The 144,179-nt window shown below is 32.5% G+C and overlaps 4 protein-coding genes across 5 annotated transcripts; 2 read left to right on the forward strand and 2 right to left on the reverse strand.

Moving 5' to 3' along the window:
- The first annotated feature begins 10,397 nt into the window (after positions 1 to 10,397).
- On the forward strand, positions 10,398 to 72,509 carry LOC148282996 (1-acyl-sn-glycerol-3-phosphate acyltransferase alpha-like). The gene is made up of 7 exons (XM_088224180.1): positions 10,398 to 10,534; positions 48,622 to 48,716; positions 49,504 to 49,592; positions 59,631 to 59,764; positions 64,402 to 64,583; positions 66,032 to 66,197; positions 71,033 to 72,509. The coding sequence occupies exons 2-7, from the start codon at positions 48,627 to 48,629 to the stop codon at positions 71,209 to 71,211; spliced, it is 840 nt and encodes a 279-aa protein (XP_088080306.1). The 5' UTR covers positions 10,398 to 10,534; positions 48,622 to 48,626; the 3' UTR covers positions 71,212 to 72,509.
- An 8,792-nt stretch (positions 72,510 to 81,301) lies between these two features.
- Positions 81,302 to 89,537, reverse strand: UbcE2M (NEDD8-conjugating enzyme UbcE2M). The gene is made up of 4 exons (XM_088224159.1): positions 89,214 to 89,537; positions 85,313 to 85,446; positions 83,045 to 83,212; positions 81,302 to 81,687 (listed from the first exon to the last, which is right to left on the reverse strand). The coding sequence occupies exons 1-4, from the start codon at positions 89,320 to 89,322 to the stop codon at positions 81,547 to 81,549; spliced, it is 552 nt and encodes a 183-aa protein (XP_088080285.1). The 5' UTR covers positions 89,323 to 89,537; the 3' UTR covers positions 81,302 to 81,546.
- Positions 89,538 to 91,379: 1,842 nt separating this feature from the next.
- Positions 91,380 to 92,121, reverse strand: mbf1 (multiprotein bridging factor 1). Its single transcript, XM_088224158.1, has one exon. The coding sequence runs from the start codon at positions 91,948 to 91,950 to the stop codon at positions 91,513 to 91,515; it is 438 nt and encodes a 145-aa protein (XP_088080284.1). The 5' UTR covers positions 91,951 to 92,121; the 3' UTR covers positions 91,380 to 91,512.
- Positions 92,122 to 92,662: 541 nt separating this feature from the next.
- Positions 92,663 to 97,204, forward strand: LOC148282999 (general transcription factor 3C polypeptide 6). Of its 2 annotated transcripts, none has more exons than XM_088224160.1 (3): positions 92,663 to 93,201; positions 96,057 to 96,227; positions 96,952 to 97,204. In XM_088224160.1, exons 1-3 carry the CDS (start codon positions 93,030 to 93,032, stop codon positions 97,182 to 97,184), a joined length of 576 nt encoding a protein of 191 aa, XP_088080286.1. In that variant the 5' UTR covers positions 92,663 to 93,029; the 3' UTR covers positions 97,185 to 97,204. The 2 variants fall into 2 exon arrangements, with proteins under 2 accessions (XP_088080286.1, XP_088080287.1); XM_088224161.1 differs by lacking the exon at positions 92,663 to 93,201 and adding an exon at positions 93,281 to 94,109.
- The last annotated feature ends 46,975 nt before the right edge of the window (positions 97,205 to 144,179 follow it).

Consider the following 144,179-nt stretch of genomic DNA (forward strand, 5'->3'; position numbering starts at 1 on the left):
ATTAATCGATTCGTCACACAATTTGGAATTCCATGGGATAGATCTTCCCACTTTTCGTAGGTCTTATTTATTTATTAAAACACACATCAGTGGCGAACGGTGATTTTATTTACAGGTAAGTTATAAAAATAAACAAAAAAAAATATTTTCATAAAATATTTTCAAAAGTAATATGTGCTATAAATTGCTGTTTTTTCTGTGGGTGAGATACAACAACTCTTATCGATGAAATCGCACGTTTATGAAAAATAGCACAATGAATTCAGTAGGTATTAGGTATTCCCATTGCGATTGAAATGTCAACTGGCTGATTTATTCTAGAAATAAATAATGACAAAAACAGCCCCGTCGAACGCCACATGTCCTGCTATATGACTGCATGAAAGTAATGGTGATCATATGTCAACTGTATCATCTCTAATAAAAATAGCTCTTAAGAAATAATGTTTTAAGTACTGTTTTCCAAATCGGGAATCTGCAAATAATGTGTGTAATCTGCAAGCTTACTCTAAGAGAAAAAAAACCGCGACTGGTTTAACATGTTCAAAATATAGGATACTTATCTGTATGAAGAAATTAGCTGGGTTTCTTGGCTCGCTGCCGACGCTGGGCGCGTTTTATTAATATTTAGAGAAAAATACAAACGGCGGCAATGATTTATATGAAATATCAATTATTTGTTTGGTTTTCTGTAAATAAAGTTAATGTAAAACATTATTTCGTATAGTTTGATGTTTATTGAAATATATGATTTTGTAATATTTTTTAATTTTTGCTTTTATTTCATAATGTACACGCTTCCACTTTCCATTATGTCGTATCCCAACTCAACACAGGTCCCTTGGCCTCATAAAGTTAGGGATACGTTATTATTATTTTCTTGTAATATATATGTATTTGCAGGAATAAATAAATAAACAGTCAAATATAATGGTGAGCTGCTCATAATCGCTTATGTACAAATTTACACGATTCGTCCGTATTATATACATTTTTTAAAATTGTATTTTTTAAGGATATCAACAGTAATACATGTAAAAAAAATATGACAAATAAAATATACAGAGAATAAAACCAATGACAGATATCCACTGAAATACATTAAATACTCGTACAATACATGCTAGTGTGTTTGTGTTAGTGTAAGTGTGTGAGAGGGGGGGTGAGTGGGTGTTATAATGAAATGAGGGTGGACATGTCTGTAAATATTATTGCACACGTGTCAAAAATATATAAAATATTAAGAATTAGAGATAAAATAAGATTTTATTATAGAAACTAAGTATAAGAAAAAAAAGTTTATTTTAAAACGCGCATTTTAAATTTTAATTTGTGACAATCAAACGGATCAATTAGGGGAAATTTTAAATTTTATTCACGAACTAAACGTATAAGTGGAGAGTTCTAGGCATAGTTCGTACGAACTGCTGGCACATGAAATAGAGAGCTCGACGTGTGACGGGTGGTGCGGTAGCCGGGGACATTTAATGAAAACTCCGACATAAGAGCCGGACTATCAAGGCGTCCACTGAGTATGTCATGCAGGACCCTCATGTCTAATAGTAGACGGCGATCTGCTTAAGTAAGCAAGTGGTGCTTTTTGCAGGAAGACATATAATTGAGATCGGTATTCCGCATCTCCAATTAAGATGTCTAAAAAATGTCCATTGATTTTTTATATACAGTTTACATACATATGCAAAAGGGCGGGAGGCAAGCCTCAAGGCAATTTTTTCCTACCTATCCAAACCCTTGGCTTTGAGAAAATCAGTCATACATGAACATATTGTAGGTATATTATAATATTTTCATTATAAAAAAAAAACATTGATGAACGTATTCTTTTAAGAAAGAAAAATTGACTGTATAGTTTTGACTATTCAGATATTTATCTGCGCATTTCCGAAGGGGATTTTTCTGGAAAAAATATAATTGAGCATGTTGATACTATAAAGCAGTGGCGAATGGTGATTTTATTTACTGGTAAGCTATAAAAAAATCATATATTTGTACGTAGATAGGAGGTACATAATATAATGTAAGTAATATATACTATAAATTGATATTTTTCTGTGGTTCTGTGTGATACAACAACTCTCATCCATGAAATCAAATCAAACTATGTAACTTCGTGACATATTATATTATAAAGATATATTATCCATTACTTCAATATATAAAACGTCGTGAAATAGCGGATATAATTTATTTACTTAAAATTGCCTCTGGTTCAATTGACTGTCCTGAACTACTTTGCAAACTTTCTATCAATGTTCCTTCCAAAGTTTTAAGAAATAACCCTCTTCTTCACATACCTCTTGTTTCATCTAATTATAGGCAAAATTCATATTTATGGCGAACTTTTAATAATTTTAATGTACTAAATAAATCATTTAACATAGATTTATTTGAAAATAATCTTAATAACGTGCGGCGTTTGCTTTCAAAATAACTCGTAGTATTTTTTTTCTTTTCTTTTAAATTTACATTTAATTACTATTCATTTTATGTTCGAGAATCTTTTTTAACTTACTGTGATGCTACTTGTGTAAACCTGTAATTTTTGTTATTTGTTTTGTTATATAAATATGATATAATTATAGCTGTTGGTTATCCAAATAAATAAAATAAAATAAATAATAAAATAAAATATAATTCATTGAAAAATAACCAAAAAATACCACAATGAATTCAGTCGATATTAGATATTCAATTGAAATGTCAACTGGCCAAATTGTTTTAATAATTAATAGTGCTAAAAACGGCAGCGTGGAGCGCTATATGTCCTACAATATGACGCATGAAAGTAATTATAGTCTTATGTCAAAAGTACCATCTCAAAGAAAAATAGTCCTAAAGAAACAATGTTTGAAGTACTGTTTTCCAAATCAAGAATCTTAAATTAATTTGTGTAATCTGCAAGTTTGATCTAAGAGAAAAAACCCGCACTGGGGGTTAATACATTCAAAATATAGTATACTTATTTGTATGAAAAAATGGAATAATCAGGTAGTTTCGTGGCTCACCGCAGGCGCTGGCGCGCTTTATTTAAATTCATATTTATATTAGGATAAAAATACAAACGGTGAAAATTATTTAAAATAAATGTTAATTATTTCTTTGTTTTTCTGTAAATAAAGTTACAATAAAACATTGTTATAGTTAGTTAAATATAATGGTAAGCTGCGCATAATCGCTTCTTTACACGGTTCGCCCCTGCTATACAGTAATATTCTAGCATCTGCACGAGTAGATGTGATATTTATACCATTAGGGAAATGTCACATACTGCGATTACCAATAAAAATATATGAAATGGATTCAGAAAAATATTGTGGAGTAATGTTTTCATACATGACTTTAAAAAAATATGAAAAACGCGACATGTTCGTTTGGCCGTGATAATTGTGACGTCAAGATTCATGACGATGTTCTATAAAAATTAAAACGGTACAACCAAAGTTCAAAATTAACACGAATCGTGACGTATTAGGGGCGTGGCCAATGTAATGACCGTTTTTAATATGTAGGTGAAATAATTCAATCAGATGAATCTAACCCGCATAAATAAAGGTTTCAGCTCTTTAACTTCACAAACATCAACCGGTGAAAGAATTGAAGGAATATACATGTTCAAATATGGGCAGAATGGTGAATGTTACATTGTGTGTAAAGTGGCCACTTAAACCGTGTATGTATGTTTTCCAATTTATATTTTTGTTTAATTTCTTTATTGCTAATGCTACATTTTATAATGTGTATTTATGCTTCAATTTTTATTATTATCGGTATGTTTTCTAATTTATAATAATTATGTCTCATTTCTTTACTATTAATGGCTTATTTTCTAATTTATTTTAATGATTCAATTTTTATTATTATTACCTGCATGTTTTCTAATTTATATTTATATTGATATTTTCTAATGTTATTATTATTCTTTGAATTTACTAAGCATCGTTTAATGAAATAAAAAAAACACATGTAAAAAAGAAGGTCCTTCCTAAACACAGGAATTTCCTAGCTAGTCGGGACCTGAAACAAAGAAACTCTGTACATTTTAAAACTGTGAAATACATAAATAAATAAATCAGTAAAACCAGCCAATGACAGGTCGTAAGCCCTGTAGATGCCTAGACTTCTGTATTACCTTCTCTAAAATGCTCTTAATCTCTGTTGTAATATGTTAATATTAACAGCTCCCGGGGATTTGAATCCAGTCCTTGTATACAAAAATTTGGACAAACTAAAAATATCGTTCATACAATATATTTCAATATTCAATATAAAGTCTATATTGCCGATCGGTAGTGAAGTTTTTCGGCGATACGTCACGGCGACTACAATAATAAAGTACGGCATTTGTTTCTCTTAGCTGTCAATATCATATTTACAGAACTTCATGAGTGTGCGAACGTCAAAAGGCTCTTCTTAAATTGCCAGTAGAATAAAATAGATGGCAGCGTTTCTGAGTTGTAATCTTGCGCAATAAGTTATATAATGTTCCATTATTCTTGCAGCATGTAATATCAGCATTATGAGGCATTAAAATTCTAGTTGATATATTATGTAGTTGTGCGTTGCGTGTCGTTTCGACTATTCACGCGCGGGACCACACAAATTGCGAGGGACGAAACAAGTCATATGACATAAGTCTCAGGTTCGATTCCCGACATGGTTGATGTGAAATATTTATTTAAAGGGGTGTTTTTACACTAGAATATTTCATAGTCCCTGGACTGGTACCTGAAGCGTAAGACTGATTATCTTACCTTCATGTGACAAAAATGATCAAGATACGCTGCGATTGGTGTACCAATGCACTGCCCTATGCACCATTAGGTGCGGAAAGGGAATGATGATGATGAGAAATAAGGCTGCCATTTTAAAAAAAAACAGAATCTCAAAATTGTATTTGGTATAACAGTTTGAAAATGTATGAAGAGATGCCTGATTGTATGAAGAATGAAAAAAAATTGAATGAATTAAAAATGATAAGTTATGTGTACTGTAAAATGATGTAATTAGATATGTTAGTAAAATATGTGAAAATATTAGTTTACAAACTATGTATTGTAGTATTAGCTAACTAGTAAGTAATTATTAAGAAATTAATTAAAAAATAATTAAAAAAGCATAAACTTTTTGGTCAAACATTTAGAAGATAAATCCGCCTATTTGTGAAGTGGTATTAGCCTACTATAAAGCCTTTAAGTCCTGGGTTCGATTATTAGCAAGGTGGACGTGAAACATTGATTTTAAGAGTTGTTTATTATAATAATAATAATTATGGTTAATTAAAATTACAATTTCTTTATCTACTTCATACACACTTAGGCAATAGATTTCTCTGGATCATGTCTAGTCTGCCTAACTAGGTACAACCTGTTGTAAGCAGACATTTTTATGCAAAATAAACAATAACAATACTTATATTATTAATATTAAAAGCATTAACTTTGTGGTCCAACATTTTAATATTATGTTAATAAAATTTGTATAAAAACACTCACTGACTTATCTTTATATTTTTGCAAATCTACTATGGTGAAGGTGTGTAGTGGTATTTGCATGTCGGTGTAGTGTTGTTGTCCTGACGAAGAGACGGGTTACGTCTCGAAACCGGTAGACAGATAAGTCGGTGAGTGGTTTTATACAAATTTTATTAACATTATATTAATAACAATACTACATACTAGTTAATTTATTGTACAGTTGTACAATATTAATTTATCACATTTATTATTTAAGAATGTTTTTGAGTAAATTTTCCAATTTTAATTGACCTAAACCCAGTAACCATTTTTTCACAAATTTATTTTATTGAATCTGGGTCATGGGTTTTGCAATGTTTGGGTAACAAATTGAATATTTTGGGGCCCAGAAACCTGAAATTTCTTTGCCCGAATTCAGAGTTTGTGGTAGACCCCATGACCCATCCTCTAGTTTGGCTTCTGGTAGTGTGGGAGTGTTCCTTTTGGGATTTGGTAGAATAATTTTTTTTTGTTTAAAATAATAATGTCGATGTTCGATTGTTGTGAACTTATCAATTTGATTAATGTGCGAGTGCCTGGTCGAGTTACCCGATGTAATACTTCGTTCTACTGTGGTCCATCATCGACCAATTACAGCGCGAATTCGCCAGTAATGCGGATGCATGTACTCGCGAACCAATATGCTAACATCGATGTCTTTAGCGTGAGTCTTGTAAATTTTAAATATCAATGTATATGTTCCTTATCAAATAGAACTTAATATTCTGTTCATATTGTATTTTATAACATGATGTACCTAGCTGCTTTAAACCTTTAATTGTATTTCTTTAGCTTTTAAAAAAATAGAAATATATATATATATATTGCTTTAATTTTTTAAAAACCAACTTAACTTTTAAACACAGTTCTATATTTTATTACAGTATATTGTATTTTAAAAAAAAAATATGTTGTTAATACACTCATCTTTTTATTTTTATACCAACTATACTTCTTAACACTGTTCCTTTATTTTGTTCATTTATTTTACTTCTTTATACTGTGTTTTTTTTAAATCTATGTTGTTTATATACTCTTCTTTTTTTATACCAACTTTACTTCTTAACACTGTTCTATCTTTTGTTGCTTTATATTGTATGTTTTAAATTTAATGTTGTTTATATACTTATATTTTGTAAAACTTTCATGTATGTAAAAGCCTTTTGGGCGTGAAAAAATAATAAAATAAAAAATAAAAAATTTGCTTTCAAAAACATTATTATTCTAAAAATATATAATTGCCTTATATCTAAGATCTCAATTTTCTCAAATAATTTGACGCTGGGGTACCTAAAGGGCTTTTTAAAAATTATTTTAATTATTGATTTTTGAGCAGATTCGAGAGGTTTTAATATTGATTTATTAGTGCCTCCCCATTCTTTTTTGCCATAAGTTATAATTGAGTTACATAAAATAAAATATAGTTGTTTGAGCTTAATTAGGAATAAGATGTTACGTATCGACTTGAAGATATGGTAAAGTTTTCTAATTTTTTGTGTTATATATTCGATGTGTTCTGTCCATTTAAAATATTTATCAATAATTATTCCCAAATATTTTATATGGTGTACTGATTCAAGTATTTCAGAGCATATTTTTAATTGAAGGTTTTGTTTAGGCTGTCCCACTGTGGTTTTATTAAATGTTAAGTTTTATGAACAGTGCACTTCTGTACAATTAATTAATTTATATTATCTCCCTATTGCGTAACATGTTCTATCATTATATCTGTGATAAATTTTAACTGGATGTATGCGCTTTTTTTATATAACTAGCTGAACCCGGCCACGCTTCGTTGTGGCTTTGTCTGATATTAATTATTAGGCGAGTAAATAAAAATAGTCAAGCAACTATCGAAAAACACATCGCTTAATTTAATATCTTAATTTGCGTTGCTGGGACTATGCTGTAGAATATAAGGAAAGAAAATTGTAACTTTGGCCAAAATCGATAAAATGGCAGCACTGTGTAGAGCTGTCATTCAGTACTTGTTAACACTTTGAGCACCGGCCGAATACACATAGAATTTACCCTGTGCCCGGCCCATTTTTGTGAAATTTCATACTTTGTGAAGGGTTTCTTAAATGTGTCATAATTATGAAAATACTGGGTTAAATCAATTAAAACTTCTCATATTTTTACAAAATTTTGAATCACATAAAAAGGGCCTTACTCCTTTTTTTGTGCTTTGTATCCCGGAACCGTGATTATAATAACCACACGTTGTGTCCCGGTCCCGTGTTTACACGTAGTTTTCCAGCAGCGAAAAAGTACTAATAAAAGTCACTAGATGTCAATAAAATGCACTTTTTTGAACAGCTGGTAAATCACGTGAAAACACGGGACCGGGACACAACGAGTGGTTATTTATTTATTTTATTTATTCATATTTTTTGCTTACAAACTATAATTAATAATTAAAATAATGTGACCTCACTGGGGTTTCCCGTGCCGAGGACGCTTAACAATATATTTTTTTTAAATAACATTTGAGAATAAACAAAGAATACCAACTTAAAAAAAACGAAGATATTGAACAAATATTGAAAAGTTTTAAAAACAATGTATTTATGTACATCTATATTACTTATATTACAAAACACACAATGAAAATAACAAAAACCTAAGATAAGCTATACACTTGTGGAGCAGTTGATTCAATATTGGTATGGGCAAATGAGACAATCCATTTTACTTCTACCTAGCCCCACTATCCATTTTTTTATAGCCTTTTTAAACATTTTCTCGTTACTAATTGTTTTAATAGATAGTGGAAGTAGGCTATAGATTTTAATTGAATAATACTCAAAATCCTTTTGTCCGAAAGTGGTTTTAGTTTGTATTTGTTTAAGTTGTCTATGTGTTGAGGATCTAGTGAATATATTTTTTGTATTTGATGTATATAATCACGTGTTTACACGGCTCCGGGTACAAAGTGTTAACTACGACAAACTATGAGTCAATTTAAAACGCATAGAATGTTTTGTTTCCGTTGGAACTTCCGAATAAAAAGTATATAGAAAAACTTTTTGGCTAAAGTTCGATGTTCTGTAAAAAAAATTTGTCAATCCATCGATTACTTTCCGAGATTTGAGGCCACAAACATACGGAACCTAATTTTTTACATGTATAGATTATTATTAATATTTAAAGCATTAACTTTGTGGTTAAACATTTTACTAAATGTTATCAAATATTTGTAGATAACCACATACCGACTTTTCAATGTCTACCGGTTTCGAGACGTACCCGTCTCTTCGTCGGGACACCAATAATACCAACTAACTAAAATATCAAACCAAATAATAACCAAATAATATCAAACCTACTTTTCATACAAATAAAAATATAGGTTAATTATTGCTTAATAATAAAGATGAAAATAGTTTATTAAATAATTCAGGTGTTTACCAATTAAAATGCATTTCTTGTGCTTCAGTTTACGTTGGAAGAACATCAAGAAATGTTGATATTCGTGTTAAAGAACATATGACGTGTCTTCACAATAATAGTTTTTCTGAATTCGTAAATCACCTAATTAAATCATGACTTTAATAAAAATACAAGAGTTAAAATCTTACATACAAACAATAAAGGGTTAGAAGTAAATAATGTGGAAATATTTCACATTGGGAAAGCTTTAAAAAATAATGTTCTTTCGATCAATAATCAAACAAACTTCCAATATAGTCCTTTATACGATGTTCCACTGTAATAATCACCCTATAAAACCTCCATCCCCTCTACTTCTTTCATTAATTCTCAAACAAGAGAATATTTTCATCATTTAATCAGTGCATGTTTGTCCTAATTAGTGCATGTGCTTATTAAAATGCATGTCGTGTTGGTTTTATATTTTTTGTGCAACAACTATGGTAAAGGTGTATAGTGGGTTTCGCATGTTGGTTTAATTGTTGTCCTGACGAAGAGACGGGTACATCTCGAAACCGGTAGACATAAAAAAGTCGGTAAGTGGTTACATACAAATATTTAATAACATATATAGATTATTCATATAACTCCTTTCGTTATTCCTAAAAAAAATAAAATAAAATAATTTCTGGCCTAGAACCTGAAGAGTAAGACTAATTATCTTACCTTCATGTTAAAGATGATCCAAATACGCTTCTTTTGGTTTACCAATGTCCTATGAACCACTGGGTGCGGAGAGGAATGATGATGATGATGATGATGATTTCACACTTTGTAACACTCTCCATTCTGCCTATGTTTGAACATCCGTATTTCTACTTCATTTAAATGATTTTTATACTTCAAAATTGAAGCACTTTTCCACTTTTTGTTATATCAGTTACGAGTAGTTTAATCAACTTTATTTTGAGTATGTCCTGATTTTTGTAGACACACCTTTTCTAGAATCGTTTGAACATAGGTAATCGAAATATTTATTTATGAAAAAACAGATTTTTAAGCGCACCGTAAAGATAAACATAATTAAATGAAGTTTCGACTTAAAATGGAGTCGGCGCGGCGGTGAATTTCAATTCGTTGTGCAATATTTTTCTTCAAAACAAAAACATTGATTCTCTTGTTGAAAATACACGTGAAAAATAACCCGTGCGGATTGTGATAAAATAGATGCGTAATAAGATAACTATTATTGTTACTATTTCGTATTTTGACAGTAGTTGTCGGGGGCGTCCGCCATTTTCAAACAAATTCGTGAGTGATAGTTTGTTCAGGTTATGATGCAAATTTTGTTTAGTGTTATGTGTCTCATAGCGTTTTATCAAAGTCGAATTGCTTACATTCACAATAAAGGCTCAATCTTCTATAGCCATTATTCGATTTCGTTATCAATTTAGCTTCAGTTATATTTTAAGCGTCGCGCCGGGTAGTTGTGTCGCTGTTCTGCGTTTGTACAAATCGAACACAAGAAGTGAATATTAGATAGGACGTATTAGACCCATTAATAGATACACGCGCGGATAAGGAAAGTTTTCCCACAGTTTGTGGATAATCCACGCACAAAGAGACAGGTAAAAATACTTTGACATTTACGTTTGATCAATATTTTGACGATTTGCGCGGGGAAGATTATTTTTATACTGAAGACTCATGTTTTTGGTTTTCCTTTGAAAATAGAACGAAAAATCCAGGTAATAAGTACTTACCTCAAATGTTATTTCATTTGATTCACTGAAATTTAAATATGTGGGTAGGTACTTAAAGGGAAACTCTGAAAAAAATATTAAATTGTAAATTGTGTATTTTTAAAATACTAGGTAATTACCATAATATTATTTATTATACACGTATTACACATATATATATATATATATTATTGATTTACATGGTGGTTTACGAGAAAGGCGTTCTTATTTAAAATACCGACCCCGAAAATTAACCTTCATTATTTTACAAAAAATTAGTCGATACTGTATTCTTCTTCTATTTTTCTCTTTTTTTCTCTCGATTGAACGCGAACAGGTGTTAAAAATGCACTCGCATGTTTTTTTTTTTACTTTTGATTTTTTAAGCTCATCATTGTAATAAATAAAAATAATGAAAAATCTTTTTTAACCATAACAAACTATAGTTATAGATACAAAATAATATAACAAAGGTATACACGACTAAAATGCGGACTTATTGCCGCTAGCAACTTCTTACAATCTAGCCAATGAACTAACAAAAATGAGCTTTACTAATTTTTTTTTTTTTTTCACAAGATATTTATATAACATTTATTAAAACACAAATCCCAAATCCATGGAACCGAAGTCCTGTGTTGAGTCGGGACGAATATAAATATGTATAGAACTTCATACATATCACCATATATATTATACAGAACAAAAACATAATTAAAAAATACATGACATATCAACATGCAGTAAAAATGAAATTTAAAAAAGTTTAGAAAAATAAACGATACAAATTTAATATCAGTTATGGTGCTTAGATCTTACATTATTTACATTAAATATATTTTGTTTCATCTTCCTACTTTAGCAACATTTATATATTAAGAAAAAAATTGACACTTGCAAAATTTTTGATACAATTGATGTCCTTTTGTTTTTTAAAGTTTATTAAATATTTATTCGATCATGCACATACCTTGAATAAACAATTTTTTCGTAAATGGAATTAACTTTATTTCTACTGTTGTGAACGTGACTATTTTCCTGTTTACAAAAATATCCTAGTCTTGATTTTACAAAAAAGATTAAGTTCCATGATACATATGTCGCTACAAACTGTGTCCCTATCCCTAATAAATGTATGTAAAGTATTATTAATAAATAAATAAATAAAATAAAAAAAGTCTGTGAATGTTAATAAATTTAATTTTCCTTGTGTTAGAAATAATGAATTTAATCAAATGTGTCCCTCAAATAAGGGTTTATAATATGCAACATGCAAATTTTACAGGAGAGGTAAAAAACGATTTATAAAGTTTTAGTCCCTAAGCTTGATTAGAATAACAGTTGTCAGCAAAAGTGACGACATCACTTTGTAGTAACGTGTAAGGAGTGATTTATATTGACGCACAAAAAATCATTCATATCTGGTATGTTAATTTATTTTTTTAATACAATGCTTGACATATAAATCAACATAATTATATAAAATCTGCTTTAAAACTGAAAAAAAAAGAAAATAAACCTAATTATTAACTTTTAACCTTATAATTAGAAATCAAACACTGATTTGAGTCTACTGAACACTTTATTTTATTTTTACAAATATAAACATATAAAAATAAAAACTTCGTGACAATTGTTTCGCCTTATTAGGGAATTTTCAAACGAATGTGAAGATTATTTGGATTGAATGTCCTTATATAGTTATATAATTCAAGGTACTTACATAAGTAGAAAATAAAAATAATCTTATGAGTTCAGAGGATTATTTTTTGCTATAGTTATAGCATGTGCTTTAATCATAATTGAGGGAAAAACCAATGGTTAAGGGTGAGGCTAAGTGTTTGATAGGTAATGGGGAATTTAGGTATTTATATTTGAATTACGGGGAAAATATAACAAAGTAAGTAACTATATAAGGACATTCAATCCAAATAATCTTCACATTCGTTTGAAAATGCCCCAATAAGGCGAAACAATTGTCACGAAGTTTTTATTTTTATATGTTTATATTTGTAAAAATAAAATAAAGTGTTCAGTAGACTCAAATCAGTGTTTGATTTCTAATTATAAGTTTAAATATGGAGCTCTACAAAATAAACACCAAATCAATCAATAAACTAATTATTAACGTCGTTCTTACAAGGTTATGTCATTTTGCAAAAATGTTAGAAATGGGACCAATTGATCAATGTAAATCGATTTAATAAAAAAATAATTCATTTGTTGTGGTTCATAAAAAAAGTACTAATATCTTATTTTTTAGTAAATAATTGTCTTAAACATACTATAATAGGCTTGTTTTTGGGTTTTTATTTCAATTTTCGGAAACAGAGTTTTACGTTTCATGAAAAAACTGATAAAATCGATTTGGTCGATACATGATCAGTAATTTCCCATCACTAGTGACATTAGTTTGGCAGCTATAATTTTTATCAAGCTATATTTAAGGAACTACGATAATAATTTTATGTTTTATTCTCGTATGTAGCATATTTATAAAAACACTTTACTATTTCAAACATATTTACTATCAATAAGGAAAATACCCAGATTGTACAGTAAATTGTGTCTGTAATAAGCCTTAACATAGGCCGCCCCACTATTTATTTATTTAGAAGATTTTAATTGTGATTACAATGGCATTCTTACTTTGACATTCATAAATTTTGACTTAAGACTCTTCGAAAAATCACTCGTCAATTACAAACGCTTCATCGGTATTTACTGAGACGATATATTTAACTTTCCTAATACCTGTACCTTCCTCGGTATGACGAATTTTGATCTTCTGACAGTCGATACGTGTTTTATTACGTCATTTAAGACGTCACATTATAATGATCGAATTCAACCAATATATGGCGCGAAATATTACGTCGTGTTCAATGCTACATAAAAATTAAAGTATTTCCTTTTCATATTTTAAACAGGCTTCTTTGATAAAAAGTAGTTTCTTAAAAACGATTAAAAATTCAAATAAATCACTATTAAAGCGAAAATTCCTCACTTGAACATGATTTTCAATGACATTAAATTTGACGATTCCCTAAACGGTCATTTTAACGTTTCGTATGTCTGTATCTCCTTAGACCAGCAATTACATATGGTGCCGAATGCTGGGTAATGACCAAAAAATATGAAAATATGGTTTTAGTATTTGAAATAAAAATATTAAGAAAGATATTTGGTGCTGTCAACCAAAACGGAGTGTGGAGGAGACGGTTTAATCAGGAATTAGAGGCACTGTATGGCGAACCCAACATTGCACAATTCATCAAAATAAGAAGATTACAATGGTTGGGCCATGTGCACAGAATGAGTGATAACCGCACCCCAAAAATATTATTTATACCACTCCGGAAAGCAGACGAAGCAGAGGCAGGCCAAAATTAAGATGGCTGGATAATGTAGAAAGTGACATTAGAGCAATTGGCCTGACGAACTGGAGAAGAGCCGCGGGGTGCAGGGAAGAATGGAGACGAATTCTGGAGGAGGCCAGGGCCCACAACGGGCTGAAGCGCCTCTGGTGATGATGTCTGTATCTACCGAGGTATTACAAATCCGTCCTTTTCGACGGATTCATAAAAAGAATATAAATGATTTTGAACAAGTGGCATTCAATGTTCCGATCCGCCGGTTGCGAAATAATAATGTGCTGTTCCTCGCTCAACACAGCACAAACTATGGCTTACTTGCACCAATGTCCCGATTGTGTCGTATTGTAAACTCGAGACAAGATCTGGACTTTTTTGGTGTAAGTCTTTATAGATTTAAAAATTCATTAAGATAGACTGGATCTTGTCTTGAGGTAGTAATTTTTTATTTTTTTGTCCTAGCTTTAATTTTATTTAATTGTATTTTATTTTATTAGTGCCTGTATTAATTATAAAAAATTGTATTTACCATTGTTAGAATGGACTGCATAAGTCCGTCAAATAAATAAATAAATAATTAAATAAATAAACAAAAAATAAATAAATAAACAAATAAATAAATAAAATAATAAATAATAATAATAAATAAATAATAATAAATAAAAACGAACTACTTTGCATGACTTCCTAGTTCTTCCGAATAAACCAACAATAAGAGAGTTGTGATTGGTTTTAACTGTGATAAACTGACGAATTATCAGAAGGGGAAGAGAACTTGAGTCGTCACATGTGACGTAATTTAAAAAATACAAAACTTGAAAAAATCTTAGCGCCGATAATAAATTTAGGTAAGTTCAATAGTGTATTAATAAAAAAAAACAACAATGAACTTTGTTTAAATAATTCTCAATAAATAGTTTAAATTAGGGGAGGTGGAAAGGGCTGTACTTCTTGTTGCCCAGGGGCCCAAGAATCTTATCACCGGGCCTGGAGTTGCCTATTATTTTTATGAAATTAAGAGTTGTATAAACGCATAGACAGAATAATAAAATCCAATAACGTTTTAAAATTTTTGGACATTGGATGTTTTCAGAACGAGGTCTTCAGTTTACTTGTCAATTTTTTAGTTATTTTTAACGCGTAGTTGGATTTGATCAAACTAGTAGGACGCGTTTTGGTGTGATCGACAAATTTTATTTTTTATCGTGATTTAATAAACAAAAATCGCATTTAGAAATGGCGGGTGTTCAAAATGCATACAAGTTAGTATGTAAATGTATGCATAACACGTTCGAAATTGATAAACCGAACGTAGTTATGCAGAAAGCAGCGAGCTACAGAAAAGTCAAACTGAAATAATATCAATTTTGTGAAAAAAGTGAATAATCAAATCTACACAACAGATAGAATGCTTTTTTACATTGACTAATGATAAATAATGCATACTTTCGTTTTTTTTGGAATGCAAACAATAATTTTACTATGTATTTGACCAATTTCAAACATTTTTTTAGTCTGGCTGACCAAACGACCATTTGTGCACTTTGCAGAAAACAGCCCGCCCTAGTAAAACTCTGATGTTTGTTGCGTCATTATGTATTGAACGCGTTATTTAACATTTATGTTATGGTGCTTAATTGTAAAGAATCAATCAATTTAATATAATACCATTAAAAATAGTTCAATCATGTGTTGAAGGAATTTTTGTGATATTTTAAAGTCTGCCTGACTACACAACCTAAAATATAGCCAGTAGCTCAATCACAAATAACTATCGGCGTGCTTAAAAACACGCTAAGCATTTAAGCGATCACAATGAACATGCTTAAGATATCGCAGTCATAAGTCAACGCGTGTGTAATCTCTAAATCAACGCTCGTGTCGGTTTGTTTTTTGTTTTCCTCGTAAATAAATACAGCTCATTGGCGAAAAATCGGCATTGCATTTGAAAAATAGTAAGGAGTATCTTATACAAAAAAGTTAAGATTAAATTACAATTACTATGGCGACTGCTTTTCTTGACATTTGACTTGCCAACCGCCGGCTGAATGCAATAAATAGCAGGATAAATAATAAATAAAAATAGCATTTTTTTAATATTTCCCATATTTGCACTGGTGAAATTCAAATATGTGATTGCGCAGCAGGATTATACGTTGCGAAACATAAATATTTTGACATTTAATATTAGGTGTTCACGGATGTTCCATTGTGATCGCGAATACGATAAACAACCATGGTGAGAAGTTGTTATCACGTCGCTTATCAGCACGTCGATAGTAATTTGTGGTTGAGCTACAGATTTAATATTGAATGATACCTCATTCAAACTTTGAATGTACGCGTGACTGTTTTTTACTATAGGTATTTTTAAATGAATGAATTTATAAAATTAAAATACTAGTGTTTTATTATTTTTTAATGTATTTGAGAGAACTAGATTTCTAAAGGCATTAATCTTCCCATCATCATCTTTACAGTAATATTTTTCTAGTGCTGTGGGTGTTTTCTGCAAATTGAGAAATGTCGTTTTTGTAATCAATACAATTTTCAGAAGGTGATTATTACAGTTTTTCTGTATGAAAGCGGCCTGGCTGTTTTGGCTGACCGATTGACCTAACTGCACCCGATAACACCAATATATAATTTTTTCAAAATTGTGGACTGGTTGCTTTCTGCATAACTACGTTTGATTCTATTAACCTTTTTGTTCTCTAAACATAGATTTAATAGAGTTTTTGATTTTTTTCATTTTTAATAATCTTATCAATTGCTTGAAAACGATTACAGTAATATTGAAGTCTAGGCATCTACAGGGCTTATGACCTGTCATTGGCATTGAATTGAATCTCATCTGCATGAACAAAGGTTTCAGCTCATCAACTTCACAAACATCAACAGATAAAAGAAGTGAAGGAATATAGATATTCAAATAATGGTGAAATGTTACACAGTGTGTAAAGTGGCCACTTAAACCAGCCAATGACAGGTCATAAGTCCTGTGGATGCCTAGACTTATATATAACCTTCTCTAAAATATTCTTCATATCTGTTGTAATATGTTAATATTCACAATTCCCGGGGAGTTGAATCCAGTCTTTGTCTACAAAAATTTGGACAAGCTCAAAATACTGTTGACAAATCCACCTGGTCCATGAAGAAGTATAGAAATTGAAAAAATAAAAATTTGTCAGGCGTTGCCTAGTATGTAGGTGAAATAATTCAATTAGATGAATCTCACCCGCATAAATAAAGGTTTCAGCTCTTAAACTTATATTATTAAAAAAATACTAACGCTAACACCAAAATATTATATTTACAAAATTGTGAACTGGCTGTTTTCAGCATAACGACGTTCAATTAAACATAGTTATGCAGAAAAGAGCCAGTACACAATTTTAAAAAAAAAAGAAAAAAGAAGAAAAAAAAGATTTTGGTGTTATCAAGTTCAAGAAGGTCAACTCTATGTTCTGGTTAAAACAGCCAGGGTGCTTTTAAACAAAAAACTGTAATCACTTTCTGAAAACTCCATACTGTCAAAATGACACGAAAATGAATGTCACCTCATCATTCTGAGTTTTTTTGAGATTTAATTAAATATAAGAACTGGTTGTTTTATATTTACTAAAATACATATTTTAGGTTTTGCAGTTGGCCAGACTTTAAAAAATCACGTAAATTATATTAAAGCATAATAAAATTCTTTTCGAATTTATGATGAAAAATCAATTAAGTGATGCTTTACAATTAAGTACCCTAATATAAACATTAAATAATATTTAAATTTGTTGCAACAGAGAGGAAAAACATTTTAAGGAAGGGAATATGGGAGTCTAGGCATTTACAAGCATTTGGACTATTTTACAGGGCTTGTTTTCCCTCTCTGTTGAAATAAATTTAAACATGAAGGAGGGAGGAAATCCCTAGGGAGGAAATCCAGCCAGTTTGCAAGCATTTGGACATACTCAAACATTGTTGAATGAACTACCTGGTAAAAGAAGAAGTATATAAAATTGGAAAATTGTTTTCAGGCGTTGCCTAGTAGATGAATTGGTTCAGCCGGATGAATCTCACCCGCATGATAAAGGTTTCAGCTCTTTTACTTCACAAAAGTCTACAGATGGAACAGTTGAGAAAATGTGGATGTTCGAACATAGGCAGAATGGTGAATGTTACACAGTATGTAAAGTGGCCACTTAAACCAGCCGGTGACAGGTCATAAGCCCTGTAAATGCCTAGACTCCCATATTCCCTTCTCAAACATGTTTTCCCTCTCTGTTGCAACAAATTAATTAATAAATATGAAAAACCCCCTAGGGAGAAAATCCAGCCAGTCTGCAAGCATTTGGACATACTCAAAACATTGTTCAATAAAATAATATGATCAATACATAATGACATAACACACATGAGAGTTTTTCTAGGGCTGGCTGTTTTCTGCAAAATGCACATCTGAGGTTGTGTGGTGAGTCAGACTTTGAAAATCATTATCCTTATCAGATACGTAATCAAATTATTTTTTGTATTTAAAAAAAACGAATTCATGCATTATTTATAATTTGTCAAAGTAAAAAAATACAAACTTTCGTGTAGATTTGATTATTTACCTATTTCACCAAAGCGCTATGATTTTAGTTGCACTTTTATTTGGCTGGCTGCTTTCTGCATAACTGTGTTCAATTACCTGTCCGTAGAAGGCATGGCCTTGCTCTAGAAATATCAAATAATATATATTATGTTAATGAAGTGCGAAAGCAGTACCAAACAATGAATTTAATAAAGTCAAGGTTATATAAAAAGCGAATGTATTTATTTTTCATTACCAATTCTACGGGCTTTTGATAACACTCCATATTACGTTTATCAAATTAATCTAGAACAAAATTTACCTCAAGGGGATTTAAACGAAAATATCAAAATAATTATTCAAAGATGGCGCTTTTATAATTTTTATTGAAAAATGCCATTTATACGTTTATTTTCGATGGAAATTTTACAAAACTTGGTTTGCGGAAATTTTACACTTTATTTATTGTAACAAATACCATAACCTAAGATAAATAATGGGTAGCCTAGAGAGGAGCCCAAACGTAGAAAAAGCATTCTATGACTATTGGGTATTAAGTTAGCTACAGTTCGCAGCAAAAAACAATGGCCGTACTCAGGTCGAGAATTGCCAAATGGATATTAATTTGCATTGTAAATATTTTTTAATATGTTTATTTATTTATTTATTTTTACATAAACGGCATAAATTGCCTTTAACATACATTGAACATAAATATGAAGAAAAAAAATACATATATAAATACAGAACAAAAAAATATAAATTTGCATAACTATAACAATAGTAACAAGTAGGTAAATACTCATAAGCAACCAAAATATTAACGAAATAAATACATAAATATGAAAAAACAAAAAAAGGAAAAACATTTTTAAATATAAAGAAAAGTTTAAGAATAATATTATGAGAGAAAAAAAAATCAGACTCGTTTTATAACTATCAAGTCCAGAACCAAATATATCAGCCTTGTCCTCATCCTCATTGCCATATCTATGGAGCTTAGGGATAAGTGAGTGCATGTGATAGTTGGTCCTAGAACTTGCAGAACAAAAAGGACAGAACAAAATGTACTTGTGTATTTACTATTGCACGGTTATTCCAAATTATTTTTCTATAATTCGCCTATATTTATTTTATAAAACTGAAAATACATGTGTGTGTTTATTTTATTTATTTATTTATTAATTTAATTCACAATATTATGTTACATTTATTGAGACAAATCCCAACTCCATGAAACCAAAGTCCTGTGTTGAGTTTGTTTGTTTGTCCGTCACATCTCCGAAACGGCGAGTCGTAGCGGCCTGAAATTTGGAAACGTCATTTAAGATGCGATTTCAAGGTTAATGTTGTTATTTTCGAGTAAAATTTTAATCGACCACTCCTCGATAAAACTCAAACTTTATATGGATGCCTAGTGCGGCCCTGACATATTACCTATAATCAACTGTCATTATCAACAGTAAACATACTTTAAATCACAAATTTATCCCCTAAATTGAGAAAAAATAGTATCTGAAATAAATACGTTGATATAAGGAAAGTTTTTAAGCAACATAATACACGTGTCGGAACAATAAATGCCAAATATCAATGATAATCATGGGAAAATATTTGTAATCAATTACCTGACTCCTTTAACACCTTTGACGCTCCTACTGCTGCAACCAAACATACTGCAATTCACCATAGTCGATTTTTATTTATTATAACGTAAATATTCAAGTTATTTACAAACATAGCCAATCTCAGCTACAAAAGCATCCGATCGAACCGTTGTGTTTATGTTGTCAAATAAAACAAAATGGCCGCCAATTGGTTGCTAACCAACAAACCAACATCGCTTGCGTTCTATGAAACATAGTGATAGGGCGTCTCTCTAGGTTACGCATTATTACTCTGAGACCATAACAGTATAATTTAGGTCTTTTTTACAAAATGGTGTACAAAACAAAAAATAACTTATCTTATTTAAGTAACCTACCTTTGAATTTGGTGACGACGTCTTTTTTCTAAATAGGAGTCTGATTTTTACCTATTCTCTGGTATTGTGATCATGCTCATGTTGGCTTCGATCATTTTTCTTTCCTGAACTCTGTTTAGAATTAATAATAATATTTTACACAAATATAATAGAATTGTTAACTATTATTTGCTTCTGTCAGTACTTTTTATTCATCTAACATCGAATTTACACGTGTGTATCTTTTTAAAAATTATTTTGATAGTATTATTTTTTGAAAATCCTCAATTTTTTTATGCCTAAGGAAAAATAGCGCGTTCTCCGTTCCACGGGCATAAGTATTGATAATAAATAGAAGGCAATAAAATATGTATGTTTATTTATGAGGAAAACTTTGTTCAGCTTGGTATTTTTCTTTTAATATATTTATGTATCTTTGGTGTTACAAATGTATATATTCATTAGATTTTTTATATAAATTTCTCTTCATTACGCCTATTTTCTCTTTTTAATTTATGTTCACTAAACCTGTAACAATAAAATTCAGTTATTAACAAATTGCAATGCAGATGAAGAGCATTTTATTTTATGTTTTTTTTTTTAAATAAAAAGCTTTATTAGCGTAAATAAACAATACATTCAGTAAAAAAAATGTAACCCTTAAGGTTGAATTTGCCAAAAAAGATTCTGGCTCTTGTGTTTGGCAAGTTTACAAAATAACATAAAAAAGAAACAAAAAATGCAAAACAAAATAATTAAATAAATAAAAAATTAAATAATTTTAAAAATTGAGATCGGTTAAAAAAATCATCACTAAATCGTAAATTTTACTTTTTTGCTTTCTCTGAATAATCCTGCGTAAATATTTCAAGCTTCGTATATTCATACGTATTCTCTTCTCCTAAATGTCCTCCATCTCTGTCGTAATATGTTAATCTTAATAAATATATTTGTAATTCTATTTTGTGTAGCATTGATTGAAAACTACGTTTATTATTTTGTTGTTGTTATACTAAAAATAAAATAAACAAATTGCTGTAAGACGTCACTCCCTATTATGTACACAAAATTGTTTTTACTTTTACGCAATGGAAAACGTTTATGTAAATATATGTATTAAAATTAAATAATGAATTTTATTAAGTAGTTATATTGTACACTAACAAATTTATATTTATATATTTTTTTATTCTAATAAACTTTAAAAACTTTCCAGGGGGTAAAATAAAATCGTTGTCTATAAAAAATTGCACACTTAACAGTTGTAGAATATAAGTTTGAAAAATCTGTATCGATTTCCATAGTAACTTGTCACGGGTCATGTAAATAATATTCATTAATACATAATATCCGATAAGATGATTATTGTATAAAATAAATACAGGAGGTAATTAAACTCAATAAAAATACTGAGTTGACATTTCGAGTTTGATATATATTTTAAAAAAACAAATGATAAAACATGACATGCCAGATTTCTGTCGTAAGGTTATCGTTTACTTTATAAATTATATGCATTAAAATGTTTATTTGTAAATTGTTAATACTGCAAAATAATAATTGATTATGCACAATAATAAGTTATCTTCTTCTTTATCTTTCTGTATAACTTTGAACGTCATAATCGCCATAGCTCGACTACAATGAAGAGTTTTAACAATGTTGTCTTTAAGGTCTAATCAAATTTTCCGTCCGATAATGTCTACAGTTGTATGAAAATTGTACGTAAACAAATAATCAATTTTCAAACTATGTCGCTACCATAAAATTAAGAATAGTCCAGAAGGAGCGTAGAATCATATTTGAATACATCGGACTGTGTCCAATCATTCCCCCACTTAGACACACTTTCGCCGCGCGCATACATTAAGTCGCCGGGTAATGTTGCTTGATGGGAAAAAAATAATCATAAAAAATAATAATAAATCGGCCTCTGTGGTGTAGTGGTCAAGACGCTTAACTCACGAGAACACAACAATTAAAATGTAATTTTTCTCAAGCCTGGATGTTCTGTGATGTAATTCACCACTGTAATTGGGCCTCCTGGCCTGTTGTGGTGCAAAATACAAATAAAAATAAAACAAATAAAACACAAATATAATGTAAAAAAAAGCAATCTTGGTTGGTTTGCATGTTGGTTTAATTGGTGTCCTGGCAAAGAGACGGGTTCGTCTTTAAACCGGTAGACATAGAAAAGTCGGTAAGTGGTTATTTACAAATATTTAATAACATTTAGTCAAATGTTTGACCACAAAGTTAATGCTTTAAATATTAATAATAATAAATAAATTGTTTTCTGCGGTTACATCGTAAAAATAAGTTATTTCTTTAAAACAATTTTAAAATATTGCTACGTGTTAGGTGTTAACATAACTTGTGTCCTTATCGAAATAAAATAAATTAGTTTTAAAAGTAATGCAAAATGGTGACGTCATCCGAAAGAAAGTTTTCTGCTTTACAAGACGTCGTGTTTGTTTTCACATTTGGAATATTTTTTATTAGCCTTCAAAATGGAATGTCAAGTAGACGAAAGTGAGCATTTTCGACATCCATTCTGTTCGTGTTCAATCGAGGGAATAAACCGCCAAAGCTCGAGATATTTATGCAGTGTACGGTGAAGATTTTATGAATAAACTGACTGTTTTTTTTGTAAAATACAGCACTTTTGTCGATTGCAACGTAGGGTAGACTGCGTACGGTTGTGACAGTTTTAATTTAATCATTCATAATTTTTTTTGTATGCCAATTAGCTGAAAAGCTACGGTTTCCTAGGACAGCGGTGCCCGTATCTTAACGGCCGCAGTAAACGATGATGCGATGGACAGCCGTCGTAACGGTGACTAGAGAGAGGTTTCCTAGGAAAATAGTGTTGATAACGTCGTAACGGTGACTAGAGAGTGGTTTCGTAGGAAAATAGTGTTATCAAGACTATTTTCCTAAGAAACCACTCTCTAGTCACCGTTACGACGGGTGTCTACTGCATCACCGTTCACTACGGCCGTTAAGATACGGGCACCGCTGTCCTAGAAAAACCCTTGCTAAAAGAAGGTGTTTTATATGGTAAAGTGTACATTTGTCTACGTATAAATACTGAAATTTCGTTAACATATTACAACAGAGATGAAGAACATTCAAGAGAAGGTAATATGTAAGTCTAGGCATCTACAGGGCTTATGACCTGTCAATGGCTGGTTTAAGTGGCCACTTTACACACTGTGTAACGTTTACCATCCATATTTGAACATCTATACTCTCTCAGTTCTTTCATCTGTTGATGTTTGTGAAGTTAAAGAGCTGAAACCGTTATTTATGCGATTCATCTAATTGAGTTATTTCACCTACATACTAGGCAACGCCTGAAAATGTTATTTTTTCAATTTCTATACTTCTTCATGGACCAGGTGGATTTATCAACAATATTTTGAGTTTGTCAAAATACAGATAGAACAAAAGTTAGGTATACCGTCTCGATATATACAGATGAAGATAGCGTTCATAATCGAGGCACTGGTCCGCAAACTTGTGATACCAAGCATACCTTTTTTGTCTTCTTGTTCTTTTAATTTGGAAAAAACAGACTTATCACCAACAAATTAGTCAATCATATATCTTTTATTATTTTACAATAAATTATTCAATAATTCATCACATTTTCACCGTACACTACGCAAATATCGCAAACAGCTTTGGCTTATTTATTCCCTTGATTGATCGCGAACAGAACGAGGTGTCGAAAACGCTCACTTTCGTCTGCGTGACATTCAATATTGAAGGCTTGTAAAAAAAAAGAATATATTTCTACAGAGATGAAGAAAACTTTACAAAAGGTTATATATAAGTCTAGGCATCTACAGGGCTTATGACCTGACATTGGCTGGTTTAAGTGGAGTAAGATTCATCTAATTTAATTATTTCAATTAGATGAATCTCACCCGCAGGCAACGCCTGAAAATTTTATTTTCTTAATTTCTATACTTCTTCATGGACCAGGTGGATTTATCAACAATATTTTGAGTTTGTCCAAATTTCATTTATTATTTTATATATATATATATTTGTATTTAATTTTTATTTTATTATCATAAACGGCAAATCTGCCTTTTACAAACATTTATAATATTAATATATATTATATATATATATATATTTTTTTTTAAATCATGAATTTTAAAAACAAGATTTATAAAAAAAAAAAATAACCAAAAATTATTCAAGATTTATATTTAAAAAATTAACCTAAAAATTATACAGCATATTCAGTAGAAAGTTTAAATAATAAAACATTCTACAGTAAAACAACAAGAAAATCATAAGTACTGTTTCACACAGCTAGGCAAAGTGAACAAAAAACTGTATATATATATATATTATGAAATGCATGAATAAATAAATATAATTACCATTCACCATCTTTGAAAAAAATTAAAAAGTTTGATCTATAGGAACAATACCCTACACTAAATATATCAGATACGTGGGAATAACTATTGCCGAGTTCATGAAGTCTATTTAATACGGCATTACAAGTATACACTGTCCGTGAATTGTTGCTACAAAACGGTGGCACCGTCTAGTCATTCTTCCAGGCACCCTGAAGTTGATGAGAGATAATAGTTCAGGGCAATCCCATATTGAATTTACAATTTTGAATCAATTTAAAATGTCTATAATTTTTCTTCTAACGTTAAGTTTCAACAAATTTAATGTTTTTAGTAAAAAATCATAATTTAAAAATTCATGACTGATTCTAAGTTTAATTTTTACACACCGTAAGAATTTTTTTGGACTCTTTCAAGAGAATTTTTGTGATAGTTGTAGTAAGGAGTCCATATTGTAGAGTTATGCTCTAACTGGCTTCTCACTAATGAAGTATACATAAACTTCAAATATATATATTTAAATAATCTTAACAGCTCCCCAGGGAGTTTAATCTAGTCCACGTCGACAAAAATTTGGACAAACTCAAAATATTGCAAATAAAATAATATAAATAACGTAAAAGTAATCACAATATCTTGTAGATCAGAAAATTTTCAATTTTGTTTTACTTTTGGTGCGCATTTTTATATTTGAAAAAAAACGAATACAACTAATGTTTACACCTAATACATTAAAATTTATCCGAGAATATTTATATAACTTAAGATAAAAATAATATGTAAATAAACACTTGCAAAGATGTCATTTATGACCCAATATCAGCAGTTGTACATTTATCTATAATAATTTATTGATAGTACCTATTTGACGTTATTTTATATGACGTCACAGCCCTCATAGATGCAAGGTTATGTAAAATATTATGCTCAAGTTTGTGATTATATTCTTGATATGAATTGAATATTGGATAACCAATAATATTTTTAGTATGTCCATATTTTAGTGAATTTAAAATTATGTATATAGAACAAACGTTTTAACTACATAATCTAAAATATCATATTTTCCCTCTCTAAGCGCAAGAACTTCTTTTTTGAGAGACACAGCGTAAAATAAATACATACAACGCTTTATTTATAAACCTGGGCCCGATAATAATATCTAGGACTACTGGGACTATCTCTTCGTTCTAGTAACGAGAGAACCCTTTTTATACCCCGTCATAACTCTAATTTTCTTGCCTTCTCTTTCACAGTAGTAGCCTCTCGATTGAGGAATAATCAACCCACTAATGTTGGAGACGCCCCTTCTTTATTTACATTTAAGTCAAGATTGAAATGTCACTATCTAAATATTTAAATTATTTCTTTATTCCTCTTCTTTCCTTTCCATCCCCTCTCCTCTCTTCATGGTATAGTGTTATTTTTTTTTTGTATATTTTTATTTTGTTAATCTTTGTTTTTAATTTTTGTATAAAATTGTAAGATTCAATATGTCCATGTATTTATAATTTTCTCAAATTGAATGGTTTGGGTAGGTAGGAAGAAATTGCCTTAAGGCAATATGCCCGCCTTTATATGTATATATATATTGTATATGTATATAAAGTGTCAAATAATAATAAATAAGTAACAATAGGAGTTGACATTTATCTTCAATTTTATCTAAAACGTAAAATTAAGTTTTCTGTATGAAAAACAGAATACGCATACATTTTTTTTCTTTTAAACATGTTCAATCATAGGTTACCGATGAAAACACTTTAAATGTTCATGCAAATATACTCATTTTCGTACACAAATATCGGTTTTTCTTTATAGACAGTCGAAGATAACTCTGTTAACTTTCCATTGTAATCGAGGCCCTGGGCTGCTATTCCAAACGCTTTCGCGGCCGTAGAAAAGGCGTTTACAGCGTGTATTTATTAACAAAATACGCGCTTTAAAAGTGTTTTCTACGGCCGCGAGAGCGTTCGTAATAACAGCGCTGGTATACAATTGTAAAGGCTGGTATACATAATAGGTGTATTTAAATCAATAAAAGGAATATATATAAAATAAAAAAATGGATTTGGAAAAAAAACTGGCCCTAAAACACTGTTTAGGCTATCTATGATCGCGCCACATTATGGAATTAGGGAATATTACCAAAAGATGCGGTAAAATACCGTAATTTACGGTATTTTACGGTATTTTACGATAATTTTCGGTTAAAAACGAATATGAAGTAGTAATTTTTATTTTTCGAAGATGTAACAAATACGAGTACCTTTGTTTTAGGACACGTTACATGACAGTGAAAACCAGGTTTAGATCTACGAAGTGGTTGTCAAAATTTATTATAAGTATGGAATGTTAAAGGTTAGTTGTGTGTGCATTCAGTGTGCACTTTTTTCACCTTTTTTGATAAAACGGCTATTATGTTTTTAAACTTCACAGGATCGGTGGACATAGAGTCCTTAGTAAAACCTTAAGTTTGTGACCTTTAACGAGCACTGCTCGTGTCGCGATTTTGAAAAAAAACGTATTTTCACTCATAATTACGTCCCTATATAAAAACAAAATATAAAAGTCTGAGATAATAAAATTAACTGAAAAGTCGTCATGATTTTTTTCTTCTTCGGACCAATACTTTCCAAGATTACGTTTGAACATGAAATAGAGTTTATCAAAATAGCTGTATTAGCAATAACTTTTAAAAATTATTTGATAGTTGACCAACCTAAAGTTATTATATCAAGATAAATACCGTATTTTACCAAAATCTGAAATTCCCGTAAAATACCGCGGTAATTTTACCGCCTTGCATTTCTATGCCACACTCAAAGAAGCATGTTTTCCTTTCAAAGGGGACATCCTGTTTGCTAAAATTTATAATATCAAATACAAAGAATGGTCTTTCTAGTCAAAAATTCAGTGTTCAAATGGAAAATCAAATCTTTTCATTTAATTGGTGTGTAGACTCCTGGGAAGTGTCGAAGGGACAAAGTCGCGTGGACGTCAACCGACAAGATGGAGCGGTACAGTCACTGAGTTATCAGAATCATCACTAACGAATGCCTATAGAAGAGCACAAGATCGTTCCAGATGGAGGGAGACTGTCCACAGACGAGCCATGCCTGGAGTCAGGCGTAATCACCATCATCAGACATGAGGCACCGATTGAAGAAAAAAGACTATATAGATTCAAGGAGTATTTAGTAATATCATTGCTATATAGTTTATCGTATCACGATTGTGATATACATCATGATAGTGTTGTATAATATATCTTATCTACTATTCAGTAAACACGCGATATGATTTATCGCAACAAAGTAATTTCGATATATTTGTTTAACAGTATTACCAGAGACTTCTTTCTTTTTTGCGAATATCATCGTTGTTCAATAATATTATGATTAAAAACATTAACTTAATTAATGAGGTGAAAGCGATATAACTTTGGGCTAGCAAAAGGACACTGCAATACAGTATACCTAAAATATGTTCTATGTTATTATTTTAATTTTAATTTTATTTACATTAATTTACATTTTTACACTTTTGATATTTTAATTATTAAAAAAAAATACAGAGCAAATGATCTGTCATTATCTTAAACTGACACTGTTTGTTAATTGGCAAAACGCCATAAGACAGACGTGCAGTGGCCTATGCACCCCTGGGTGCAGATAGTGGCATGATGACGATATGGAAGTTAACCACCGATTAAATAAAATAAGAATTTCCATTGTAATGTTTCTTGTCTGCCATTAATAGGCCAATTGTGCATATCAACTGATTTACAAAGAGATCAGATGATCCCACAGTTGTCATTCGCAACACACGTTCAAAGTATATACGGTGGCAGAGAAGTTTAATGAATATGTATTTGAACGTAGTTTTTCTGTCACTATCTAGTGCGAAAAACACAACTGCATGTCGGACTGATTATTCCTAACTAAAATCGACCAAATCGAGGTTCCGTTGTCCCATTTCCGCAGAACAGATTTCGCTTTTTTTTGACAAAGTTTTTCAGAATGAATGTTTTTATCTCGGCGTCTTTTGCATTAAAAAAATATTTATTATTATCCCTATCCCAATAATCAAGTCGATTCGTTGCTCCGTTGAAACGTGAAGGAAATACAAAGAAACAGTAAAACACACTTTTGCATAATATTAGTATGGATTATATGCATGACGTATTTCCATATTACTTTCCCTTGTACAAGGTGGCGCAAAAGTTGTCACCCGATGTTCTTTGACTATATTTTTTTAATAAATGAAAAATTTTGATTCTGCTTTTAGATTGTGTTCATTTGATATCTTAACTTTTTTCCATTAATACTTTGATCACCGGCCAAATATATGCCTACTTTTGTGAAATTTCATGTTTTGTGAAGGGGTTCTTAAAAACGTCATAATTATGAAAATACTGGGTTAAATCAATTGAAACTTCTCAGATTTATTTGAAATAATTAAATAAGTAATTTTTGTATGATAGTTTTGCCAGCATTGGCCTTCATGGAGAGCCACATTGCGCATTGCAATGTTCGCACATGTACAGAGCCTCACTCCTTTTTTTGTGATTTGTATGCCCAGAGCCGTGTAAACACGTGATTATAATAACCATGCGTTGTGTCCCGGTCCCGTGTTTTACGTGGTTTACCAGCAGTGAAAAAGTACTAATAAAAGTCACTAGATGTCAATAAAATGCACTTTTTTAGACAGCTGGTAAACCACGTGAAAACACGGGACCGGACACAACGCATGGTTATATAATCACGTGTTTACACGGCTCCCGGATACAAAGTGTTAAGTCGAAAAAATTATATCGGCCAAGAGGCCGCCGCCAGAATTGATGACCATTTATGACATTTTCCTACGTTCTTTCTAGAACTTCCGGCGCTATGTTCTCACATTTTCGACGGATATTCTCTTTGAGAGCTTCAAGTCTGAGACTTGTTAACATAGACTCTTGACTTCAAGAATCCCATAACAAAAGTCAGGAACGGTTAAATCGGATGATCTTGCCGACAGTGCGAATCACTAAAACGAGAGATTAAGCGACCCGGAAATACAGCCCTCAGAATATTGATTCTGGCTCGTGAAGCGCTCGATGGCACTACCAAAAGTGACAAGGGCAAAATAATATACTGGCTATTCGATCAGGAGTTTGTATATTAATAAAATTGATTATTTGTAAATATAGATATATATAAAATAGAATTTATAACTATGTAATATTCTCAAGGATGTTTATGTGTGTATATGTATGTTCATATGTATGTATGTGTATATATGTGTATATATGTATGTATGGATATGTATGTGTGTATGTACGGGTATATATATGTATAGATGTGGATATGTTAATAAATAATATTTTTAATAAAATGCTTTGTGCCTATTAAATATGATATTTTATCTTATAATTGCGTTATCATTCACTTATTTTTTGCTTTTTTTTACATTTTTCCAAATGTTTTTTTGAAAGCATAAATTATACGTACTTTTTTTCGCTCCTTATATTTAATTTATATCTTTACCGACAAGCCATATTAATTGGCTTTGTGAGTCCTGTAAAAAAAAAAAAAAAATGTTTTAATAATAACTAAAATGTAATATTGTATGTAAATAATAAATAAATAAAATAAAATAAAAAAATTTAAAAAAAACTATGCGCCGTTGATCCACCCTGTTGGAACCACATGTTCTCCAATCCTAAAATTATCTGTAAAGACCGCCGACTGATGCCCAATTACGTGGCACGTCCTCTGGTCGATACTCCGGGATCCTCTGCGACATCTTCAGCCACAGGCGGGATATTCTCAGCAGAACGGCTGCTCCGGGGCCAGCCAGAGCTGGTAGCATTTCATGTTGTCCCATACACTTCTAGGCGAGCGGCTAAAGGCCCCCGCCGTGGTTCTTATCCAGTTGGTGTCGGACGACCGGGAAATCTGCGTTTAGACGCAGCGTGAACTTAGGTTCACGCTGCGCCAACACCACCGACGAATTATTCAGCAAAAAAATCAAAACTATTTTTCCGCTTTCTTAAAAGAGTATATTCACACATATCACAAAATCTTCGAGATTTTCCCTGGTTAAAAAGCCCAGAGAGAATAAACTACAAGCTTTGCTGGATAGTATTCAAATCCTTTCATGAAATGGCTCCAAAATACCTATCGGACCATGTATTAGGGAAAATACATGTCAAAGAAAATCTACTCTTAGGTCAGCATTCGATTCAGGAAGAGGAAAACTTTTTGAAATCTGGCGCTCCCCAAACACTAGATTTGGAGATCGTGCTTTAGCCGCTGCCGGCCCCTCTGCCTGGAACCAATTGCCTTCAAACTTACGAATCGTCGACAGTCTCAGTCAGTTTAGATTCTAACTAAAATCCCACTTCTTTAGACTATCATACCTTCAATTTAAAATCTGGAAACATAATATATCACTTTAGTTTAGTTAGAATATAAGTTTAGGTATACAACTGTAAAGCGCCCTTGAAGTGATTTTTTACAAAAATGGCGCTATGTAAATCAGCCAAATATTATTATTATTATAATATTATAGCGGTTCATGTCTTGTTGACTTGTATTTTTTATATTTTTACTTCACAAATGTCAAAGCAGAACTAACATTTGCCGCCATTTGCAAAAGTTATGGCATCTTCCAATAAGGTGATGACTTTTGCGCCACCTTTTACATGTAAATAAAATACAGGTTTATTGTACGTTTTGACCCACGGAATTCCCTTTTGAAATTCACGTGGTGACCTTTTGTGACCTACAAACGTTCATTGGCATTTTAAAGTAGACATTCATCGGAGATCATATTTATACTTCGAAATGTTATGAAAATTTAAAAAAGGGAAGTGGGAGATGGACCAACAATACATTAATTTATACCGCGCGCAGTGCCTTTACCTTACAAAATATACCTTATTGGTGGAAATGAACAGTTTAAGTATTTGGTAAATAAAAAAAAAAGATTACATAAATCGAAGCTATAATCGAAGCTAAAATTCAAAATGGCCACAAATCAAAATTTGTTTTTTTTTCAGTAGAGTTTTTTTTTTTATTTATGTGACACTTTATATACATATAGAATATATATATACATATAAGGGCGGGCATATTGCCTTAACGCAATTTCTCCCTACCTACCCAAACCGTTTAGTTTAAGAAAATTATAGATACATGGACATATTGAATCTCACAATTTTATACAAAAATTAAAAGCAAAGATTAACAAAAATAAATATATATAGAAAAAATTAACACTATACAATGAAGAGAGGAGAGGGGATGGGAAGGAAAGAAGAAGGATAAAGGAACAATTTAAATATTTAGATAGCGACATTTCAATCTTGACTTAAATGTAAATAAAGAAGGGGCGTCTCTAACATTAGTGGGTAGGTTATTCCACAATCGAGCGGCTACTACTGTGAAAGAGGAGGCGAGAAAATTAGAGCGATGACAGGGTATTAAAGGGGTTCTCTCGTTACTAGAACGAAGAGATAGTCCGTGTTGTGAAAGAGGAGAGCTATTAAAGCTTTGAACAGTAGTTTTTGCTCTTTTAAATAATATTATTGGCTGAGACAAGCATTATCGACAAAATCAAGAAAGGAGCTCTGCGCTGGTTTGGACATGTAGAACGAATGGACAGCGAGAGAACGGCTAAGAATATTTACAATGCGAATGTTGATGGATGCAGAAATAGAGGAAGACCGAGAAAGACATGGCATGACCAAATCCAACAAATACTTAAAGATGGACATGTCAAAAGTCGGAATAATCGGCGCGCGTGCATGAGAAGATGTATGAATGTAGAGGAAGCGAGATCTGTATGCAAAGATAGAGTGTTGTGGCGTTCTATCCTCTCTGCCTACCCTTACGGGGAAACGGCGTGATGGTTTGTTTGTTTGTTTGTTTGTTATTGATTGATTTGGTGTTTATTATGTAGAACTCCATATTTAAACTTATAATACAAGGAATCCAACACTTCTTTGAGTCTACTGAACACTTTATTTTATTTTTACAAATATAAATTTCTACAAACAAAAATTTCGTGAAAATTGTTTCGCCTTGTTAGGGCATTTTCAAACGAATGTGAAAGTTAGATGGATTGAATGTCCTTATATTGTTATATAATTCAAGGTACTTGAGTAACAAATAAAAATAATCTTATGAGCTATAGCATGTACATTAATCTTAATTGCGGGGAAAACACAACTCGGGTCGAGGCATTCATTTACACGATTTAATATATACTTATGGTGTAATATGGATATAAAAGACGAAAAAAAAAACAAAATAATATTATTAGTACATTTAAACTTATAATATACGAAATCAAACACTGATTTGTGTCTAATGAACACTTCATTTTATTTTTATAAATATAAAAACAAAAAAATCGTGACAATTTTTTCGCCTTGTTAGGGTATTTTCAAACGAATGCGAAGATTAGATGGATTGAATGTCCTTATATAGTTATATAATTCAAGGTACAGTAACAAATAAAAATAATCTCAGCATGTACATCAATCATAATTGCGGGAAAACCAATAGTTAAGGGCAAGGCTCAGTGTTTAATCGGTAATGGGGAATTCAGGTATTTATATTTGAATTTCGGAAAAATTTATAACGAAGTATTTATTGACATTCATGAATGTATTGTAAGATAATTAATGAAGCTTTACAGTTTTATATCTTAAGATAATACTGTGGAAAATATATCAATTTATTATTATAGGTTGGTGTTTTTTTATTATATTAATACGCGATTGAAATATTATGTGTTATGTATGGTATGTTATGTTATTATATATTATGAAGAAATTTATTTAAACATAAATGTATTTTTACATAATTTTTATATTTTAAGAATTTCTAAAAATTTTAATGCAATTATGAAATGATTCATCTTTTTGATGCGATTATCATGGTCATGCAAACAATTGTCACGAACTTTTTCTTTTTATATTTGTAAAAATAAAATAAAGTGTCAGTAGACTCAAATCAGTGTTTGATTTCATATATTACTAAAGGACAGACGTTGTCCTGCCCGAACGTTGGCAAAATACTTTTCATTGATAAGTGGGTACCTAGGTACCAGTGGCGAGCCGTGATTCATTTTATAGGTAATCTATTAAAAATGTTCATTAATTTGTACTACATATAAGTACTTACATAACATGTAAGTAATGTTATTATAAATTACTACTTTTTCTGTGGTTCTGTGAAAATCAACTCAAACAACAATTATTACTAACCACGCGATATACGTAGCTTTTATCAACACTATTTTATTAGAATACTAAACTTGTACAAAAGTTTATTAACACATACCACAATGACATTCAAAAGATATTTTCATTATGATCTGTCATTGACAGTACTGTCTACTGTCAAGACTTGAGCACTGGCCGATTTCTTTTAAAATGAATAATGCCTAAAACGGCCACTGCGAACGCCACCTGTCCTATGTGATACATAATATGTCAACGGTATCCCATCAAAGAAAAATAGTCCTTCGGAAATAATGTTCGAAATACTAGTTTCCAAATGGAGAATCTTCTAAAAATATTTGTAATCTGCAAGTTTGTTTTAGTACTAAAAAAGCCGACTTGGGTTAAAGACGAAAAATACCGTGTACTTTTTTGTATGGAAGAATAAGCTGAGGTAATCGGCTAGTTTTATCGTTCAGTGAGAATGGACTGGGCGCTGGCGCTGGGCACACTTCATATATATTTTTTTGGAGAAAGATATAAACGGTGATTTATAATAAATAACAATTAATTTATATATTTTCCCATAAACATGGTTACTATAAATTATTATAATTTAAAGTCAAATATAATGGTAAGTTGTGCATAATCGCTTACTTTGACGATTCGCTCCTGCTAGGTACTTGTTTATGGTTGAATTCCAAAACATAAAATGCAACTTTTTTTAAAAATATAGCATTATTTTTGCAAACGTCAAACTCCGGTCTTCTCACCAACGGATGGGTGTACTTATGTAGGAATACGATTCAAAAAAATGTATTAAATATAATATTATTTTAGTATTACCAAAAATCCAGTAAAAAGAAATAAATGGGTAGAAATTATAAGGAATTTAAGGAAAGAATCTGATTGAGATCCACAAAAAAACAAATGCTGTTTGTAGAAACTCAAAAACAAATTTTTTTAAACACAAAAAAAACACCTTTCTATTTTTTGCAAATGCATTCTCCTCGAATGCAACCCTGGTAGATCGATAAATTAAACATTTATGCTCCTAACTTCTTTTTTACATATTCGATTAAAGATTTTAATATCTACGAACACGCACAGATCTATATTTCTCTGAAAACCGCACGTAAATTGGTTAAGCCGTCTAGGAGGAGTACGGTGACATCACACGTACATAGGAATTATATATATAAAGATAAGTTTAAATAATATTACTATTTACATTTATATTTTCGATATCATTAGATGCGTTTTTTAAAGCTGTGTCTATCCAATTATTGAGCATTGTGCTAACTTATCACTCAGAAACATAAAAAAAATCACATGCCTGGTCACAAAAGAAAAGATGGCGGTTTTGCTCTGAAGTTAGCTACCAAAGCGAAAAATGCCAAAAAGGCTGCTGTGCGATTTGGGTCATTTATAGTGCAAAATTCATGAGCGTCTTTTTCTTATAGAAAAAATATGACCGATTTATATTTCAATTTTGCAATAAAATGACATGTCGGGGGTTTCGATTTTGGTCCCAAAAAATGCCTTGAGATGGTCACCCCACCAAAACAGTAGTCTATTTGAACTCAGAATTGTTGATGCATGTCTGCTATTTATAATTTATGTTTATATCCATACAGTGTTATTTATTATATTATATTAATTTATTATTTACTAGAACATAATGTAAAAATCATGTAAATTAATGCCTCGACACGGGTTATGCCCAGTGAGGTGTTCATGTAGAAAAGAAAAAAAATGTCAAATGAATTAATTCTTGACCTGAGTACATGGCCCATTTTTTTCTGTAATCTAGCTAACTTCGTGATTGATAATCCTAGAATAATTTTTGTCCGTATGGGCGCCTCTACAGCAGTAGCACATTATTACTCTGAGAATATTAAAAATGCGTAAGCATGTTTGCCTGTAACGTAGCAACGAAGCGACCGATCGACGTGATTTTTTGCATCGAGACTACCTCGGAAATTTTTTATTAGAAACATGAATTATTATTAAAACAGAATAACGATGCTACACCGCCATAGACTAACGGATCGCAGTATTCCTTGGCGATAGTTGGAGGATCGGCAGTCGATAACGGCTACTTTTTATCTAGTGAAAACTCTTATTGTTGAACAAAAAAACGAATGAATCAACTAATTTCTCACTAATACCACGCGAGTGAAGTCATTGTCAAAGCTAATAACTTAATATATGTATTACTATTTATAAAAGGGAAATATCACATACTACGAATACTGATAAAAATAAATTAAATGGATTTAGAATAGTTAATTGTATTTTCAAAATCAACATGGATATTGTGGAGAAATTTTTTCATGTATATATAAAAAAAAAAAAAATACGTTCGTAGAAAAACGCGACGTGTTTGGCCTTGGTTGTTGTGACGTCAAGATTCGCGATACTGTTCTACGCCAATTTCAATGGCCAGGAACAAATAAACATGAATCGTGACGTATTAGGGGCGTGGCCAATGGAATCACCGTTTTTGCGGGAATTCAAAATTAGAAATTTAAAATGATTTTTTTATGCTACTAATGATTAGCAAAAAATGTATTTTTACTGGACAGATAAATAGATGTTTAGACCTTTATTCTTTAAAAATGTTTTTATAAAAAGTCGTATTTCTCTATTCTGGATCCATTTTTTTTTTTGATACTCATGGATGACAAATTAGTGTGTCTGTACTTTATTTAGACCGTCTTCTTTTGTCAGAATGGTAAAAAGGATTTGTTATTTACAAGGCGAGTTTCTATGAACGCATAAACACATGTCAAAAATTTCCATTTCGAAATAATTCAAACTGCCAGCAAATTAGTCAGTTTACACAATAGGTTAAAAGCGAGGGCAAACTTGACTTGTTTATTTATCTCAATATGTATACTGTATACGCAGAAATGATCTGAGGCCTCTACAATGAGAATTCATTTGCCTATTTCAAACCACCTAAAAAAAAATCGTCTAAAACTAGCATCCGCATAATATGATAATTAGTTTTTCAGGGAGAAATAATTGTACAAACTTTTAAATTACTAAGTATTTGTGGATTGAAAGTTAAATAAACGGTTTAAATATTAAAATTTGTTGCAACAGAGAGGGAAAATATTTTTGAGAAGGGAATATGGGAGTCTAGACATTACATTGGATGTCCAAACATAGGCAAAATAGTGAATGTTACACAGTGACTAAAGTAATCCGTGGTTCGAACCCTACTCTACCCTAACTTGATTCCCATTTTCTAATAGTGAGCTATTTACAACTCGTTGAAAATGGCCCTCAAAATTAAATATTTGGGTAAATCATAAAAACGCAAATATTTCTTTTAAAAAAAAAAAATGACAGGTCATAAGCCTTGTAAATGCCTAGACTCCCATATTCCCTTCTCAAAAATGTTTTCCCTCTCTATTGCAACAAATTTAAATATTTTAATCGTTTATTTAACTTGTTAATACATTCTTGATATAGATTTGAAGAATATCAAGAACTTTTAACAATTGAAATAATGGTTCAGATGGGTAGGTCGGGGGGCACCGAAGCATAACTCTAAGAATAAGTTTTTGCGTCTTGATTAGGGGGTTCATGACAATTGTCGAGCAACCTCCCCAGCCAATTATGCCATAAGCAGCCACCGATTGGAAAAGCGCAAAGTAGATATTTTTAAGAGTACTAACGTTTAGAATGTTTCTGAGTGAGCTAAAGACATGACAAAGTTTTCTTAATCTAGATACCAGGGACTGAACCTGTGTCTCCCATCGCAAATTTCTGTCTATTACAATGCCTAGATATTTTATATTATCAACTGGTTTCAATAAATGACACGAATCCCTAGAGTTAATATGTTGTTTTAAACTGGCTTCAGGTGGTGACCCATCTCTTATACTAAATGTAAGATATTTTGTTTTATCCACATTCAGCGTTAGCAGATTGTCATCCAGCCAGTTTTTGACACTTCTCACACTACAATTTGCTTTTTGCAACACAGAGTTCCAGTCACTAGCTTCAAACAAAACAACTGTGTCATCAGCAAACGCTATAGTTTTTTCGCCATTACTCAAATCACACAAAGAGTTTATATATATGAGGAAGAGAACAGGTCCCAAGACACCTCCTTGTGGAACTCCATAAAGGATATTGGAATCCTCACTTCGTACAACTCCCTGTGGTGTTTGGAGTATTGTTGATTGTGACCTATGAGAAAGAAAATCCTCTAGCCACATAAGCGCCTTTTCTCTGATACCAGTGTGTCTGAGTTTTTTTACAAGTAATAAATGAGACACAGTATCAAAAGCCTTGACGAGATCTAGAAATATAGCGATAAGTCTTTTACAACTATCAAGACTTTAAGTAATTTTAAGAGTGACAGCAGCTATAGCGTCTTATAAAACATATGAAATGTACATGTTATATACCTACTCATATTACGTATATCGTTTCGCAATAATAGTACATAGTACACACATTTCTCGCATTGACCCGAGTAATGGCGACTATTATTTATCAGAGTATGTATCGCTTTTGACACGCATGTTATCTTCTCTTTGAATGATTTACAATGTCAACCCATTTATTAGTCAAATGAGCATTAGTAAACCAAATAACTCCTTGAAAATTACGCAAAACAAAAATACCGATTTGTTTTAAGCATTTACATAATATTTATTATTATTATTATTTTTTTAGTTTTTTTACAATAAGCATAAAAAGTAAAACAGAGTATTCAAAAAATAAAGCATAATTACATAGCAATGAAACACATATTAATAGTAAAAATTGTCAACAAAAAAATCCCACAAAGGCATAGCCTGTTCGTGGGTATACAAGAAAATGTTAATAAAATTTTGCTTCTATAATAAATAATGGACAGTAATAATATTTTTGTGTAACGTAAGAAAGAAAAAATAAAATATTATCCGTAATAGATTATGTTTTTTTTTAATAGTAATTAAAAAAGGAAATAAAAAATATTTAAAAAACTCAAAAATATTCCTTATTATTAAAGGGCAACAAAATATATCGTAGAAAAAAAGAGTTCATATCTTTAGTTTGAATCCAGGATAGTGCATGTTTTTTAAGAGAAGGAAAATTTTGAAAGTTTGAAATCAATGAAATATTATCAGTAAAAAAATAATTAAAAATTTTTGGGCCAGTAATATATATAATATTTACACAACAAACTTTGTAGCTGCGATTTTACTAGGGATAGGACAGTATTAAAATCGTGTCCGGGCGAACGAAGAATATAGTTCGGTGTGTTAATATAATTTGAACTCTACCTTCCCCTCCTTATCCTCATGACATGCATCTCCGTCCTAATCCCGTTACATTTACTGCAAGCATTTTTCTGTTTTTTTCCCTTTTTTTTATTTTTTGTCGTTAATAATTTAATTTTTTAAAGGAAGAAATATTAGCGTTCTTATAATTTAATGATTTTTTGTGGCCATTTTCAACGATTTGTAAATAAATCACTATTAGAAAATGGAAATCAAGTTGGGGTTCGAACCTCGAACCTCTGGTCCGTGAGTCCGCAACACTAGCCACAGGACCACAACCCGATTCAATTAATTAGATTAAATGCAGAAATTAGTTTGAAATTCAGAAATTATCGCCATAAGCTATTTTTTACTTGAATAAAACACCATAGTCTAATTTCGCCATAAAAATGTTTTTTTAACTTAAAATAAAAATCTGCCTCGTGGCGTAATGGTCAGTGCGTTTGCCTACCATGCAAAAGGTCTTGGGTTCGATTCCCGATATGGTTGATATGAAATATTTATTTAAAAAGGGTGTTTTTACACTGGAATATTTCATAGTCCCTGACCTGAATTGTAAGACTGATCATCTTCTTATTCTTTTTCTTTTCCACATCCGCTCCTAAGTGGAGCATGTGGACATCACCAGTTGCCTCCAGGAGACCCTATCGCCAGCCATTAATTTCGTCTCCTCTCACGTCAATCCAGCGCCCCTTAACTCCGCCGAATAATGTCGAAAGATCGTCATCGACGGCCTTCCAGGACGACGAGAGCCCGCAGGTTTAAAGAAGAGGCAACTTGGGTTTAGGTTCTCTTGAGACATGCGCATCACGTGTCCAAAGCAGGTCCACCGCCGCACCCTCAAGACGCTCGTTATAGGAGGCTGCAATGTTAGTTATAAAATCGGACCACCTTATACCTAATATTGTCCTCAAGAACTTACTTTCAAGACGCAGAAGTTTGGTGTTCTGAGCTTTGGTAAGGTGCCAAGATTCACACCCATAAATGAGTACTGGCATTATACAAGAGTTGAATAATCGGCATTTCGTTTTGACCGAGTGTAGACTAGAGTTCCAGACAACACGCATTATGTTTAAAATTGAGATCATCTTACCTTCATGTAACAATTTTTTTTATCAAGATACGCTGCAACTGATTTTCCAATGCAGTGCTCTATGCATCACTAGATGCGGAAAGGAAATGATGATGATGATAAAATGAAAATCTAAAGTCCACTTTGTTTAAATGCAAAAAACATCAGTAGTCACAGATACGCTATTTTCATATGTACTTTTATTACAAAAATTATCATTATTTTACATTGAAAGTTCTTTATAGATTAAAATTATCTTATTTGGTTCAAAAGTTATCATGTTTTGGAGATCGCATAATCACAAAACCTTGTTTCCTGAACATTTCGATAAATGTGGCTACCGTGGTTTATCCTTTTAGGTACAGATATATTTTAATTTATTTCAGCAGAGAGGGAAAACATTTTTGAGAAGGGAATATGGAATTCTGAGCATTTACTAGCTTACTACCTGTCATTGGCTGGTTTAAGTGACCACTTTACACACTGTGTAACATTCACCATTCTGCCCATGTTTGAACATCCACATTTCCTCAACTCTTCCATCTGTCGACTTTTGTGAAGTAAAAGAGCTGAAACCTTTTTCACGTGGGTGAGATTCATCCGGTTGAACCAAATCACCTACTAGGCAACGCTTGAAAACAATTTACCAATTTTTATACTTCTTCATATATATTTGTTTATTCCGGATAATTTTTATACCGTCATTTTTGTGGAAAATCACTTCAAGGGCGCTGAATATATTTATCAATATTTCACTTCAACCCTGTCAGGAATCAAACCCAGGACCTCAAGAATGGTAGCGAACGCGTCTATCACTATACAACGAGGCAGACTAATATCCACTCGATTTCCTTATTCTAGATTTTAACCTGAGAGCAGCAATCGAATCGAAAACACTCGTCCAGGGTTCTAGTTATTTTTCACACATAGAAATGTATACTTTATCTGCCATTAAATATTTTTATATTTATATAAATATCATGATTTCGAACCCTGATAAATAATAGAACAGGCCCTCGCAATACAAAACCATCTTATTTATTATTAATTTGCTTCGCGTGATAAAGGAGGCACTGGAAAAACTTTTCCAATTTCCCGCCAACCGTTAAACGTCAAATCTTTTCCGTACCTACATAATATCCAATATGTGTATCGTGTATCCATTGTGTTGCCATATACGAAAAACCATTTCGATACTTACTTATTCAAGTACCGCATGGAGCATAACACCGCACAGCCATTCAAGCATTGTCGTAAGTAAAAAATAACATTTTATATTAAGCTGGAATAAAAAAAAGTAGTTTGAAAATAACGAATCGCTGCTTTCTAATAAAAATAGTAATAATTTTAGTTCAGTTAAAAGGCTAAATGGTGCTGAATATTTTCACCTTATAAAACAATAATTATCAATAGAAGTAGCAAATACATAATATAAAGGTGTTATGTAAACCCTGTCACATCTGAAACCACGATGCATAACTACATTCAATTAATCAGATCTACACTTCAGGTTCTTGTCCACGAACAATGAAATATTTAGATTTAGCATTAATATTTTACGTCCCTTAGACCTCAATAATGGTAGGCGATCGCGCCAAACACCGCACAACAAGGCGGACTTGACTCCACTCGATTTTCTTATTCAGGATTTTTACCTGAGAGCAGCTATCGAGTAGAAAACTTCCATCCAAATGTGATGATCACGATTATTACAATAATTAATGAATATAGTAATATTCTTAAGAGACGGAATGAGCTTTACATTGGCTTAAAACTATCTTCAATACTTTTCAGGGTCGCGATTACAATGGGAAGTTAATAGAGTTACCTTCAACGGTTCATATTGTAAAATCATATTTTATGTACCAAAATATCTATGTTCGAAAAAAAAATGAGTATCTTCGTGAGTAAGATATTTGAGAAAAAAAAAGGCACTATATGCTTAAAAAGACAAGTATATGAATCGTGCATATTGCCGGTGACAACATACGAACTAGTAGGTCTGTAACACAAAAAAGTAGCCAGAAATAAAAATGCACGCAACGATCTATGGAAAGACAGATGCTCGGTGTATGTCTAAGAGACAGAGTAGGAAATGAAGAAATAAGGCGCCGAACCGGAGCCGTGGATATCATGGATCGTGCAGCGAAATTGAAATGGCAGTGGGCAGGACACTTGGCGAGACAAAATGATGGCAGGTGGACACCCAGAATAATAAAGTGGAGATCATGGGCAAACAAAAGAAGTGTTGGAAGGCCACAGAAAAGATGGGTCAACGACATTGCCTCTATTGCCGGTAAAACGTGGATGATGAAAGCGGGCGATAGGAAGGAATGGAGACGTTTGGAAGAGGCCTTTATCCAGCAAATATACATGTGTCGAAAAAAAAACATATAAAAATACGCAATCAGGACTCAGGGCCTGTATCACAATTGCCTATAAAATAAAATTGTTTTTTATTTTATTTTATTAACATAAACGGCAAATCTGCCTTATACAAAAATTTATAATACTAACATATTTGGCTCAATATTTTTTTTTAAAACATACATTTCCTTATACCCAAGATTTATAAAAAAAAAATAACCTAAAAATTATACAAGATTTATATTTTAAAAATTAACCTAAAAATTCTACAGCATATTCAGTAGAAAGTTGAAATAATTTAAGAATAAATGTAAAAAACAAAATTAAATAATAAAACATTCTACAGTAATACAACAAGAAAATCATAAGTACTGTTTCATACAGCTGGGCAAAGTGAACAAAAAACTGTGTGTAATATGAAATTCATGAATAAATAAATATAATTACCATTCACCACCTTTGAAAAAGTTCAAAAGGTTTGTTCTATATGAACAATACGGGAGGGTGGGGCATGATGGGGCCTTCAAGGTAATACGTCGATAAAACGCGTTTCTTTTTATAAATTCTTTAAAAAAAAATATTTTTATAAACTTTGATTTTTCATCTAACAAACGTGTTACAAAAAAACTAAAAATAAGATAAAAAACTAGTGAAATAAATCAATTAAAAACAGTCGTAATTGGTGTCGTAACAGACAATGATGGTGTCTTGTTTTTTTTCGTCTACTCCAGCGCATTTATAGTGTGCCCAGCTCTAGCACATTTGACACGCTATCCAGCCTTTATTCGACTCAACGTATAACCCTCTACAAAACAGGCACTCTGTATCATCTTAATCATTTATGGAAGAAAAGTTACGTCTTGATCGTTTCGATGGCTACTTCATTTTCATTAAAAACTGTATGTTTAGGACCCAAAAGAACCTTCACCTTATCTATCCTGTTATCATTTTGCCTGGCCAACATAACTTTTCGCTCCAAAGTAGTTTGAGGAATTTAATAAAATTTTGCAGCTAGTTTATATCCTTTTATCCCTTCTAAAATGTCTTCTATATCTCGATTTATGCATTACTTTGACCAACTCCCCCTCTTGGTCTTTTAAACGTAGTTTCGGACCATATTCAGCTTACACAAAGAAAATAAAAACTGTTACTACATTGTGTTCAAGCAATGAGGTAAGATAGGGTACCAATACCCTGTCTTGCCCCTTTTACTATGCTTGTTAACAACGCTTTTTGTTTACGAAATACAATTTCTCTGGAAATAATTGATGAACTTGCAGTAAATGACAACACTTTGAGCTTGTAAAGCGACCATCAGCCAGTTAAAATCACGATATGCTTCCTTTTATGTCACAAGCAGCAAAACTCGATAAAATAACATAAAATTTGCGAAAAACACGTTTAGTATCGTTGCGTATCGGAGCGTGCACACATGTTCGTTGCAATTGCATCATTGTTGGGGGGTCTAAAGAGAGCATCAAATGGCGTAATGTGCTTGGAGCTACTCGGCAGATTTCGGCTTTTATCGCAGGGTCCCATCTTGCCCCACTACCCCATCATGCCCCATCATGCCCCACTCTCCCCTACCCTACACTAAATATATCAGATACGTGGGAATAACTATTGCCGAGTTTTTTATTTAACTTTTTGTACATATTGTTATTTGTACATTGGCGGGCTTATTGCCAAATGGCAATTTCTTCCAACCAACCAATAAAATAAAAGTTTTATTTTTATAATTCAAGTTACAGAACATATTCAATATAAAAAACAAGATTAAAAAGCTAAAGATACATAAAAATAGAAATAAACGTATTTGTTTATAAATTACCTTATTTCAAAACTATTACTCAATTGGAAAAAGGAAAAAAAGAGAAAAGAGGAAAAAGGAAAGGAGGAGAGATTAAGGAAGAGAAAGGAGATGTTTCTTTAGACGTGATTTAAACAGAGATAATGTAGTAACATCTTTGATGGTGGATGGGAGATGAGTTTATGAAGTCTGTTTAATACGGCATTACAAGTAAACACTGTCCGTGAATTGTTGCTACAAAACGGTGGCACCTGTCTAGTCATTCTTCCAGGCACCCTGAAGTTGATGAGAGATCAGGGCAATCCCATATTGAATTTACAATTTTGAATAAATTTAAAAGTTCTATAATTTTTCTTCTATCGTCAAGTTTTGACAAATTTAATGATTTTAGTAAAAAATCATAATTTTAAAATTCATGACTGATTCTAAGTTTTAAAAATAAAGAATGAAAAACATGCTCAGATGTAAAAATAAAATAAAATAATATTTTTTTTTTTTTAAAAAGGAAAAACATAAATAAACACTAACATATTTTAAGGGATTCAAAGAAACGATGAGACGAATCTTATAAAAAAAATTAATTCAATTTAAAAACATTTTCAAAATTAATGACACATAGTAAGAGCAGCAATATATTGATTTTATATACATATACAATATAAATAATTAAAAGTAGTTTAAAAGTATAAAAACATGTAAATGTAGCAGAGAAAAAAGAAAGAATAACAGGTATAGGTAATATTTAAAATTTGAAAAAGCAATATAAGAAGAAGATTTTAAACCAAACGTAGTTGATAAAATTTCAGTAAAGCGATTTTCGCAGTAATACAAATTTCAGTAGATTTTTTTTATTAAAATTAACATGTATGTAATGTGAAGTGATGTAAGAGAAAAGGGGATCAACGGGAGTTTAATTTAAAAGCTTTCAATACACTATTTTTAAATAATTGTAATCCTGTATGATAGATATGGTTAAAAAAAGCTGTTAAAAGTGGAACACGATCTATGTAAAAACGAATTCTGACAATAGTTCGTATTGACGCTAGGTATTCGAAAGGTTGGATGATTTCGTAGGGCACGTGATGGACAGTTAATTTGAATTTTATTTAGGAGCTGGGACGAATCAGTAAGACTGTTAATAATTTTGTATAGGAAAGTGAGGTCTATTAATATTCTCCTTTTTTCAAGGTTAATAAGTTTGTGAAAACGTGGAGATAAGCCATAATTTGGAAATATAAGAGAGCATCGGAAATTCTAATGTTTTAAAAATTTGTGTTGTACTTTCTCCAGCCTGTCAGTATAAGTAATGTATTGTGGATTCCAAATGATAGACGAAAATGCAATATTTGGTAATATGGGCCGGGCTCTGTTTCGTGAGTTGAAAGTAACGCACTATTAATTGATTAATTATTTTTCATTTGAGTGACACACTAATTCGGTAAATATTTGGCCTTTTCCACTTCCTTTTTTAAAAGCTTAGTATAAAATGTATTTTGCGAGTTATGATTATTTGAGCGGACGTGCGATATATTATGTTTTTACACGATATAGACCCACGTTATATAAGAATTGCCCATACAAGATGAGTGTTATTTGGATTGTGACGATCGCGTGACTTCAATATTTACATAATTCTTACATTCCTTTTAAATTCCATTTCAATTAAATTATTATCACTTTCAATTGTGAAGAAGAAACTTGATGACTTTTCTTCGTACATTGAAAGTCCCACCTACTTACCCGAATCTGTTTTAAAGGTCTTGTAGTCTCTTTTCAGATCCGTACATTGCAAAAACAATTGATTTTTTAAGGCTATATTGAAAAGTTTTTTTTTTTTTTTTTAATTGTTGTTTGATTGGTTGATAGGTCTTGACTAGGATGCTAGATTTTGAATAGGTCGATGCTAGGTTTTCGTCTTGAATAGGGTGATGCTAGGAATAGAGCGAATTTCTGAACAATGGTTTTCTTTTTTTGGGCTTAATAGGTTGCTGAACTAGTCGACATAGGACACAAGACTTGATATATTTCTCTTATTTTTTAAAATTATGAACTCATATTTTTTGTAATCTTCAAATAGACATTTTTACACCGGATTTAGAAAGTAAAATTTGTATAACTATGCTGGATGCAATACGAAAAATATTTATCGTTGCTACGCGAAGAATGAATGTCCGCTAATTCGGCAACATATCTGTATAAGAGACAGCACGAAGATAAAACTCATAACAAGGAAGACAAGGACGCTCGTCTGTAGCGGGTGTTGTGTAAAACAGATCCAGTCTTCAGTCAGTTGATGAGAGTGATGGGGGAGCGCGTAATATAAGCGGCGTGTTTATGTTTTTTTAATTTATTTTGCTTTCACAGGGCTAAAAATAAAAAAATAGCAAGAATCACCCCAATATATAAAGGAGGTGATAAAACAGATCATAGCCATTACAGACCAATTCAGAACCATTCATAAGAGATTAATGGATCATGTTAAAAATCTTAATATACTAACTTTCAATCAACATGGCTTTCAGGAAAAAAAAGGAACCGGAACAGCCTTAGTAAATTTAATAAATTTAATTCAAACAAACATGGATACTGGGATTCCAATCACGGGAGTAATCTTAGATTTCAAAAAAGCTTTTGATACGGTTCATGTTGAGACCATGATAAAAAAATGAAATGACATTTTTTTATTTATTTAATAACATTTTTACAATTTCGCATTTTAACAAAAATTTCAAAACTAAAATCCCACCAAGCCACTTTTTGTAGCTTGTTGGTGAAGATTATATTTATACTAACTTAATAATATTATTTACATTTGTAAAAACAATGAATAACAGATAAAAAGTAACAGCCGGAAAGATCAGAATAAACATGTTTATACAAATAATAATATATAAATTTATTTTTTAAATACAAAAAAAATTATGAAAAATTAAAATATTTACACCTAAGCTACTATTCATTTATAAACTCTTGATCGAGTAGCCACTCTCTTATTTTGCTCTTGTTACAATGTGAGTTAAATTTAAGTTCTTTTGGTAATAAATTAAAAATTCTAGGTACTAAATATTTGAGAGTTCTATTTCCATATTTATTACATACTTTTGGTACTACTAAGCCATCATTAGACGTGAAGCGTGTATTATGGTCATGTTTGAGAGGAAACTTGAATGTATTACTATTAAATTGTTCCAAAATGATGCAAAGCCACAGGTAGTCCTCGAACAGGCAGAGTTTTGATTGTTTTGTACAGGAGATCATTATTACTTTTTTGTTCGTAAATCTCTGCAGGTACAATTCGCTTAGCTATAGAATACTGTAGAATACTGTAGACATAGTAGTAAAATTTAAAGAATGTAAACTATTAAAATCATACTTAGCAAATCGGAAGCAGTATACATATGTAAATGAAAAAAGAAGCCTTTTGCAAACAGTAAATTTTGGAGTACCACAAGGATCTATTTTAGGTCCAATATTATATATGTTATACATTAATGATTTGTCACTGTACAATTTCAAGGGAAAAATTTATTATGTATGCCGTCTTTTACTGGTGGTAACACGATGTTACATCACCGCGCGCAAAGGGATTATTTGCCACAGTATTTTAAGAGTCATCGCCATCTCAAGAAACGATACTATAGACCCAGCATCCCTAATCTCTTTTGGCAATTCATTAAACGTTTTAAGTCCTATGATACAGATTGTTTTGAGTTGCCCGGATTCTTGTTTTGGGGAGTCTGAAAGCCTCACCTGCCCTCGTAGGATAACGATGACTTTCGTCATTAGCTTTCCTTCTATGTGTCGTAAATGATCAAGATTCGCTGAAATTGGAGTAAAAATTCAGTGCTCTATTCACCATTGGATGCAAATCGAGAAAGGACGATTGGATAATTTTCAATCAAGATTTGTTTTTAATATTTTTTTTATTTGTTTCAGACAAAATGGCGCTTTATAGTATACTGTTTGCCTGTTTTATGATGTTTGTAATAATTCTTTACAACATAAGTTCGGCTGCTCGATATTACATGAAGGTAGGTAATTATATTTTTTATTAATTTTATAATTGTGTTAATATCTATATATATATATATACATTTATAATTCTGCAGTGCGTGTGATGTCCCTTAACTCCTAAACGGCTAAACCGACTTACGTGCGGCTTTTTGCATAATAATGAGCTTTGCGCTGCACATGTTTGTAGATTAACCTCAAAATAACTTAAGAGTATATTTTTTTTATTTATCGACTTACCAGGGTTGCATTAGACGAGAATGCGTATACTAAAAAATTGGGAAGATGGTTTTTTTTGCATGTAAAAAAAGTTTGTATTTGAATGTTTACAAACAGCATACTTTTTTGTGGATCTCTACCAGATATATCATTTCCTTATAATTTCTACCCATTTATTCCTTTTCACTAGATTTTTGGTAGTACTTAAATAATATCAACAGTTTATTATATGTTTTATGAAAATCGCAATCCTATGCACCCCTGTTGTTAGAAAAGCCGAGTTTGACATTTGCAAAAACAATTCAGTATTTAAAAAAAAAATGTTTTGGAATTCAACCATAAAAAGTACCTAGGCACCTACTTAATTTAAATATTTACCCCCCTCAGTACCAAAGTAAAAAAAATAATTTTTTCATACATTTTCAAGAAACTTTGCCGTAAAATTCGATGCTCTAATTTTTACCGCGCGTAAGAATATATTTTTCATCTCCAATTTCCAAAATGTGAAAACTTCTGCCATTTTCTTTTTCCTTCTTCTCAACTCTGTGTTTTTTTTAATAAATAACTTGTTTTTTCTTTTCTTTATAGTTTGTGTTCTTCATTGTGTCAAGTTTATTCAACGCGACCGTTGTTCTCCCGCTAATGTTTTTAAGGCCGAGAAGTTACACAAATGCACTGTAAGTGAAAATATTTATATTAGCAATAATATCACAATACTTACGTCCGGCTGGATTCGGCCGACGACATTGGACTATTCTATAAAAATCAAACAGACGTATTAACAAACAATGACAAAAACAAAGACCTAATTATTTTGACTAAATGGACAAACACAAACTTACACTTTATGAAAAAAATGCAATATTATCCATCTAGAAAAAAATGTCACAAAGTAGATGCTTACATAAATAATGAACGACTTACTGAAATTGAACATGTTAAATACTTAGGACTAACAATAGACAGACAATTGACATGGATAATTCATATCAACAATTTGATTCGCAAAGTGGCGACATTATCGAGTGTTTTTTTTTTAATCAAAAAAATTGTTCCAAAAACGGAAAAAAATCTAATGTATGAAGCCTATGTAAAAACTTAAATATGTTATATGCAACTACTATGGGGAACAGGATATCAAAATGACATAAACAGACTACAAAGACAACAAAATAAAATATTAAAGTTAGTATATGACCTTCCCTATCTAACTGCAACTAGAGAACTTTTTAAACAAACTAAGCAATTAAATATAACTGAACTTTTTCAACTAGAATCATTAAAATTTATTCATATATTAGCCACTAATGTAATTGAATACGAAGAACTAAAACTTGTACAAAATTGTAGTCAACATGGACATAATACGAGAATATCAGACAAATACCATATACAACTATTTAAAATAAGACAAGAACAATCAATACTAATGAACCAGAGACCAAAATTATACAATAAACTACCAGACAAAACTAAACAAAAGACAAACTTTTCAAAAATAATAGTGTTGAAAAAATGAGAAAACAATTGAACTGGATAGGAATAAAGAAAAGACTATTGTATAATGTATTTGTATTTATATATAAAGTGTTTAATAATCTCATGCCAAAGTATTTTATAAGTGAAATTATATTAAATAGAAATGTACATAAATATAGGACAAGAAATAGAAATAGGATAAGACTACCACTTAAGAAAAAAACAAAATCACAAAATAGCTTAATGTATAAAGGGTTAAAACTGTATGATGAGATGCCTGAAAGTATGAAGAATGAAAGAAAACTTACGGATTAAAAAAAAAAATGTAAAGTTTATTGTAATAATGTAGTTATGTAAGAAATATTTAATAAGTATTTGTTATAATTGTAAATATATTAGTTAATATACAATGTAATATTAACTAACTTAAGTAAATAAATAAATAAATAAAATAAAAGATGTAAAAAATATTATTTTGAACAACAGAGTATGAATGAAAAAAGTTTATACCATTTTTGTAAAATGAATGTAATAATCCGTAAGGGTTTATAAATAAATTTTTCAAATTAAAAAAAAAAATTCTGTCACTCCAATATGCGGCGACGTATGTCGCCTCGTCACCCGCCACAATTAGGTCCCCATGAAAGCAGCCTTCTCTCATGAGAAGGCATGTCAGTAGGTGTCTGTCATCATAGCTTGCGCAGCAGTCACACGAGATATCATCACCAGAGAGGTACCCCTACCTTTGGAGATTATTTTACATCGAGTTAGGGGCGACCTTTAGAGAGTAGGGTAGATGTTCACCTCCTTGGATATTTTTTTTATTTTTAATATGTGAGTAGCATTATGTTTTTACCTTGCTTGTAATGTACGAGAAACTTTTTAGTTGGTATAATATGAAAGGATCGGGTGGGACGTTTCGGTTGTGGCCTGTTTTAGGAGCTTCTCCGCATTTGCTCCAGTGACGAGGAAACCACAGACAACTCGTCAGGAGAAGGCGGATTGTTATTATTCGTCAACAGACCTTCCGATCCACTTGAAGAGTGTTCGGTATTTGGAATCCTGCTATCATTGATACCTTTTATTGCCTTTATTGTATCTATCATGTATAATGTTACCTCTCTTGACAAGTTACTACATGAACATTGTGTAAATCCTCATTTCGGCTTCTGCATCGCGCCTCCAGTTGCATTCTCTGTAAACTAAAAAGAGGCAATGCATCAACAGATGGGAGACATCTTGGACAGAAACATCATCGCATGAGCAAGTGTTGATCTCAGATATTTTTGATCTGTGCAAGTAACTCATGAATCCGCCATGTCCTGTCAAGATTTGTGCAAGTTCGTATCCTGCATGCTGCAGTTTCCTGAATTCAAAATCATGGTAAATTGATGGAAAAAACGTTTTTTTTACCTTTCCTGTGGGTTTTGTTAAATACCGATCATTACAGAGTTGTAAAATTCTGCTTCCTATTTTTCTCTTGGCAAACTTTATTGGAAAGTCAGCAAAATCGGGAACTGTCTTTTTGAGAATTGCTTCCCGAGCCTTTTCGTCAGGTCTTTTATTGCCAATTATTCCGCAGTGTCCTCGTGTCCAGCCAATGTATACATTTTATGATCGATTTTTTTATATCTGGATATCAGTTTGTATACTCATGACAATGTGGATACTCTCATGTAGATTCATCCATGATCTCGCTCCAAAATCCTGTTGCCACAATTTCTCTCTCCATAGTTGTGAGGATTCAATAGGGGAGGTGGCTTTGATAAAACTGTTTCTAGATCTTAGACGCGAGGCCTTTAGTAGTGGTTTAGGGGACCTGTTTAGGATCGTGGGTTTGTCTGTACCTCTCTGCTTCTGCGGCTATCCTTCTTTAAATGTGAGGTGGAGCGATTCCGATGATTGGGTATAGTTTATCAGTCGGTGTTGGCTTGAAGCATCCTGCTACTATTCGTGCCGTTTCGTTGACTGCTATGTCCACCTGTTTGGAGTTGGCAGATTTTTGCCACACCGGGAATTCTAATTCCGCTGCTGGTACACACAAGCCTCACGCCCAAGTTCTAAGTACTCACGACGTTGCACCCCATAGGGTCCCCGTGAGTTTACGTATTATATTGTTTCTTGTACATACCTTTTGCTGAGTTTGCATGCAGTGCTCCATATACGTTAGCGTTCCATCAAGGGTGACTCCATGGTATTTCGGTGTTTTGCAGTGTTCTATCTCCTCTACAGCATTTCATCCGAGGAATAGGGAGGTTGCCAGAGAGCTGAACGTAGAATAATTGTTAAATTTCTATAATGTCGTACGTCAATTCGCTTTGTAGCTGCAATACATTCGTTAAACTAGCTTCCGTGTGTATGTTAATACTATCAAATTATTTGAAACTTAAAATTCATAAATAGTGTCGAGAATTCCAACAGTCTGTGCGCTCTGTGGTTGCAGGATATGTTGTGATCCAGCTCTCATTTGTAAACGCCCAAATTCAATTTTTAAATAATGTAAATGGGGGCTGGATTTCATATCGTCTATGCGATTTGTAGCTCCAAGACGTGCTGTAATCTAGCTCCTTTCTGTTATATAATTATACTTTAATTGGAAACTAGGAACTAAAATCCCAACCGTCTATGCGCTATGTAGCTGCAAGACGTGTTGGGACATTTATTGCACAGCGCCCTTGAGTTGATTTTCACGAAAATAACGCCATATAAATTATCCACAATAATAATAATAAAAAAGCACTCGCCCTGCATTCTAGAGCCCGGCTCTTCGAAGACCTGGGCTCGGGCGAGAATTAATTTACGGGGACCCGTCACAATAGATCTCCGTAGGTTGCAGTGACGTCAGGAGCTTATTTAGTACTGACCCCCGTCTTCAATAATAAGAATTCTCATTAATTACGATAAAGTTTGATAAAATTCGATATTGAAAATTGTCAGCAATTTTGTTATTTATAATGTCTTATATCTGTCTCGTATCTATGTGTGTCAAAAGATTTAAGCTCTACATTATTCAATTATACAGATATTCTGTTATCTAATTTGCAAATATACCGTGATATCTTTCTGAGATTCGTTTATTATTACATTGTTCTTTGATCTTTTTGCTATCATCTATTAAAACTTAAAAATTTAATACAATTTGCCGTCGCCGGTAATTTAAAATGCTGCAGAGCGTAAATAGGGAAATATCACATACTACAAATACCGATAAAAATATATGAAATGGATTTAGAATAATAAATTTCAGGCTACTGTGGGAGGCGGTATTTGAAGTGGTTTTCTGGGGATATTGTTAGAGACATACAGACTAAGCATTTCTATAAAAAAAAGTGGAAAGCTTCTGGCTGTCGCTGTGATTACGAGATGTTTGGGTGTTACAGATCTGTCGTAAGACGTAGTATTCGATTGGCGTTCTGGGAGCTCATTTCCAACATGGAAAGCAACATTCTTCCAGATCCAAATACCTTTTGAGACTACATAAGGTCACAAAAGGCGGATGGCGGGAATGTTGACTCCATGACATGGGGTGAAAAATTGGTTCGGGGTGCAAACATAGCCGAGGAGTTTGCACGTCAGTTTAAAACAGTTTATAGCAATGAACCTCCGCTTCTGAATGTCAATATTGCTAAGCAATGTTCACAGACCGGTGCACAGTTTATTGATGTTCAAAATATCTATGAGAAAGACGTGGCCGGCACTAGTAAAACATTAAGTTATACTCATTCTCTCGGTCCAGATTTTATTCCGACATTCTTCCTAAAAAGTTGTGTGGAACTGATCAAAAAACCACTCTGTTTTTTGTAAAGACTTTCTTTTAATACGGAGGTCTTCTCAGAAACATGGAAGACGTCAAAAGTCAAGGATCTAAGTCATCAGTAGAAAATTACAGACCTGTAGCTGTTCTTTCTGCACTAGCGAAGGTATTTGAAACTATCATATGTAGAATCATCACTTCCCGAGTAGAGACATTGATTATTGATGAACAACATGGATTTAGGAAAGGCTGCTCGGTTGAGACCAATCTAATGGTTTTCACGAACTACATCACGGAAGCTCTGGATGCAGGACATCAGGTAGACTGTTCATACAATGACTTCACCAAGGTCTTTGATACTGTCGACCATGATGTCTTATTAAATAAGCTGTATGAGATCGGTTTCTCAGATGGTATATTGATATTAATGGTGAGCTACTTCCAAAATAGAAACCAATACACTTCCTGCGACGATAGCCGACTGTTGCCTGTTAGTTTGTTTATTATTATGAATACCCTTATCCAGTAGCGGCGTTAGGGTAGGGCGGGGTTGGGCGACTGCCCAGGGCGCCAGATATAAAGGGTCGCTGCAGGCGCCCCATTTTATCCTCTCGCTCATCAAGCCAGTCCAACTTACTCGTAAATTTCCTAAATCTAGCGACAAACTCGTTATAGTGGTCCACGATGAGCCTATAACTTCTCCAAAAAAGAAATTTGAAGTCGAATTTTTCTACAGCCTTTTGGACACTACCTGAATTTCACTCAATGAAAGATTTGAAAAGTTAAATAAGTACTCGAAATCTTGGTTTTTTCTGTTCAATATAAAAAAAATCAGAAAAACCAGACCTTCTCAAACTCTGTGGAAATTTCCAATTGAAATTAACAGTACATTCTAAATCCGATATAGATGGTTGTATGTTGTGTGATAAACTCGTAAGTCTGAAATAATTTTTGCCTGATCAGAATGTGGTTAATCCTGTCACTGTTTTGAATTTTATCAAAGACCGTAACTTACAAGAACTACATCTAAATTTATGGATAGCGTTGCGAATATTGATCACTTTACCTGTAACGGTTGCTTGTTGGGAAATTAGTTTTTCTAAACTTAAACTGATAAAAACTTATCTACGATCGACAATATTTTAATCTAGATTGACAACATTGACATCATTGTCAATCGAAAACGAAATTGCGGAAAACATAAACTTAAGTATTTAAATAAAAGAGTTCGTTGATGAGAAAGGCTGGAAAAGTAAAAAATTATTAGTATTTTTTTAATAAATGGCCTTTTTTCGTATGGGTTTAAAGGGGTGGAAGATAGGGGGCGCTGTAGAAATCCCGCCCAGGGCGCTGTTAGAGCTAAAACCGCCCCTGCTCTCTTATCCTTCGGTCGTATATAATTCATACGTTGATTGGTTAGTATTAGCAAAAAGTGATTCCCGGTAATTTTCAAAGTTGATGAATTAAAATTATGTAATTTCTCTTTATAATTTCATGGTTTCTATTTTATTAAATGGAATGTCAGCACATCACTTAATATCGAAACGTTTTTGTCACCTGCAACTATTTTTTGCTCAAATTTAGTTACCTAATTCAGCGATTATTAGTTACTATTTTATTAGTGGGCTTAAAATTGGGGTAAATGTTTAAAAAATGCGTAAATTATTGTTTTCTCACTGGAAATTGAATCCGAAACTCAACTCAACTAGGTAGCGGACATGAAATGATGATGACGATGATGACTTTTCGTAGGTCAACCATCAAATAATCAGTAAAAAGTTAGTGTTAATACCGCTTTTCCGCTATTTTGATAAAATGTATTTGATGTTCAAACGCGTATCTTGGAAAATATTGGTCCAAAGAAAAAAATATTACGATTTTTAAGTCAATTTTATTTTCTCAGACTTTTATTTTTTTTTTTTCTATAAAATCTACAGGGACGTAATTATGCACAAAAAACTGATTTTAAACACCATTTTTTCAAAATCCCGGCATGAGCGGTGGTCGTTCGAGGACACAAATTTGAGGTTTTACTAAGGACCCTATGTCTACCGATCATGTTAAGTTTCAAAACATAATAACATTTTTTATTTTAAAAAAAGTAAAAAAAGTACATACCGAATGACCTTGAACGTCCCATACTTATAATAAATCTCGACAACCACCCGATGGATCTAAACCTGGTTTTGCAGTCATGTAAAGTGCCATAAAACAAAGCTACTCGTATTTGTAATATCTTTGAAAAATTAAAATTAGCACGTCAAATTCGTTTCTTACCGAAAAATACCGTATATTACCAAAATCTGGTGAAATTCCCGTAATTAAAAATACCGCGGTAATTTTACCGCCTTGCATCTCTAATGTTAACATCGTATATTGCATATAATAAACTATTATTATATTAACAAAAACAGTATGTGCAGTTTGTTTTTAGCATTTATATACCTTATTCAAACAATTTACACTTTTCCCATCAAGCATTGTAATTTTCCAATGAAGGTGTCATTTTTAACCAATAACAAACGTTGAACTATGACCACTACCAAAACATATTATCAATGTTTTTTATAAACCGGCCTCAAATATTGACGATTGACCCATAAAATATGTATTCAATATAATAAATATTGTTTATGTTACATAAATCGTAAACAGTAAACATAATATGTATCCAAGCAGATTAATAATGTGTAAAATAAAACTTCTCTCCGTCTCCGGGCGGATGAAGAATACAGTCATGTGTGTGAGATAGAACCAGAACCCTGGACGAGTGTTTTGGACTCGATGGCTGCTCTCAGGTAAAAATTATGACAGAGGAAATCGAGTGGAGATAAGTCAGCCTCGTTGTGCAGAGGTTTACGTGTTCGCTTACCATTCTTGAGGTCCTGGGTTCGATTTCCAAGTAGGGTGGAAGTGAAATATTAATTTTAAAATGAAGTCTGAAAGATGCATAAAATACCCAGGAGTAATTATTGACTGTCAACCTTAATGGACTAATCATCTTGAAGTAATTATTAATAAACTGAGATATTTGACCTATGTGTTCAAACGATTAAGTATTTACGCCCAGCTAAATACTATTAAAATGGTATATTATGCACTTGTACAGTCATCGCTTTCCTATGGAATGATGGGATGATGGGGAGCTTTTAACAACCATATATCAGGATATAATTATGATACAGTGATAATTAAGATTAATTACGATTTAGGAAATATATCAAAATTGTTAAAAGTGAATAAATTAAAATAAAATATCTCAAAAACAAAATACGTAAATATTGGGAAAAAAATTATACCCCAGGAATACAATATTAATATTGATAATTTAAACATAAATTCTGTGAACGAAACAAAGTATCTCGGGGTTTACTTAGGTAAATATTTTAATTTCAAAACACATTCTCAATATGTAACAAAAAAAAATCATTTATAAGAAGATTATGAAATGTAATAGATATAAAAAAGTAGTGTTCTTATATATAAAACAATCATATGTCCACATAAAGTATTGTTCTTCCATTCTTTTTTTTATGTTATCAAGGAGAAATTAAATATTTAAAAATTCTTCAAAATAAGGCGATGAGGATTATACTCAAAAGAAATATTTATTCTAATGTAGAAATAATGCACAAAGAAATTGGCTTGCTCACAGTAAAGCAGCAAATTAAATATAATCTAGCAATTTTTATGCATAAAATAATTAAGGTGATGAACAAAATAAAAACAACAATAAAATTTAAACAACAATGTCATACATATAAAACAAGGGATAAAAAAATATATTAACTATGAGGAGAAAAACAGAATCTCAAAACTCATTGTACAAGGGATTGAAGCTGGGGTTGAAGGGATTGAAGCTGTTGAAGTTACCTGAAGAAATAAATAGATAAAAAAAATTGAAATATTTCAAATTAATTTGAATTTTTTTTTTATTGAGAAATTTTGATAAAATGTTGTAATATTATTAAAAGTTTATATTAGTTCTTAAGATGTTATGAACTAAATTAATAAAGCGTAAATAAATAAATAGCAAACCATTAGAATCTGTTCAAAAATTGATCTTAAAAATAATGCTTCACTAAAATCGCATTTTTCCCTCTTTCCAATTGTTCCAAGAAGCTCAACTTTTGGAAATAAGACAAATATATTGTTTTCAATGTGTAAAATATATATATGCATGAACCAAAATTTATTTACTAGTAATTCAAATAGATCAAGTCTAGGAAGGAATCGTGTGCTAGAAATATCACATTTTAAAACGAGGCTATCACAGAGACATGTATATCTATTGTCCTAAAAATGTTTAATACTTTTTTTACTGATAATATTTTATTTTATATTTTCCTTCTTTCAAAAAACACGCACTATGCTGGATTCAAACTAAAGATTTTAACTATTTTTCCTACGATATATTCTGTTGCCCTTTAAAAATAAGGTATGTTTTTATGTTTTTTATTTTCTTTTTTAATTACTAAAAAAAAGCCACTAAATATCTCAATTTGCGCATACGCGGACTTCTGAATTCCAGTACTAGGCGACCGCCCTATGTGAACCAACACACTTACGCAATTCCCTATTTCAGAATTTAATGGAGTGCGGTGAATTTATTTTAAAAGTTATTTTAAAAAGTTATTTTTAAATGAACACCCATCTCAGATCACCACGATTAACGACAAACTAATAAAAAAAATGTTACTAAAAAGATTAGCTAACTTGTAGCTAATTTTACTGTGTAAAAAAATAGGTACCGATCGTTTAGAAGTAATTTTTTTAGGGAAGTATTGGTTTGTATTTTATTTTTAATTAAAATTGATTTATTTATTTATAGATTACATTCATTTAACAAAAAAATGTTTCTTTTGAAAATTTGTATTCTATTGTTAACGATAATATTTTTAACATCTTTTGCAAAGGTTGTCTAAGTTTTTTGTTAAGTTTTATCTGGTAGTTTATTATATTATTTTAGTCCCTTGTTAATTAATCTCGACCGTCCTTGTCTCGTTTTATAATGTTGTATATAATATTGTTCTGATGTTCTTATATTGTTTCCATTTTACTTCAATTTTTTTCAAGTTTTAGTTCTTTGGTTAGGAGTTAGGACCCCGCATGATACATCTCTCTTCAATCCGTGCCGCATGTCTGAGGACGGTGATCACGCCTGACTCCAGGCATGGTTCATCTGTGGACAGTCTTCCTGCATCTGGAACGGTCTTGCGCTCTTCTGTAGGCATATTCGTCAGAGATTATTCTGATAATTCAGTGACAAAGCCGCTCCATTTTGTCGTCCACGCGACTTTTTAGAAGGTTTATCTACTACTACACTAACGAGTAGGGATGAGAGGCGTGTATCAGTCGGGGGTCAAGCTGGGCTGCTCCTTCGCCGCCGTGGTGGGTTATTGGGGACGCTGTCCTGTAAATGTAAGGAATGTATTCCATAAATCGAACAGGAATGACTAATTGAGAACTCTGTTGATTCCAGAATACCAGCGTACCTGTGCACTCTGTGCGGCAAACTCATAGGACTGACCTGGGAAGTTCGCGGAGAACACAACATCGACAACTCGACAGGAAACATAGTCCTTCTCAACCACCAGAGCTCCATAGATCTCGTTTGTGAGTATATTTGCACATCGATAGGGATGAGGCAGTGAAATTTTCCAGGTTCCAAGTCCAAACAGAGAGCAGAGAAGATAGAACGCCACATCGTTCTGTCTTTGCATACAGACCTCGCTTCCTCTTCATTCATTCATCTCCTCATGCGCGCACGCCGATTATTCCTTCTGACATGTCCGTCTTCAAGTACAGGTAAACGTCGTTTTGCGCCGGTTCGATTGACGCCGATTACAATTACGCCGGTTGACAGTAGGCGCCGCGATTCTAAAAGCAGAGACACTTTTACACGTTGTTTTATTCTATTACCACGTACGCGAGCGGCCTATTGTGAGTGTGAAATTGTTTCCAAGTTAGTTTACGTTTTGTTTTTTTAAAAAATAAAAAGGTATGATTTTATATTTTATTTTATTATTTTTAAAATTAAAAAAATATTTGTTATTTATGCTATGATTTTGTAAGAAAGGAAGCAAAAACAATCAAATCAAATGAAATTGGATTATTTTTTTTAAAAGTATTTAATTTAGTACCGACGATCTAGTGAGTTAGTATTTATTATGAAAAAATCATTATTTTTATCAAAAATTTATTATTTATTTTGTAAAATAATTTAAACTGTATTTATTAAACATATTTATAAGTTATTATGAATATTTTTAGGATATGTATTAAATAAACATGTTAGATTGTTCTTAGAATTTTGACACGGAACCTAACCTAATATCTTCCATTATTTTTGTGTTCATTTTATGCCGGTGTCTTTCGAAACAGAACCCCGGCGTTTACCTGTATTTGATGGACTTGATCGTGCCACGTTTTTTTAGATCTTCCTTGTTTTCTGCATCCATCGACGTTCATATCGTAGATCCTTTCAGCCGTTCTTTCGCTGTCCATTCGCTCTACATGTCCAAAACAACGCAGCACCCCTTTCTTGATTCTGTCGATAATGCTTGTCTCAGCCTTACATAGTTCGCGGTTCTCGACATTTGTGCACCTTTCATAAATCGTTTTACCACACATTCGCCTGAAGGATCGCATTTCGACAACATCTAATCTACTTTTATAACTATTTTTCAATTCCATACTTCGCTCCCATACTTAAAGAACTGGCGCTAAAACTCCTTGTTAGCTGGTTTTGCCTCCTGTGACAAACATTTGCTTGCCAATTTCAGTGTACCGTTCACCCTTTTCCCGGCACTCACCCCCCTTTCAATATGTTTCTCAGTCTTTCTATCCCTAGTAAACATACTTCCCAAATACACTAATTATTCTACCTGATTCTAAATATCTCCGTTCACACTGATCTCACATTTAGTTATATTTTCACTCCTTTCAAAAACCATCACTTTCGATTTATCAACATTCATTAGAAAATCGCCTTTTTTGCATACATCGTAGACTTTTGTTACCAAAAATTGCAGAAAGATCAGTGGTTTAAAAAAAAATTGTTAATAAACTATTGAACTAAGCCAATTTAAAAAAATATATATCGTATTATCAGCGCTATGATTTTTTTAAGTTTCGTATTTCTGAAATTACTTGCATGTGACGTCAGAGGTTCTGTTTATTATCTGTTAGTTCTGACGATTGGTCCGTTCACGGTAAGTAAACCGGATATCTTTCACAGCTCTCTTATCATATGTTGATTCATATAAACTAGTGACGTCGTTCAAAGTAGTTCGTTTTCTTTTTTATTTGAATTTTTTTTTTCGTACATTTTCAAAAAACTTTTTTGTATTCAATTTACCGTAGGACTGAAGTTCCTCATTCAATTATTTATAACTTCTTCAGTAACTTTTCTTCTTAATTTCCTTTTCATGTTTTGTTTTATTGCTTAATACCTTATAAACTGTTTTTGTTTTCTATTAATTTTTATAATAAGAGAACGGACGTAACAAACTCCGGTGACAGCTGTCATCAAGCGGAGGCGATACGGTTGGCTTGGCCAAGTACTGCGCATGCCTCCTGAGAGCCTTAACCACGCTCGCCTACTTTACAAGGCATCAGTTTCTCGACGTCCTGGACGTCCACTGCTGACTGCTCGTCAGCGAACCTGACTTGACATGCACAGGAGCTGGCAGCCGACAGAGATGCCTGGAGGTTCTTCGTGGACACCATATGCTCCCAGGGAGCGGACATGGAATGATAAAGATGATTAATTTTAATGTAATGCTTTTATTCTTTTGTACATTTGATTATGTTTATAGCTATGTGTAATTTAAACTATAATATTTTATGTACTTATTGCTAAAGATGATTCATTCGAACGAAAATTATCTAATGCAATAGACATAGAATTAAGAATAGTCCAGAAACCGCATACGCACATCAAACAGAAGGGGACTCAACTACTCATAAATGAGTAGGTTTACGTTTTGACCCATTAGTTTCTTTGTAGACGTCTCTCAGTACGCAACTCCTGATTCGAATTTAACCATGCCGTGTTGTGTCTTTTTAAAGTGTAGAAATACTGCTAGGATCTTAAAGAAACAGGATGCAATCACATTTCATGTGTAATTAACAAACGAATGTTTAAAAAGCAAATAAATCACTTAAAAATTGAATTATTTTTCCATCTGTCAGATTCTCGAAGAAACAAAATGGAAATTTCGTTAGTGTTGCCTGGGTAGTATTTTGTTTACCCTACTTTGCTCATATAATAAGAGAAATAATGAAAATTGAACCTCGGATTAAACAACACCGTAGTGGACATTTGACCGACATTATCTTTAAAGCATAAAATATTATTTGACATGATATAGAATATCCGTTTTATGTCAAATAAAATTTGTTTTATATTTTAAGTTCAAAGTTCATTAATTCAATTACTCTTATTAAATGACCCTTTACTTATCTACTCTGTTGTGTCGATCAATGTTTCCGAGTAAACAATAAAATTTTATAAAAATTAACAAATTGTTTTTTTTTTACCTTACATTTGTGTTTTGGTTATATTCTTCGCGATCAGGCAATATTATGCGCAGACTTCAAATATGCGCGCAGCCAAAGTGTGTCTAAGTGGGGGAATTATTGGACACAGTCCGATGTATTCAAATATGATTCTACGCTTATTTTGGACTATTCTTCATTCCATGGCATTAGATTACTAAATTCATTTGAATGAATCAGTAATAGGTTCACATGTGAAAGTTAGTTAATTCTATTGACTGTAAATATCCAAAGGGAGGTATCCAAAGATTTTTCAAGTACTATTTTTTTAATCAACAATGCTTTAAGCATGAAGACAGCCTGGATTTCTCCCCTGGGGAGTTATTTAGATCTATTTTTTTCAGTCAATTTTGTATTTTTTATTTTATAAATTTATTGCATAAAATTAGTATACATATTTAATAACAGGGAATCTATATAAAACTAATTTATATAAAATGAAAACGAAGTGTTCTCTGTTTATGATAGTCTCCATCAAACATGGCTCAGCCTGATCTAAGATGGAGATTTTAAGTAAGACAATAGATGGAAGAATTGAGAAAATGGGGATGTTTAAACATAGACAGAATTATGAACATGACACAGTGTGTAAAGCGGCCACTTAAACCAGCCAATGATAACTTGCCCCCCACATACCGCTCTCCGCATCTGAGGACATAAGTCTCCTTGGCGGTGAACACATACCCGAAAAATGCTCGTTGCTGAACGAGAAAAACTGCCCGAAGGAGCTCTCAGTAATCTGGTAGCGTTAGCATCTTTGTGCTGAAAGATGGTAATCCAGAAGTACATAATACGCATTTCATTGGATTTGAGAAAGAGGGAAGAGATTTCTTCATTGGACAAGATCTATTCGCCGAAATTATTACAAAACTGTAGCCACCAGATCTGTATATCCAATACCAGCCAATGACAGGTCATAAGCTCTGTATACGCCTAGACTAATAACAGACGGTTGCAACCATTTTTAAAAGTTTAAATTTATTTCAACAGAGAGGGAAAACATTTTTGAGAAGGGAATATGGAAGTCTAGGCATTTACAGGGCTTATGACCAGGGCATTGGCTGGTTTAAGTGGTCACTTTACACACTGTGTAAAATTCATCATTCTGCCCATGTTTGAACACCCACATTTCCTCAACTCTTCCATCTGTTGACTTTTGTGACGTAAAAGAGCTGAAACCTTTATCGTGTGGGTGAGATTCATCCGGCTCAACCAAATCACCTACTAGGCAACGCCTGAAAACAATTTTCCAATTTTTATACTTCTTCTTTTACCAGGTAGTTAATTCAACAATGTTTGAGTATGTCCAAATGCTTGCAGACTGGCTGGATTTCCTCCCTAGGGAGTTGTTCATATTTGAATTTATTTCAACAGAGAGGGGAAATGACAGGTCATAAGCCCTGAAAATCCCCAGACTTCCATATTCCCTCCTTAAAAATGTTTTTTCTCTCTGTTGAAATAAATTTAAATATGAACAACTCCCTAGGGAGGAAATCCAGCCAGTCTGCAAGCATTTGGACATACTTAAACATTGTTGAATTTTTAAAAGTGATCACAGGCCTTTGAATCCCTGTGACCAAGCTAATCTGTTTTTTAAATTTGCGTTTTTAATTACGTAAATGTTTATTTTTGAAATGCGTTTCTTAATAAATCATCAGCCAAGACAGATAAATAACCTTTTTTATTTTCAGCGTTGGCCATTCTGTGGCCTCTGATGAAGGAGGCCTCAGTGATAAGCAAACGCGCCCTGTTCTACCTGTGGCCTTTTGGCCTCGCTTGTTGGATGTGGGGTACGATCTTCATCGACAGAAAGCGCGCCCAGCAGGCTCAGGAGACTCTCAACCAGACAGTAAAGGCAATCAGCTCTAGGAAGGTAAGGCGCCATTGTTATTACACTTCTACAAGTGACATTATTATTCAAATTAGATTTTTCTCTAACTCGGGTGTTCTGTATACTATGTTAGTTACATTTTGTTAGTTTAATTTTCTTATGTTTTTTTCTCTCTGAAAAAAAAATTCTAAAAATATATTTGTTTTGACTTGAATTTTGCGATTAAAAACAAAATGAGTTCATGTATTGTTTTATGCAATTACTTTCATAAATTATTTAATCATTAACATAAAGAGTTACAATTTTACCAGTAAGAATGACTTGTGATATTTTTATCGGTAATTGTATTAATTTACTTACACACATCAAAGTGACAGTTGTCAATGTTTTTTTAAGTTTTTATGTCCTAACAAGACGAACCGCGTCACATATAAATATATATATTTCTTAAAGTAGAATTAAATCCAATAAAAGTGTTTTATTTTGGATACCGTACAAAATTTTAATGTAGAATTCTACCAATTATCTGCATACACAATAAATATATTATTTTTTACAAAAAATAGTTTATTTTTTAGTTACCTGCCTCACTGGGTAACCCTGTATTGAGGCAGGAATTTCTGTCGAGTCAGTGGGTATTCAACACGCTATTATGAATGAAATTTACCACTATAGTCCTTAAAATGTAACATGATTAGAATGACAGTTGTCTGAAAAAGTGACGACATAACTGTGTAGTAACGTCAAAGGAGTTATTTATATTGACACACGAAAAATCATTTGTATCTGGCGTGTTAATTATTTTTTTTATTACAATGCTTGAAACATATATATATAAAATTAGCTTTAAAACTAAAAAAAACTAAAATGAACCTAATTATTAACGACGTTCTTACAAGGTTATATCATTTTGTAAAAACGTTAGAAATGGGACAAATTGATCAATGAATAAAAAAATTATCCGTTTGATGTTGTTCATGAAAAAAGTATAAATGTCTCATTTTTTGGTGAACAATTATGTTAAACACACTATAATAGGCTTGTTTTTTCGTTTCTTATATAAATTTTCGGAAACAGAGTTTCATGATTGCATGAAATGACTGATAAAATTGATTTGATCAGTGATCAGTAATTTCCCATCACTAATACAATTAGTTTGACAGCTGTCGTTCTAATCAAGCTACATTTTAAGGACTATAATTGCTCCAATGGGTTCATGATCTATCGTATTATTTCCATTAGATGATGAGTGATTTTTTACTTAGGATTAGGAATTTAGGTACTTTAATAAGTTATTTTCCAGACGACCTATTTTTCGTTCGCGTGTATTTATGCTTTGTATCTTTTAAAATCTAAGTGACTTTTAGTACAGTTTTTCTGATACTCATTATGTTGGCCCTTCTCTGTTGAGAGGTATTCCTCTTCTGTGGGTGTGCATATGGGCTTTACTCACTTTCATTATTTGGATTAATTTGTCATTTATTTTGCAGGCAAAGATCCTGTTGTTCCCCGAGGGAACGCGGAATAGCGGAGACAAACTGTTACCATTTAAGAAAGGAGCTTTCCACGCGGCACTGGACGCTGGCTGTCCCATACAACCAGTCGTCGTATCAAAATATTACTTCCTCGATGCAAGGAAATCGAGGTTTTCAAAAGGTGACAGATTATCATCCTCGTCTCCATATTAATTACTATTATTTTATTGTAATATTTAAACCCTATAAATTGTTTACACGGACAATAGGGTAGGCCGATGTTGTATGAAGTTTCTAATTCTTTTAGACATCAAAGTTAAAGGGGTCTGAAAAGTTGCATTTTGGATCACATTGAACGTAAAAATTATTTTAACATACTACTTTTGGCCCTCAACCGAGGTTTGAAATTTATAACTGTCTGAATATTTTGTTAATTATCAATATCAATAAAATTATTTTTTTGTTAGTAAAGATATAACTTAATCACATTACAAATTCAAATGCGTTTTAGAACTACCGAAACGCAATAATTTTACACTCCGCGGAACTGATTCCGTTGAGCGCCTGGCTAATATTGACGAAAACAATGGCTCATTAAAACAATTCTACCCATTTATTACAAAACAAAGTGCAACTCACGCCCTTAAATGCTTAATTAATAAGGTTCAGTGCACATTATAAAATTTAAATGGACTGATTTTCTTACTTAAATACGAAATGACAGCCGGTTTAGCGCGAAAATTTGACTATTTTGAAAACTTCAAGCTCTGGTTGAGAGCCAAAAGTAGTATCAAATATTTTATGCATTCCGAGTAATCCAAAGGGCAACTTTTCAGGTCACCTTTATTTCAAAATTCGGAAAAAAAATATCGGCCTACCCTAATGGACAATGTCCGTTAATAAATAAATAAATAGATAACTCTGTTGACTTCTTTGTGCAATCGGGGCCCTGATGGTGTATGGGACAATGCATCTCGGTGCAGCAAATGCATAGTTTTTCAATCGTTTGTTGCAAAAAGACAAAGTGATCAGTCTTACACTTTACGTCCAATATTTTACGTCCACCCTGCCAGAAATCAAACCTAGGACCTCGAGCATAGTAGGCGAACAGTAAAATACTTATGACGTAATTTGTTCGTGTCCGGGCGGGTGAAGTATACAGTTCTGTGTGTGCAATAGAACCAGAATTCTGTACGAGCGTTTTGGCGCGTTCGCCTACCACGCTCGAGGTCCCGGGTTTGATTCCCGCGAAGTTTTCTATAAAACAATTGTTTTAACCATTTATAGGACACATATGATTAATATGTATTTTTTAATGTAAAATGTAATAATGTATAAAGTATCAATGATGTGTATAAACTTAATATATATGTATATGTATGTATAAAATATAATAAAAATATGTATGTGCGAATATATATGTATATAGGTGTGTGAATGTATGGTTATGAATGCATTACAAGTGCCTGATGATGATATCAAGGTGAATGATGCACCACGCTCTGGTAGGCTTGTCGTCGAAAATGTCGATAAAATCATGGAAAATATCGAGATAGGCCATCATGATAGCAGTCGTAGCATCGTCCAGGAGCTGAATATTGATGATAAAACCGTTTCGAACCATTTGCAGAAGGCTGGATTTTAAAAAAAAGCTTGATGTTTGGGTGCCACGCGAGCTGACGCAAAAAAACCTCATGGACCGAATTTCCATTTGCGAATCGCTGCTGAATCGCAACAAAATTGACCCATTTCTGAAGCGGATGGTGACTAGTTATAAAAAGTGGATCACTTACGACAGTGTCAAGCGACAGAGATTGTGGTCAAAAGCCAACAAAGCGGCCCAGACCGTGGCCAAGCCAGGACTGACGGCCGGGAAGGTGTTGCTGTGTGTTTGGTGAGATTGGCAGGACATACTCTACTATGAGTTGCTCCCCTATGGCCGAACGCTCATTTCTGCCCTCTACTGTGAAAAAGTCGACCGTTTGAAGCTAGTGATCGAACAGAAGCGACCAGGATTGGTGAATAGGAGAGGAATCGTGTTTCATCAGGACAACGCCAGGCCGCACACATCTTTGATGACGCGCCAGAAGCTCCGGGAGCTCGGATGGGAAGTTCTTATGCATCCAACCTATAGTCCAGACCTGGCACCAAGTGACTACCACCTGTTCCTGTCTATGGATAACGCACTTGAGGGTACAAATTTGGCCTCTACAGAGGCCTGTAAAAATTAGTTGTCCGAGTTTTTGCCACTAGGGACAAGGGCTTCTAAGAAGGGGCATTATGAAGTGGAATTATCATTGACAACAAGTTATCAAACAGAACGGTGCATTTTTGACTTAAATCGGATGATTGTAACACCGTTTAATAAAGCATTGAAATTAAGCGAAAAATACGAAATTACCTTTTCCCCAACCTATTGTTTTACATATTTATTTATTATCGTTCAACAGACACTATAGAGTATTTAGAAGATATTTCTTCAGTTATTTTTTTTCAACTGAAGCACTTTCACGTTAATGATGGTTTGAGGGAGATCATTGAACAACCTTGGAATGACGCAATTTAATGTTCGTTCTTCGAAGTAATTTGTAATTCGGAGAACGACCAGGAACCCTTAGTTTTTAATCTAGTATTGTGAGTGTGGGAAACTCTTTTTTTATATTCCGGATCAACAAAGTGATCTACAATCAATTTGTAGTCACAAATTTGTTTTACCGGTAAGACATTACATAATTTAAAATATACACATTCGCCCATGTGTTTCGCCTCACAAATTATGCTATCTGGTACAATCCCCGTTAACAGTCTTATCTGACTATCATAAATTAGGTGAGACCCCAGACGCGCACTCCGTAAAATATAATCGATTCAATTAGCGAGTATATACTATGTAAAGTTTTAAAGGTAGTTTGCTTTTGATTTCATAAATGACTAAGTTTTATTGCGTTCTAGGTGCCCTATAAAGTAATTTACTTTACTTTCTTTTATAAGACTTATTTTTGGCGCTCATGTTTAAATTTGAAAAAAAACGGACACATTATTTGTAAGTTTTTAAAGGATAAATGTTAAAATGAAATTTCGTTTGATACGTACTTAGAGCATGTTTCAAAAGAATGCAAAATATTTCCCTCAGAACGGGACACTCCATCGTTGAACGGGACACAACATTATGTTTAATTTAAAACAGACAGGCGCCGTGGCGCAGTTGGTTAGACGGCCAACTGTAAAACTGGCGTCGCGGGTTCGATTCCCGCCAGTTGCAAGAAAAAAATTCAAGAAATATTTTTTTCTCGATTGGTCTGGGTGTTGTTGCGTATTTTTCATAATCTCCTTCCATATCCCATCTTTCCCACCTGCTGACAAGACTTTAAATAGAGGCTTAGCGGGTAAATCCGTTTTTAAATATTATAATAATTACAGAAAATGTAAAAAAAAAATAATCAAATTTCAAAATTTCAAAATATCGTCATTTTGTTAATTTCACCAATAATTCGGCTACTCAATAAAAATCTTTATTTTTACTTGCATGCTTCATATTCATAAAAATGTTTTTTAAATTTTAGTTTTGAAAATAAAAACATTATCTTGGAGTATTTACGCATTGTAAATAAAGGATTGCATTTGAAATTCTTTTTTTCATTCATAATGTTTGATGAAGGAAATAGTTATCAAGTCTAATTAAATAATACTCGTCAACGTTAATAATACAGATAAAATTAACAACTTTTTAAAACCAAATCAATTACGAATAAGATTAAAAGAACTGATTATTTGTTATCGCGTGATTGTAAATAATCACTTTGGTAAAAGAGTATAGAACAACGAATGTCTCACACACTTTTTACATCTCACTCTCAATGCTACAAGTATATTCGCGAGCGAGTAAGACAATTTCACGCGTCACGCAGGACAATGATCAAAAGCCAGTACACAACACTCCCAGACATCCGTAGTCCGTAGCTCTCTGAGTTTCGTCAGGGGCGGGCCTCTCGCTCGCGCTGCGAGCATCTAATGTTTTTTTCATGTTTTTAGCAATTAGATTTAAATATATCACTTTTGACTTCAACTTTAAATAATTGAAGCGATTGCCTATAAATACTTTTTCGATTTAAAATCTCTCAATTTTGCGTGTGTAATGGCTACAACACACGTTCGTTAGGATCTTTTTGGCAGAGCAAGGGAAGTGTTACAGAATTATGTTTTCTCCAAATTAAGTTAGTACTACCTGTGTCCAGGCGAATGACGAATACAGTTACGTGTATAAAATAGAACCAGAACACCCCGGATGAGCGTTTTAGATTTGATAACTACTCTGAAAATCGTATAAAAATATATTTGCTTTCCATTTTGCTGTATGCACTCTAAATAACACATCACACTTTTATTCGTCGATAATGTGTTATGTACTTACATAGTACGTATTGTATTTAGTTAGCTGGTGGTAGAAATTACATACTCCACAGGATGTAAGATACTCAGAGCTCCGATGCATTTGGCACTTAACCATCTGGTAAAGCCCCCTGGGACCAATATTAACATCTTACGCAATGCAAAAATCATGTATTTTTATTGAAAAGGGTCGTTAATAGTATGCACCTGAAAATCATATGCTTCAATGCGTGAGAAATATACTTTTGCGTGAATCTCAGGATGTGGCGTGGGAAAAATAAATGTAGCTTTTTTTTGTATCAAACCTACCCCTCTTGCATTATGTAAATCCATACACAGTCCTTTGGAAAGGAATTAGAAATGTTATCTCACGTGGTTACTACGTCACTCTGACGTAATACTTAGTTTTAATATATAGGGTTGCTTTCAAGTGTAACAGTATAATGGCTTTTTGTAATGTCTTTTAAATAATAAATTAATATACAGCATCTTCGTGTCATGTCAATTGATCTGGTGGACTTCGAATAAATCACTCTCTGTGTGCTACTACATCGGCACATAACAAATGCTTGTCCCGGCTTTGCATTCGGTTGTCATAAGTATTACAATCTGAATTTTTATTTCCAGGGCACTTCATCATGACGATTCTTCCACCAATTCCGACGGCAGGACTGACTAAAGCTGATCTTCCCCAAATAGTAGACAAGTGTTATGCCACAATGCAGGAAACATACGCAGCGACGACATCTGAAGTCTTGCAAATGGTGTCAAACAATAACATCAGAACTTACAAGCAGAATTCTTGATCGAAACACTGTGAACTCTGCGTGGATAAGATAATTTACTTTTAAAAACTTCCATAAATCAATAATGAACTAAACAATGACTTCATATGAAATTATTTTACGCGAGTATTTGACTTCACATATCTACTAGTATGTCATATCGCATACCACTATATCATTGGTTGATTAGGAAGAATTTGTGATATAGTTCAAAGTAGTTTATTTTTATATTTTTTTTATACATTTTTCCGTACAATTAAATCCTTTGATTTTTACCCCGCGAAATAGCCCCGCCACACTATGCTCCTTGCGCTGCTCATCACTTTTCTCCTCGAGCTGCCACCCTCTCGCCTGATGTTTTTTTTTACATTTTACATTTTTTTTTGCACCACAACAGGCCAGGAGGCCTAATTACAGTGGTGAATTACATCACAGAGCACCCAGGCTTGAGAAAAATCACATTTTAATTTTTGTGTTCTCACCGGGAATCGAACCCGGAACCTTCCGTGCGTGAGTCAAGCGTCTTGACCACTACACCACGGAGGCCGCCGATGTTGCCCTCTCTGCCCACACACTGCTCTAATCGCGTAACCAAGCGACGCTCCGCACTTGTCATTTGCCTGTGCCATACCACGGACGATGAAACTGTGGCAGCGTGCGCGCTATGCATTTTTAGTATAGCCAATTATATCGATGTCATACAAAGAAATATACATCATTCAAAAATGACGCGTGCGTCTTGTGCGAGCGCTCGATGCGTACTGCGACCGCGCGATTATGTGGCCTGCCACTCGCGGTCATATTGCCGGTCCTTTGACTCGCGCTCAAAAACCGACAAAATAGGGAGCGGTGGGCACGACGAGGAGTATGACGTGCGTGAAGAATAGTATTGCCACACTACGTCTCTGCCCCCTTTTCTCCCTTCTTCCATGCCACTCGTCAAGTGTGTCGTCAGGCTCATAAGAAATCATTTTGTACATCCAATTTCCTGTAGCAATAAATTTCCTCATTGGTATAAGCTATAAAGCCCATGTAATTATGACATTTTCATAAATTGACAAAAGTTGTAATAAATCTGTAAAAAAATATTAATTTCATCGAAGAAAATTCAAACAAATTGATGCATGTAAATAATCAATTGAATTAATCATAGTATAGTATTTTAAGCTGTAAAAGATACAAATTCATTTGTAATGCATCATTGGAGTATTAAAGGGTTTCTCAAAGTTTTTCAGCAACCGAACACTTCGCAAATCCGAAAATTTAAATTTATCACTTGGCTTATTTTTTAGGTTGGGTAATTCATGATAGTAAAAAAATATTGTTTTTAAAATATTTAATATTTATTTTGTAATTATAACAATTCACATAAACTATGAGCGAATAAAACTCGATGACTCAGATGATTTCGAGTTCTTGAATTCCAATTCTTTTTTATATCAGGTACAGTTAAATTCTTACATATCGTCGGTAATACTACGGCCGCCTAACCTGTTTTTTTTTACGAAAATCTTTTAATGAAATAAATTCGTTATAGGGACTGAGAACCATTAGCTTTTAATTATTGCTATTTTTACCAAAAATAATAATAGTTTTTCGGATACTGCAGCTGTATTTTTGGTTGATTAAAATCGTAAGTAATATTTATATACGTATAATGAGTTAGAAACTAGCTTAAATATATCTTCTCTTCAAGACCGTCGAAATAAATCCAACCTTCTAGTCTTATTTAAAATTCTCAACTCACTCTTTGATGCGCCTGAACTACTGAGCTCAATAAAATTAAATATCCCAACTAGAAACCTCAGACAAAACTTACTCTTCCATACCGATTACGATAGAACTAACTATGATTTTCATTCCCCTATGCCTAGTATTTTGAGGTATGCCAACAAACAAATCAGTCTTAATTTCTTTGATAGTAAATTGTCTTCTGTACTTCATACGATCACTGAATCAAATTCAATTATAAACACCTGTCTTCCGCTTCCACTCCCACCGAGTCTACTATATACTCTTACCATTGTGTCTTTCCACTTTATTTTATAATAATTTTTATATACATATGTCCATAAACTTATGGGCACATTATATAAATAAATAAAATAAAAAATTAACAGAACGCTTTTAAGGATTCCCTGCCAAAAAAATGTATCGACAGTTTCCAGATATTGCAGTATTTCCGACGATATAACTGTTATGGGTGTTTTACTAAAGATTGCACAAAAATTCTTGCATTCGTCGCGCTTCGTTGTAAAAGTTGTCATAAATCGTTTCATAGTTCGTAGTGAATTTCATCATCCATTGCCCAAAATTGAAGAACATCCTCATCGTATCAAAGGTAAGTCCATTTCCATGGTCCTTTCCTTTCTTCACATATTTCCAATCTTTTACAAAACTTAATGAGATTCGTTTTTTCGCCATAGTCCGCTTTTTGTCAACAGTGGTATAGAGCCTATATCTCCATTTTGGCTTCGTTGCAGAATTATAAAATCCCACTTCGCGTTATAGAAAACGGAATCATAGTTTATTTTGACACATTGAAGTACTCTTTTAACAAACTCGTCCAGATTCCTTTAATCTTTGTGTTTTTGTTTCAAATCAGAGTCATTCGTTAAAACAATTTGATTTTCATAATTACTTGTGCTTAAACCTGCTTTATCTGTCACAGAAAATGGATTCCGAACCCATGGAAAATATTGCGAAAGAGTTATCTTCGTATAGAATTATTTAAATATTTTGCGGAACATATATTCAAGCTCCGTGGAATACTGGTGTTCCGCGGAACATAGTTTATGAGACCCTGGTGTAGTTAGTATGTTTTCATTGAGGCCGCATCAATTTAAATTATATATTTATTTCCGCTATAATAATGGTACAAATGATTTTTGTATTCAATTTCTTTCTTGTTTACTTAGGATAAGTGAAATTTATCACAGGAGGCTAAACTAGCAGTTCACAATGGAGTTCTAGTGCCAACTCAAATGTATGGGAGCGAAGCATGGAATTGGAAAAATGATGACGAAAGTAGGTTATATGCTCTCGAAATGCCATCCCTTAGGCGAATGTGTGGTAAAACGATGTATGATAGGTGCACAAATATCGAGATCCGTAAGCTGTGTAAGGCTGAGACATGCATTATCGACAGAATCAAGAAACGGGTGCTGCGTTGGTTTGGACATGTAGAGCGAATGGACAGCAAAAGAACGGCTAAAAGGATCTACGATGGGAATGTTGATGGATGAAAATCTATCTATAAAGAAAAACCAAAAATTATATTAATTATATACAACATACAAATGAGAAAATAAAATGATACGAAACAAAGTCCATCATTTTGAATACCCTGTACTATTGTTTTTAAATTTAAATTATGAATATCATTCTCAAAATAAAATGTACCTGTGTATCTAATTGAAAGTCATCGGGCAATCTAAAAATCAAAGTGAATGATAAAGTATTTATAGGTAATCTATCTGTAACCATGGGTCCAAAAACTGTATCAATTGTTTTTTCTGTGAATGACAACAATCTTATAAGATATAAATTTTATAATTAATCACCTACATATTGATCTTAGAGATAATTGTATTATCAATACATAATTATTTGGACTCGCCCAACAATATTGTGTCCCTATTCAAGTTCTAGATTTGATTACTCTTGGGAAAAATAAAAACAGAAAATATTATAAACGTATTTTTCAACACAGATGAGGGAATTTATTTCTTTTTTAAATTTACTTTATTTAAATATAGAAGACTCGGTCACAAAAAATTAGGGAATATGCAAGTCTGTTATACTCTGTGTTAAATTCATCATTTGTGCGGGTTTGAAAACTCGTATTTCTTTCATTTTTCCATCGGTTGACTTCCCTAGAAAGAAGAATACAGCATTGTATACCTATATAGTATTTCTCTGTCTTGCCTTCGTGCTGCTGCGGATTTCCTAATCAATCTTCTGAACACATCCTGTGATCTTGTCCTTTTCACTCTCTGTTTGAATACCAAATCAAGCTTCTCGCAACTATCCGTGGTCCTTTTACAGGTCCTGTCGGATATAGGTACAGATCTGGTGGCTTCCAAAAAGAATTTCAAGGCTTAGGCATGTCCAACCCATTTGATCCCAGACACTAAAGAATTTACTTCCATCATATATTATGTATATCTTTCAGCACAAAGGCCAAGGCTACCAGATTATAAGAGAGCTCCTTCGGGCAACTTTTCTCGTTTGGAAACAAGCAATTTCTCCATGTATGTGGGCACTGCTAAAGAGACTTATGTCCTCATATCCGGTATGTGGTGGCAAGATGTCTCTTTTGAAATATCTATGTGTATAGATAAACTCCCTAGGGGCTAAAATCTAGTACGTGTCGACAATGACTTGGACATGGTCAAAATTGATTACTTTGGTTTCCTAACACAATAGAGAAATATAGTGTTTTTTTTTTACAATTTAAAATTAATAAGGGTCTACGAAATACTATAGAACAAAAATATATATCTTTTTTTAAATTTAAATTCCCGCAAAAACGGTTCATTGTATTGGCCAGCTCCTAATACATCACAATTCGGTTAAATTTTTAACTTTGTTTGTGATTGTTTAAATTTCATTAAAACATCATCACAAATCTTGACATCACGATTATCAAGGTCAAATAAGTGGCATTTTTGAGGAGATATATTTTTTTTAGCAATTTTATTTTAAAATTTATGTATGAAAATATTTCTCAACAATATCCATATTGATTTTGAAAATACAGATAATTTTTCTAAATCCAGTTTGCATATTTTTATCAGTATTCGTAGTATGTGATATTTCCCTATTCACCAATGATGTATAATTAAAAATACATGTTACTAGCACAAAGAAAAATGGCTTCTGCATCTCCATTCTCTAACGGACTTTCATTATAATCAGATGTGATGCTACGCAGAAATATGCAGTCGTGTGTCCCAAAAAAACGTTTAATAACACTTGAACTGTGAAAAACAAAACAGATATATTGCTTTATTCGTAAATACAATTCAATTTATAGAATAAACTGCTACCACTGAGGTTAAATAAAGGTGATGCTTCATACAATGCCAGGTTCAAATATTTTGTATTCTAAAAATGAGGGTTGTCGCCTCATGTCGCAGCAGCATTGCCGTGCAAAACGCATAGTAGTGTAAAAAGGACTTACTGTCTAAGCCAGTTTACCATGAATTCAAAGGTTTACGTTGCGCCCTTTTACACTGCTTTCGATAACTTACCGCTGCACGTAAAATACTAAATCCCACCAAATAGGGTCAAGTGCAGAAACCTCAATGTCTATGAATGGAGCACAAGACGGGTGATTAGTGCCGCACTTAGTGTGTATCTCGTGGACAGCTAGACGTACCAACGAGTCCATCTGTGGGGAGTTGAACCTTGACGGCTTATCTCTGGTTAATGTTTGCCTAAGACGCATTCTTGAATTCTTTAGACACGTTGCGCACGTCAATGAGGATAGCCTGGAGCAACTGGTTCTTATCGGTGGAGTGGAGGGAAAAAGATGAAGAGGTAAATCCCCTAGATGGTAAACCCATCAGGTCAGAACAGCAGCAGGCACCTCGGTGGTTGGTACGCTGTGTGCGGCACAGTCAAGGAAAAATTGGAGAAAAATTATCAGAGCAGCTACAAGGGGTCACGATACTCAGTCAAGGCAATGTAATATTTGCTATTTATATTAGATGTAGCTAGATAGGAATGACGTGCTATTTATTATCTTCATTCAATTATTTCCTTTCCGCACATAATGGTTCAAAGGGCACTGCATTGGTACACCAATTGCAGCGTCTCTTGATCATTTTTCTTACACGAAAGTAAGATGATCAGTCTTCCGCCTCAGGCGCCAATCCTGGGATTATGAAATATTCAAGAGTAAAAACACCTTATTGAATAAACATTTCAAATCAAACATGTCGCGAACCCGAGACCTCTTGCATGGCAGGCAAACGCACTGACCACTACACCATAAGGCCGACTATTTATTATACATCATTGCAATTCACTATATAAATCACGCATCTGTTTTCCTCCCAGGAAAGTAAATTTATTTAACTAATTTTAAGAAATGCACATAATATGGTAATATGGCTGTTGACGTGTGATCAAAACTTATACAATTAGATTTTGTGTGAATATATTTATGTTAAGAATGTGGTGTATTTATTAATGACATTTATTTAGAGATATTGTTTTTGAATGATCTTTATTTTAGTGTTAATTTATGAATTTTATTATTGATTATTATTTACATTTTTAAAATTAAAATTGCTTTTGAAATCTTTTTAACAAAGATTGGTTTAGTTTATAATAATTTCTATTAAAAGTGCATTTTTTTATCAATTAAAAAAACTTTCCACTGTTATGTCATTACCAGCGTTGCCATTGCCAACCTCCATCAAAATAAAATCGGTAGATTCATTATCAACCCAAGTGTCGCGGACTAGAGGGTTGGGGGCGGTCAGCATAACCAGCCTCAAGATTCATTATTCCCCCAAGGGTCAAAACCGTTTTACATCTTTTTTTTTATATTTTATTTAAATCTTAAAATAGGGCACACATATCATACATATTGTTATGTGTGTTCTAATAATAACATTACAAATATATTTAATTTATAAATTGTTTATCACATATGTCTTGACCATTATTTTAAATTTTGATATGTTTTTTTCTTCATAAATATTTTTTTTCATTTTGTAATACTTTTTAATTGCTTTAAATAAAATTGAATTTTGTGACTTTGCCTTTTTCCTAAATGGAAGTCTAATTTTGTTCTTTTCTCTAGTATTGTGATTGTGTTCATGCTGGTTCCGATCAATTTTTTTCCAAAATTCTGTTTTTTTATTAGAGTTTATAATTTTATGAACAAATATCATTGTATTGTAAAATATTCTTTGTTTATATGTTAATAATTTCATTTCATTTACCATCGACTTTACCCTCGTATATCTGTTTTTTTTCAAAATGATTCTAAAGGCTTTATTTTGTAATACAGTTAGTTTATCTATGTTTTCTTTGTTTGATAAAAATAAAATGCTACTACAGTAGTTAACGTGTGGTTCAATAATTGCTTTGTAAATAGTTTTGCAGGAGTCCTTATCAATAAATCTTCTGATCCTTCCCAAAATTGATATTTTTTTTGCAATCTTATTTATTACACTGCAGTCACTATGTGAGCATAGACATTCTTATCTGACGACTATACCTGTGGTGTAACATTGATTTAAAATGCAATTTGAAGTTTATTTTGGATTTTGCAAGCACTGAAATGGTTTGTTACAGAACTGTCACATGATGCTATAAAGGTTTAATATTATTTTCTGATTTTTCAAACTGTTATAAATATAAATCCACTAGCCACTCTCAAAAGCTTTTTATCTTTATATAATATATAATATGGATACTGACCAACGCCAACTATATTTTTAAAGGACTAAAGTTAGGTACCGCGAAACCATCCAATTTTGCCCTGGATGGATATTTTGCCCAAACCAACCACCAATGGTTTTGGTACCAAATTTACCGAAATCAAATGGAAATATGTTTTTTTAAAGGTTGATCATAGATTAGACTGTTTGGGCAAAATATCCATCCAGGGCAAAATTGAACGGTTTCGCGGTACTTACATCGATATCACAACTGGTAACTAGAAAAAATCATTTTAATTGTTCTCTTTTGATATTTTGACTAGTAATGCTGTTAAAAAAAATAATAAAAAAAACTATATTGTCTTTCAGAGCAGGACCTGTCATTGGTTCAGTTGACATAAAGAACCAGACACTTACTTACAAGGGAGGGGAGAATAATATATTCGTATTAATTTACATACATGTATATTCCCATCCCTTTTCAGTAATGTGCCTTAACTTTGTTATTATCAAAATTATTTTTTGTACGCAGATGATAACCCTGATGGATATTTTTTTTATAAGTAATATAACACGACCTCGAATATAACGCGACCTAATATTTGGAGCAGGAATTGAAGGAAAAATTCAATATGCGAATGTTTTTTTAAGAAAAATATTCTTAACAAAAAATTTCACGTCATATTTCAGCTAATACGGTAAATTAATAAATGTTGGATACAAATGTAGGAAAATTTAATGGACTGTAATTAATTTTATTGAACTTGTTTTTATATTTCAGAGAATCTAAATAAATAGTACCATTTCGGTATCAAAGTTTTTTTTTTAGATATTTTTTTTTTCACAAGAAAAAATCCAGTTGTGATTCTTTGGCACATTTTTTGTCAAAACTAGTGCACTAGCATGGCCGCAAGCGGGTGGTAAGTGGCCACAAAAGGTGATTTCTTAAAATAAAAATATGACCTGTTCTATGGCATATTGAAACCAACGTTATATCAGTGGTGAATTTTTTTAGTAATTAATTTCTTAAAGTGGCCAATAACTGGGTCTCTTGCACTTTCTAAGAAGTTGGTAAATCCACGTTTCTAAAAATAAAATAAAATCCACCTATTTGCTTTATATGTCCCAGTTTTCCAAAGTTAAAGCAACATAAACACGATGTTTAGGTGTTAATATTGATTTAAAAAAGAATAAAACTGTTGTGAATAAGATTAACTGCCAATATTTCATTTGTATTAAGTCTTTTGTTTTTTGTAGGAGAAAAGGTCACAAACACAATGTTTGTGAATTTATGATTAAAGCCTGAATCAGCAAGATTATAATTGTGTACAATGTTTAAAATTGTGTAATATTGACATAACGCGGAAAATTAGATTGTCTCAATAGAATATTGTGACTATCTACTCTTTTTGTATTAAAATGATAACCGTAAAGATGCTTTAGCCAGGTTGTCACAGACTTTTTTTGAAAACGAGACATTTCGCACCCTATGAGATGAACGCACGTATTACACGTTACTTCACCATACTTGTTAGAAACGCACTCGGCGGGCATGACGTGTGCGAGCCATTTTGTGGGTATATGGTAATTTTTAAGCCCGATTAGACTTAAAAGTACGCTGTAAATATTTAATATTATATTTTCTACATTATTCCCAATTTGTGAAAATACCCTCTAGGGTCTCTAGAGACCATGTCACAATGTCATATGGGTCAATGTATGTATAAGGTAGTTATAGTACATATTTTACTTACAAAACTATATTAGCCTTATTTCAAAATCCTAAAAATGACTAAATAATTATTTTAGTGAAATTTTCCATTTTTGTATTTTTGATAAACCCCACTAATCTTTATCCGACTGTTATCAAATCTCAGTTTTGTTTATTAAACTATTACTTTGTTAAGGGGTAGAGGAAGTTTAAATAATGTTGTGAATGTTTACTTACTGTAGGTGAATGAAATCTGCAACTACCTATTGACTTTTATATTTTATAATATTTGTATTGTTAATTAATAAATTACTTTTAATTTTAACGTCTTACAAACTTGTTTAAAGACATTGAATTCTTGACTAATCATTAGTATATGTGATTGCGTAGGATACATAATTGTAAAAAAATTGTAAATTTTTGTAAAATAAAATTTCACTTATATATATGTACAAAATATACTTTTATTTGTGTCCGTGATAGGATGATTTATATCCAGAACAGAAATGACAGAGCCAGACCTGCCATAGATTCAGTTGGCGCAAAGAACTGAACACTTGCTTACAGGGGAAAAGAGAATAATATCGTCAGGTTTCAGGCACAAGTTGGCATCTACAAATTATCGAAAAATGAGATTTTTAAAGATTTTCGGGACAGCAAAAACAAAGCTTTTTTTTAAAGAAGCAATCAGATACTGTAGAATTACCAAACACTAAAACATCTATTGTATTTCAGTAGACACATGTTTGGTAATTCTACAGTATCTGATAGCTTCTTAAAATAATATCAAGTTTGTTTTTGCTCTCCTGTGAACCTCGCAAAATGCAGATTTTATAATATACGTAGGGGCCGTCGCTATTTCGACCTATTTTCGAGTACTGTGCTGGTAATAAAAAATAACGGCGTAAAAGAAAACATAAAGAAAATAAAATGAAATGATAAACTTCCATGTACACTGGAATCTATTATCTGTTTTAAATCGCAGGAAAAATAAAACAAGTTTGAGATTAGAACAATCTGTATTCAAATAATGTTATTTCCTCTTTTTTTGTTAACATTTATTGTATTCATGAGTGATCACATTGTAACATTATAGTTAATAAAGCTTTCGTGTGGAACGTAGGAACCAACACGGTTCGAAATGTCCGCACTGGAGAGAGATCGGCTGTACAGCGTGGCCCAATGTCTTGGTGGTCTTACGTTATGTTACTGGGTACATTAATAAATAAGAGGGCCGGTGGGAGATCACTTGAGACACCTCTCGAAGTAGTTGGTGCCGACGTAACCCCCACGCATAGCTTTCTGTACGTGCTGCTCGAATAATCTCCGTGTGTTTTGTAGTTCTTCGGCTGCCTCTTTGTTCAGTGGGTCTTCTGGGTTGGGTTCCTGTGGAAAAATTAAAAACTCGAGTTTTACGACCATTTAAATATTCCCGTGTCCGAGAGAATTGACATTACAGTTCTGTGTTTGAAATAGTACTGGAACCCTGGATTAGCATTTTCAACTCAATGGCTACTGACAAAATGAACAGTACAACTTTTCCGAGAACGGTCGCCTGATAGTTCTTCTTTAGGGATACGCTATCTCCCAAATTGAATCCTCAAAATGTCGTTGGAGGCCAAGGCTCGATTCGGGCTGCAGCGCCATCGAAGAATAGAAGACCGATAAGCCAGTATACCCAAAATAGAGCCAACATCCATGGATATTGGACGTAAATTTAGGGGTTTACTTTCAGAAACCTTCTTGGTATAGTTGTCGCCAGATAAGAATGCCTATTCCCTATCTGCACCCAGCGGTGCATAGAGCATTGCATTGGTATTCCAACTGCATCATTTTTATTACGATGGAAGGTAAGGTGATCAGTCTTAGGCTAAGTGTCCACTTGAGATAAAATCTCGAGAGAAAGTCTCGAGACCAGTCTCAAGGTGTTGTCCATTTGAGTCTCAAGGTGTTGTCTCGAGATAAGTATGGGAGACTCGACACTGACTTTAGTCTCGAGACCGAGACAATTCCGTGTCGACTAGAGAGTCAACACATAGTCTGCTGTGTGGCTTGATCGCGCGTATATGTGTTTTTTTTCTCAAAATAGATTTGCGTCAGGACCTAGCTTTTTTAATTGCGTATAAGATTGTACAAAAAAGGAAAAAAAAAGTATTGGGTGAGGAAATGGGTGGATTGTCAAATTGACTTTGGAGCCGGTTCAACTCTCGTAAATGAGTTGCGGTTGGAGGATGCACAGCAGTTTAAAAACTTTACTCGAATGTCTGCAGTGGAGTTTGAACTGCTTTTAGATTTAGCAAAACATCAGATTGTCAAGCAAGATATAAAATTTCGTGATGCGATTCCTGTTCATGCACGCATTTTTTGTGACGATTCCTGTACAACTTGTGGTTAACATTCCATAAAAATTCCCTTTTCTCATAAAGATTTATTAATTGAAAAATTTCCTCATTTGTCCATCGTCGTATCCTCATTTTATCAAATTAATTCAATCAATTTAAACATAAAAAAAATACTGATTTGTAAATATAATTAAAGATAAACGTTAACTTCCCATCGTAATATGGGCCCTGGTTCTATTTCACATACAGAATGAATAAATAATAATGGAAAATAAAATACTTCATGGTCGTCCAAACGTCAGGTGACTGATTGCAGATAAAAATGGGTTCTGTAAATTTTATAAATAGTCCCGTCCCACGCATAAGCCGGGAATATATTTAGCGAGTAGTAATGAACATACGAGAAACAGGTACTGAAGTCCATATACGACTGCGTTGACAGTGAGAACAGGTTTCCAGTCTTCCCTGAGGATGTTGAGACAGACGTTCCCTTCCAGGTCAATATTAGGGTGATACACGGAGGTTTCACATTTTACTTTTGGGGGTTCGTGTGGGTAGTTGGGGCCTACCTGGAAAATACACCAAACAAAATTAGTTTAATCATAAAACAGAATCAATAATCGTCTTAATTATTAGGTCTGAAACTTAAAAACCGGAATTTTACACTAGATGTCAACACTTGTGCATGCGCTGTACCAAATCATTGACATACATGAAGCTCTTTTCATAAGCTGTCAAAATCAGTCAACAGTGTATGATTTGCTCCTTGGCATCCTTTTTGTTTAACCATGGAAAATTTTGAAAATAGGCAAAAAAAACAGCATTTGCGGGAAGTTTTGCTGAGTCACTTTTTTGCAAAGAAAACTGCAGCCGAAAGTCATCATTCGCTCGTGTAATTGTATGGCGAACATGCTCTTGCGAAATTAGTGTTTCGAGTGGTTTCAATGCTTTAAAAGTGGCGATTTTGATATTAAAGACAAAGACCGGCCCGGACAGCTGAAAAAGCTTGAAGATGAAGACCAGAAAGGTGTTGTATATTATGAGCTTCTAAAACCGGGTGAAACCATTACTGGAAAGCTGTACTGACAAAAACTGATTCGTTTAAAGAGAGCATTGAAGGAAATCCGCCAGAATGGGAGATCAGACACAATACATTGATTTTCCAACATGACAATGCTCGGCCAAAAGTTGCTCAACCCGTTAAAAACTATTTGGAAAATAGCGGATGGGAAGTTCTGCCCCACCCGCCATATAGTCCAGACTTGGCGCCTTCTGACTTCCATTTGTTTCGGTCGATGCAGAATGCACTTTCCGGAATACGCTTCACTTCAGTCCAAGACATCAAAATTTGGCTCGATTTGTTCTTTGATTCAAAAGATGACCGGTTTTTTTGGGATGGCATCCACAAATTGCCAGAAAGATGGGGAAATGTAACTTCTGATGGACATTACTTTAAATAAAAGAATTGTACAAGATTTTCTTTAATAAACGCTCAAATTTCTTTTAAAAAATCCAGTTTTTAAGTTATAGACCTAATATAATAAATAAAATTAGGATACTGTTCACTATTTTAATAAAATAACAAAATATTCTAGATGTTATATTGGTACAACTAATCAAACCAGGAACCCTTGAGTAATGATTCGGCAGTATTAAGGTGCAATACAATAGTGATGATCTCCAAAGTAATAATGTTCAGCTGCTTGACTGCTTTTCCAGAGGCAGGTTGGTTCTGGAAGCCGGGAAGTAAAATGGTATGTGCTGACACTGTCGGAAATATACATCAGGAACATAAAAATTTATTGAAATTGACTCTCTAAAATGGCCAAGTTCTCAATAAAATCCCTTATCAATCTGAAAAAAAGGGTAGGTGTAAACCTATCCCTTCTAAGTTGCAAACTGTTGGTCCCAAGCATGCCCAAGAGGAATGCAGTGCGATAGATATAAAATATAATATAAGTAACATAAAATTGATTATCAAAATAATAATTTCTTCGTTTTAGAAAAAAAAAATGTTTACATATGTATCTTAAAATATTTTGCCACGGATCTATATGTAAACTTTTCTGTCATAAATCGAAGGTTTTGTGCTAAACTAATCTGTTAAAATTTGTATTTCCCACTCTGTTTTACAACTATTGTGCAAAATAGTTGTAATTATATTTATGTTGTCTGTCTCTTAATAAAATACTTATCTGATCTTATCTCCCAGCCTTGTAAGAAATAATATAAACGTTGGAAATGTTAACGATTTACCAGTCCTTTAGATGCCTACTTAGGCGAAAGCGCTCGTAAAAGGGAAGCAAATGCGCTCAAAATAACGTAAAATTTAACTAAGGAGTTTGAAAAGCATTCAGGGTATTTTTTATTTTTACAACAACAATTCAGACTTTGTTACATATATACAAATGTTTACCTTTTCTTGCCGATTCTAGATCTATATTTAACTCATTTTTATCAAAAATTATAGTTACGGCCTTTCTCCGTATGATGGCAGATGTGCTTATTATGCATAAAATTACTAAAATAAACATAATATGGCAAGAATAATAATTTCAAAGTTATTCTCAAAATATCAGCCAAGATTTTGTAAGCAATATTGGTTGGTGATACAGTAATAAGGTAGTGGAACGTATAGTGGAATATATTGGATGTAAATAAGAACATACTTTGAAACTAAAGACGAATCTTCCTCCTTTATAGAAACCTTCATCGGGACAAATAATTAATTTAAAATTGAGGAGATCATCCGGGTCGGGGAATTCGGTATTGCAGGTTTTGGGAAGGTTTAGTTCATTTAGATCTGTAATGAAAAATACAATATTGAAAGAATTAAAAAATATGTTAGAGGTCAAGTGTACTGAAGAATTTTAGATTTTATGCACTCAGAAATATTGCGTATTTGTATGGTAAGTATTTATGATAAAATTATAAGTTTATGTGTTTTTTTAGTATTATTGAGAGTAAAAAAGATGAGCCACTATTGCCAAAATTAACTTATAGCTCAATAAATGTATACCACCTTACTCAGAATTTGAAGATACATAGTATGAGCCAACACCTATTGACATAAGACATTAATTATGGTGTACACATAAAAAATCCCCTATTGTACAATGTGAAAAAAAACAAGGGATTTATATCACAAAAAATTGGACTAATTTTTATAAATGTCGTTTAGGTTTACATTTAAATCTGTTTTTGTGTTTATCCTACATAGCCAGTTTTATATAAACCCTGTCTAATCTACATTGTTTTGTAATTATAAGCACATTTAGCATTTTAAAAACCTTTAACGCATTCGTGGACATTTTATTTCTTATAGGATCCATGCGTATGGACACATATAAATATTTTTTTATATTTCACTTCTGATTGGACTTTAGTTAATGGTTTGAAGCAAATCTTATTTGCCTAACACACTGGGACACTTTTCTTGGCGACCGTTTTTTATAGGGACACAATATCTCCTCCTACCATATTATTACTTTAGTTTCACGTAGGCTATAGCTGCCTTTTAACTACCAATGTCCTCTGAAATGACGGCTTTAGCTGTCTCAGTGAGAGACACGATTTTGGCGGCTATTACTCGCACAACCTCGGACGTGTTAATTGACTCTACTGCAAAATTAACTTTATGGAGGGAGCATCAGTCAATTAGCTCTTTTACAGTCGACATTAGGTATTTTTCCTAAAATTTACAAAAATAATTGTGGCCTACAGAGTATTGCCATAGTGATACCTGACAGCATTTAAAAGGTTCATGTGAAAATTGAATACATTAGAGATAAGTCCACCTCATAGAGTAGTGATTGGCGGGTTTGCTTACCATGCTTGAGGTCTCAGGTTCGATTCCTAGCACGGTGCATGTGAAATTTTTGTTTTAGGGTTTCACACTCCAATATTTCACACTCCCCGGACTGGCACCAGAGGCGTAAGACTGATCTGGTATACTAATTCATCACCATCGGGTCCGAATAGAACATTTAAAAAATCCTAACGAGAAAGTTCAGAGCTACGGGAAATTGGATAAGAAAAATATTTCTTACACGTGGAAAAAATTTGAGTATTTGATTGTACAGCCAAGTTTCTCATAGATTAATGAAAAATAAACTACAGTACGGTTATAACGATCACGTAAATAGCGAGATCTCGGATATAATGTGGACTGACTGGTAAATGATTAATATGTATTTATAAATGTAAAATGTAATGATGTATAAACTATCAATGATGTGAATAAACTTAAACTTAATATATATGTATATGTATGTATAAAATATAATATAAATATGTATGTGCGAATATATATGTATATATGTGTGTGAATGTATGGTTATGAATGCATTACAAGTACCCCGACTCAACACGGATTTTCTAGCGAGGCGGAGCAAGTTCACAGACATGGGTCGTTCCTGATTGTGTCGCTATAAACTGTATCTCTGTTCTTAACAAATGTATGTATAATGTAATTAATTAATAAATAAAATAATAAATAAATAAATAAGAAGGAAACATTAGTTAAAATTTAAGTTTGTGATTTCCTCCATACATTTATTCACTTTTATAACGAGCTTTGCCAAAATTCTTCAATCGTTTAAAAACATAATTTACAAAATAAGAACCCAAGTAAAAAAATCCAAATGGGGCACTAACTTAGTACCGATGCCGCTGGGCATCGGGATCGGTTTATGTTTATGACATATGTAAGTGTCTAAGTACCTGATTGTTGTTTTCGCCGACAACATTGACAAAGAATCCCACATATGGTTGAAATTGCGAGTAAAAAATCTAAGCTTTGTGAACTTAGTAAGTATGGGCTTGAAATTTAATTATTGAAATTTACAACTTTTTTAGTAGTTTATAAATGACATTCTTGTTTCAGGGGTTTTGACAATGTTTTTATTATTTTTTTATATTATATGGTCAATGCATAATGAACATTATTACTGGGTGATGTCAGATAAGTTAACCTTTCCCTTACTGTCCTAAAAACACCCGCGCATTACAGTACTGTGTAGTCACTACACAATAAAAAAGAGATTTAAAAAGGGAAAAATTGAATATTTATAAGGAATGGCTTTAATTAACCATAATTCAATTCAAAGATGATAATATTTCAAATCTAACAGCTGAAAATGTGAAAAAACCATTGGGTATCGCTAATGACTCGGGCGAAACGTGCAACCGCACCAACTTCCCGAGAGCTACTAAGTAGCTATATAGTAATGGGCTACGTGACTGACTGAGAGTATACTTTTGATGATATTTGTAATTTATCCCCGATTTCCGATAAAATGTTTTTTTTGTGCCTAATAAGTACTTATGATTTAATAACAAATTATTTCAGTCGATACGTAAATGTGTAATGGAGGAATACTGAAAATCTAAACCCAATATTTATTATTTTTATAAAGATATTATAGTTATTAGACGCAATGTGTACTAGCTACACATCACCGGGGAGGGAGGGTTAAAACCTAACCCTTGAATTTGTAAACATGACGACTAACAAGCAGAAGTGTTTTAATTTGTGAAAAAGTGGCAATTATTTGTAAAATATAACATTATGAGAAAAATACAAATGTTTATTTAACTGCAATTGAAATTTAGAAAGTGGTATGTTTGCAAGCATTTATTATGATTTTCAATAGTGATAATATGCAATGGCAATTGGATTTAAAAAAACCTTCCAATGGTATAACGAGTAATGCTTATAACGAGCAAATTCAGTCGGTCCCGTCTTCCTCGTAATAACCAAGTTTGACTGTACTTTGAAACGTTACAGGTTCAGGTCAACAATAACCTATCAATTAAAGTGTTGTTATGTGTTTTGATAGATTTTCGGTTTCCGGGTGCCATGTTTTTTAACCTTTAGAGTGTTTTGTCAGGTACGGGATCGTCCCTTTAAATGTTGGGAAAACTCACCGACCTGAACTTGTGACCTCACGGGTGGTTTAATTTCTAAATTAGAGATAATAAAGTGCTTTTTTTTGGGTTAGTTTGATAGTCTATTAACAAATAAATGAAAACCACTGAGCTTCCTCATTGTCAATAACATTATTGACACCAATTTTGATTAAGTACCTACATAAACAATAGCATCCTAAATAATGTTTAATTACTAGTCAAATAATTACATAAATTAGTAAAATCAAAGCAACTCAATCTGTTATTTTTGTAAGCGTCAAGAATTATACAAATTGCTGTTTTTTTTTTTAGTAAGAGAATCGTTAAAATTAAAAAATATGAGTGAAACTTAAAAAAGAAACGGAAAAGACAGTAAACTTTATAAGGAAGATAAGATACGAGTTTTTTACACTTCTGATTATAAATACAGAATAATTATTGAAATATTTGCATCAGAAATAACAAGTCTTGTCATCATGAATCATGCTAATGAAATTTAGTAAAATTAACCTGATACTTGGGTACAAAGTGTGATTAATTTATTTAGCGAGTTATATTATACATGAATATGTGAATTAATTTCACTTTTACTCTGGGAATTTACATTTCAAGTGTGAAAAACTTATAACATTATGTCAAATTTTTGGCAATCGCCACGACCTTTTGTGATTCTCAGTTGCGCCGCGGAAGCTTTTTTTTGGTTTCCGCCTGGTCTAGATGTGCCTTCTTCATCTTTTCTTTGTTGTTTGAGTGAAAATAATTTTATCATTATAAAAATGTACCCAAATGAGTCAATTTACTAAATACACAAGTTATTTTGACAGAATGCACCTCACTGAATAGAAATCGAGAACAGCTGTACACTACATTGCCAGTATAAAAAATAATTTAATGAAGGGAAATAAGTTACAATAAACAAATTACAATATAAATCGAGAACATTTTCTCCTCCTTTATCATAATGAAAAAGAAGCAACCTCGCACTAAGCAAGAATATTGGGTAGCCTCCTCCCAAACCAAGGGAAGACATCTTTCACAACTAAAACCAAATGTAACAGAAAAGCCTTGGTTTTCCAAAGTAATCTGAACAAGTTCGAGACATCCTTCATATGCAGAATGCGCATTGGGCACTGCTATAATGGTTTTGATCTATACGGAATCCATGTCCGGGACTCTGCCATTTCCGAATGTCAGCTTGAGGAGAAAGATTTAAACCTTGTTTTTTTTGGGTGCCCCATAAATGACTGTTATGCTGAATTCCTATCCGAACTATTCGATATCAACGTCCCATTCCCTATTCATATTCTAAATCTCCTGTTACTACCCAATAAACATGCATTCAAAATTTTATGTATGTAAATATATTATTTTTAAAGGAATAACCCGCGATACATTTGTTTTGAGGCTTGTCAGCAGGTGAGATAGAGGAGATATGGAAGGATGTAATACACCACAACACCCAGACTAATTGAGAAAAAATATTTCTTGGATTTGGATCTTGGAACCCGTGACGCCAGTTTTACAGTTGGCCGTCTAACCAATTGCACCACGGCGCCTGTCTATCTAGTTATAAATGATATTAAATTGTAAATACGTTATATATCGATATGTATAGTGTACATACAATTAACAACTAACATGTATATAAAGTATAAACGCATGTGTAAATTTATTAAAAACTCGACACTGGCTAGAACAGCCCCAGTAAGGATGTGAAAGATTCAATAAATTAACAAGAAGAGAACATTTAGAGAAGGTGATATGGAAGTCTAGCATATACAGGGTTTATGACATGTAATTGGCTGGTTTAAGTGACCACTTATTTATTGTGATGACAATTAAATTAAGTCCAAAAATCGCAGTATTTCTGACACACCATAAGACACCTAGAGAAATACAAGATCCTAAATCTCATTTAACAAGGTAAAATTGCGAGCATAAGAGGGCCGGGAAGGAGAAGAACTTCCTGGCTGAAGAACTTGCGGCAGTGGTATGCCAAGTCTTCAGTGGAGCTTATCCGGGAAGCCGCAAATAATGATAGCCTACGTGGTTGCAGACGTTCAATAGCGGATACGCACCAAGAGAAAAAGAAAAATATTATATTATCAATTATAACCAAATAAATATTACCTTATTATTATTACAATATTACCAAATAAATAAATATACACATAAAAGTATGCTATCCCAATTCAACAAAGGAAAAGAACCATTGAGTTAATGCATAATAAATTAGGTTCTTTCATTGTAAATTAAGTACCTATTAAGTGTACAGAAGTAGAGGTATTACAATAAGTTTTTATATATATATTTACACACAGTAAATATGTACGATGCTATAATTTGTTGAAAATAAATTTGAATTATTCTAAACGTTTTTAACATCTCAGTTTGCTATTAATTGTAGCAATAATTTATTATTTGTACACATTTTAAAAATAAACATAGTAGGTATCATATAAAAGCATATAGGAAAAAATGTAGTCCCCTAAGATTGTTCTTTCTTTGAAACCATTTTTTTTTAAATATCAGTAAAACAAATGCATTTTTAAATTTGGTTATTATTTAGCTTATAAAGCGCGATTGTTTTATATTTTGTATAATACAAAAAGTCAACTTTAAGATTTTCCGTGGTCAGAAAGAAAGAAAACTCGACTTTTTCATAATTTTCTTTAGGATGAGGGAGGGAAATTGACACTAGTCGCCTAGATCAGTAATGGAAAATTGGGAAAGTAATTGTACTGGCGGCCACACTTTTTGGACTAGACACGATTACTTTTGTTACTGGCAACACATTGGAAAAACGGAGAAAAAAAGAAGATAAAATAATGGAAAAATCACCTTTTATTTACTTTGCGTAATTTACAGATAATAACATATTAACAAACGTTGACAATATTCCATGTTGAATTGAAATTTAAAAATGTAAATAAAAATATCATGTGCGCGCCCCCCAGACTCATTTCTTGGTTCCAGGAGGCTGAAGTGGTTTGCCGCGATCCTTGCCACGCAATTTTATGCCGAGGGTTCTCTCAATCTTTCCAATGACGATGTTATTTGGTATGCCCCTGCCGGCTTCGTAGTCATTGACGATTTGGGGCTTCTCGCATATCTTAGTCGCCAGATCCTTCTGACTCATTCCTTTCGCCTGTCGACCCTGCATTATCAGCTTTCCAAGATCTATAGGGACCGTGTCATGTTTCAGTTCTTCGGTCTCCCTGTCCAACTTCGCTGTGTTTTTAGTGACGACGTGTTGCTTGTTAGAGCCGCCTCCATACTTTTGTTGTGTTTCCACGGCGACCCCTTGCCGACGTGCAGCGTTTATGGCAGTCTCAGAATTGATGTTGACAGATTTTGGCAGACGCCTCTTCAACATTTGAACTTCCCAGTCAGACATATTAGCGATTTGCGTTAGCTTACCGCAAAACTAATATATTTTATAATGTTTTAACGCGGTATAATAATTAAATCGTCTTTTCGAAAACACACCTGCGCAACTTTGACATAAGATTCCAGAAACAATTTCTATTTCTATTTTTGGAAACAATAAACAACCGTAGAAAAAGTACGAATGGCGAGATTCGAAATATGGCTTTAGGTGTATGGCACCTACTTGGGTGTTAATGTTTCATAAAACCCCTTTTCGGGTAATATAAATAAGATAAATCGTAAAAATAAATAGTCACCATCATTACCCTTTCTGCACCTAAAGTGCATGATCAGTTTCACGCTTCAGGTGCCAGTCCAGGGATTATTAGTCCAGAAAAGAGATAATAATGCAATATAATTTCTCTGAACTATTTATTAATAACAACAAATTGTTAATGGATAAATTGTTAAAGATAAATTATTTTTATTCGATATCAATTTTTTTATTTTATAATAACTAAATGACTCAGCGTCCATGTTTATATATGGAGTTAAAAAATATTTTAATTCGCCGCTCATAAAGTATTTTTGGTTTTACAAAAATATCGTATTTTTTCTTCCACGAGACTTACCCATTGCGTAAAAACAATATTTTCAAAAATTATATTGTAGTGGAGAAAGTGCATTTTATGATTTTGATTTTAATTGAACTGTTATCATTTGAACATAACATGATCAGAACACATAAACACAGAACATTCACACACGAGTTTTCCTGCAATTTTGCAAATCGTATACAAACGACGATTCATTCTAGAATTAGTTGTTTTATTGAACGAAAGTACATGATTGACATATGTACAATATTAATAAGTCAATGTACCAAAACTAAAAATAATATCGTCCGCATTGCTGCTAAAATGATGTGTGGCATAGACAATAATGTATAAATTGTCGTGATATGTCAAACGAACGTAGATTTATTTTGATATGATATCCGATAACCTCAACACTCGAATCATTATTGTTTATGTTTACTATTATTCGCGTTTGTTTAGCCGATTCAGCCATTCTACCACTTAATAAACAATAATAAAAATAGCCTAGATGGATGTTTCAAAAGAAGATTCCGACTCAGAAGAAGAAATATTAGTATACGCTGAATTTAACGATTTGCTAGACCATGATATCCTGAAACCAGAAAATTTACGAATCATAAAAGCTATCGGAATGGACACGGACACCCCTATTGTACAACTTAACAATTATTTTTTTCAAGGTACTTAAGTACGACTAAAATACTTTTGACAATAACTTTGGTGCTTGACTTTAAAAGAGCAATGCGGTAAGGAGGATTAAACCAATAAATCTTATTATTTTTACCCACCGATTACTCTGTGTACATATTAATCATTAAAATTAAAATAATTGAGCATTCTGTATGCATTATTATATGTATTATTTAGTCTGTACAATCAATATTATCTATTTTTCATCCAATATACAGTGAGCGACAATGAAAGGTCCCCACATTAAATTCAGGTAAAAATTCAATAATTATAATTTTTCCTGGAATTGACCATTGAACCCCCGGACACTTTCTGTTTTTATAACGGTACTTTAGACCTTTGTCTTGCAGTAACATACCTTTTACCCTCAATTTCGTATTTAGTTTAATTTAATACCTTTGATACATAACACCTTTCGTTAAATATGTCCGGCCACAAACAAATTTCGGTGGAAATTAAAAGCATTATATTGACTCTGGGAAAGAAAACATTTCTGTGCGCGAAATTGCTAGGAGAGCTTTTTTATATAATATTAAATCATTTTCAAAAAAAAATTGTTTTAATAACTTTTTTCAGGTATTATACGAACTTCGAACATTTAGTGAAATCGTCAAATTCTTTTTAATGGTCAAATAGTGTTCGATTAAAAAAAAAAAAAAAACAAAATAGGATCACTTAGGTAAAACATGTACCTAGGTATAATTTAAAAATACTAATTTTAAAAAAATATGTTGCATTAAGAGTACAAATCGAATTTTATAAGGTTTTATGGGTGCAGACTTCTTTTTGTCACTCTCTGTACATACTCTCTTTGTGTAGAGACGTTTCTAGCTACCCTGAAACTTTCTGGCAACTCATTGGACACGGTTCAGTATAGGCAGTAGGCTAACCAATATGCGTGAGTTATGCATTTTATATTTATTTTATTTATTTATTTATTAATTTATTAATTACACCATAAATAAATTTGTTAAGGACAGAGACACAATTTATAGCGACGCAATCAGGAACGACCAATGTCTGTGAACTTGCTCCGACTCGCTAGAAAATCCGTGTTGAGTCGGGGTACTTGTAATGCATTCATAACCATACATGATGCACAAAAACACATTTTTCACAGATATATGTATCAACAATACCTCAAGCGACGCGAAATCGATCCTGCTCAGTGTTTATCTCAGACGAAACTTCTGAAATAGTGTTGATTACAAAAACGACATTTCTTAATTTGCAGAAAACATCAACAGCATTAGGAAAATCTTACGGTATAGTTGCTGATGGAGAGATTAATTAATGCCTCCAGAAATCTAGTTCACTTCAATAAATTGAGGTGGATAAAAACAAAGGAATTTTAATTTAAAAGATGCATTAATCTAAAAATGCCTGCAGTAAAAAAAAATATTTTAGTACAGAATGTCACATCACACATTCAAAGTTTGAATGAGGTATCATTCAATATATCTGGCTGTTTTCTGCAAAATACATATTTTCAGTTGTGTGGTCAGCCAGACTTAAAAAACCACCAGAATTCCTTTAACTCCTAATAAAAAAAAAATTAAAGTTATTGCAACAAATTAATTTAGTAATTCTTTATAAATAAGTGCCCTAATATAAATATAAAATAACATGTTTAATACATAATGACACGACATTCAGAGTTTTACTAGGGCCGCTGTTTTATGCAAAATGCACATCTTAGGTTGTGTGGTCAGCCAGACCTTAAAAATCATTAAAACTGGTCAAGTAAATTTATTTATTTTTGTACCACAATAGGCCAAGAGGCCCAATTACAATGGTGAATTACATCACAGAACACCCAAGCTTGAGAAAAATCACATTTTAATTTTTGTGTTCTAACCGGGAATCGAACCCGGAACCTTCCGTGTGCGAGTCAAGCGTCTTGACCACTACACCACGGAGGCCGACATAATTCTTTTTTGCATTATAAAAAAACGAATGTATGCATTATTTATCAATTGTCAAAGTAAAAAACACTTTAACTGTTGTGTTCTAATTATTCACACTTTTTACAAAAGTGCTATTATCTCCATTTCACTTTCCTATGGCTTGGCTGCTTAACCACATTCAATTTTACTGTAAACTTGTTTTGATGTAGACAATGACAATTCCTTTAAATATTTAGGTACTGAAATGACTAATGATAAGAATTATAGTGCCGAGATTAGAGCACGGCTATCGGCAGCAAACAGATGTTATTATGGCTTGTTTTAACATCTGGGATCCAAATTGCTCACTAGAAAAACTAAGACCATTATTTACAAAACTCTCCTCAGACTGGTCATTACATAATATGGTGCCGAATGCTGGGTTATGACCAAAAGAGATGAAAATATGGTATTGGTATTCGAAAGAAAAATATTAAGGAAGATATTTGGTGCCTTCAACCAAAACGGAGTGTGGAGGAGACGGTTTAATCATGAATTAGAGGCCCTGTATGGCGAACCCAACATTGCATAATTCACCAAAATAAGAAGATTACAATGGTTGGGCCATGTGCACAGAATGAATGATAACCGCTCCCCAAAAAATATTATTTATACCACTCCGGAAGGCAGACGAAGCAGAGGCACACCAAAATTAAGATGGCTGGATAATATGGAAAGTGACATTAGAGCGATTGGCCTGACGAACTGGAGAAGAGCCGCGGGGTGCAGGGACGAATGGAGATACATTCTGGAGGAGGCCAGGGCCCACAACGAGCTGTAGCGCCACTGATGATGATGATTGTTTTAATGTAACTTTTTCTGTGCAACTGGCCCAAATATAAATATAGTTGCAAACTCTCTTTATGATCTCTACATAGTTGTTCTTGTATTGATTCTAGGGGAGTATGAAAACTGCCTTGGTACACAAATGCTTTTTGAAAATGACCCAAACGCTCCGGAACCAGACTCTCCATTCGACATTCAACCAGATAAACTATTCAAATATGTTTGCAAAACAAGAAAAATGTTGAACATGAAAAGAATCTTTTTAAGGCCGAAAGAGGCTGCAAGTAAGTATTATTTTCCAATGCAAATAAAATAATGTGATAAATGATAAGGAAAAATATATGTAAAAAAATTTCATTCAGATTTGTGACTGGGCAATATTTGAGAAAGGATAGGAACATGGAAGGATACCTACCTTTAATATGATCTGAATGTTCTTCAATTTCTGTCACTGGATGACAAAATGAACTATAAAATGAACAATGTTTTCCACGACGCGCGACGATTCCAACCACTTTTTATTCGATTTTTCGAAGAAAGTTGTTTGGTTTTTGTTCTAAATCCGAATCTTCTAATTTTAAATATCTTCTATCTTGATGTAAGGTAGGTACCATAAGGATGGGTCAAAGGAAGGATGGGAACGAAAGGTAATCGGCCAGGAATAGTATCGATAAATGCTGTTATTTACTTAACAATATATATCAGCAATGTTTTGAGTATGTCCAAATGCTTGCAGTTCTTTAACTTCACAAAAGTCAACAGAATGGTGAATGTTACACAGTGTGTAAAGTAGCCATTTAAACCAGCCAATGACAGGTCATAAGCCCTGTAAATGCCTAGACTCCCAATAACCCTTCTCAAAAATATTTTTTCCCTCTCAATTTAAACAAAATATATATATTCTATATCTGATTTCAGGTAGCACTAAACACCATCATTCAGAAAAATATGTCTCTTAAGAAAAACAAACCCTTTTTTATTATCTTTTTGAATGTTTATGTGTTTTAGCTAGCGAGGAAAATACCGAAGGTGATTTGCCAGAATCCCAACACCATTCTTCAACGATAGAAGAAGCTCTACAGAATTTCAAGGTTTACTTTGATGAAAATGATGTGGACCTTCCACTACAGATGCCCAGTAAACCCACAGGATTCTTTCCGCCTCCGAAAACAATCAAGAGAATAGTAAAACCTAAAAAGATTGGACTAAGCGATGACGAGAATGACTCAAATGGAAAATAAAAAACTAATTACCTAAGTGACTGTTTGTTTAATTTTTTTTCTTTTATGTAAAATAACTGAAAATGGCCCCAAAATTGTAATATTTGGTGAATCATCATTGCTTAAGGGAGTGCATTCATACTGAAATTGCGGCGTATCTGAATCATTTGTATTACCAGGGAGGTTAGGTGAATAGTCTTTCGCTTCTCAGTCCAGAGACAATGAAGTAATGTGAATATTTTAAACAAATATTTCAGATCAAATCTGACAGGAATCAAGCTCAGGACCAGTAGCAGCATAGTAGGCAAATTTGTCCACCATTATAATATCCTATTCACAATTCCACCTTCTCTAACTCAAAGTATCTATTCGGCTCGACTGTGGAATCATCTTCCATCTACTACCAAAGATGTTTTTACAGTATCTCTGTTTAAATCACGCCTGAAGAAACATCTCCTTTCTCTTCCTTAATCTCTCTTCTTATCATCGCTCTATATATATATTACAATATTTGAGTTTGTCCAAATGTTTGTAGACAAAAGACTGGATTTCTCCCCCTCGGGAGTCATTAAGATTAACAAATTACAAGAGGGATGGAGAATACAGAAGTATGGAAGTCTAGGCATTTACAGGGCTTATCACCTGTCATTGGCTGGTTTAAGTGGCCACTTTACACACTGTGTAACATTCACTATTTTGCCTATACTTGAACATCCATATTTCTTCCATTTGTTGATTTTGGTGAAATTAAAGAGCTAAAACCTTTATTGTTGTGAAGAGATTCATCTGACTGAATAATTTACATACTAGGGAATGCCTGAAACCATTTTCCAATTTTTAAACTTCTTGGACCAGTTGGTTTTATTACAATATTTAAGTTTGTCCAAATGTTTGTAGACAAAAGACTGGATTTCACCCCCTCGGGAGTCATTAAGATTAACAAATTACAACAGGAATAAAGAATACCTTAGAAAAGGAAATATGAAAGTCTCAATGACAGGTCATAAGCTCTGTAAATGCCTAGACTTCCATATTACCTTTTCTAAGGTATTCTCCATCCCTGTTGTAATTTGTTAATCTATATATATATTTTTTTCAGTAATTGTTTATAGAGAAAACTGTAAAGCTTATATTACTTTTGTTCCCTGAAAATAAATTTAATAGAGTTTTTGAATTACGTTATTTATAGCTTGACAACGATAATGTATTTTTAATTATTTTTATTTAAAACTCTTTATAAAAAAAAAACAGTGGTACAAATTTGTACCATCGGGGAATTGCAACATAATTTTTTTTTTATTTTTCCAATACAATATACAGGGTGTTCATTAAACCCTGTCACATCCGAAACCACGATGATCAGTATGAGCAAGAAGACATATTGGCACATTAAAATAATTTTTTAGAACGAATAAAATTCAAAAAAATTAAATATCAAAAAAAGCAAATAGTTGCTTACTTCTGCAGGGGAGAAACGAGAGGGGGGAGTCTGACACACCGCCGACCGCGCGGCTACGCCTCCCTCGCTTTTCCCGTGCAGAAGTAAGCAGCCATTTTTAAAAAAAATATTTTATTGAAAAAAAATCTTTGTTCTAAATATTTTTTAAATATGCTAATATGTCTTCTTGCCCATATTGATCATCGTGGATGTGACAGGGTTTAAAGAACACCCTGTATTTACGTCTGATAAATTTTATACAATGGTTTAAAATATGCATATTATATTAATATTATCTAAAAACGAAACGTTTAGCACTGTATGAAATAAATGGCACGTATTAAATTACCGCGCCTCACTTGTAGGTAATGTTTTTTGAAAGCGCACTCGACGTGCGTGACGTCATATAATTTTACACTTTTCAGTACAAAAAATTCTATTTTACTTTATAAAGACAATTTAAGAAAACTCTGTTAACTTCCAATTGCAATTTAAGCACAAAAGCGCAAGACTGATCATCTCATCATTCATGTATAAACTGGGGTACCAATTCAGTGCCTTATGCATCACTGTGTGCGCATACGGAGATGATGATTTTATTATGAAAGTACTTCTCAATACTTTACTCCTTGTTGTATGCAATATGTGTAACTCATGAAAAAAAAATCAGTAGGGTCTCATTCAAACATGATTTTTGTTACATAATGTTTTTTTGCTTTGATTCATAAATGTTACATTTACAGCCTATACAGAAATTAATTTAATTAATTACATACAACCAAAAAATATCAATAGATTTTGACTTGATTTTACAAAAGCTTTTTAGTTTTTGCTTGAGAGATGTGACTTGGTTCGCGGACGCACCATGTGTAGAGAGAATTCCCGCGTAAATAGATAACATGCTTTTCTATGGTTATAGACTTGCTAAAAATGATACCACAGGCCTAAAGATTTTCCCTGAAAATCCCGGTAAAACGGATTCTTCTGTTTTACAATGTGTATCCTTAAAAATAAGTATTTGTTTATTTTTTCCAAAGTTATATCATTAATGAATCTTTTCTGGACCCCGATTACAATGGGAAGTTAATATTTATATTCAATTTTATCTACAAAGTACAATTAAGTTTTATGTACGAAAAACAGAATAGGCATTAATTTTTTTTATTTTAAACATGTTCAATTATGAGTTACGGGTGAAGATACTTTAAATGTTTATGCAAATATACTCATTTTCGTATACAAATATCGAATTTTCTTTGTAGAGAATCGAAAATAACTCTGTTAACTTCCAATTGTCGATCACAAAAATGGCATTTTTCAATTTGCAGAAAACACAAATAACACTAGAAAAATCTTACGGTACTTTAAAAATCATTTTAACTGGTTCAAATACATAATTAGATTCTTGTTTGTAATATAAAAAAATTATGTATTCATTGTTTATCATTTGTCAAAGTCAAACATTCCAAATGTTGTGTAGATTTGATTATTAGTCATTTTCACTTTTCTATGGCTGGCTGCTTTCTGCATAACTACGTTCAAATCAAATCCGTATTCTGGGCGGTATTCCAAATGCTCTCGTGGTCGTATTATCTCGTGTTTTTACACACTAAATACACGAGAAAACTGTTTTCTCGTGCCATGAGAGTGGTTCAGAATAGCACCCCTGTTAACACGGGCTCGTGTTAAATTATCGCGAACTTAGAATCAAGCCGCTGGACAAGCCAAATGAAAGATTTAAATTTATTTCAACAGAGAGGGAAAACATTTTTGAGAAGGGAATATGAAAGTCTAGGCATTTACAGGGCTTATGACCTGTCATTTGCTGGTTTAGGTGGCCACTTTACACACTGGGTAACATTCACCATTCTGCCCATGTTTGAACATCCACATTTCCTCAACTCTTCTATGTAAATGCCTAGACTTCCATATTCCATGCTCAAAAATGTTTTCCCTCTCTGTTGAAATAAATTTAAATATGAATAAGTCCTTAGGGAGGAAATCCAGATAGTCTGCAAGCATTTAGACATACTCAAACATTGTTAAATGAAAGACATTTATGTGCGTTTTGTACGGCAATATTGACGCGACGAGGCTCATTTTTCAGAGCATAATTTCAAACTATCGTTCTACGAAGCGTCATCTCTATTCAATTATACCTTAGTGTATAAAACAGGAAAACGAAATTGGTTTTCCTTTTTTGAAAAGCCTTTTTCCGGCTAATAGCAACACCTCTCGTTCCTGTCGTCTATGGCAGTTGCCGCCGTGGTTTACGATGGTTCGCACGCGCGGGACACGCGCCAGTCGTACCCCAGCCTCCGACCATGGAGAATATCCGCGAGCGCTTGGAGAATGTCGAACTCGTCCCGCTCAAGTCGGCGCTTGTCAATGGTAACAACAACAACGCGCAGAGCCAAAATGGTGGTGCGAACGAGAACTCGAGCTTCCTTAACCCAAATGCCAATCATCCGTCCAGTTCTAGTTTGTTCGATTATCCGTTCTTGTCAAAAAGATCCACCGCTTCCAAAAGGTAAACAAATCATTTTTTTTATTTCGCTCCTGTGACAATCACCAAATATAATATGTTTACCGGTGTAAATTTTTTTATGTGTTATTTGACTATCTCTTTTATATTTTTTATATAATTTTCAAATATAAGTTAATATTCAAACAAAATTCGCAATACGAACGATTTCATCAATGAAAACATTAAATTACTTTTTATTTATTTATGAATTTAATTTCAAATATGTTTTATTTTGATATTTGGCCCATTTTAGGTGAAGTGGACCAACTCACAAAATGTTCAAATTGTTTAATTCAAAGTTTTAACTTTTAGTCATTTTTCAAAAATATTTTTTTAATTTTGTATTAATATGTACACAAAAAACCAGAAAGCAAAAGGTTTTTGAATTATGCTGATTACAGGAATTTCATGAAAGCAATGTGTTAACTTAATTTTTAAATATTAGTTGGTTTACTTCACCAGCAATGAAAAAGTTCTGTGTTTTTAGAATATTTTTTTATTTGTTAAAAGACTGAAAAATATTTTTATGTAGCGTATTTTCAGCGCTATGATTTTTTTAAGTTTTTAGTGACGTCGTTTAGTGACGTTACTAGTTCTCTTCGGTGAGTTGTTCTGGTTAGTTAGTTAGTTTCACTGAACCGGAAATCTATCACAACACTATCATTGGTTGATTTAGAAGAACTTGTGACGTCATTTAAAGCAGTTCATTTTTTTTATACATTTTGGAGAAATTTCGCTGCACAAGTTTTACCGTGTCTAAGAAAACTTTTTTTGTATCCAGTTTCCCGTTGAACTTCCTCATCATATTTTTTAAAACTATTTTTATTATTAAAATTTATTCGGAGACAGGCGACTCTAAATATATTCGAAATATTTCCAAAGTTTTATTGAATTACAGTGAATTTAAATTACTTTCGAGTGGTTTTAATCATTGCTTTTTATTTAATTTATTGTAATTTTTCTTTCCATTAAACAATTGGTATACATAAGTTACAAATACAAAAAAACTATTACATTAACACAATAAATAAAAAAAAACACAAAAGCGTGGCTTGTATGTGGGTACACATTTTATTTTAAATTTAAATAGATGCTACTGGAAGAATACGATAGATATCAACAAAAAAAATGAGTGCTGATAATAGAACAATTATTTTGCCGCTCAAAATGATAAAATTATAGTTAAAGTATATTCTATTCATTTAAAAAAGAAGCCATTTAAATCTATTTTTTTTATCCATAATTTTAACAAAAATATCAATCAAAACAAATTCAAATAATTAATTTCTATCATATTGTCCTTATAAAACGCATTCAACCGTTTTGGAGCTATAAAAAATAGTGTCTTTGCCCGAGTCTGTATTTACAATAAGGGATTTCAAGTAAACAATTCAATCTTTAACTAGATCTATTAAATTTTTTAAGAAATAAATTGGTTGATTCGGAAAAAAATTGTGATGTCGTTCATTTTGATTAAAATATTTTTTATTAATATTTTCATACATTTTGGGGACACTTCGCACTATAATTAAATGATCTTGAAAACATCGATTTTATATTTTATAGCACTGAACTTAAACTTAATATTATCTTTCTCGATACTCACTAGTGCGCCTGTATACAGGCAAAAATTTTACTCTTTTTAACTTGCATCATCGTGTGAATAAAGAATTTTTTTATTTTTTGTTTATTTTAATTTTATTTTTTTGTTTTTTTAACAATATACATAAGAGGTAAAACAGATTTTTTTTTAAAATAAAGGATAATTACATAGCCATGAAATACATATTAATAGTAAAAATAGTAAACAAAATGAAAATGTTCATGAATTTTTGCTCCTATAATAAATAGAAAGTTAAAATATTTTTGTGTAACATAAGAAAGAGAAAATGAAATATTCTGTAAAAGATTATAAATAAAAAATAAAAAAAATATATAAAAATATTATTTGGGATAATATTATTTTTTCATTAGTATGTAAAAATATTAGAGACATTCTTTCTGTATTTAAAATCGCAGTTATTGCGATTCAATAAATTATCAACAAATATAATTTATATAAAGCTTAATATTGTAATATTATTAAAAGTTTATATTAGTTCTTAAGATGTTATGAACTAACTTCATAAAGCAAAAATAAATAAATAAGCCTTGTAAATGCCTAGACTTCCATATGTTCTTCTCTAAAATGTTATCCACCCCTGTTGTTATTTGTTAATCTCAATGACTCCCTCAGAGGTGGAATCTAGTCTTTTGTCTACAAACATTTGGACAAACTCAAAATATTGTGACTAACAGAATGACGCGAAGTGGTGTTTCTAAAATCTGACCTTTAAATTGTATTTTTAGGCTGTTATCGTCGCAAACGTCGCAGTTCAAGAATGAAGAGTTCAGCGTGCCCCCCCTGGCTGCCCTGGGCGGGGGCCCGGCCCCTAGCAGGAAACGGGAGGAGAGGGAAGCCCTACAGAACCTCAGGAAGAGAGTGCCCCCGCAGGACTTGCCCCCTGTGTACGGCGAGCCTCCGCTCCCCAGCAAGAGAACGGAGAAACCAAAACTGTTGCACAAGGTAGGAGAATGATTTATTTTCTAATAAAACAAATATGGAATAAAAATGAAATCGGTTCAACGTCGATTTTTAATTTATGTGAATGTGAAGAAGAAGAGGAGACCGCAGATCACGTTCTATTTAACTGCAAATTGTTACCTTATGACGAATTTTTGATAGACATTTGCTTACTGAGTCTATCTTTTCCACTTAGTATTCAGCATCTTCTTTCCTTAAACTGTCCTATAATCAATAATGTGATAGTCAAACATTTAAGGAAATACAAAAAAATATCTAAAACACGAAGTATTTATTCTGACAAACTTAATAATTTACGAAATTAAGATTATGTGAATTAAAATTAAATAAATTACTTATTATTTTATTGTTCAGTCCTGTTTTACAAGTTGTTTACACGTGATCCGCTCGTTAAATGCTGTCAAATCCTACGTTAATTTGCAACAATTTCGCAACCTTGCATCAAAAACATTGGTAAATTAAGGCACGTATCACTCAAATTTGGGTGCTTTGCCGAGAAAAGAAAAGAAAAAAAAGTCGATTTTTAAGACCGATAGGCAAGATTAGCCATAAGCCTGGTAACCCGAAGCGAATATAATTACAATGAGCTAAAAAGTATCTTAACCCGCCCGTTCCTGTGATGTAACCGCTAATTAATTCATATCTTGGCATCTACTATTTATATTACCACGATTTTTTCGAAATCTTCGAGTAAACCTTAACACATAAAAAATATTATGTCACATATTTTGGTAGATTAGATAATTTTTAATGAAATATTTTGTCCTGGATCACCGAAAGCGACAAAATATCGAGTACCCTGATATAATTATTTATTTATTTATGCTTTATTAAGTTAGTTCATAACATCTTAAGAACTAATATAAACTTTTAATAATACTACAATTTTTTAATCAAAATTTCACAATAACATATTTTTTCAGATTAATTTGATATATTTAGATTTTTTCTATCTCCTTTATTTCTTCGGGTAACTCATTGTACAGCTTCAATCCCTTGTACAGTGAGTTTTGAGATTCTTTTTTTCTTCTCATTAGTAATCTTATCTCTTTTTTTACCACTTGTTTCATATGTTTGACATTGTTGGTTAAATTTTATTGTTGTTTTTATTTTATTCATCCTCTTGATTATTTTACGTATAAAAATTGCTACATTATATTTAATTTGCTGCTTTACTGTAAGCAAGCCAATTTCTTTGTGCATTATTACTACATTAGAATAGATATTTGCTTTGAGTATAATCCTCATCGCCTTATTTTGAATAACTTGTGTATTTTTAATTTCACCTTAATTACGTTAAAAAAATAATGAAAGAACAGTAATTTATGTGTGGACATATTATTGTTTTATATATAAAAATACTACTTTTTATATCTATTACATTAATTATGTAGTCAGGTGGCAGGAACCATCTGTAACATTTTCGGTTTTTTAGTTTTCAAAGGTTTTGGTGAATACAAAAATATTTTTTAGAAAAAACAACATAATTGATCAAGATATGCCGCGATTGGTGTACCAATGCAGTGCCCTACGCACCATACGGAATAATGGTGATGATGATAACACTAAAATGTTTTAGTTTTGTGAATTAAAGTCTTGAAATTGAGTCTTATTTCAGCTCTCGTGTACATTTTTGAAAATTACGGATTGTCCCCTGCCACCTGGCTACAGAATTATTTATATAAAACATTCATTTGAGAGAAAGACATGAAATCTAATTAGATCACTAAGCAAGACGCACATATAATATTAATACGATGAAAAGAGACAGTGATTATCAGGCGATCATTTCCTAACCTCAGGGGTGATGTTCCAAACTCTCTCGCGGCCGTAGAAAACACTTTTATCTCGCGTATTTTGTATATAAATACACGAGATAAAAGTGTTTTCTACGACCACGAAAGCGGTTCAGAATAGCACCGCAGTGGCTCGAGGGAGTTTTTTCACAAAATATGATAAAGGTTAAATGTATCTTCTCTTCACGATCGTTAAAATAAATCCGATCTTTTAGTCCTTTAAAAAAAATTCAATTCACTGCTTGATGCGCCTGAACTTCTGAGCTCTACAAAATTAAATACCCCAGCAAGAAAGCTTAGACAACATTTACTTTTTAGTACTGAAAACCAATCGAAATAATTATGGTTTTTATTCCGCCTTGACCAAAATTATCTGCCAACAAATGAGGCTAAGTATCAAAGATGGCCAAACGCTAAAAATAGTATCAATAGCGGCCAACTGCATATTTAATATATTTATGTAAAAGGCAATGTTAGTATGTGTGTCCTTGATGGACTGAATAACTACTTGACGTGTGGTTTTCAGAAAAATGTAGATCTTTGCCACGAGCATATTTATAGCTGTTAAAATCTTCAAATTATTAAGTAGAAAACAAATTAGGACCCTTAATGTTTTTTTATCCATCACATTTTATTTTATTTTTTAGTGCATAAAAAAGTTTGTTTTTGAATGATTACAAATAACATTAATTTTTTATGGATCCCAATCAGATTATTTCCTTAAATTCCTTATAATTTCTACCCATTAATTATTTACAGAATTTTTGGTCATATCAAAATAACATTAACTGACATTCAATACATTTTTGAAAACAGCATTCATGAATAGATTACACCCCTGTTGGTGAGAAGAGCAGAGTTTGACATTTGCAAAAATAATTATAAAGTTGAAAATTCATTATTTAAGGTTATGGAATTTAACCATAATCAAGTACCTTGGTACCTACTTAAATTCAATTTTTAAAAATAAATAATTTTAAGTTCTGGAATTTAATCATAAACAAGCACCTGGGATGATTACGTCAAAAAATATGAACACGTGAAATCAAACATGAGGATTTTCATGTTAAACGTTATTGCGACCTTGAACATTACCCAAAACACTTTTGAATTGACCAAACCGTATTTATTTTTATTTTTTTAACAGTCTTATACATCATCTGATGTTTAATCATCAGTGCGGCCATATACGAAGCAAAGTCTAGTCACACAAAAATAAAAATCCCCAAATTAACCACTCTCTAGGGGGTAGAGAAGATTCAGAATACCATCCCAGGGCCCGTAATACAATGAGAAGTTAACATTTATTAATTTCATCTACCAAGTAAAATTAAGTTGTCTGTATGTAAAATACTTTTTTTAAAAACATTTTCAATTACAAGTTACCGACAAAGATACTTGAAGTTTTCATACATTTTTGTTGATAATTTTCGATTTTTCTTTATACCGTCTCGATATATACCGTTTGTAATAGCAGCTGTGCTGTAATAAGTTAATCTTGATAACTCCCTAGGGGGTCAAATCCAACTCAAAATACTGTTGATTTTGTGTGACATTGGCGGGCTTATTGCCTAATCGCAATTTCTACGACCTAACTGCTTAATTTTATTCGTTTGAATTAATTTCCCTTCCTACCTACATTTATTATGATAAAATTTATCGAGAAAAAGTAAAGCACCGTTTACACGAGGACAATACAATAGATAATATCTGTCATATTATTTTACTAATTTTTCACGCCCATAAGGCTTTTACATACATGGAAGTTTTTTTAATTTTTTTTTTTTTATTAATAACAAATAAAAATACAATATTACAACTAAATACATTTTTTTACATTAATCAAATACATATATTTACATTAAAGATTCCCATTACGTAAAATAAATAAACAATTCTTGTGTACATAATGGGGAGTGGCGTCTTACAATAGTTTATTTTATTTTAATTAATAATATTTTTAGAATAACATAAATAAATTACAAAAAAAATATTAATTATGTTTTCAATCAGTGTTACATAAAGAAGAATTATAGATGTAATTTTTCACTTCTTTCTTAAATATATTGTATTCCTTACTAAATTCCTGATAAAACATGAAAATATAAACAACTTCAAATTTAAAAAATTCAAAATAAAACAATAAAAAATAGAAAAGTGTTTAGAAGTAAAGTTGGTATAAAAAAGAAGATGAGTACATAAACAACATAAATTTAAAAAATACAATATAAAGAAATAAAATAAAGAACAATGTTTAGAAGTATAGTTGGTTTAAAAAAAAAAAAAAGAAGCTGTAGAAGCTAGATATCAAAAATGAAAAAATATATTAACAAATAAAATACAAACATATTAAAGAAATACAGTTTAAAGGTTTAAAGCAGCTAGGTACATAATATTACAATACAATACAAACAGAATACTAAGTTCTATTTGATATGGAGCTGATACATTGATTTTTTAAATTTACAAGACTCTCGTTAAAGACATCGATGTTGTTCATGCATCCGTACTACTGGTGAATTCGCGCTGTAATTGGTCGATGATGGACCGCAGTAGAACAGAGTATTACATCGGGTAACTCGACCAGGCACACGCACAATAATCAAATTGATGAGTTCACAGCGATCGAACGTTGATATTATTATTTTTAATAAAAAAAAGCAAGTCATTTAATTTTCGTCTGTTTCCTAATGTTTGGATGTTTAAATAATCATTCAAGTATGAGTAATTTACTCAGAGTAATAATGCGTAACCTAGAGAGAAGCCCAAATGTAGGAAAACTATTCTATGACTATTGGGTATTAAGTTAGCTACAGTTCGCAGCAAAACAATAGGCCGTACTCAGGTCTAGAATTGCCAAATGGATATTAATTTTCATTGTAATTACTTTTAAATATGTACCTGTGTATTTATCATTGCAGGGTTATTCTAATCTATGTTTCTATAATTCGCCTATATTTATTTTATAAAACTGAAAATATATGTTTGTGTTTTTTAAAATTATTTATTTATTCATTTTATTCACAATATATTTATGTTATATTTATTGAGACGTAAATCCCAACTCCATTGAACCAAAGTCCTGTGTTGATTTTGTTTGTTTGTCCGTCACATCTCTGAAATGGCGAGTCGTAGCGTCCTGAAATTTGGGCACCTCATTTTAGATGCGATTTCAAGGTTAACTGTTTAACTGACATATTGCCCATAATCAACTGTCATTATCAACAGTAAACATACTTTAATTCACAAATTTATCTCCTAAATTAAGAAAAAATAGTATATGATGTAAATATGTTTATATAAGGAAAGTTTTTAAGCAACTTAATACACGTGTCGGAACAATAAATGCCAAAAATCATGGGAAAATATTCGAAATCAATTACCTGTAAAAACTGACTCCTTTAACACATTTGACGCTCCTACTGCTGCAACCAAACATACTGCAATTCACCATAGTCGATTTTATTTATTATAACGTAAATATCCAAGTTTTTTACAAACAAAGCCAAGCACAGCTACAATAGCATCTGATCGAACCGTTATGTGTATGTTGTCAAATAAAACAAAATGGCCACCAATTGGTTGCTAACCAACAAACCAACATCGCTTGCGTTCTATGAAACATAGTGATAAGGGCTTCTCTCTAGGTTACGCATTCTGAGGTAATTTATGTATTCAATCGGTATACTTAATTTAAAATTGATACAACGCAAAAAAATATGCTGAACTTTTTCAATGTCCTTAACGTGAACCCTGTAATACGGTGACCATATAACTGAGTTATACTCGAGTTGACTTATGACAATATTGTCTTGTACCTGCTCCGTGAACAACCTCGATAGCGCAGGACAGGACACTGGAACAATACGAAAATTCGGCCGCAGTTTACACATCACCACTGCAAAAATGATGAGCGAGTTCACGAAAAATATTATTCCTATTATACCGAGATGTATGGGAAATACTCGTAAATAATAAAAAGGCATTTTTTCTGCAGACATTTTCAGTTCAAAAAATGCTCGGGAGTGACACGGGCGCGTCGAGCAAATCGCTATTGTCCTAAGGTCCTGTGGTAATCATTGTCTTGCGAAGATAGCCTGCCCGTCTATCTCTGTGGAAATATTTCCGAATAACGTATTGTCCTACAAGTTGCTATTTACACGTGGACATTATATTTTCCATCCGACCACGTTACTTCAGCATAGAATTCTAGGAACGCGAGGGCTGTATATGGGGGGATTTCTAAGAATTTTGTTCCCGAAAGTTAAGGAATTCGGAGAAAATTTTGCAAATCACCCAATAATCGGTGTTATTATCGAAGTAAATTGTATGAAAGTAAAGCTATCAATTCTCAGAGAAGTCAGAGATTAAAATGTATATTATATTTTTAATTAGTTTGTCTTTTTATAATTAAAATAATTACATAATGTTTTTAAATTTAACCACGTTTTGTGTAAAAAAAACCCCGTTTGTATATTTGTATGTAAACCACCGTATGTGTTATAAAATATGTACGACATTTCTTAGGCATCCAGATGTTTACTTACTGAGATGGATATGTTCTCATCATCACTATGGCAGCATCATCTGCATAGCATGTGATGTTAATAACCTATCTCCCTTAGTAGACTCATTACTTTTTTTTATTCTTAAAAGCGTATTTTTTTTAAATTTATTCTGCTTGTGTAAGAAAAGGTTTTTGGCGTATATATTGTTTTGCTGTATTTAGTTATAAAGGTGCTAAACTTGCATTGATTCTTTGTTGTTCTCAATATGTGTTTTTTTTTTAATGTTAATATTATTTCTTTCCCAAATTGGGTTGTTGTTATTTCTGGAAATGTTATTCAACCTATTATACTTGTAAAAAAAAAAGAAATCTCGTGCAAAAGAAAACTGTTTCAAAATGTTTTCATATTTTCACGTCCGTTCAGATGCCCAACGAATTTTTTTTAGTTATTAATTTCGAAATTACAATAACAAAAACAAATAGTGATTAATATGCCTCATAGTTTAGGCGTAGTGGATAACGCGTCGCCTACGATCATTTAGTTCCTGGGTTAGGTTCCTGGGTTAGGGTGAACGTAAAACATTGGTTTTGAAGGTGGTTCTACATTGCAATGCATTAGTAAATCATATTTTGTCAAAGAAACGGAATATCTCCTTATAAACTGAACTAATCTTACCCTTGGTGTGGTAATGATTGCCAAATTATTACAAAGAGCTCCTTCGGACAGCGTCTCTCGTTCGGTATGTGTCGGGCAAGCTGTCGAATGTAACACTAACAATACAGTATTTTGCGAATTAATGGAATAAAATTCCTTGTAATCATAAAATACGTTTTTTATTAATATTTTGGGTTACAGGTGACGTACAATCATAAAATATGTTTTATTCAATAGGGTGTATGTCCTCCTTTTGCTTTTATAACAGCCTGAACACGTTTTGGCATGGAATCGATTAAAATTCGGCAATTTTCTTTTATTCTGTCATCTCGAAACCTTTTTTGAATAACAGCTTCTATTATCTTTATCTTGGTGGCGCAGTTCAATTTTAGTATCCTAGATTTACAAATCACCCACAAATTTTCTATCGGATTAAGGTCAGGTGAATTTCCGGGCCAGTCGAAAAGAGTTATCTTTTTATCATTAAAATATTTAAGCATAAACTTTGATACGAAACAAGAAGCTGAGTCCTGTTGAAATACAGCCCCACCATTAGGACAACATTTACTCAGTTCTGTACTCAAGTGCTGCTCCAATAGAGCTTTATACTTTAGGCTATTCATCATTCCTTCTATTGGTATCAATGGTCCGGTCCCCATATACGAAAAGCAGCTTCAAAACATCTTCTTCACAGGATATTTTACCGTTTGATCAATATGAGCCACAGTGAGTTTTTATTTGCACCTATTTCAATAAAAAGTTTATCTGTAAAAGAGAACATTGACATTTATACTTTTGACCCAGTTTATAAATGATTTATTTGAAGAAGAGAGGCTTAAATGGTCGTTTTCTTTAAAGTACGAGTTATACAATTTAAGGGCAAAGACATTTGCATGCCTCTGTCCTAGTGTTGTTTTACAAAATGGAATATTATATTTTTGTATATAACATTGGAAGCTTTATTGCCAAATGGCAATTTCTTCCAACCAACCAAAATAATGATTAAAGGTGTTATTTATATAATTTATGTTTCAAAACTTATTTTAGAGAAAATAAAATACAGTCAAACTTGGTTATTACGAGGATGATGGGACCGATTGAATTTGCTCGTTATAAGCGTTACTCGTTATGCCAGAGAAAGGTTTTTTTTATACAATCCCTATTGCACATTGTCACTAAGTAAACAAGTAAATACATATGTGTACATATAATTTATACATAATTATTTTTTTAAATGTTAAGGAAAATTATCATTAACGCTTACAAACATACCTATCACATGAAGGAATTATTACATTTAAAATCGTCGTTTCAAACTTGTTTTGCGAGCTTTTCCGCATGCGCCTTTAATATTGATCCATCGTTGGAAAATCCTGCGTTTCTTTTGGTACAAAACCGTTGAAGCAATGCTTCATCGACATATTAGTACGATCGCACTTTCTAAATGTTTTTGTGTCCGTGATATTCTTTTCAAATGCAGACAAATAAACGTGCTTTTTTTCCACAATGTTGACACTGTGGATGATGATAGAGAAAACTTTGTACACACTTCCACATTTTTCGCGCCACGTTTGATTTCTCAAATAATTGCCACTTTTTCACGAATTAAGAGACACTTCCTCTTGTTAGTAGACATCTTTATAATTCAGGGGTTGAGTTTTAACTGATCTGGTCTAGAACTCATTTGACATCACCCACTTGTAATGTTTGTTGTGTATTGAAATAAGCATAGAACATTAAAAAATCTAAAAAAAAACCCGAAACAAGCATGTCATTCATAAACTACAAAAGCAGCTGTAAACGTAACAATGTGCCGAGCTGGTACTTACTAAGTTCACAAAGCTTCGGTTTTCAAAAACAATGTGTGTTCATTTTTCAATATTGTCGGTGAAAAATCCAATTAGGTACTTAGACACTTACATAGCTATCATAAACATAATCCGATCCCAACGCCTGGCGGTATTTATCATTTACGTTAGCCGACCGCTTGGATTTTATTACTTAGGTTCTTATTTCGAGAATAGTGTTTTTAACAATTGAAGATTTTTTTGTAAAATTTGACAGTATTTTTGTTCGGTATGTCCGAGAAGTAGCTCATTATAACAGTGAATAATTGTATGGAGAAAATCATAAACTAAAATGTCACCTAATATTTCTTCGTTACATCCCAGATCTCGCTATTTCCGTGATCGTTATAACCGAGTTCGACTGTAGATACTTCAGAGTATAAGGACGCTGAGGCTCGAGATAATAAAACATAAATATTAAAAAACATTCGAACTTTTTGTTTTACTAACTAAGATATTCTTATCGATAACAATTATTATGCTTAGAAATAACTTGTAAATTTTGCTAACGCATTGGTGTAAAAGTAGGGTCCCCTCCGAGGAATGTAAATGCGTGTTTTAAATGAACTCAAGTCATGTTTTATATATTTCCGTAAAAGGGAAGAGGGTTTATCTACTAATACATTAACGAGAAAGGCTGAGAGGCGTATATCAGTCGGGGGTCGTGCTGGACAGCTCTTTCGCCGCCGTGGTCGCTGCCTAGTATATAAGATAAGGTTTTCATATTGCGTAGGGTGAATAAGGTCGATTGATAGATTGGTTGATAGGTCTTGACTAGGATGATTAGCCTTGACCTAGCCAGGTTTTGAATATTTATTGATGCTAGGTTTTCGTCTTAAATAGGGTGATGCTAGAATAGAGCGAATTTATGAACAATGATTTTCTTTTGGGCTAATAGGTTTAAATTGTGACTGGCGAGGGATAGTAACGGTTCTGGTTCTCCGGATCGGACTTGTTTCTTCCAGTTTATTAACAAAATAATGAACTAACATACCCTATCGAGTCAGAATTGGGAGTATTAGATTGAGAGTGAAAACAATACCATAAGAGTTGCATTATACGAATGTATTGGATTCGATAGAAAATGATGACATTGCATTATCGGTCATTAGTCTACTTCAGGTGAACTAATTTAACACGTGTGTGTCATCGGATATGGACTATGGACCCTACACATAATTTAAAAAAATAAAATAGTTAAAAAAGTCTTTAAAAATCGCGACATGTTTGCATTGACTAATGTGACGTCAAGATTTGTGACGCAGTTCTTTTTAATTTTAAACAAGCACAAAAGAAGTTCAAAATTTAACCGATTCGTGACGTATTAGGGACGTGGCTTATGCAATAAACCTTGTACATGCAATTTCGCACGAATTAAAAATTATAAATACAAAAAAAATTTACTCAACGGTATTTCATGGACCCTTAGAACTCTATTGTTTTTAATATGACCCTATTGTTTGATACACCTTTCCTTTAGTTTTTTTTGGCATTTTTGGATCACAATTTATTGCTTCTATTTTTGTATTTGCAACAACATTATGGTCATGAGGAAAGAATGATAATACATGGCCTTTATTTAAATTGCCGATCTCATCGTTAAAAGGAGAATGTGAGCAGTAAAGTTGAATTCAATTATAACCGCCGTTTATTTAATCAAAATTATCAAAAATAACTCGTCTTTACTATTAAAAGTTTTCAGTATGTGAAAGTAGTGCTCTCAATATTTCATTATTCCTGAAATGGCACCTGAAAAATGTATTTTATCAGTTCAATTTTAAATCGCATTTATTCGCGTGCTTCTTAACGATTTCGTTCGGCCGTTGTTAGTGAATAAATTTAATAAATACCGTTTTTACTTTTGTGGGCGTATATTATACCCCATGTTCCAGTGGTATTTACGTTTTTCGATCCTACGATAAATATTATTGCGTGTGACTTTTATGATTTTGGAAATTGAAGAAATTCCCCCTAATTTCCTTGCTTGCTTCAAACCAACCGACCATGGGATTATTTGACTTTATTACTGTGATTATAAATAACTCAAATATAACAATTAATGGTTCATAATGAAATGCGGCCGTTAAAATTTACGAACACGGAACAACTATGGATGACTTCAGCCAGACAACAGAATTTGATTCAGGATACGGCACTACCCGATGTGAGGAGTACCGCTTTACCCACCGTTAAACTACTGGGAGTTATCCTTAATTCTGACCTTTCTCTTGACGCTCAAATTAGTAGAACGATAAGTTCATGCTTTTACTAGCTGAGACAGATTAAATGCATACGCAAAAATTTGCCAGTTGATGCCGCCCGTCAATTAATAAATGCGTTTGTAGTGTCTATTCCAGATTAACTAGCTGACAGACGTCTTACGCTTAGATCAGCTACATCTCCGTCGAAAGGAAAAGTTATTATGCCTCTACGCAAACAGCGCACTAAATTCGGCGAACGTGCATTTGCGGTCGCAGGCTCTACGGCATGGAATGCTCTCCCAGCAGAAATCCGAAACTGTGAGAGTGAAGTGATGTTTCGGAAGAAACTTAAAACCCACTTGTTCTCTAAATCATTTGAATAAATTCTTAGCATGTGGTGGAAAAGTAGTATGAAAAAGTACATTATTTTTCTTAAATTAAAAAGTTAAAGTAAAAATTAAATTTATATCTTTATATAATCACTTTTTAAAGCGCCCTTGAGGTATTATATTACGAAAATGGCGCTGTATAAGTTATCCATAATTATATTATACTATGTGAGAAAGGAATTAAAATGAGATAATAAAAATGTTTTTTTTATTTTTCAGGTGTTTTAAAAAATCCAAAAAAAATCCAGAGTTGATACATAGAATCACTTCTACATAAAATACAAGACTCGATATCTCTCTTTTATTTTTTTAAGTGATTAAGTTGTATTTTTTGTAATGTTCAAATTGACCTTTTCACAGTGGATTTAGAAAGCAAAATTTGTAAAACTATGCTAGATTTTAGTACAAAAATATTTATCCTTTCTACGCTTAAAAAGTGACGCCAAAACAGCTATAAATCTGTATTAGAGAAAGCATGAAAATAGAACTCATAACAAGGGAGAAAGAGACGCTGTTTTGTGGTTGGTGTTAGCGTGAAACCGATTCAGTCAGTTATTGACGGTGATGGCGGATACCTACACGTACGTAAGGTGACCGGCGTATTAATGATATAAAGTTGATTATTCTATAACAGGGCTAAATTATATGTTTATTTTAATAAACTTTGGAAAAGAAATTATTTAAGAGCATGTCTCAATTTTTTTTTTTCAAATGTCTGAGCTTTATTCCATCTTTTGCTTGTGGTATAGGATGGGTGCGCGTGAACTTATTTGAGGTTAAATGTGAAAGATCGATTACAATTGAAGTTATTTATTAAATGCGACAACGTTATTAAGTTATTGATAGCGACAAAAAATCCACAACACCTTTTAGACCGATCTCCAATTTCAATCTCAGGTTGTGATCTTACCCCTAGTATAAATGTTAAACTACTGTGTGTTCATTTAGATTCAGATCTTTCTCTTCATTCTCAGGTCAATAAAACGGTTAGTGCTGGTTTTTTCCATCTCCGACATATCAAATCCGTGCGGAGAAATATTCCTATAGATGCAACTAAAGCTTTTGTAAATGCTTATGTCGTTTCGCGTCTGATTATTGTAATAGAATATACGCAAATCTCCCAAAATATCAAACTAATAAACTTCAATCTGTTTTCAATGCAGCAGCAAGGCTTATTACGGGAGTAAAAAAATATTCTCACATCTCACAACATCTTCGAGATTTGCACTGGTTAAAAAGCCCAGACAGAATAAAATACAAGCTTTGTTGGACAGTATTCAAATACCTTCATGAAATGGCTCCAAAATACCTATCGGACCTTTGTATTAGGGAAAATATATGTCAAAGAAAATCTACTTTTAGGTCAGCATTTGATTCAGGAAGAAGAAAACTTGTCGAAATACGGCGCCTCCCAAACACTAGATTTGGAGATCGTGCTTTTGCCGCCGCCGGCCCCTCTGCCTGGAACCAATTGCCTTCAAACTTACGAATCATTGACAGTTCCAGTCAGTTCAGATCCCAACTAAAATCCCACTTCTTTTGACTATCATACCCTGAATTTTAAATCTGGAAATATAATATATCACTTTTGTTTAGTTAGAATGTAAGTTTAGGTATACAATTGTAAAGCGCCCTTGAGGTGATTTTTTACAAAAATGGCGCTATATAAATCAGTTAAATATTATTATTATAAGTAGTTACACGCGGGTTACATCCAATTATTTCGTAAAGAAGGAATTTGTAATATCGAGCACTGGCGGAAAGCTGGCGACCAGGCAACATGAACTGTCAAGATGAAATGTGTCGAGTTCTTTCGATATGCGGTGTTTAGTAGTCTCGTCCAGGCTGACGTTGCAGTGGACTACGCGTTGCGGGCCAAAGCAGGGTTTGGACCTGCCACGGTGTTAGTGTTGCCCGCCACAGTGGTAACACGATGTAACACCACCGCGCGCAACGGAATTATTCACCATAGTCTTAAATATTATTATAAAAATAAATATTTTTTAAAAATTCATAGACTATTAAATTAATGCAAAAAAAAATTATAGGACGTCTTATCAGCGCTGTGATTTTTAAAAGTTTTTATTTGTCCGTTTACGATAAGTAAACCGGATACCTGTCACAGCTCTCTTATCATCGATTGATTCATATGAACTAGTGACGTCGTTCAAAGTAGTTCATTTTTATTATCATTTTTGTGCATTTTCAAGAAACTTTGGCGTACAGTTTAATGCTCTAATTTTTATCCCGCGCAAGAAAACATTTTTTCGATCCAATTTCCCTTAGGGCTGAAGTTCCTCATTGAAATTCGATTTTGTGTTCAGTAAGCGTTACATCGCATTTGGGATATTTTATTTAATATAGTTTTCTACGTGATTTGGTTATTATAATGATAGCACGCAGGCCTGTTTAATAACACGTACTATCATTATTTTGTTTATTCAAACAGATAATCGTGTATTCCAATCGCGATAGTAAAATCCCAAACAGTACCTAATCCTCGGAATAGATAAACACAAAGTCCTTTACTAATATATTAAGTTTATTGCTAACATTTTTGTACAAAGTGTATGTACATAAGTGGGCTTATTACCAATATTTTATTTAAAAAAAACAAACAGTCGACAATGAAATAATAACTTTTTTTAAAATACAGTTTAAAGACAGACCAGCAAAGTTTCTAAATAAAAAATATACATATTATTAAATTTTGTTACAACAAAAGGATGTGTTTATGTGTATTTGTATGAGAGTAAGTGTAGATGTGTGTTTATGTGTATTAGTGTGGGAGTAAGTGTTTAGGTGTGAGCATCATTAAATAGTAAGTGCGATCGAATCGCAGCCAGAAATAATAAGTCTTAATTTATTTTTAAATAAATTAAGGGGCATGTAAAATATATCAATAGATGAAAAAAAACATAGTTGGAGCAAGAACGATAGAGGAAAGAGTGTTGTGCATAGTTAGTGCTACAGACTGGCAGATGGAATAAATACTTATTTCTTGTCACGCGAAAGGGGACATTAAGGTTAATTTTGGAGAGTAGGTTAAAAGAGTCTACTTTATTATTTAATAATAAATTTATGTAAATAGCATAATTCAGATACAGTGCGTCTATTTTCAAGGGTAAAAATCCATTTTGTTTGGCAGATTGGCTGTAAGTACAAAGCGTTCAATTGTTTTTATAATCTAGGCATTTTAAAAATTTTCGTTGAACATTTTCAATCCTTTCTATGTTTGTAATGTATTGTGGGCTCCACACAACGGATGCAAACTACAAATTACTGCGTACAAAAGTGTTGTATAAAGTTTTTAATGTATTTGGATATTCAACGAGGATTCATAAAGTACCCTTAGGGCAGTGACGCTGAAGGGGTTAAAAATAAGGGGGTCATTTTTTTACTTAATAGGTACATATAAATTTCATAATAATTTCAAGGAAATTTTTTTTGTAAAAATACATAAATATATCTATTACTATATAGATTTTTCTAATATGTTACACAAATTTACAAAATACCTAACATAGCGAGTCCCTTGTACAATGAGTTATGAGATTCTGTTATTCTTCTCATTTATTTTTTTTCATTAATACTATTTTTCTTCAATGTAGGTATACGCTAAAACAATACTCACTTAGATTAAAAAACTACTCTTACTCAAATGAAAGACATAACTTCCATAATACATCACATAGATCCCCAACACATAGACAACTTAAAAAAATACAAACTAAAACCACTTTCGGACAAAGGGATTTTGAGTTTTATTCAATTAAAATCTATAACCTACTTCCACTATCTATTAAAACAATTAGTAACGAGAAAATGTTTAAAAAGGCTATAAAAAATTGATAGTGGAGCGAGGTAGAAGTAAAATAAATCGTCTCATTCGCCCATACCAATATTGAATCAACCGCCCCACAACTGTATAGCTTATGTTAGGTTTTTGTTATTTTCATTGTGTGTTTTGTAATATAAATAATATAGATGTACTTTTTTAAAACTGTCTAAATATTTGTTAATTATGTTTGTTTTTTAAGTTAGTCTTCTTTGTTTATTCTCAAATGTAATTTTTAAAAAATCTATTGTTAGGTGTTCTAGGCACGGGAAACCCCAGTGAAGTCACATTATTTTTATTATTAATTATAGTTTGGAAGCGAAAAGTATGAATAAATAAATAAAAAAATTACACGCTTATTGAAAGTCAATATATATATGAATAAATAAAACAACACAAAGATATATTCACGTTTCAATAAATAACTACACATTCCAAAAATAATCAAATAAACTAACACAAATAAAATAATATTGTCAGTTCCATATACTGCTATCTTCCATGTACTCATTTGGTCCATAATGGGCCTTTTTTAGAAGAATGCTTTTTATGAAAGTTTAGAATTCATTGTCCGTCATAATTAGGACATTGTCGGGTATTCTATTGTAAAGCGTATGCAGTGCCCCACAAACGATGTGTTTACGTTACTTACCTCTAATTTCGGGATAATCAATTTGTCTTTACTTCTAGCATAGTGATTATGTTTGTCGCTATTTTTTTGACGGAGAGATGTATTTTTACGCACATACAAATTATTCTCATAAATATACTGACTATATACCATCACAAGAAGATGAAGATGGCTCCTGCAATGGTAGCCGAAACGTCGGATTAAATCCAACATACACGGTATCACCCAAAAAAGATACATAATATTGATACCATCACAATGTTTATTTTTTCAATATGTCCCCGGCTACCGCACCCGTCACACGTCTAGCTCACTATTTCATGTCCCAGCAGTTCGTACGAACTATGCTCTGAACTCTCCACTTATACGTTTTGCTCGTGAATATAATTTGAACTTTCCCTTAATGATCCATTTGATTGTAAAAAATAAAATTTAAAATGCGCGTCTTAAAACATACTTTTTTGTCTTACGCTTAGTTTCAATGATAAAGTCTTATTTTATCTTATTTTATTTTATCTCTTATTCTTAATATTTTACATATATTTATATTTTCGACACTTGTGCAATAATATTTACACACATGTCCACCCTCATTCCAATATAACACCCACTCACCCACCCTCTCACTCACTTACACTCACACAAACACACTTTTTTTTATTTTTTTTTATTTATTTTTCAAAAATATTTACAAAAAATTCTTAAATTAAAGTCCTGCTGAGTTGCATACATACAACTCGTCAGCAGGTTCTTATAAATTACATTAATTATTTACACTTAGCCTACATTAACAATAATTTTACTTGAAAAACAATTACAGATTACATTTTGAAAAATTAAAAGCTATCACTAATACAAAAAACTTTTTTCTAATAACCATAATTTGAGCAAACGTCGAACTCCTGTATTTAACTCAGTATTTTTAATATTGTTTGGTAACATATTAAATATTTTAGGTACACTGTATTGCAGTGTCCTTTTGCCATATTTATTGCAGTATCTAGGAAATTGTATGTATTGTACGTGTATTTAATGTATTTCTGTGGATATCTGTCATTGGTTTTATTCTCTGTATATTTTATTTGTTATATTTTTGTTACATGTATTACTGTTGATATCCCCAATAAATAAAAATAAAAAAAAGATTTCTTAAAGAATCGCAAAAATGTAACTGGTAATCGTATCATTTTTATATTATACGAGCCGAACCCGGCAATGCTTTGCTATTGCTAGATTTGAGTTCTTGCTAAATAGATTAAATGAACACAATCGAAAGTTTGACATCAATATTTGTATTTAGTCCAAATTAGATATGTACGTATACATTATAATTTTTGTGTTTCGGTTTAGATAAATTGTGAGGACAGAGAATTTTGATAAATAGGTGTGCGCATTTTTTTAAAAACGAAACAATATAGGGACACGCCAATTGTAAATATCTATAATGACTAAAAAAGAGATCTGCGCTGGTTTGGACATGTCGAGCGAATGGACAATGAAAGGACGGTTAAAAATAAATACAATGCGAATGAGCATTGATGCAGAAATAGAGGAAGACAAATACTTGAAAAATGACATGGTAAAAGTTGGAAAAATCGGAATAAGCGCGCGTGCATGAGAAGATCTATGAATGTAGAGGAAGCGAGATCTGAATGCAAAGATAGAGTTAGTTGGCATTCTATCCTCTCTGCCTACCCTTACGGCAAACGGCGTAATAGTTTGTTGTTGTTGTTATTGAAAAAAAAACAGTTCTCTAATGCCATAATTCAGAGAGAAAATACGTGAATACGTTTGTAAGAATAAATGTCGGACCGCGTTTCCTCTTAAGATAAAACATAATTAAGTATACTTTCAAAACTTTATTAAAAAATCTTGAGTAAAAGCCGTTCGGATAAACGCAAAAAAGATGTTGTAACTTTTCATTGGTAAGTAAGTACTCATTTATGATTGTATTCCAAATCTAAAAATAATAGATATTTAATTTAAGTAGGTACCCAAGTACTTGTTTATGTTTGAACTCCAAAACATAAAATAATTCATTATTTTCGAATAAAGAATTTTTTAGCGAATGTCCAACTCTGCTCAGGGATGCACTTTAGTCAGGAATGCGATTTTTTAAAATGTATTGAATGTTAGTTGATATTATTTTAGTATAACATAAAATCTAGTAAAAAGAAATAAATAGTTAGAAATCATAAGGAATTCAATGAAATAATCTGACTGGGATCCATAAAAACGAATTTTGTTTGTAAACGTGAAAAAAACAGCTTTTTTTTATACACAAAAAATAACCTCCGTCCATTTTTTGTATCCGCATTCTCGGCGAATGCAACCCTGGTGATAGATAAAAAAAACATTCAATAAATAATTATTTCAACAAAATAACAAAGTTTAAATATTTTATAATGGAATTCCGTTTTTAATTTTTACTATGGTGAATATTTTGTTTCTACAACATGCTTTTACCAAAAACTGAATGTTTGCTTCGGCCATTCGAGGGGCGCTCGACAGGCGTATTTTCTACGCTCTACATAATGATAGTTAATACATGCCCTTCGCCTTGAAATAGGAAGCGTAATCCTCATATCTCAAGCCTATCGGCGCCTCAACACGTGTGTAAAGAGGTAATTAAGGGCTGGAACTAATGAGGGTACCTGTTTATATAACACAGTTTGCAAGGCTCTCCTTACAGAGTGGATAGACACCCTTGATAATACGTTCATTGTAATCCGAAGACAAGGTCTTGTGTACAAAGCTGATACCCGAAACCAAACACGATTTTGCTTATGGAGAAAATTATTCTAAGATGAATTGAATAACATATGTTTTACGCTTGATACTAATTATTGCAACAGAGAGGCAGGGGCGAACCGTGTATAGAAGCGATTATGCGCAGCTTACCATTATATTTGAATATCCATAATAAAGTTTCACTGTATTTTTATTTACATTAAAACAAATAAATAATTACCATTTATTTTAAATCACTTCCACCGTTTGTATTTTTATCCTAATATAAATATAAATATTAATAAAGCGCGCCCAGCGCTGCGGTGAGTTAAGAAACTAGCCAATTACTCCAGCTTATTTTTTCGTACAAATAAGTATACTATATTTTGAATATCTTAACCCCAGTGCGGGTTTTTTCTCCTTGATTAAACTTGCAGATCACACAAATCATTTGAAGATTCTTGATTTGGAAAACAATATTTCAAACATTGTTTCTTAAGGGCTATTTTTCTTTGTGATGGTACTTTTGACATAAGACCATAATAACTTTCATTCGTCATATTGCAGGACATATGGCGCTCGACGCGGCCGTTTTAAGCACTATTAATTTCTAGAACAATTTGGCCAGTTGACATTTCAATTTAATATCGACTGAATTCATAGTGCTATTTTTTGTTTATTTTTTAATGAGTAATATAATATATCACAAAGTTACGTCGTTTGAGTTGATTTCATGGATGAGAGTTGTTGTATAACACAGAACCACAGAAAAATATAAATTTATAGTATATATTACTTGCATTATATTATTATGTACCTACTATTTAGGTACAAATATATGATTTATTTACGGCTTACCTGTAAATAAAATCACCATTCGCCACTGCAGAGAGGGAAACCCTTTTACAAAGCGAATATGGAAATCCTTATGTAGGGCTTGTGATCTGTCATTGGTTGGTTTAAGTACCCTCTTTATACACTGTAGCATTCACATTCTGATTATGTTTGTAAATCCACATTTCTTCAACTCGTCCATTCGTTGACGTTTTTCTTTTTCTTAATTTCGAGATATTCTTCTGAAATTTATTTAATATATAATATATATATATATTATAATATATATATATATATATATATCTTATGATTTAATTGTTTTATTTATTTATTTACACAATTTTACTAAAGCACAAATATAATTTTTCATGCCCCGAAAAATGTTGAAAAATTCCATGTTAATTTGGGTCTCTTCTATACTTAAATCAATACATTTTTTAATATTATGACACATGTATTAAGATTGCTTTAATATAAAATTTAAAAAAAATATTTTAAACAAATATTTATTTAAATCACCGTTGTAAATAAATATTTCATATCGACCATGTCGGGAATTAACCCGAGACCTCTTGCATGGTAGGCAAACGCGCTGACTGTTACACCACGAGGCCGACAAATTTACATTATTCTAGCGGATCCGACAGACGTTGTCCTGCCCGAACGTTAGCTTGCCTGCTATTAGCTGGTTCTGAAAACGTTTTATTAGAATTTTCCACCTATCGGGTTCAATTATGAATCTAAACCATCCGGGGACTCACTCAAACACAATTTTTTTTTATCAAAACTTTTTTTTTAAATTTGGTCAAAAAACATTTCATTTTCCAAGAACCAGATTAATAAAGAAAAAAAGACACACGTTATTTATTTTTGCCTTTTTTGAGCTACTTATATATTCGTAAAACGGGTTAGTTTTTCGTTTTATCTCCTCAGGTGATTGGCAAAGAGTCCTCATCGAGCTCAAATCAAAATTGTCCAAACCTACTGCTCTAGTGCCATTATTAAGGGAGAAAATACTGGAATACGTGTTAATGAAAAAAAATCAGACCGCGTTTTACCCTGAGCCCTCTAAAATTAAGTCACTCAACTCATGTCCAACACGAATTTAGTCATTTTTTAACCGCCAGCCGGGTTTTTCATGAGCTTGACATTTAATTCGAAACCAAAAGAAATGAAAAAAAAGACTGATTGTGTCTTGAAAGCGTGCAAAAAACTGTTCGGATAAAAGGAAAAGCCTTTTCATTGATAAGTGGGTGTACCTAGATACTTGTTTATGATTTAATCCCAAAACTAAAAATTATTCATGTTCAAATATTGAATTGAAGTAGGTACCTAGGTACGGTTGAATTCCAAAACATAAAATAATTTATTTTCAAATATAGAATATGCAAATGTCAAACTCTGCTTTTCTACCATACGGGTCTTAAGGTAGGAATGCGATTTTCAAAAGTGTATTAAATGTCGGTTAATATTATTTTATCATACAACATTATTTTTTGGTATGTGTATTTTTGTACATACACAAATCTGGATTTCTCCCGGGGGGGAGTAGGTATATATTTTTTTTTATCAATATTCCTACAGAGATGAGGTAGAATTTTTTCAAATTCAGGATTATCGATATTCGAGCGTTTACAGGGCTTATGACCTGTCATTGGCTGGGTTGAGTGGCCACTTTACGTTTTTTACAACATTCCCCATTCCGCTTATTAGCGAATATCGACATTGGCATCATTTTGATTCTTGTATATATCTTATTAAATGAGAAAGCATTCACTAGCGTGTTGGAGCACCATCTATGTATTGATATTGAAGTTAAGTATTTAATTAGCATATTACTTTATTTTTATGTATTTAAGACTCTTCCGAGTTAAATTAAGTACTAGTAATCGCCTGCAGATGATTCTGCAATTTATTTATACTTATATTTTTATTTATACCCAGCCAATGACAGGTCATAAGCCCTGTAAACGCTCGAATATCGATAATCCTGAATTTGAAAAAATTCTACCTCATCTCTGTAGGATTATTGATAAAAAAAAATTAAAAAAAATATATTATTTTATCATTACTGAAAGTTCATTAAAAAGAAACGAAAAGGTAGAAATTATAAAGAGCGTAAGAAAAGAATTTGATTGGGATCTATAAAAAGCGAATGCTGCTTATAAACATTCAAAAAGAAACTTTTTTCAAACACAAAAAATTAACATTCTACAATTTTATTTATATATATATTTTTTTAAATACAATAAATATTTGCGTTCTTATGATTTACCCAAATATGAAATTTTTAGGGACATTTTCAACGAGTTGTAAATAACTCACTATTGGAAAATGGCGGCCTCTGTAGTGTAGTGGTCAAGACGCTTGACTCACGCCCGGAGGTTCTGGGTTCGATTCCCGGTGAGAACACGATAATTAAAATGTGATTTTTCTCAAGCCTGGGTATTCTGTGATGTAATTCGCCACTGTAATTAGGCCTCCTAGCCTGTTGTGGTGCAAAAATAAATCAATAAAAAAATTTTTTTTTAAAGAAATAAAGTTGGAGTAGAGTGGGATTCAAACCACGGACCATTGGTCCGTGAATCCGAGACACCAGCCTCAAGACCACAACCCGATTCTTTAGTAACCCGATGTATATCTCCGATATAGCCCTGGTAGGTTTTTTTCCATATATATATTTACATAGAATTTTCAATACAAAAATACACTTTAAAAAATACATCTTAAAATTAAGCCATACTGTAATTTGGAAAAAATGCCCACAAGTCCTGTAAATGCCTGGACTCCCGTATTCCTTTTTCAACGATGTTTCCCTATTCGTTGCAACAAATTTGGATTCTCGTTCATTTTGTTTTAATTAAAGGTATTAAGGTATTCATGTTGCTCAAGACAGTATTTTATATAATAATATACCTCTTTAAATAAACTGGGCTCATGTTCGGCTATAGCGTATAAAAATTGAATTACCCGCTTTATAAGCACTTTTCATGCCGCATTGCAGACTCCTCTCAGAATGCCAAGAAGAGAAAATGCCTCCATTCAAAATACGGGTATATTTCGGCCACGTGCTTACCTACACAAGTCTGTTAGAAAATCACATTTGTTTATTTATATACGGAATTTCTGCTATTTACATTACGCGTTATTAACACTTTGATCGCGGGGCGAATACACATAGAATTTACCTTGTGCCCGGCCCATTTTTGTAAAATGTCATGCTTTGTAAAGGGTTTCTTTAAAGTGTCATAATAATGAAAATACTGAGTTAAATCAATTGAAACTTCTCATATTTAAATAGGTGCTTCTTACATTTTTTAAAAACAACTTAACACGTCATTTTTGTATGATAGTATAGCCAACATTAGCCTTTATGGAGAGCCATATTGCAATGTTCGCACATATACACTGCTTTTTTGTGCTTTGTATCACAAAACCGTGTAAACACGTGATTGTAATAACCACGCGTTGTGTCCAGTAGCTCAATCACAAAAAGTTATCGACTTGCTTAAAAACATGCTAAGCATTTGAGCGATCACAATGAACAATAATGAACATGCTTAAGTTTTCGCAAACATAAGTCAACGCGTGTGTAATCTCTAAGTCAACGCTCGTGTCGGTTTGTTTTTTGTTTCCCTCGTAAATAAATACTGTTCATTTGCAAAAAATCGGCGTTTACTATAAAAAATAATACAATATATTGCATTTGCAAAATAGTAAGGAGTATCTAATACAAAAAAGTTAAAATTAAACAACAATTACTATGGTAACTGCAAATATCAGTTTTGGAATATTTTCCATATTTACACCGGTGATATTTAAACATGTGATTGCGCAGCAGGATTATACGTCGCAAAACGTGAAAAACTTGACATTTAACATTAGGTGTTCACTAATGTTCCATTGTGATCGCGAATATGATAAACAACCATGGTGAGAAATTGTTATCACGTCGCTTATTAGAACGTCGATAGTTATTTGTGATTGAGCCACTGATCCCGTGTTTTTACGTGGTCTACCAGCAGCAAAAAAATACTAATAAAAGTCACTAGATGTCAATAAAATGCACTTTTTTAGACAGCTGGTAAACCACGTGAAAACACGTGACCGAGACACGACGCGTGGTTGTATAATCACGTGTTTACGCGGCTCCGGGATACAATTATGAAACATCACTACAACAGGAGGAAAATAAATATCGTTGCTATCGATATCAAAATACGTATTTGAGAAATATATCAAATAATATGCTTTTAAAATCCATCCGACAACAAATCCAGGTGTCTCAGTAAAACATTTTGATTTCGTTATAAAAATATTTCAACGACCACAAAGAAATAAGTTTGATTGAAAACAATGGATCGCTATCGAAATGTTCAAGTAACAAGATTTTGTTATTTCAATCTATAAAGATCTTTCAATGTAAAATAATGTACATAACCACTTACCGACTCTTCAGGTTCTAGGCCAGAAATTATTTTATTTTATTTTTTTTAGGAAAAACGAAAGGAGTTATATGAATAATATATATATGTTATTAAATATTTGTATGTAACCACTTACCGACTTTTCTATGTCTACCGGTTTCGAGACGTACCCGTCTCTTCATCAGGACACCAACTAACCAACATGCAAAACCCACTATACACCTTCACCATAGTTGTTGCACAAAAATATAAAACCAACGCGACATGCATTTTAATAAGTACATGCACTGATTGAATTATGAAAATATTCTGTTGTTTGAGAAATAAATGAAAAAAGTAGAGGGAATGGAAGGAGGGGGTAAGCTTATTAGGGTGACTATTACAGTGGAACATCGTATAACGGGCTATATTGAAAGTTTGTTTGATTCTTGATCAAAGGAACATTATTTTTTAAAGCTCTCCTAATGTGAAATTTTCCATATCGTTTACTTTCAACCCTTTATTATTTGTATGTAAGATTTCAACTCATTATAGAAAAGTCGGTAGGTGGTTAGGTACAAATATTTAACAAGATTTAGTCAAATGTTTGACCACAAAATTAATGCTTTAAATATTAAAAATAAAATAATGTATTTTTAAAATACCAACAGTACATATTGGGATCAGGTTGTGGTCCCGTGTCTAGTGTCTCGGACTCACGGCTTGAAGGTCCGTAGTTCGAATCCCACTCTACCCCAACTTGATTCCCATTTTCCGATAGTGAGTTATTTACAACTCGTTGAAAACGGCCACTCAAAATGAAATTTTTGGGTAAATCATAGAACGCAAATATTATTTTTTTCTAAAAAATTAATAAAATATTAAACAGTGTATCTGGGACCTTTTTGCATTAAAAAAAAGAACAGGGATGTGTGATGTCACCATGGCTGTTCAACGTGTATATCGATAACTGTATGAAAGAACTGAAAGGCTTAAGAATAGAAGCAAAAATACGTGATTTAACTGTCAATTGTCTTTTGTATGCTGACGATGCCGTGCTTCTTGCTAACAACAAAGAGGAACTGCAATTATTGGATACAAAGGTATACGAAGTATGCGAGGGAAGCGATTTGCTGATAAATGTCGATAAATCGAATTTAATGATTTTTGAAAGAAATGAAAGTATGACTAAATGTAAAATCACTGTGGATGGGGTTATACTAAAACAGGTAGAGGAATTTGTGTATCTGGTATATACTATAAGTATGTTTACTAGGGATGAAATGACTGAGAAAGATATTGAAAGGAGTGTGAATTCCGGGAACAGAGTGAACGGTGCACTTAAATCAACCTTGGCAAATAAATGTTTGTCGCAAGAGGCAAAATTAGCAGTTCACAATGGAGTCCTGTTCCCGACCTTGATGTATGGGAGCGAAGTATGGACTTGGAAAAACAGGGATGAAAGTCGGCTGAATGCTGCCGAAATGCGATCTCTCAGGCGAATGTGTGGTAAAACTATGCACGATAGATGCACAAATGTTGAGATCCGTACATTATGTAAGGCTGAGATAAGCTTCATCGACAAAATCAAGAAAGGATCTCTGCGTTGGTTCGGACATGTAGAGCTAATGGACAGCGAAAGAATGGCTAAAAATATTTACTATGCGAACATTGATGGATGCAGAAATAGAGGAAGACCAAGAAAGACATGGCATGACCAAATCTAACAAATACTCGAAGATGGACATGTTTAAAGTCGGCGCGCGTGCATGAGAAGATGTATGAATGTAGAGGAAGCGAGATCTGTATGGAAAGACAGAGTGATTACGGGGAAACGGCGTGACGGTTTGTTGTTGTTGTAAATGTTATCACTGTAACTCTCCAAAAAAGAGTAATATTTAAAAATATATTTTGTACTGGAGCCTTATGCTAGAAAGATATGACATTTTGTCACCCATCGCTTGTCATAACGCTATTCTTGGAAACCCACAACAATTTAACTACAAAGACGAATAAAAAAGTGGCAACACTAACAAATCCGTATTCATGTATGGCCTATGGCTCTCCTGCCACACGTAAACTTCTATTGCTTTTTGTCCGACTTCTTCCGTCAAATATTTTGTGTATGGAGTAATATATAATACATCTGTCGGCCTCGTGGTGTAATGGTCAGCGCGTTAGCCTGCCATGCAAGAGGTCAACATGGTTGATGTGAAATATTGATTTAAACGGGTGTTTTAACACTAGAATATTTCATAGTCCCTGGACTGGTACCTGAAGCGTAAGACTGATCATCTTATCTTCATGTAACAAAAATGATCAAGATACGCTGCGATTGGAGTACCAATGCAATGCCCTATGCACCATCGGGTGCGAAAGGGGAACGATGATGATGATGATGTAATATGAAAAAAATAAAATAAATTATTTTACTGAGACACTGCAACATTTATAATTATCATTTGCCTTGGACATAACACACATCTACGTGTTGTAAGAAATTGGATTTTAAAAACATATTATTTATTTATTTATTTATTTTGTTCATTAACGCCTGAAAGGCATTTACAAAAAATAAAAATGAAATACATGCTAACATACTAAATAATAAACAGAATATACAGAAAAAAATTGTGAAATTAGTTAAAAAGGATATGATAAAAAGTTTTACAAAGTAAAAAAGAAAAAAAACAATAATAACAAAGGTATGCAAGAAAAAACAGTAAGCATATAAACAAAAAATGCAAAGATATAAGCTTATGAAATGAATTCTGTAAGGCAAACAATAAATAAAGTGTTACGGTAAGCAAGAAAGACATTTTTAAGTTAAATTAATAAACAAGCAAGCATATATTATCACTAAAAATAAGAAATAAAAATATGTATCTATGAAATGCGTATTTGCCAATACTACAGTGCAATTTGATATAATAGTAAAAAAATAAAAAACAAGTATAAGGTAATAAAAATAAACAAGTAAGTATTTTTTTTTTTAATTTATGAAATTGAATTGTCAATAATAGTTTGACGAGCAGCTACAAATAAACTTGATATTGTGGACTTATAAGATGGTATCTCAAATACATATTTTGACACTGACCAGCGATAAAATTAATTTATTAATCATGTTTCTAGTGAAACTGCATTTGATAATGGATTAAAAATAAGGACAGTTATATTTGCTGCACATTTGTTGACACGCCATTACATAACATTGATCAGTGTTGTAAATTTTCATATCGGAATATGAAACAATCTATGCTGACGCTGTCTTAGGTAATTATAAGGAACAACAAACCAATGCTCATCATAATCTCAGAATTATCGATCATACCCCGCAACAATCGATAAAAATGTGTAGTCAAATACACATTTCTTCTAGTCTCTAAACTGTCGTAGCCGAGCAAGCTCCGGAGAAACTCGGTCGGGCAGAGCCGAGGATAATACTCGCACTCTCTCATGTAGAGATATCCAAGAAACTTTTTTTTATTTTCTCTATCATAAGAGAGTACTTCAGCTCATGTGGCCCCCAAATCATGGAGCCACTCTCGAGTCTACTTCGCACTAAGGAGTTGTAAAGAGTTTTCAGTACGCGGGTATTTTCAAAAACCCTGGTAGTACGCAGAACAAATCCTAACACCTTCAATGCATTACCACTGATTGACGCTGTGTTCATGAAATGTCTGGGTGCTCACAAATCCAACGCCCAGATCCTTAATATTCGATGTTCGTATCAGATTCTGGTCATTCATTTGTAGCGGAAAAATATAGTTTTTTGGGTCCTAGTGAAGGACGTGACCGAACACTTGGAAACATTTAACCTACGTTTGTTTCGCCTTCCCCATTCAGATATATTAGATATATCCGCTTGGAGAAGACAAAAATCGTCAGAAGTTGTCACCGTTAAAAATAATTTTAAGTCATCCGCAAATAACAGAACACGCGAGTTCAAAATTACACACACGTATGTTTGTATGTTTATGAATGCATTGTAAGTGCCCGGACTCAACACGGATTTTCTAGCGAGTCGGGGCAAGTTTACAGGCATGGGTCATTCCTGATTGTGTCACTATTAATTGTGGCTCTGTTCCCAACAAACGTACATAATAAAAATAAAAATAAATAATCACATACAAGATGTTAATTTTTTTAAAAAGGGATACGTTATTTTATTTTTTTAAATGTAACCTGTATATTTATATGAATAAATAAATAATTAAATATACTGACATTAGAATTAGGCTTGTAAATTAAAATTCCGTTTTTAAAGCCCAGCAAACTTTAATACTGCTCTCCCTCAAAATTCATAAAACGTGCCATATCTTTGTTGGCAATCTTTCAACAAAAATTCGATTTGTAGATAAATTTTACTATGTGGCACAGAATTGAACTGAATATTATTGCATCGTATTTATGATTTGAATAACTAAAATATCGAAACATTTACAAATTGGAAATATTTGATTTGGTTAAGATACATATTATTAGTATTTTTAGATTTGAATGTACAAAAAAACAAAGACTCCTTTTGTTTCTTGTTGCATTTTGTCGTCTAACTTTTATATATGAAGAAAGTCAGAAGAAAGTTAGTTTGAAAATAGATAGAGAAGTCTGAGTTAAGTCACGTTCTTCCACTCAATCCTTGTTAAAGTACGAGTCCAGTTAAAGTAACCGCAGAAGTAAAAATGGAGAGTGATAGTGGTAGACGAAACACTCTTTTTAAAAGGTAAATATATTTACATATTACAACAGAGATGAAGAACATTTAAGAGAACGTAATATAGAAGTCTAGGCATCTACAGGGCATTGGCACCTGTCAATGGCTGGTTTAAGTGGCCACTTTACACACTGTAACATTCACCATTCTGCCCATATTTGAACATCTATATTCCTTCAATTCTTTCATCTGTTGATGTTTGTGAAGCTAAAGAGCTGAAACCTTCATATATGCGGGTGAGATTCATCTAATTGAATTATTTCACCTTCATACTAGGCAACGCCGGAAAATGTTATTTTTTTCAATTTCTATACTTCTTCGTGGACCAGGTGGATTTATCAATAATATTTTGAGTTTGTCCAAATTTTTGTAGACAATGACTGGATTGGACTAAGTAGGCACCTAAGTACTTGTTTACGATTGAATTCCAAAATATAAAATAATTCATTTTCAAATATAGAGTTCTTTTTGCAAATGTCAAACTCGGCTCTTCTTACCAATAGGGGTTCACTTTTTTTATGAATGCAATTTTTTTAAATGTCAGTTAATATTATTTTAGTATTACCAAAAATCCAGTAAAAAAAAATTAAATAGTAAGGAATGTTAGGAAATAATCTGATTGGGATCCACAAAAAGCTAATGTTGTTTGTAAAGATTCAAAAACAAACTTATTTTAAACACAAAAAAACAACATCCTTCCATTTTTTGGTATATGCATTCTCGTCGAATGCAACCCTGGTAGGTCGATGAAAAAAATATTTATGCTTCTAACTTTTTTTTACATATTCGATTAAATTTTTAAAATTTAATATAATTTCTACGAACACGCGCAGCTTAAAGATCTACATTTCGCTGAAAACCGCACGTAAATCGGTTAAGCCATTTAGGAGTTAAGTACAGAAGAATTATACATACAAAGATATTAGTGGTTCGCCAGTTATACCACAGTGATTTATTTCAGTTCGAGCAAACCAAATTTAAATTTCGAAAATGATTCAGAGTCCTTTGCCACCTGATCCAGTAAATTAAAGATCCTTGAAACTACCACAGAGAAATACCTTTTAGCTTTCTAATTCTATGAGGCCAAGAGCCCTGTGTTGAGTTGGAATTCAACAAAATGGAAAATGGAAGCATGCATATTATTAAAGAATACTACAAATAACAAATTATTGCATAAACATAAATTTCAATAAACATCTGAACAACCCGCTCAATAGTACTAAATATAAATCTATGCAAGTCTCGCAGCAGTCAATACAAATAATATATATATAGAATATTTGTTTGTACAGAATTTTTATTCACCAATGTGTATACACAGAATGCTGAAGAAAACGAACTTTTAGACATGTCTTGATAGAAGTTCAAAGTTCGATTCTGTCTTAAGTTACCCCATCTGATGGTAATAAAAGTTTCTGATACATTCGACAGCTCAATGTGTCACGTGTCACACCACCCTATGGCGGTTAAATTCAGCATCATCCAAATAATATTAAACAGCAAAAAAATATCAGAAATGTAGATATTTTAGTGTAAGAGAACTTCTCTGGATAAACTGAACAAATATTATTGTGCTCTTTTTTCCTATTTATTTATTTATCTATATTTTTTTTTAAAATCACATGCAAAATTACAAACCGATATTCTACTTGAGCACTAAGGATAAGTCAAGCAGACGAATCAGTGCGGTATCGCAAAAAACTTGTAAGGAGCTATCGGTTCCTATATGGACAATGCGTGTTCTAAGGAACCGATATGTTGCGGCAAAATTACAAACCGATATTCTACTTAAGCACTAAGGATAAGTCAAACAGGCGAATCAGTGCGGTATCGCAGAATACTTGTAAGGAGCTATCGGTTCCTATATGGGCAATGCCTGTTCTAAGGAACATATGAGATATGTTGCAGCAAAATTACAAACCGATGTTCTACTTGAGCACTAAGGATAAGTCAAACGAGCGAAGCAGTGCGGTAAAGCAGAAAACTTATAAGGAGCTATTGGTTCCTATATGGGCAATGCCTGTTCTAAGGACCGATATGTTGTAGCAAAATTACAAACCGATGTTCTACTTGAGCACTAAGGATAAGTCAAACGAGCGAAGCAGTGCGGTAAAGGAGAAAACTTATAAGGAGCTATTGGTTCCTATATGGGCAATGCCTGTTCTAAGGACCGATATGTTGTAGCAAAATTACAAACCGATGTTCTACTTGAGCACTAAGGATAAGTCAAACGAGCGAAGCAGTGCGGTAAAGCAGAAAACTTATAAGGAGCTATTGGTTCCTATATGGGCAATGCCTGTTCTAAGGACCGATATGTTGTAGCAAAATTACAAACCGATGTTCTACTTAAGCACTAAGGATAAGTCAAGCAGACGAATCAGTGCGGTATCGCAAAAAACTTGTAAGGAGCTATCGGTTCCTATATGGACAATGCGTGTTCTAAGGAAGCGATATGTTGTAGCAAAATTACAAACCGATGTTCTACTTAAGCACTATGGATAAGTCAAGCAGGCGAATCAGTGCGGTATCGCAGAAAACTTGTAAGGAGCTATCGGTTCCTATATGGACAATGCGTGTTCTAAGGAAGTGATATGTTGTAGCAAAATTACAAACCGATGTTCTACTTAAGAACTAAGGATAAGTCAAACAGGCGTATCAGTGCGGTATCGCAGAATACTTGTAAGGAGGTATCGGTTCCTATATGGGCAATGCCTGTTCTAAGGAACCGATATGTTGCGGCAAAATTACAAACCGATATTCTACTTAAGCACTAAGGATAAGTCAAACAGGCGAATCAGTACGGTATCGCAGAATACTTGTAAGGAGCTATCAGATCCTTTATGGGCAATGCCTTTTCTAAGGGCCCGATATGTTTCGGCAAAAAAAAATATAATCATATTTGCAAAAATGTAAACATATATTTTTTTTAATATGTAAGTACATCTTGTGAAATAAACTTGTATACAAGTTTGTTTTGCACAGGTTTGTATGTACCATATAAGCAAAATCCATCAACTGAGTTTTGGATTCTTGTGATTTACCCAAATATTTCCATTTTGGTGGCCATTAAAACGAGTTGTAAATTACTCATTATTAGGAAATGGGAATCAAGTTGAGGTAAAACGGGATGCGAACCTCGAACTCTTGATCCCTGAGTCCGCGACACTAGCCACAGGACCGCAAGCCGATTCGAATGCGACCTCTCTTTTGGTAAGAAAACTCCTATAACTCTGCCACGAACTGCAGCTCCGAGAGTGCAATTTGTGTGCGCGCTCTGAAGAACTGGGATGATGGATACCACAAAGTCGCCCCTGAGTAGCGCCTACTAACGGCACTCAACAAGTTTTTACATCTTCGTTTTCATTGCAGTATCTCGACTACGTCATAAATTTTCTTACTATGACGCGGTTTCTTCTTGGTAGAGGCGCGATAATCGCGTGCCGAGAGTCATATTGGCCAATCAGAGGTGGCATTCATATCTCAGTTGGTGGATGTTGCTTATGTGCTTACGGGCTAAACGACAAAATTAAAGCAATAAAAACATTAATTAATCATTATTTGGGTAGCTCTATGCTATATCAAATATATTTACGTATCGTACATCCGATCAAATAGAATCATAACTCAACAAACAGATTTTATGGGGGTGGTATTCTAAATAATATTGCGGACGTAAAGAACGCTTTTTAGTGCGTTTTCTACGCGCGCTATATAAGTAGCGTTCAGAATACCGGCCCAGGGCCGCGATTAGAAACACTATCCTTATCGGTACATATCAATAAAAGACAATGCGGGATTGAGAACACTCAGACATCAGGGCCTATTTAAACTGCCTTTCTTTTCAAGTAATGCTACATACCACACACCCATGGCCCGCATGTGTCGGGAATATAATATATACTGCCGAAATAACGAAATTGTAATTTTTCATGATACTCTCCTAACTTTTGCGAATAATCTCTTGAGAATATATCTCAGTTAATAAGTACACACGTACAACCTTCTTTCATTGTAATACATTATAAGTCATTTTAATAATATTTTTAAAAAGCAATAAATGTAATTCTACCTGATTTGTAAAATTCCAAAATTAAAGAAATATTTGCATGTGAAATTGTATCGACGAATACTTTTAAATTGTAAGTTTTCTGGTATGTATATTTGTTGAATTTCTTTATAAAATAAAATATCGAGACGGTATAAAGTAAAATCGACATTTATGTACGAAAATGTGTTTATTTGCACGAAAATTGAAAATACCTTCGTCGGCGACCTGTAAATGAACTTGTTTTGAAAAAACGAAATTACATACATATGCTATTATTCTTACACAGAAAATTTAATTTTCCTTTTTAGATAAAATTGAAGATAAATGTTAACTTATTATTTAATGATGTTTTTATATTTTAATCTATACAAAATGAAAAAAGTGAAAATGTTTTTAAAAAAGTACTAAACATACATAATACAAGTATGGAAATTAATTCAAAATGATATATACATAATACAATCTATAAAAGAAAAAATAAGAATAAAATTTTTAAAAAAGTTTAAAAAGTACATGTTTGTATATATACAAGTTGAACGAGTAGGAGAGTGCAAACGTTAAAATTTACAAGAATGAAAAAGTTTTTAAAATTAACAAAATATATATACTAATACAGGTTAAAAAAGTTTGAAAAGCGTGTTAAAATTACATATACATAATACAAGCTAAAAAAGTATGAAAAAGCATAAAAATTTGATATATGTACAAGAAAAAACGGTAAAATATTCCATTAACACGTTGGGCGTTGTCTTAAAACCATGCATTTTTCATTGTTTTTAGTTATTCGTTGTTCTTTTCATCCTTTAAAGCAATGCCGACGTGTTGTATATATGTATATTTAGATTCGTTTTTTTAAAGGAAGCCTCGATTGTCGTAAATAAAATAGTTGAAATATGACACAGAACGGCGGCGTTCAAATAAGTGCTGGTGTAAGTTTTTTGCGCAGCCATCAAACGGGTAAATCGTAAAGCTATAAATATGTCAGTTTTTTGCGTCTGAGAGTTTTTTCTAGTTGCGACTGTATTTCATCGGACCTGCGATATGTACAACTTCATGCTTAATTGGTAATTTTCTCGTGATTTAAGACCGAGGGGTCGAAAATGGTTGGAAAACCCAGGGAATTAATTGGAATCGATAATACTTCTGCTCGGGTTGTTTTGGAGTTTGGAGTGGCATATAATGTTCTGACCGTGACCCGATTACTATTTATGTTCTCGTGAACTGACACTCGGTGAAGGTTCTATGGAAGGTAATCAGAACATTAGCTGTCCAGATGGATTTCCCGTATTCTCTCCTTGTTTCTTATGCATGAAGCCTATGTCAAATCTAAAATATGTTATATGCATCAACTATGTGGAACAGGAAACCAAAATGACATAAACAGACTACAACGACAGCAAAATAAAATATTGAATTTAATATATGACCTCCTAAAAACACCAACTAAAGAAACCTTTAAAAAAACTAAATAATTAAATGCAAAATAACTTATTTATTTATTTTATTAGGTAAACAAACAGTATGTACACATATATTGCCAATTTATTTGTATATTAGTGTAAGAAACTCATGCACACACCAAAAGAAATGTTGACACTTATACAATAATTTAAACTATGTTCAATATAATCAATGTAAAAGAAACGAAATGAAAAAATATGTATATAATAATAATAATAAAGTTTCATATTTGCTTCTCTCAAAATTTCTATAATTTTTGACCTAAATTGACATACACTGTCACAAAAAATATCAGCCTCGGTAAATATATTGTTATATTGGTCGCATACTCTAGGTATTGTAGATTGTTTGAAATAGTTTGTTGACGCGTTATCAGTGTGCACCAGATGGCACACGGAATGGAAATCTTTAGTAGGTTTGGAAAATCAATTTTATTATTTATTAATTTGAATAAAAATAACTGGTCGAACATTATTCTTCGATTTTTAAGAGAGTTTATTCCATGGTACTGCATAATTTCAGCATGGTTAGAGAAGTTAATGTTTAACCGGTAGTCGACCTGCTTAAAAAAAATTGTTGGACCCTTTCTAGTCTATTAATACTTACATTATAGTAAGGTGACCAAATAGGAGTACAGTATACTTTTTCAACTAGAATCTTTAAACTTTATTCATAAGTTAGCCACTGATATAATTGTGGACACAGAACTAAAACTTGAAAAAAATTGTAATAAACATAGACATAATATAAGAATATCAGAACAACGCGACAAACAAAATTCCAAAACAAGACAAGGACAATCGAGACTAATAAATCAGGGACTGAAATTATACAATAAACTACAAAACTAAACAAATTTTTCAAAAGGCGTAAAAATATATTCATCAACAACAGAGTATAAATAAAAAAGAAATATTTTTTTGTAAAATGAATGTGATAATCCATAAGCGTTAAAAATAGCGAATGTCAATTTTTCTACTTTTATTTTATTGATTTTATAACGTTCCGTCCATACGAATCTGGAAAAGTTAATTTCACATTTTTTTTGTAGTAATTTTTGTTTTTTCTTATCATAATTTCATTAAAGGGCTTATGCTGGGCCGCGATTACGATGGGAAGCTAACATACATGCAAAGAAAAATTAATTGTATTTTCAAAATACTTCAATACATAACTTTTAAAATAAAATTGTTAAAAAATATGTTTCCTCAAAAACGCGATATGGTTGATCTTGACAATGTGACGACGTTCTGTTTAAATTTAAACGGTCACAGACTTTGCATTGTTTTTATAGTTATTATAATTTGTAAATCCATGCATGTAGCTTGTTTTCGGGCGATGTTGTTATGTTTTGGTAGAAGGCCATAAAAGGAAAAAAAAACAAAGTTCAAAATTTAACCAAATCGTGACGTATTAGAGGTGTGGCCAATGCAATGAGCCGCTTTTAAAAATATTTTTATGCTACTAACAATTACATTTTCTTGCTTACTCGGCAGTATTTCATAGACCCGCGTATATCATAGAAAAGGGAAATTTATTTACCAATTTATTAATTTTTAATTTAAAGAAAGGGGTACAACGAAAGCTTCTAAAGTTTCAATATTATTAATATTTTCGCCGTTTGATAGTAAAGAAATATTTTATTTTTGATTAGTTAAATTTAAAAAATTGATTCAGAATACGCAAAACTAAAGAAAGACACAAGTCTCCATAAACAGTTTCGGAAAATGGATGGGCGCTTTTATTGTAACACGGTAGAATTCAGTTTATCCGAACTCTTGTCATCCGGATTGCCAAATATCCGGGTCGTTATCAGGAAATTAAAAATAAAGGAGACGTTATGATAACAAATAAATGCTCGTAAACTTGTTTCTTCGTCAAAGCAATTAACTTTTGCTGGACATGTTTACGTCAGTTTTTAATACGATTCCAATTCGCTGTATTATTTCAAAGGCGATGAAAAGGTGATTTAAGAGTTAATTTTGCGTTTTCTTTCAAAACTGCTCATAAATTGATTATAAAAATATTTTTTAAAAAGCCTTTCAGATACCCCAGCGTCAAGTTGTTTGGAGAATTCAAGATCTTAGATAAAATTCAATTATCTATCTCTAGAATAATGTATGTGAAAGCAAATTATTCTAACAAATCCCAAAAAAAACACTCTCACACTACCAAAAGTCAAACTAGAGAATGGCTCATGGGGTCTGCCATAAACTCTGAATTCGGGCAAAAAAAATCAGGTTTCTGTGCCCCAAAATATTCAATATGTGACCCACCCGGACACTGCAAAACCATGACCTGGATTCAACTGAATAATATTTTCAATTGAATCGGCATTCACTTCGTAACACTTCATTATCAAGGTGTTATCATATGAATGGATAGTTATCTAAAGTACAGATATGAAAACATGTTAGATAAGGGGGAAAACCCCTCTGCTCTAAGTTTCAATGGTTAATTTGTTTTTTTTTTTTGTTTAAATTCTATGACATTGTGAACAATATTCTGTGTTTACTATATTCGTTTTATATCACCCCTCAATGGGAGGAGTGCTCTTCCGAAACTATATTAGTATTCTTGTAAAATAATAAAATTGTGTAACACTTATAACAAAGTTTTATTTTCATAATAATTTTTAACTAAATAAATTTGTTCAAAGTTGGTTACTGGGTTTAGGTAGAGAAAAATCAGAAGATTTACTCAAAAACATTCTAAAATATGTAATAAATGGTATCATTAAATATTGTATAATAAATTAACTAGTAGGTAGTCGTGTACTTTATTTTGCATAAAATGTCTGCCCTAAAACAGGTTGTACCAAGTTAGGCAGACTTGACATAATCCAGAGAAATCTATTACCTAAGTGTGTATGTAGTATATATAGAAATTGTGATTTTCTGTTAATATAATAAACCATGATTACTATTATTATTATCTATTAAATAGTTAATCTAACTATTTGAATTTCTGCATATCCGGATTACGTCTAATACCCATCAATCCGGATGGTTAAAGTTTTACTTTATTTGTAAGTTTTAAAAACAATTCTTTTGCGTTCTTGTGATTTATGCAGTTATTTTAACTGTGGGGAATTTTTCAACAAGTTTGTTTGTGGGAAATCAAATTGTGATTATCGGGTTTCGACTTTCTAACCTCTGGTTGGTGAGCCCGCAACCCTTCCAGAGGACCACAATTTATGTCGGTAGTTTTGATTAATTAATTTTATTTAATAAAATAAAAATATGTTGAAAGTTAAATCTATTTACATGATTCGTTTACCCGTATTAACATCTGCTCTTCGTAACATCACGTACCAACATTTATTTTTCTTTACCATAACTTGCTTTTAAATTAATTTTTCGTAACTTTCAATTTTACGCATTTTCCGATACAGCTGTTACAAGTTTGTGAAAAAACTCGTATTAGGATTATGTAATGAATCAACGTATACCAACATTTAGAAGGTGGTTGTAAGTTGTAAGCAGTGTAGGCATGTTGTTGGGAACAATATGTAATATTTAATATGAGGAATGGTATCTATGCAGGTCTACCAATGAACAAAATGACTCACCTACAATCTGTATTACCACTTTGTATCACGGAGCCGTGTAAACACGTGATTATATAAGTACGCGTTGTCTTTCGGTCCCGTGTTTTAACGTGATTTACCAGCTGTTCAAAAAAGTGCATTTTATTGACATCTAGTGACATTATTAGTAGTTTTTGACTGCTGGTAAACTACGCGAAAACACGGGACCTGGTCACAACGCGTGATTATTATAATCACGTGTTTACACGGGTCCGGGATACAAAGCGCAAAAAAGGAGTGATACGCTGTAGTTATATATGCAAACATTGCAATGTGGCTCTCCATAAAGGCCAATGTTGGCAAAACTATCATACAGAAATTACTAACTAAATTGTTTCAAATAAATATGAGAAGTAAGAATTGATTAAACCTTGTATTTTCATAAATGTTACACGTTTAAGAAACCCTTCACAAAACATGAAATTTCACAGAAATGGGCTGGGCACAGGGTGAATTCTTTGTGTATTCGGCCGGTACTCAAAGTGTTAAATGCTGCAGCGAGACTTATTTTTGGAATCTCTAAGTTCAGACATATCACTCCACTACTCCGGCAATTACACTGGCTACGTTTTCCACAGAGGGTGGAATAAAAACTATGTTGGCTTTTGTATAAATCACTGCACAACTCTGCTCCGGAATATCTAAGGGAACGATGCATTCTAGATGAACTAGCTGACAGGCGTCCTAGATCAGCTTAGATCAGCTACGTCTACGGCGAGAGGTAAAGTTCAGTGAACGCACTAAATTCAGTGAACGCGCATTTGCGGTGGCAGGCCCTATAGCATGGAATGCTCTCCCAGCAGAGGTGCGAGGCTGTGAAAGTGAAGTGGTGTTTCCGAAAAAACTTAAAAGCCACTTGTTATCTAAACTATTTTAATAAATCCGTAGCATGTGATAGCAAAATAAATGGTTTTAATGAACACTTTGAGCACCGGCCGAATACACAAAGAATTCACCCTGTGCCCGGCCCATTTTTGTGAAATTTCATGCTTTGTGAAGGGTTTCTTAAACGTGTAATAATTATGAAAATACTGGGTCAAATCAATTCTTACCTTTATATTTATTTGAAACAATTTAAAAAGTAATTTTTGTATGATAGTTTTGCCAACATTGGCCTTTATGGATATCCACATTGCAATTCGCATATATACCTACAGCGTCTCACTCCTTTTTTGCGCTTTGTATCCCGGACCCGTGAAAACACGTGATTATAATAATCACGCGTTGTCTTGGTCCCATGTTTTAACGTAGTTTACCAGCAGCATAAAATTACTAATAAATGTCACTAGATTTCAATAAAATGCACTTTTTTGAACAGCTGGTAAATCACGTGAAAACACGGGACCGGGGTACAACGCGTGGTTATATAATCACGTGTTTACAAGGCTCCGGGATACAAAGTGTTTTAAATTACAAATTTAAAAGCTTCTTTTAAATTTATTTATGGATAGAATCACTATGTGAAGCGCCCTTGAGGTATTATATTACAAAAACGGCGCTATAAAGGTTATCCATAATAATAATATTAATAATAGTGGACTGGCGAGGATACACGGCGTCTATCATGAACTCCTCCCCTAAAAAATGTACAAAAATTAATTCTCAAAATGATGCTTCGATGTGCCCTAACTTTTCCATCATTGTTTCAATTTATGAAGGTACTGGACATTAGACATCTTTAACTTTACAAGGCATCAGGTTCTGGACGTCCTGGACGTCCACTGCTGACTGTTCGTCAATTTTTTTTTTCAAAGTTTTATTGAAAACAAACTACTTTGAACGACGTCGCTTGTTCATATAAATTAACCAATGATAAGAAAGTTATTTTATTTTTATTTTATTTTATTAACATAAACGGCAAATCTGCCTTTTACAAAAAATTATAATACTAACATATTTAGCTTAATTTTTTTTTTTTTAAATAAATTTCCTTATACCCAAGATTTATCAAAAAAAATGAAACCTAAAAATTATCCAAGAATTATATTTTTTTAAATATACAGCATATTCAGTTGAAAGTTTAAACAATACCATCAACCGTCCATGCGCTCAGTAGCTGCAAGACTTGTTGTTATCTTACTTCTATTATTATAAATTTGCTTTTTATTTTGTTTTTAAAATATCACTTAAACTTTAAACTTCACTGTTAAATAAAAAAATAATAAAAAAATGTAAATAGGGGCTAGATTTCTTACTGTCCATGCGCTCTGTAGCTGCAAGACGTGCTGTTATCTAGCTTCTATATATCATAAATGGAGACGAGGAACTAGAATCCCAACCGTCCATGCGCTCTGTAGCTGCAAGACGTGCTGGGATATTTATTTATTGTACAGCGCCCTTTAGGTGATTTTCACAAAAATAGCGCTATATAAATTATCCAAACATATATATATATATATATATATATATATATATATATATATATATACATATACATATATATACATAAATATATATATATATGTATATATATATATATATATACAAGAATAAATGTAAAAAACAAAATTAAATAATAAAACATTCTAATACAACAAGAAAATCATAAGTACTGTTTAATACAGCTGGGCAAAGTGAACAAAAAACTGTGTATATTATGAAATGCATGAATAAATAAATATAATTACCACTCACCATCTTTGAAAAAGTTCAAAAAGTTTGTTCTATAGGAACAATACCCTGCACTAAATATATCAGATACGTGGGAATAACTATTGCCGAGGTCATGAAGTCTGTTTAATACGGCATTACAAGTATACACTGTCCGTGAATTGTTGCTACAAAGCGGTGGCACCTGTCTAGTCATTCTTCCAGGCAC

The sequence above is a fragment of the Micrasema longulum genome, unplaced genomic scaffold, assembly GCF_059751315.1.
Source record: "Micrasema longulum isolate JH-2025_06_02 unplaced genomic scaffold, ASM5975131v1 h1tg000271l, whole genome shotgun sequence".
NCBI classification, from domain to species: Eukaryota; Metazoa; Arthropoda; class Insecta; order Trichoptera; family Brachycentridae; genus Micrasema; species Micrasema longulum.

What these genes read in the sequence shown, in the direction of transcription:
- LOC148282996 (XM_088224180.1), top strand. Translation starts at nt 48,627, where the DNA reads ATGGCGCTTTATAGTATACTGTTTGCCTGTTTTATGATGTTTGTAATA. An exon ending in AGAAGTTACACAAATGCACT is followed by an intron (nt 49,593 to 59,630) that starts GTAAGTGAAAAT and finishes TGTTGATTCCAG; the next exon opens with AATACCAGCGTACCTGTGCA. An exon ending in GAAATCGAGGTTTTCAAAAG is followed by an intron (nt 66,198 to 71,032) that starts GTGACAGATTAT and finishes TTTTATTTCCAG; the next exon opens with GGCACTTCATCATGACGATT.
- mbf1 (XM_088224158.1), bottom strand. Translation starts at nt 91,950, where the DNA reads ATGTCTGACTGGGAAGTTCAAATGTTGAAGAGGCGTCTGCCAAAATCT.
- LOC148282999 (XM_088224160.1), top strand. Translation starts at nt 93,030, where the DNA reads ATGGATGTTTCAAAAGAAGATTCCGACTCAGAAGAAGAAATATTAGTA. An exon ending in TAACAATTATTTTTTTCAAG is followed by an intron (nt 93,202 to 96,056) that starts GTACTTAAGTAC and finishes TATTGATTCTAG; the next exon opens with GGGAGTATGAAAACTGCCTT. An exon ending in AAGGCCGAAAGAGGCTGCAA is followed by an intron (nt 96,228 to 96,951) that starts GTAAGTATTATT and finishes TATGTGTTTTAG; the next exon opens with CTAGCGAGGAAAATACCGAA.
- UbcE2M (XM_088224159.1), bottom strand. Translation starts at nt 89,322, where the DNA reads ATGATAAAATTATTTTCACTCAAACAACAAAGAAAAGATGAAGAAGGC. An exon ending in GCAACTGAGAATCACAAAAG is followed by an intron (nt 85,447 to 89,213) that starts GTCGTGGCGATT and finishes TTTTCATTACAG; the next exon opens with ATCTAAATGAACTAAACCTT. An exon ending in GATTCGTCTTTAGTTTCAAA is followed by an intron (nt 83,213 to 85,312) that starts GTATGTTCTTAT and finishes TGTATTTTCCAG; the next exon opens with GTAGGCCCCAACTACCCACA.